General features: G+C 39.3%; 1 protein-coding gene and 2 non-coding genes across 5 annotated transcripts; 2 read left to right on the top strand and 1 right to left on the bottom strand.

Moving 5' to 3' along the window:
- Positions 1 to 22952: 22952 nt before the first annotated feature.
- Positions 22953 to 87909, bottom strand: LOC113881587 (placental prolactin-related protein 3). Of its 3 annotated transcripts, XM_027524633.1 has the most exons (7): positions 87752 to 87909; positions 85839 to 85937; positions 34719 to 34948; positions 28170 to 28351; positions 25857 to 25964; positions 23927 to 24106; positions 22953 to 23297 (listed from the first exon to the last, which is right to left on the bottom strand). In XM_027524633.1, the coding sequence occupies exons 1-7, from the start codon at positions 87892 to 87894 to the stop codon at positions 23106 to 23108; spliced, it is 1134 nt and encodes a 377-aa protein (XP_027380434.1). In that variant the 5' UTR covers positions 87895 to 87909; the 3' UTR covers positions 22953 to 23105. The 3 variants fall into 3 exon arrangements, 2 of the variants coding, with proteins under 2 accessions (XP_027380434.1, XP_027380435.1); XM_027524634.1 differs by lacking the exon at positions 85839 to 85937; XR_003508085.1 differs by lacking the exons at positions 85839 to 85937; positions 87752 to 87909 and having other exon boundaries at positions 28170 to 29202; positions 34719 to 34807.
- On the top strand, positions 30338 to 30444 carry LOC113882372. The gene has a single exon (XR_003508379.1). It is a non-coding gene; the product is annotated as a U6 spliceosomal RNA (small nuclear RNA).
- Positions 87910 to 113102: 25193 nt separating the features above from the next.
- LOC113882309 lies at positions 113103 to 113211 on the top strand. Its single transcript, XR_003508327.1, has one exon. It is a non-coding gene; the product is annotated as a U6 spliceosomal RNA (small nuclear RNA).
- The last annotated feature ends 30968 nt before the right edge of the window (positions 113212 to 144179 follow it).

The raw sequence follows: 144179 nt of genomic DNA on the forward strand, positions 1-144179 counted from the left end.
GGACTGCAGCACACCAGGCTTCGCTGACCTTCACTATCTCCTGGAGTTTGCTCAAACTCATGTCCATCAGATCAGTGATACCATCCAAGCGTCCCATCCTTTGTTGCCCCTTCTCCTCCTGCCCTCAATGTTTCCCAGCATTAGGGTCTTTTACAATGAGTCAGCTCTTCGAATCAGGTGGCCAAATTATTGGAGCTTCAGCGTTAGTACTTCCTTTGAATATTCAGGGTTGATTTCCTTTAGAATTGACTGGTTTCGTCTCCTTTACTCCAAGGGACTCTCAAGAGTACTTCCAGCACCGCTGTTTGAAAACATCAGTTCTTCATGCTCAGACTTCTTTATGGTACAACACTCATATCCGTACATGACTACTGGAAAAATCATACCTTTGAATATACAGTCATTCTTTTGGCAAAGTGATGTGTCTGCTCTTTAATATGCCATCTAATTTTTTCATAGCTTTTCTTCCAAGGAGCACACATCTTTTAATTTCATGGCTGCAGCATCAACTGCACTGATGATTGTACCAAGAAAATAAAACATGTGAGGCCTATCAAATACCTAACTCAAACTTTTCATCAAGATAAATGTGGTTAAAGAATTATATAACCTTAGGATAACCACATTTCAACATTTTTTAACCAATTACCATGTTTCTTTAATGATCCTGATTTATATCTCAAAGTTGTATTCTTTATCATAGAGCATGACTCAAATTTAAACTGAACCTACTACATTCGCTAAGAAATCCTGTGGCTAGTGACACAATAGGGGAACAAAAGTAAAACAAAAATTAGGTGGTTAAAGCTGACATTGGAGAAAATGAAGAGAACCACAAATAAATGTAAAAATGTGCACTGAATAAAGTTTGGGGTGGTAGGAAAGAATGGCCACTTGGATCTTTTAGAACAGTAGCCATACGGGGACACTTTGTATTAAGACTGCTGCTGCTGCTAAGTCGCTTCAGTTGTGTCCGACTCTGTGCGACCCCATAGATGGAAGCCCACCAGGCTTCCCCGTCCCTGGGATTCTCCAGGCAAGAACACTGGAGTGGGTTGCCATTTCCTTCTCCAATGCATGAAAGTGAAAAGTGAAAGGGAAGTCGCTCAGTCGTGTCCAACTCTTAGCGACCCCATGGACCACAGCCTACCAGGCTCCTCTATCCATGGGGTTTTCCAGGCAAGAACACTGGAATGGGTTGCCATTTCCTTCTCCAATGCATGAAAGTGAAAAGTGAAAAGGAAGTCGCTCAGTCGTGTCCAACTCCTAGCGACCCCATGGACTACAGCCTAAAAGGCTCCTCTATCCATGGGATTTTCCAGGCAAGAGTACTGGAGTGGGATGCCATTGCCTTCTGCATTGTATTAAGATAGGGTACTCATTTTTCCATAAGGCTTTTACCTCCTGGGGACAGTGGGTATTCAGTTCAGTTCAGTTCAGTCACTTAGTCATGTTTAACTCTTTACAACTCTTCCTGGGTACACCGGGTATTAAGAAATTAAAAATTAGAACTTACATTGCTACACGAAATTTAGTGAAGAAGATGATACATTGGGTGTGGTAGGGAAAAAGTCACTTTTCTCAGTAAAAGACATTTTAACCTTAGGGCATATTCTACAGTAATCAAGTTAATTAAAATGCAGGCAGCTGTCCCATCTTTAAAAAACAATTTCACAATTATCTGTCTCTAAACTTTACAGGCAGTATAAGAGAAGAACATCTGTATTTAATATTTCTTTAAAATCACTATTGTAGCTGCTGTTTCCAAGGCCACCACTTGAGGGGTGGGAGACACAGTGTTGTTATAAAAGTGACCAGATACAAATGGTAATCCCATGGCTTAGAGTTCCCAACTGGCTTCCTGGAAGGAGAGTGAACTCCTATCCTCCTTGGAGAAACTTTTCTCTCAGACAAAAGTAGGAAGTAAGGGGTGGGGAGGCCATCAATATTTTCCCACTAGGAACACCTTGGGCTGCTTAGAACAGGTCTGTGTTGCTCCTCCATCGCTTGGTCATTTGTATTGCTGTTGCTGGTATCCTATTTTGGATACTGTTGCCTACAGAGAGCTCGCTCTGTCTATAATGAAGGGCTGTGGGCTGAAACACTTCTGTCTTGCCACCAGAGCTTAGACTCCATCCTTTCCCCTGTCCTCAGTTGATGCAGGGAGTGGGCTCCTTCACATAGAATCTTGAGGACCACATCTCACCAACCATTCCTCAGAGAAGTTAAAATCCTTTCTCCCACTGTGTATCAAACTCCCTTCACTTAGACTTCAGATTACATTTCTCATCTGTCCACTCTATTTTCAGGAACCCCATTCCAATTGATTTATCAGTTATCAACACCATTGGTCACATGGGAAGTTCATGAAAGCTTCACCCAAAATTAAGAAAATCATTAGAATATTGGATCATTCAGACTGTGTTACCAAAGCAGGGCATTTTGGGGTACACAAAGTTTTCCATGTCATATGCTCTTGGGGAAAGTTTTAAGGAAAACAATTTTCAGACTCTCAACATCCATATGAATTATTTTCTAAATTTTTCTCTCTGAGAAAGCATTTGTATCTGAAGGCTAAGATACTGGTCTTCTTTCCCACCTCCCATTTCAGAATTGCCCAGGCCCTCTTTGATAAAGAAAGGCATGCCTTTCACTTTCATCATCACTATTGTATGATGTTCCAGGGTGTACAGATTTCTGGGATGCCAGTCAAAAAGACCATTTGAAATGCTTCTGTCGCCTAAGCCTTCTTTGATCATGGCATCTTGCACTTATGGTAAGTCTTCATGTCTTTCTGTCTTTTATTTATTTCTGTTAAATGGATAGCAAGAAGAGTTAGTGTTGTATCTTTCTTAATTTATATATGCTGTGGAACAGAATGACAGGACTGGACAATATTAATTCAACAATCTTCTTTGAATTGCATGTTCATTTCTTTGAAGTGAATGTTCACTTGCATGTGAAACTTTCCTCCAAATGGAAATGTTGTTGGAACTTTCCCCATTGTCCAGTGCTTAAGGATCTATGCTCCTAATGCAGGGGGCCTGGGGCTTAATCCCTGCTCACAGATCTAGATCCCACATGCCACAAGAGAGTTGGAAGATCCAGATGTGCAAAAATTAAGGAACACAACCAAGTAAATAAAAATGCTAAAAAAAGAAATGTTGGGATCTTTGCCACATAGTGGCTTTAAGTGTGAACCTTGGAGTCCTGTAGCCCTTGTACATACTCCCACTCCACCACTCACTAGCTCTGAATCTTTAGGCCAGCCTTAATTTACTTCTCTCCATAATGCCATTCAAACTAGTGTCCACCTCATGGAGTTGCATAAGAATTAATGAAGATATGCAAGAAAAACATTTCAGAGAAAGACCAGAAGAAGACAAATGCTTGACCAATGTTTGTCCCTTCACATTTTCTTAGTGTGAAGTTACAAAGAGGGAGACTTGTCAAGCAAATCCAGCCACAGGGCTGTGTAGTGAAGGGCTCAGCCTCATCCAAAGGGAAGTCTGGACTTTGCCCTTGTTTCCTGGGAGCTCCTCTCTAAACCCTTAGGTTGTTTCCTCTAGGGAAGGGTGACTAAAGGTGTCTAAGGTTGACACTGAGAAAAATGATATTGTTTCTGTGAAGGTCTTGAGCCTGATAGGGATGTAAACAGCTTGATTTAGGGTAAAAAGTTTGGGCCACAAGAATGATGTGATTCAGGATGGGGGTTTTGGTCATGTAGTATCAGCTGCACCTTTAAAGAAGTTTGAGACTGAGATCAGCTGTATGGACCATCAGTCATGCCTTGGTGATGGAGTCCCAGAAAAATCTCTGGACATGGAGCCTGGAGTGAGCTCCCATGTCTGCCAGTGCTCAATGCCAGCTCATCGGTGCTAGGAACACAAAGCTGCCCATGACACCCTGGGAAGAGAAAAGCAAAGTTCCATATTTCACACTTTCTTTGACTTTGCCCTATATGCCTTTTCCTGGGCAGTTGGACAGGGCTGAGCGAATAAGCACAGCAGTGTTCATTTCAGCACTGTTTACAATAGCCGGAACATGGAAGCAACCTAAATGTCCATCAACAGAGAAAGGGACAAAAAAAATGTAGATATACTAGGCCATAAGAAGGAACAAAATAATGCTATCAGAAGCAATATGGATGGATGTGGATATTGTCATACCAAGTGAAGTAAGTCAGACAAAGAAAGACAAATGCATATGATATCACTAATATCTGGAATATTAAAAAATGGTGTAAATGAACTTATTTACAAACAGGAAGAGAGTCACAATGTAGAAAATAATCTATGGTTCCAGGGGGAAGAATGGAGGGATGCATGGTGACATTGGGATTGACGTGTACACACTAATATATATAAGATAGATAATTAACAAGGACCTGCTCTATAGAACAGGAAACTCTACTCAACTCTCTGTAATGAGTTACTTGCATTCAGTTCAGTTCAGTCGCTCAGTTCTGTCCAACTCTTTGGGACCCCATGAAGGGCAGCATGCCAGGCCTCCCTGTTCATCACCAACTAACTGAGACTCTACCCAAACTCATCTCCATTGAGTCAGTGATGCAAACTAACCATCTCATCCTCTGTCATCCCCTTGTTCTCCTGCCTTCAATCTTTCCCAACATCAGGGTCTTTTCAAGTGAGTCAGCTCTTCCCGTCTGGTGGCCAAAATATTGGAGTTTCAGCTTCAACATCAGTCTTTCTAATGAACACCCAGGACTGATCTCCTTTAGGATGCACTGGTTGGATCTCCTGCAGTCCAAGGGAATCTCAAGAGTCTTCGTCAATGCCACAGTTTAAAAGCATCAATACTTTGGCACTCAGCTTTCTTTATAGTCCAACTCACACATCCACACATGACTACTGGAAAAAACATACCCTTGACTACATGGACCTTTGTGGACAAAGTAATGTCTCTGCTTTTTAATATGCTCTCTAGGTTGGTCATAACTTTCCTTCCAGGAGTAAGCATCTTTTAATTTCATGGCTGCAATCACCTTCTGCAGTGAATTTGGAGCCCAAAACAATAAAGTCAGCCACTGTCCAGTTTCCCCATCTACTTACCATGAAGTGATGGGACCGGATGCCATGATCTTAGTTTTCTGAATGTTGAGCTTTAAGCCAAGATTTTCGCTCTCCTCTTTCACTTTCATCAAGAGGCTCTTTAGTTCTTCTTCACTTTCTGCCATAAGGGTGGTGTCATCTGCATATCTGAGGTTAATGATATTTCTCTAAGCAATCTTGACTCCAGCTTGTGCTTCATCCAGCCCAGCGTTTCTCATGATGTACTCTGCATATAAGTTAAATAAGCAGGGTGACAGTATACAACCTTGACATACTCCTTTTCCTTTTTTGAATCTGTCTGTTGCTCCATGAGAAAAGAATCTAATTAAGAGTGGAGAAATATCAATAACCTCAGATATACAGAGGACACCACCCTTATGGAAGAAAGTGAAGAGGAACTCAAAAGCCTCTTGATGAAAGTGAAAGTGGAGAGTGAAAAAGTGGGCTTAAAGCTCAACATTCAGAAAACGAAGATCATGGCATCTGGTCCCATCCCTTCATGGGAAATAGATGGGGAAACAGTGGAAACAGTGTCAGACTTTATTTTTCTGGGCTCCCAAATCACTGCAGATGGTGACTGCAGCCATGAAATTAAAAGACGCTTACTCCTTGGAAGGAAAGTTACAACCAACCTAGATAGCATATTCAAAAGCAGAGACATTACTTTGCCAACAAAGGTCCGTCTAGTCAAGGCTATGGTTTTTCCTGTGGTCATGTATGGATGTGAGAGTTGGACTGTGAAGAAGGCTGAGCACTGAAGAATTGATGCTTTTGAACTGTGGTGTTGGAGAAGACTCTTGAGAATCCCTTGGACTGCAAGGAGATCCAACCAGTCCATTCTGAAGGAGATGAGCCCTGGGATTTCTTTGGAAGGAGTGATGCTAAAACTGAAACTCCAGTACTTTGGCCACCTCATGTGAAGCGTTGACTCATTGGAAAAGACTCTGATGCTGGGAGGGATTGGGGGCAAGAGGAGAAGGGGACGACAGAGGATGAGATGGCTGGATGGCATCACTGACTCGATGGACTGAGTGAGTCTGAGTGAACTCCAGGAGTTGGTGATGGACAGGGAGGCCTGGCGTGCTGTGATTCATGGGGTCACAAAGAGTCAGACTCGACTGAGCAACTGATCTGATACATATATTTATAACTTATACACTGTTCAACAAAAACTGACATTTATAGCATTGTAAATCAATTATACTGCACTAAAAATAAAAAATGAATTAAAAATAAATCAAAATTATGGAATAAACCATAACCACATGTATAACAGCTTTCAGTGAGCTCTTGGAGTACGAGCTGATTATGGAACCCAAGAATGGTCTTGGGAGATCCCCAAACTTGTAATTGCTATCTGAAGTGAATAAAGTCTTGAGGACTTTCCACTCTGAAATTTGTACCTGTCAAAGGCCCCTTTCTTCTTATGCATAGTCCTGATATTATCATGTTGGTCAAATTGTACTTTGTCTAAGAACTCAGTAATTAACTCATATTTCAAATAGGAACATCAATAGGAGGAGGGGATTGCTCAATGACTGATAACCAAGGAAGATGCTGGAAATACACATATATTGCTGTGAAATACATCAAGGAGTTTGCCATCTCAGACCCTCCACCTGGAGCTGCTGGTCCTGATTTAGCTTCCTTAGTCCTTGGCTTCCTATCAGCACCACAGAGTATTCAGTATGGATGAGTCACTGGGTTATCTTAGACAAGTCATTCTCCTCGTTGGATGCCTTGGTCTAAATCCTTGTGTTCTCCCAAAATTCATATGTTGAAAACCTAATGCCCAAATTGATGATTTTAGGAGGTGGAACCATTGGAAAATGATTAGGTCATGAGGACTGAGCCCACATGAAAGAGATTAGGACTCTTATGAAAGAGGAAGAAATACTTTCTCATCCCTTCTATTTAGGGATATGTCCTGGAAGAGGCCCTCTCTGACTCAACCATGCTGGCACCCTGATCTTGGACTTCTAGCCTTCAGAACTGTGATAAATAATGTGGTTTATAAAACACCCAGCCTCTGGCATTTTGTAACAGCAGCCTGCATGCACTAAAACACTGGACATGATTAAATGGGGGAAAAAATTGTCAATCTTGTTTTCCCTTCCAAGGTCATGGATGTGAAAGAGGTAGCATAGGTTTTCAATCCCTGTGGCACATGGTAACATCCTCCATAGAACTGTACATGTCTTTCTAATTGTAGTTCTTTGACACGCTCACATGGGAACATATTTTCTTAGAGGTAATTAACATTTAATCCTATAGATTGTGGATTTTATGTGATCAGTTGAGGGCCTTAAGAGCAAAGATAGAAGTTTCTCAAAATAAAAGCAATTCAGCCTGAAGACAGCACCATTACTGGTACCACAATCTCCAGCCTGTCAGCAAAAGATGAAGCAACTGGACCCTAAGGCCAGTCACTGGGCTCTCGTCAGAATCCTAACATAACTACTCTTTGACTTGGAAAATCTGTCTTCACTTCTCTAGGGCTTGGTTTTCTCAACTGGAAAAGGAAAATTAGAGTAGAAAATCCTTTACATTTCCAAAAATTATGCAAATCTCTGTATAAAACATGATTCCAAACTGAGGTTTTTTCTTTTTCCCGAAAAGAAAATTATCGATTGGTTGTGCAGCTTCCGTGTTTGGATCTCTTATACTTCTCATTATCTGCTCTATCCCACAGTGTGTTTCTCTAGTGTATCTTTCAGAAAATACCTTGATAGAAATAATTACTTGACTGTTATGGAATATTACTTTTATCTTTAATCTTACATGGAAAAGCAGGAGTTATAGTTGAGCACACTAGTGAGAGAAATTGTTTCTAAAAGTCAGGATGTCAACATGAGAAGTTTGCTATTTAGTTGCTCAGTCATGTCCAACACTTTATGACCCCATGAACTGATGACCCCTTGGACTGCAGCCTGCCAGGCTCCTCTTTCCATGGGATATCTCTAAGCAAGAATACTGGAGTGGTTTGACATGACCTCTTCCAGGGATCATCCTGACCAGGGATGGAACCCAGGTCTCTTGTATGCAGGGGGACTCTTTACTGTCTGAACTGCCAGCTCCTAATAAATGGGTCTTGACTATACAGAAGATGCATGATGCCTCCTTTTGTTTCCTGCAACAGTGGGTTTTTTTCCCAGCTAACATATCAGTCCCATTTCTATTTACCTGAATGCTATCTAGAATGCAAGTTCTCCCTAAAAGATAGACATTAACACAAAAGGAACTTTTATCTGGAATAGCAGTTAAGATTTTGTCCAGTTGTCAGTTTATCCAAAATACCAGAGGCTGGGTATTTGCTTTTAATTATAATATTTACCTCAGAAAGAACAAATGGCTAGCCAGTTTCTGCCATGTTTGATACTCAATAAATAGAAACTTCAGGGCAGTTGGCATACCCTTGTAGCCCCATTGGAACTGAATTAAAGGAGTTGGAATTGATGTTGTTCAGATAATTAACTATAATATAAGTCAGAATTTGGTCAGACTCAATATGCCAGCAAATTTGGAAAACTCAGAAGTGGACACGGGACTGGAAAAGGTCAGTTTTCATTCCAATCCCAAAGAAAGGCAATGCCAAAGAATGCTCAAACTACCACACAATTGCACTCATCTCACACACTACTAAAGTAATGCTCAAAATTCTCCAAGCCAAGCTTCAGCAATACGTGAACCGTGAACTTCCAGATGGTTTTAGAAAAGGCAGAGGAACCAGAGATCAAATTTCCAACATCTGCTGGATCATCGAAAAAGCAAGAGAGTTCCAGAAAAACATCTATTTCTGCTTTACTGACTATGCCAAAGACTTTGACTGTGTGGATCACAATAAACTGTGGAAAATTCTGAAAGAGATGGGTAATACCAGACCACCTGACCTGCCTCTTAAGAAACCTATATACAGGTCATGAATCAAGAGTTAGAACTGGACATGGAACAACAGACTGGTTCCAAATAGGAAAAGTAGTACGTAAAGGCTGTATATTGTCACCCTGCTTATCTAACTTATATGCAGAGTACATCATGAGAAACTCTGGGCTGGAAGAAGCACAAGCTGGAATCAAGATTGCCAGGAGAAATCTCAATAACCTCAGATTTGCAGATGACACCACCCTTATGGCAGAAAGTGAAGAGCAACTAAAAAGCCTCTTAATGAAAGTTAAAGAGGAGAGTGAAAAAGTTGGCTTAAAGCTCAATATTCAGAAAACGAAGATCATGGCATCTGGTCCCATCACTTCATGGGAAATAGATGGGGAAACAGTGGAAACAGTGTCAGACTTTATTTTTCTGGGCTCCCTAATCACTGCAGATGGTGACTGCAGCCATGAAATTAAAAGAAGCTTACTCTTGGAAGAAAAGTTATGACCAACCTAGATAGCATATTCAAAAGCAGAGACATTACTTTGCCAACAAAGGTTCGTCTAGTCAAGACTATGGTTTTTCTTTTGGTCATGTATGTATGTGAGAGTTGGACTGTGAAGAAAGTTGAGCACCGAAGAATTGATGCTTTTGAACTGTGGTGTTGGAGAAGATTCCCAAGCAGTCCATTCTAAAGGAGATCAGCCCTGGGTGTTCTTTGGAAGGAATGATGCTAAAGCTGAAACTCCAGTACTTTGGCCATGTCTTGAGAAGAGCTGACTCATTGGAAAAGACTCTGATGCTGGGAGGGATTGGGGGCAGGAGGAGAAAGGGATAACAGAGGATGAGATGGCTGGATGGCATCACCGACTCGGTGGACGTGAGTTTTAGTGAACTTCGGGAGTTGGTGATGGACAGGGAGGCCTGCTGCTGCTGCTGCTAAGTTGCTTCAGTCGTGTCCGAGTCTGTGCGAGCCCATAGGCGGCAGCCCACCAGGATCCGCCGTCCCTGGGATTCTCCAGGCAAGAACACTGGAGTGGGTTTCCATTTCCTTCTCCAATGCATGAAAGTGAAATGTGAAAGTGAAGTCGCTCAGTCGTGTCCGACTTTTAGCCACCCCATGGACTGCAGCCTACCAGGCTCTTCTAGCCATGGGATTTTCCAGGGAAGAGTACTCGAGTGGGGTGCCATTGCCTTCTCCGACAGGGAGGCCTGGCGTGCTACAATTCATGGGGTCACCAAGAGTCAGACACAACTGAGCGACTGAACTGAACTCAAGTGAACTTAGGGAGGAAGACGGTATGATCATCTAGGAAAAAGTAGATAACAATTCATCAGGAGGTGAATTTTTTTGTACCTTCTAAGAGAGAGTAGGTGTTTGTGTACAATGTAAGAACATTTGATTTGTAGACTCTCCTTAAAGTATTTTCATCTGTCATGATCAGAAAGTACAGCTAAGAAACTGAACTCCTCTAGTGAAGCTGAGAATCCTATGGTAAAAAGTAGACTCAAGCGGCAGGTTCAGAGCACTGTCTCTAGTTCTGTCCTATTCAGCCTTTTAGTCAGTGACTCGATTATCACAGTATCTTAGGACATGAACTGCAAGGGCTAGTGTATATGGAATAAAAGACCGAATATCCAGTGCTTTCCATCTAATAGGGTAGCAATTAAAAGCAAATGCATCCACAGTTCTGTGAAAGAAAGTCTCTCAGTTGTGTCTGACTTGTGACCCCATCGACTATATAGTCCATGGAATTCTCCAGGCCAGAAAACTGGAGTGGGTATCCTTTCCCTTCTCCAGGGAATCTTCCCAACCCAGGGATCAAACCCAGGCCTCCCACATTGCAGGCAAATATTTTTCACCTGAGCCACAAGGGAAGATCCCACAGTTCTAGTTCTGTAATTATGTCCAAATAATCAGGGTATGAGGGTTTGGGTGGGGAGAGAAGACCTCAATGGTTTTAGTTCACTGTATGCTGTGAGAGCAGCATCAATAATTCATTGGAATTTTACTCGGCACGAATGAAAGTGTTTCATTGAACAAACACACAACGAAGGCCTGCTGGATGCAAAGAATGGACAGCAGTGAAGAGCACACATGTGGACTTTGTGAATTAGGACTTAAATTTTAATAGAAAAACAGAAATGAGGTAAATTTCAAACTTAAATGTTGCACCACAATTAGGACACATGTCGAAAGGGAAAAGCACAGAATGCCTTATGTCCACATATCAAGGAGAACTGAGCTGTGTCAGAGTCATGAAAGGCTGCTTTGTGGAAGTGGTTTTACTGAGATCTGAAAGATGGTAGGGAAGTCATGAGGTAAAAGAGAGAGTGTCTTCCAGGAAGAAGAAATGGCATTGATGAAGAGCTTTAGGCATATGTGAGAATATAGAGTGAGAAGAACAGACATGCCAGGATTGAACGTTCAAGGAATTTAATTTACTTGGTAAAACTTATGCAAACTGGACAATGAATACAAGGTGGAATATCATCACGTCTGTGAAAGAGATAAGAATCAAGTTTTGCAGAGCATAGCAGATATTTCCATTTGTCGGGTAATTCCGTAAAGATTCATTTAAACGTAGGAAACCTAGTTTCTATTGCTACTTTTGCATCGAGTTTTATAAGTTTAGACAAGTGACTTAATCATTCTTGGATTTACCTATATATCCTTAATATGGGAGGATTGTCTAGAAAATTTCCAAGATTTCTTCCTTTTCTGAATATCCAGTGAATCCCACTGGTTATTATCTGGAATAAAAAAAATCTTTTTACATACCAGAGCAATGGCTGAAATATCTACAATATTATATAAAATGCATTGAAATTCTTGTTTTTTTCTTTTTTCAGTTTTTTAAAATATAATTTCCATATAAAATGGCAAGATATTTAAAGTATACATGACAATTTAAATAGGTATACATGATTAATGGATTTCCTCATTAATTTAATTAACATACCTATTAATATCACCTCACATATTTACCTTTCAAGATCTTTTTGTGAGAACTTTTAAGTTTAACTCTCTTACATGTGTGCTAACTGACTTCAGTCATGTCCAACTCTTTGTGACCCCAGGGACTATATAGCCTGCCAGGCTCCTCTGTCCATGGGGATTCTCCAGGAAAGAATACTAGAGTGGGTTGCCACGCCCTCCTCCAGGGGATCTTCCTGACCCAGGGATTCAACCCACGTCTCTTATGCCTCCTGCACTGGCAGGAGGGGTCTTTACCACGAACACCACCTGGGAAGCCCCACAAATGTCAATAACACTTTACAAACCATAGTCACCATGTTCCACATTAGATCCTCAGACCTTATGCGTCATCTTACAGCTTAAAGTTTGTGCCCTTTTACCAAATTCATTCTTTTTTTTTTTTCAAATTCATTCTTAAATCATTGATTTCTCAGCACTTATTTTTACATGACCTGTGACATGTTCTTGTATTTATGATTTTGGAGTCAAGAAAAAAGATGTCTCCCTCCTGTTGGAAGCAGTTTAGCATTAGATCTTTGAGGGACCATCTTTATCTAGCAGGTCCATTGCCACCCCTATCATTGTCAGAAATCAAGATGATTTACACAGGTAAGGAAAATAAAGAAAACTGGCTTCCCTGGTGGTTCAGATGGTAGAGAATCTGCTGTAATGTAGGAGACCTGGGTTGCACCCCTGGGTCAGGGAAGACCCATGCAGAAGGGAATGGTTACCCACTCCAGTATTCTTGTCTGAAGAATCCTTTGGACAGAGAATCCTCATAGGCTAAAGTCCATGGGGATCACAAAAAATCAGACATGCCTGAGAGACTAACACACAATGAACTTTAAGGGTTTGGAACCTGTATCAGAGCTAAGGATAGCTTAAAAGGAAAAGGAAAGCTGTTTGAGACAGGTAAGATCATGGATGCACGAACACTTATAGGGCAACAGGGCAAAGGAAGAGAATGGATATTGCAGTCTTTAAAGAGTCTTGTACATAGCTGCAGCTAAAAGCGAGGGCCTCTGACCAGAGCTCTGGGCTCAGTGGAGAAAGTTGGCCACTTCCCAGCAAGAAAGGAGCCAGAGGAAATAATCAATCCAATAATCTCTTTCTCCACTGACTCACCAATCTCATTTTTCTACCACTGGCCAAACTCAAGTAGAAGTCAGAGGCCAGAAGAGCTGGAGGTATAAAGTCTGGTCTTCTCAGCCTCCAAAGGTTCATAACATAATAGAAAATGATCAACAGGGTTCCCGAGGGGCATATAAAGAATATCAAATACACCCACCATGTCTATGTAGTAGATATGTTTTGTTTATCTTATGAATCTTGTTGCAGTTAATTTTGCTAGGCATTTAGGATGACTGGTATGATTAACTTTAATGGGAGAAGTCAGTTTCTTATTTGACCTACTTGAGTATTTGTCACTGTATTTCTGGTATGATATTATTACTGGGACCCTAACTGACTGTATCCTTGATTCACTTAAACCCTTTGAAGAGATAGGTAATGGGACCAGACTTAGGAAGGGACCAGAAACTATCAAGAGATGTTTTTATACATTGTTGAATTCATTTGTTTGATTCGTATGTGTGAGAGTGAAAACTTTTAATTCCAAATTTGTGAGAGACGTTAGTCTGAAATTTCCTTTTGTACTGCCTTTGTCTGATTTTGATATAGAGCAATACTATGCTATGCTAAGTCACTTCAGTAGTGTCCGACTCTGTGCAACCCCATAGACGGCAGCCTACCAGGCTCCCCCGTCCCTGGGATTCTCCAGGCAAGAACACTGGAGTGGGTTGCCATTTCCTTCTCCAGTGCATGAAAGTGAAAAGTGAAAGTGAAGTCACTCAGTCGTGTCCAACTCTTAGGGACCCCATGGACTGCAGCCCACCAGGCTCCTCCGTCCATGGGGTTTTCCAGGCAAGAGTGCTGGAGTGGGGTGCCATTGCCTTCTCCGAGAGCAATACTGGCCCCATCTAATTAGTTGGGAATGGTTTCCTACTCTTTCATTTTCTTGAAGAGATTATGTCAAATTGATATTAATTTTTTAAATATATGTTGGAATTCTCTGGTCAGTCTATCTTGGATTGATGATTTCTTTTTCAAAAGTTTTATGTCACAGTTTCAATCTCATTGTTCATATGATGTATCTATTTTTGCTCCTGTATTTTGTGATTATGTTGTTTGATATATACATATTTAGGATTATTATGTAATCCTGCTGGATTGACTCTTTTTTCCTTATGTAATGTTCTTGTATTCCTTTGTCCTTAGATATTTTCTTTGCTCTAAAGTCTACTTTATCAAATATTAACAAAAGTTTTTATCCTTTTAATTTCCAAATATCCATGCCATTATTAAATTTCTCGGGCTTTCCTGGTAGCTCAGACAATAAGGCATCCACTTGCCTTGTGAAGACCTGGATTCAATCCCTAGGTTGGGAAGATCTCTTGGAGGAGGATATGTGAATCCATATTCTTGCCTGGAGAATTCCATGGACAGAGGAACCTGGTGGGCTACAGTCCATAGGGTCCTAAAGAGTCAGGCACAGCCTGTCTACTAAAGCACCACCTGATGTTCCTTCACATGTATCCCTTGTGAGGAACAGCCCTACTCAGGCTGCCTTCTGATGCTAGGTTAGAGGTCAGGAATGCTGGGCCTGGCTTGTCTTCTCTTAGGTGCTGCTGTGTTGTTCTTCCATTCTTCAGGCCCTAATCTAGTTCACCTTCTTCTTGCCAAATACACAAGGTCTCCTTTAGTGGTCTCTTCTTACCAGAAAAAACAGAGGAGTGAGCACAAAAAGATCAAGGTCATCTTGTCTGAACCAGAAGCCCAAAGTGTGTTTTATAACCTAGAGAAGAGATTTCATGAGGGGAAGGTGAGCAGAAAATTGGAAAAGAGTCCACAGAAGGCTGGAGATGAAAGTTATGAGTCCCTTTCTTTAGAAGTCATCAGAAGCGGAAAAAGTATTTTTTCTAGATTATACGTATATTCAGCTCTGAGTGAGTACACTTTCTAGTTCAGCAAATGGTAAATCTTATGTATTTTTCCATTAATTTTCTTTACAATGCATTTATAGATATAACGATATCCATACTACATTTTATTTATTTTTCTAGGCCATTTCTGTTCCATTCGGTTCAGTCGCTCAGTCATATCCGACTCTTTGCAGCCCCATGAATTGCACCACACTAGGCCTCCCTGTCCATCATCAAATCTTGGAGTCCACCAAAACCCATGTCCATTGAGTCAGTGATGTCATTCAACTGTCTCATCCTCTATTGTCCCCTTCTCCTCCTGCCCTCAATTTCTCCCAGCATCACAGTCTTTTCAAATTAGTCAGGTCTTTGCATCATGTGGCCAAAGTATTGGAGTTCAGCTTCAACATCAGTCCTTCCAATGAACACTGAGGACTAATCTCCTTTAGGATGGACTGGTTGGATCTCCTTGAAGTCCAAGGGACTCTCAAGAGTCTGCTCCAACAGCAGAGTTCAAAAGCATCAATTATTCAGTGCTCAGCTTTCTTTATAGTCCAACTCTCACATCCATACATGACCACTGGAAAAACCATAGCTTTGACTAGACGGACCTTCTAGACAAAGTAATCTTTCTGCTTTTTAATAGGCAGTCTATGTTGGTCATAACTTTCCTTTCAAGCAGTTAGTGTCTTTTTTTTTTTTTTGGCTCAATCACCATCTGCAGTGATTTTGGAGCCCAGAAAAATAAAGTCAGCCACTGTTTCCACTGTTTCCCCATCTATTTACCATGAAGTGATGGGACCGGATGCCGTGATTTTAGTTTTCTGAATGTTGAGCTTTAAGCCAACTTTTTCACTAGGCAATTTTTTCAAGGCCATTACTCTCCTTTTATTATGATTTGAGATTTAAACCCTGAAAAAAAATCTATTGTAGAGTTTAGATTATTTACCAGTAGATGAATTGATGGAAACAAAAGAACTTAAGATGATTACTTAATTGAGCTCAAAATTTATATATGCATCTGAAGAGAGTTATTCACATATACTTTTATTCTTGGGCCCTTGTGGTTTTCTGAGAACTTTGATTGAAGCTATACATAAAAGAAATTACATTATTATTATAGTTAAACAACTGATATAATTATGTGTGAACATTCAGAATCCATTAGTCCAGTGGCCATAGAAATGAGTGTCTTCATCCCCTGGGGAAGAAAATGTTACCATTTCCATTTCTATTTATTTTTATCTCACTGTCATTTAGTTTAATTTTGTGTATATTTTTTAAATGTCATAATATATTAGAATAGCAATGCATATATATTATTTTTACATAATATAATTAGGTCACTGACAGTGTGTTGAAAAATGGAAAATAAGTTGGAGATTAGTTCTTCAGGAAACAGAAAATTATCAAAATTTGCTGCATAAAATGTTGCTTAATTTGGGGAAGTTTACCAAAAATATTTTTATGAAACCATTTCAACTGAAGAGAGGCAGAATGTTCAGAACATCCATGTTTGCATGAGTTTGCATAGAGCCTCAGAGACGGAAACAATTTTGCAGTTGGGTAGAAGACCAAGAGACCTGCCTGGACAGGGGAAAGTTTGAATCTTGAATGCAAGAGAGCATGTTTGCTCCCCTTAGTGTGGTCTAAGTTGTTTTTCTTTAAATCACCTTCCTTGCTTCACCTTTATTCCCTAAGCCCCGTCCTCTGCTTTACTATTTCTTTTCCCAGGGTACAGATCACCTGTTAACATATCATATAATGTACTTGGATTCATGTTTATTGCAGATTATCTGTCTTTCCCCAGCTGGAATATCAGTTCCATGAGGATAAGTGTCTGCTTGCTTTATTTATTGACGTAAACAAAGTGCCTATAAGAGTTTCTGAGTCAAGGAGGAATTAAGTCAATAATAAATTGGTTAAATGACAAATAGCAGAGTACTGGGCAGGCCTATAGGTTTAAAAATTTTGTGGTTTCGATTAGCTTTGTAAATAAGCTGATCTGCAGCTAATGTTACAAGGTTAAGTCGCGTTTCTGTTTCATCAGCATAAACATAACCTACCTTTGAAGATAAAGTTTTAGACTCAACATGATAGTTAAAATGCACATTTGAAAAAAATATATACTAGTTGATTTGTTTTCTTCATCCAAAATAGAATTATATTCCTTTTCAAAACTTTTCCTTACATAGCTGTGTGTACATATATGTTTATATATATAAATAAAATTTCATCTAGTCAAATCTATGGTTTTTCTAGTAGTCATGTGTGGATGTGAAAGCTGGACCATAAGGAAACTGAGCACCAAGGAATTGATGCTTTTGAACTGCAGTCTTGGAAAATACTATTGAGAGTTCCCTGGACTGTAAGGAGATCAAACTGGTCAATATTAAAGGAAATCAGTCCTGAATATTCATTGAAAGGACTGATACTGAAGCTGAAGCTCCAAAAATTTTTCTACCTGATGCAAAGAACTGACTCATTGGAAAAGACCCTGATGCTGGGAAAGACAGATGGCAGGAGGAGAAGGAGATGACAGAGGATGAGATGGTTGGATAGCATCATCGACTCGATGGACATGAGTTTGAGCAAGCTCCAGGAGATGGTGGAGGACAGGGGAGCATGATGTCCATGGGGTCTCAAAGAGTTGTATATGACTGAGAGACTGAACTTAACTGAAGATATGCGTATGTGTTATGTATATAACATAATGAATATATGATCATTATACATAGGTCACATTGACAAATATGCTATTTCAGTTTCAGATATCATTATAAATAGATAGTATTGACATATAATGTTATTTTGGTTTCAGGTGTACAATATAAGTATTTGATATATATTGCAAAATGATCACCGCAATAAGTCTGGTGAACATCCATCACTAGAAATAGTTACAATTTTCTTCTTGTGATGAGAACTTTTATAATCTCTTAGCAGTGTTCAAATAGGCAATAAGTATATTCCCTTTTTGACTTAGTGCAGTTAAATGAGATAAGTGGCTCTGAGTCTTAGAATCAAAGAATCATGTGGAAACAGTTGAGTTGAATCAAACTTCTCAGTGCCAACTCATATAGAACTTTCTTGAAAAATCCATCCTGATTAGGCCCACATGGCTCCCATCACACATGTTATGGTGTGCAGGCATAGATCGGTGTTTAAGGCTTATGGTATATTTTCCACTTGTCCATGCATTTCTTTCTCGACATCTTTCAGTGTTTCATCCGTCTCCTGTATTCACTATTCAAACAGGTTATAATTATGGCAAAACATGTCTAAGTAGCTAGACTTGCAATTGCTGCCCACTGGGCATTTTGGAAAGAGGCTGGGAAGGAGTCCTTCCAGTTTTAGAGTTTTACGTTCAGGGGATTAGAAAGCTTTTCAGTTTGAAGAGCCCATCAATACAAATATATCTAAGGAGTGAACACTGTTTAATTATTTATTTGATTAGTGATTAGCTGACCATCTGCTGAGAGTAAGGCAATGAAGGGTTAGTAAACAAGGGAGGATCCAGGCAAAAGGAATGAGAAACTCTTGGAGAAAGTGGACACATGATTAAGGAGACCATTACCTCTAGTTTGTTTCGGTTTTAGGTTTTGTTTAGGCTGGCTCTGTAAAGGTATGGGTTGTTTCCATTTGATTTCTATTCATCCTCTATGCTTTACAATTAATGTCTTATTTAAGTGTTGCAAGTGACTGGAGACTTACTGCTTCTTATCACTGGGTAGTTGTGCTTTGGTTCTGGTATTCCATAGGGTCTAGCAGAGGCTCCGTAGAATATTTAGTTCTATAATTTGCTGCAGAACCTCAATTTTTTGATTTCTGGTACTAAGTTGATGAAATACAGGAAAATAGAGCTCAGATGCTTTTGGATAAAACCTTAATTTATTTCCTCCCTTCACTCTGACTTTTCAGTCATTTATTTACCCAACTAGCCCCATGTTGCTGGATGCCTTTTTTGGCTCTTCTGTCTTCCTCATTCCTTGCATGTGGTCAAGGTCTATTTCATTTCCTGTATCTCTCACATCCTTTGTGTCTTTTCACATGGCAGAGCCCTCTTTGATTTTTAGTGTCATAATATTCCCAGCTCTTTCTGTTCTCTTTCTCTTTCTCTACCAGCCCCAGCAGCCACAACTCCTCTATCCACATTAAAGTTTCTCTTTTCTAATTCTGAACATTTTGCTCTCTTGGACTTAATGTTCTTGGTTTCCTGTTGCATTGTAGAATAAAGACAAACTCTCCAAATTGGCATATATGATTCTCCCTAATGCATAAAAATGCATACAAGTATTTCTCCATTCTAACCCTACAATAATATATACAGTATATCATGGGAGCTTAATCATGAGAGATACAACATGTATGTATAAAAAATGAACATTTCTTGTGTTTTTGTCAGAGTTGATTATTCACTGATACCTTTTAAGGCTATATGTATTAATATATCAGTTGCCTTGATCTAGGATGTCAGAGATCCTTACTTCATAAGGTGATCCTAAATGAATTGACAGATATGCTGTTTTCCTATTTTTCCACATCAATATCCCATCAACCTTTCAAAACTCCGTCATAAAGCAATCCCATTTATGTCACTCCTGTGACACATTCAGATGGTTCCTAGCTGTACTTCAATCCACTGTAGCCCCGTGGTGGCTTCACATCTTATTCTTCTTCATGCTACCATGCCATATAGCAGTTTGTGTGTTTATCACCCTCTCCTTCTCCACAAATTGAGGATCTGCTTCTGGAAAATAGAGACTTTTTTAAACCTCAGTTTAAGTCCTCCACATCCATGACATGTGACTTACTAATCTATAAGGTCAGTGAACTTAAAGGTTCTTCATTTGTTTGTTTCCATTCTGTAACCACTGCTACTATTTTTGATATACCAGGGTCATTTCTTCAAATGTAATCTTACATGGAAATCTGTAAAAGAGGGGAAAATCAACGCTTTCTGGAAGGCAAGGGAGTGATTGTTAAATCCTGTCCAAATATACCTGCTTTGGCTTTTCCTGACTGACTCTATAGAATATCTATGGTTCTGTTCAATATTGTCTGAAATCTACAATGTTCACTTTATATGTCACGGTCAAGCAAGTACAGTGCTCTCAATGGCACCACCTCTGTTCTTGATGTAAAGTCCAAAATTCATACTTGAAATAAATTTTATAAGAGACAAATACATAAAGATGTGTGTGGTCTATTGGGGAGTGTATGCTATGCTAAGTCACTTCAGTCGTGTCCAACTCTGTGCGACTCCATAGACGGCAGCCCACCAGGCTCCCCCATCCCTGGGATTCTCCAGGCAAGAACACTGGAGTGGGCTGCCATTTTCTTCTCCAATGCATGAAAGTGAAAAGTGAAAGTGAAGTCGCTCAGTCGTGTTCGACTCTTAGTGACCCCATGGATTGCAGCCTAACAGGCTCCTCCATCCATGGGATTTTCTAAGCAAGAGGACTGGAGTGGGATGCCATTGCCTTCTCCAATTGGGGAGTGTATATTTCCCCAATTGCATTGTCCCCCTTATTGCCAAATTTTCACTCTAATAAACACCATCCTCTCTGCTGGAAATATCTAGACATCGAAGGAAAGAAAGTTAAGCAAGTAACACAATACAATTAGATGTTTTTGGCAGTAAATGACTTAGAAAATGCTTACAGGGTTTTTTCATGGTCTTTTATCTTTTGGAAGAAGAAAGTGAAAATACAAGAAAACTGACACTTTACATGCATGAAGGAGCCAAAGGAGGGATTGATAGATTGCTTTGGGTCAGAGTATTCTGTCATGTTCTGAAAGGTTTGGGTCATCCCAGGTAGAGGCAGGGGCAGGGCTCAGACAAGAATAACCCTGTCTATGATGGAAGATGTTGGTTTTGAGGACAGTGTTCCTGGTTTTACTGGGCACTGTTCCTGTTTTGCTCGACACCTTTGCTGGAAAGGTATCTTTGCCTAAAAGAAGATAATTGGGCTGGATTCTGTCCTAAAGAGTTGCCCATCTTTGTTCATCTCTAGAACTATGGCCTATAGTAACAACAAAAGAACACTTCTAATATAAAGGACAATTTCAGAAAAAAGAGGAGAAAAGAGAAAACGGAAATAAAAGGGAATATGAGATATTTGCTCTTAGGATATTTTAAAAAGCATATATATTTGGGTGCTTGAAAATAAAGTATTCTAACATCTTTTCATCCTTCACTACCCAAGTCCTAGACACACTTTCCCTTTGCTGCTTTTCCTTCCTTCTGTCTTTCTCTTCCTTCTCTGTTATTCATCCCCCTTTCCCTTCTACCTTCTGATTTCCCATTTTTGGTTTTCCAAGAATTACTGCTAAACACCTAAAGATGCTGCAAAACCAGCCCAACAACATCACTGACTTCTTAGCAGAGCCAGTCAAGAGATTGGCCCTCATCCCAGGTTGTTTGGCGGCTGTTGAACAAGCTGAGCATCCCTAATCCAGTCACATTGCTCCAGTCTCAGTAGAAACTCAGTCTATTTGGAGGATTTTATAATTCAGGGACCTACTAGGGCATGTTTGTAATCCAAATAATTACTGAGAAGGATAGTACACTAAAAGGAAGAGAATGGTATCTCACTTCTCAGATAAATATGTTTTTGAATCCAGTGTTCTGATCTACTGAGTGTCTATGTGACCAGTTGGACAATTGTCCAGAATCCACAGTGGTGGACAGATGCACACCAGTATTTCTGCCATTCAATTGTTTGGAGTGTTTATCATACATGGGGTTCCTGTGGGTCAGCTAGTAGGCAGCTGACTGTGGGCTGCTTAATTTTCTCCAGATGGTGCTTGCAGAGTGAGGGAAACAGGGAAGCTTTGGTGACTACTGCAGGTGGGGAGCTGTTGTTCCAGAATATTTCTCCTGATTAAAAAGGAAACTATGACATTGAGGATCCCCAAATTGTGAATGTCCTGGAAAATCACAAGGATACCCCACAAGGGAAACGCTTGTCAGTCAGGGGGAATTTCAGATCAGTCCATTTGGACCAAGAGAAGGCTACAACAGCACCATGTAAGTCAGTGATGTCAGAATTTTCCCATCTCGTTACCATCTACCTTGTTCCAACATGGCCCAAGGAATTAAGATCCAGAGAGGGAGAGAGAAGGGACCTTGCAGAAATGGACACATCTGCACTTCCTGGTAGGTTCCCTGGGCCTCAGCAGGGGAGAGGGAGACATTGAATAGGCTGAATATGAGATGGAGCTGACACTTGACTGACCTGGACTTGTGAAACCCAGAGTGATAGAATGTATGGAATGGCTGCAAGGTGATGCAGGAAATGAGGATGCAGTGGAGTGTGGGTGACGACAGCCACTGGAGGAGGATGAGCCAGTTCACCTTTGTATCTGCTATGGTCTCAGCCTTGCATCCCCCAGAAATTTCATATGATGAAATCCTGATCCCCATTATTTTGGTAACCCTAGGTGGGGCCTTTGTGAGGTGATGGAGTTATAAGGATGGAGCCTCTTCAATGAGATGAGTGCTTTTACATATAAAAAATTCACAGAACTCCCGAGCCTTCCCTCCGTGTGAGGGCACAGTAAGAAGTGTGTGACCATAAAGGACCCTGCATGACCACGCTGTGGAAATCCATTTCCATTGTTTTTAAGCCTCTGCTTTTTGTTATAGCAACCCAGAAGGACTAAGACAGCATCCTAACAATCTTAACACAGTTCAGTAAACCTCATGCTATTTACACAAAAGTGCAAAGCACTTATCTTGTCTGGTGTAACACTGTGATAGTTGGCTGACAGTTTGTGGTTCCTTTCATAAAGAATCCTGAGAATTCAGTCTTCTTGGTAGCATGACCAGAACCACGAACAATTGTCTAATACCTTGATTCTAATAACTTGACCCAGAATAATTGGCTGTGATTCTTACACAATCTCTTAATGGTCTTCTTTGTAATGCCAGCTTCTGCTTTTTGTGACTAATTTTAATAGGAGCTTCATTCTCTCAATTGTCGGGGTCGATTTCCTTTTGATTTTCTATTAAATGAAGATAAGAAATGTTAAGGAATTTCCCTCTTAGATTTTGACACCTCTACAGAGTCTGTGTTTATTTTTTTAAGAGGAGACCCATTTCACAGAGCATGCATTAAAAAGCTATAAATTTCCAAGAAGCTTGCTGTGGGATATATCATCGTGACCACCTCAGAGCTGGATGGGATGGATGTGGATTTAGCACGTGTTGGTGATTCGGCACGCCAGGATCTCGGTGTACATGTCAAGTTTACGTGAATCCCTATACAGGCACATGAACAGCTTGTAAAATGCAGAATGACGCACATCTTCATCGTTGGACACCAGGGATGCGAGTCCTGACCAGTAAATGCGAGCCTTGAATATTGTCCGTATTACTGGATAAATAACCTGAATACCCAAAAAATAATGAGTTCTTATGTGTTTTATTAGTATTTGCATATCTTTTTCCTTATAATTATCAAATTAAGATTTGGAGAAGACATATGAATATAAAACACTCTAGATATGGATTTTGAAGCCAGCCTATGAGAAAACTCTTAGGAATCTAAAATGTAGAAACATAACTCAAGATTAGTTTTAACTTTCTCTTTTCTTCCTTCCGACTCTCATCTTTTGATTTGAGGAGAACAGAAAAAGAAGACAAGTGGAACTTCAATAGCATATGTCCTGGGTTACTTTGAAGAAAATGCTGATCTTGGAAATTCTGTTCTCTAGTTCTCTTACTCTTGAAAATATTTCAACCACCTGTGCCAAGGAAGAGGCAAGCTTTTGGTGGAATTGTGTGCAATGCAGGGTAGGCTGCACATGTCAAAAACTGCAGTGAAGTTCTGATTCCTTTACAGTAGAATCTATCACTATGAATGACTAGGCTCCTGCTTTATGTAGTAGCAGTCTAGAATATACAAGTCATGAACCTTTTTCTTACAAAAAGATATATTTCAAAACACCATGCGCATTACAGAGGTGACCTCTTTCATTCATGAACAAAGCAAGAAAGCCCTCTGCAGGATGCTCACCTGGCTGAATTGCCTCTCTATGAATGCTTGAAGTTCTTCTATTTTTCTCATGTTCTCTTTGGCACTTGATAGGATAGTATCTGAGACTTCTTTCATACTCTGCAGGTCCTTGACTAGAAGATACAGAGGTCTATGCCAGGAGTACAGTAACATGAGTATCCACTTACTAAGGTCTTCATTCTAAGCAACCAGAAGAAACAATCTGATTAAAATAAACATAATTCAGTGGTTTTGGTAACATGTGATCTTTGCTCAGAGCAGCTGACCTAAAAAACTCTTGGTTATTCCTATTTGCATGCAGAGATTTTTGAAGGTAGTAAAAGTTGCAAAAGTATAAAATGTAAGCTATTAGTTCACACTATGCTGAATTATTAAAAATCTAGGTTATATTAGGAACTAATTCTTCTAATGCATTCTAATTTATGAAGAATTTTCTTTTTTCTTCTGAAATTCTACCACCACTCAGTGAGTTCTTTTATGTTTGTATATTTGCGTGAGAGAATCTAAGCATTTACGCAAGTCAGTATATGCCTGCAGTGCCTGACCCAGGAAAGAGGGATTCCACCTGTGCCCACATCATTGTCACCCAGCGATCCATTCGTATTAATGAATCAGATGAGTCCTTTGTGTTGATTTTTGATTGATAATTTGTTTCATGATATTAAAACAAAGAGACAAGGAAGAAGACACGACATTCCTAAACAGGCTTCTCTCCTCAGCTGATCCCACACCACCCGCCTGCTGACATCAGAAGAGTCTGTTTTGTTGACATGTGTCCGGGGAGAAAACGGCACAGCATTGTCTTTAGTAACAGCATCAGTGGGATTCACAGTGGAGGGTCCCCCCTAGTTCACCACTACTAGCAGAATTGAGCCTGAAAATCCCGGAGGCTGAAGATCTCTAGTTAATATGCTTGATTTCTTTACAGCCATGAACTGTTTTACTGGTAAAGAACAGAGAACTGAGTAGGATTAAATATAGTAATGCACATAAAGTGCTGAGTAAAATGTATGGCCATGTAGTAACTCTCAATAATCTTTAAATTTAAGCGTATTGAACAATCCCTCCTCTTCCTCCTCTTTGACCTTTTTCCTTTACTTGATCACCCTCATTATTAATGAGTTTAACAGAGGAAAAGAATGCTGGTATCATTAAGAAAGTTGTAAAGAGAGAAGATAGTATTTTAAGGGGGAATGCATGTGAAAATATTTTAAATAATGTTAGGACAAAAGATAATGCAGGAAATCAGAAAGGAGAGATTATAATGGTGAAAATTTGGAGCTGCCATAAATGATTGAGGCTTGATATGTAAATTGTGTTGTCCTCAGAACAGAGGCAATTGTTGTGGCCATGAGAAGGAAAGCAATGTTTTATAGGCCATTGTGGGGGAGACTTACAAATTAAAAATAAAACGTGACAGAAGAGTCATTGAGAATGACGAATGAAGGAGGTGTCAGAGAAGTAGAAGCAGAATCAGGAGAGCCTTGAAAGGCAGATGTGGTGGCTTGGGTGGTGCAGTATAGGACTCCCAAGTAGGAGTCACTAGTAACAGGGAGTACTCAAAACTGGGTGTGTTTCTTACATATTCATGAATTTTGCAATCTTATATTTTACACATGGAAATTCCCATTCATTTCCTGTTTTTGTACAGTATAATAGTTGCAATCCTGTGTCTGATGCATTGGTTGAGCTAAAGTTGTCTACATGGACAATTTATGGATCTGTTATTTATGTTGCTACTACCGATTTTTAGTCATCCCTTGATTTCGCTCATGCTTCATCAACTGCATAATATAATTTCTCTTCAATTGCTTACAGTTCCTCCACCTTTTTCTGCATGTACAGTTACCATTCCCTCTAATATTATGAAGCCTGGTAAGCTATATACTTTCTCATTTGATCTGGTGAAAAACCCAGGTGAAAGACTCACGTTCATCCTTAGGGCTTTTTCTCTTTCTTGGGGAGTATGGAGGGAATTGGTATGGCAGCTTTTCGTGGCATTGATAGTGTATGGTTGGTTCTGGGCATATTTTTCATCCTGAAAGTGATCAGGCAATTAGTTAGGGCTGTTGGGCATTCGGTGGATGAAACCATTACCAGAACATTAACATGTTTAACAGCCTTGTAATTTTTTTTTTTTTTTATGAGGGGAATCACAAAATTTGAAAGTCATTCTTTTCATAATGTTTCTATACATTGTCTCTATAAAAATGATTTTACATCTAACTTTTCTAAGTTCAACCTTTTCCCTTCTATTGCCTTCTCCAATTTTATTATCTTTTTTTTTTTTTTTTTACTTTTTAGTATTTGAACCAAATATAGTACTTTTGTACCAATACTTGGTGCTTCCCAGATGACAGTAGTGGTAAAGAACATTCCTGCCAATGCAGAAGATATAAGAAGACTCAAGTTTGATCCCTAGGTGAGGAGCATCCCTTGCAAGAGGGCACAGCAGCCTACTCCAGTATTCTTGCCTGGCAAATCCCATGAACAGAGGAGCCTGTTGGGCTACAGTCAGTAGGGTTGCAAAGAGTTGGACACAACTGATGTGACTTAGAATGCACGCATGCACCTATATTTAACCATTTAATCTCTTGTTTACTGTGGGTTAGAGCCAATATATTTCCTTGCAAGGAGTTATAAATTATGACTCTGACTTATCTCTGATCCGCACACAAAAAGCTTAGTGTTCATCCCAGGTGCAGAATACAATGCTGTTTATGGTGACAAAATGGTACGGTGGAAAAACATGGCATAAAGTTATAGGAAATACTAAGCAATGGACTGAGAATAATAAGACTAGAGAAATCTAGCTAACACATTGATAGAGAAAAAGTAATCTTTAGCGAAAGTTATGAACATTTCAAGAGATTACTTGGAAGAGTTTTTAAAAAAATGGACAGTCAAAAATGGAGGATGAAAAAAACTAGTGAGTAAAAAGAACTACATGAATTTAATAGAAACCTTTAACACCGCCTTTTATTAGCTGTCTGCTCAACTGTGTGCTCCTTGATTGACCTAAAAGAATTAACATACAACTTTCAAATACTTTCCTCAGAAAGAGAATAATTGTTTCCAATTGTAAATTCCCTTTCTATTGCAGTTCTAAAGCTATTCACTGCAAATCTTAAAATAATAATTTGTAGCCTTAATAAAACTACCATTATTTGATTCTGTGACCGGGATTCAGCTTTGTTTAACATGTTCCATCTTTCCAGTTCACTGCAGAGCAGTTCTCATTTATTGGCTATTTACTCTGAGCCTGGAGAAGAAAGCCCAGAGAGACACTGAAGGACCAGAAAATCAACACGCTTCCTTTCCCCCAGTCCCACCTAAAAGTGCTTTGTGTCAGGTAGTATTGTGGGCTGAATGTATGTTCTTCAAGTTCATGTGTTAGACACCTAACTGCCAAAGTGCTGTGTTTTGAAAAGGGTTCCAACTTTTTGGGATCCCATGGACTGTAGCCCACCAGACTCCTCTGTCCATGGGATTTCTCAGGCAAGATTACTAGAGTGGCTTGCAGTTCCCTTCTCCAGGGAATCTTCCAGACCCAGGGATAGAACCCAGGTCTCTTACATTGAGGGCAGATTCTTTACCATCTGAGCCACCAGGGAAGCCCATTAATGTTAACTGAGCTCTTAGGGTGAAACACTGATCCAATAGGTTTAGTGTCTTCATGAAGCGAAACACCAGAGAATTACCTCTGTGTGTCTGTGTCTTTTCCTCTATCTCTCTTCCCCACCCCCGACCCTGTGTGAGGACGAACAGAGAATCCAGCATGGGAGGAAAGAGTTCTTACCAGAACCTCACCTTGCTGGCCCCCTGATCTGGGACTTCTAGCCCCCAGAATTGTGAGCAAATAAAATTCTGTTGTTTATTCCACTGAGTCTATTGTATTCTTTTATGGCATTCTTGGCTGACAAATACAAAAATCATTTATTTTAAAAATTTACAAAAGAAAATGAATGAAAGGAAATTGAAAAAGTTATTACATTTCTAAGGAATCGTAGGGATTTCACAAAACTAGTCCTTTTTTCGATTTCCACATCTTATGAGCTGATGGCTTCTTTGACCTAGACACTGTGTTATTTGAATTTTGGCTGATGCAGCCTTCTTGTTGAAAGGACACTATAGCCCAACACTTATGCAAAGGGTCCATCTGGGAGGCTGGAGGGCTACACACCGTGGGGTCGCAAGAGTCGGACATGACTTAGCAACTAAACCACCACCACACAGTACTTACAAACTCATGGAACATTATGGTGGTATGGTTAACGATATCATGTGACAGCCTGGAGGCATTGAGAAACAGGTGTGTAAGGGATTCCAGGGGGATGTCAAACACGTCAGGACAGCAGGACGGGCATGAGTTGCCTTGGCACAGGAGCAGATTTGACATGACCATCAGCAGGAGCAGGCAGGAACCTGTTTAAATAAAAACATGAACCGTTCTGAGATGATCTAGTCACCTGAGTTTATCAAATCCATCCGGTGAAGGGAAGGCTTCTCTTTCCCTGTTGCTCTGAGCAGGAGTTGGTGCTATAGTAGCCGAGATGGGGAAGAAGGATCACATTCTGTGTCAATTTAAATGGAAGATAATATTTGCACAGATAGAGAGTTGGAGAAGTAGGTTACTCCCTGTAATTTTGTATTTCTCCCAGAAGTACTTCTGTGCTCTGCAAACATTTGGAACTTAATTCTGAGCCAGAGTGTTTAGGCCATTTTTTTAAGACTGTTTAGTGTTGGGACTCCGCAGACTCTGGCAACAAGGCCCTCTAGGAGTTTGTAATTTTTCACTCTACATTGACTAATGCTTGCATTTTAGACACTGAAATGACAAGAAAAGTCCAGTTGATCTGTGTGGTTTACCATCACACTGGGGTAAGAGTAAACACATGACTGACTGATCGCTACTTTTGAGTACAAAGAGAATACCAAGAGAAAAAGGATACTGTACCTTGGATCTGCTCACTCACCTTAGTAACCCCATGCATGTCTTTGATACTTTCCCAAAAGCTTTAAAACATCTTAAAATTTGTGTTTCACAGGAACCCTGTGAGATAGACTTAATCTTCACTATGATCATCAAGTTCTGTTAATGAAGATGTGATGACTTGGAGAGGGCAAGTAATTTTCCCCAGGTCCCATTATTAGCAGATGCAGGTCACTGGGCACCAATACACTCATCTGTTCACTTCCTGATGTCACATCACACATGCCTGTGGCCCTCGGTCTGCATGTGTGTAACCGGGACCACATCAGGAGCTGTGATGACTCTGCTTAAAGAGAAAAATATTTTGTCTTTGACTGCAAAACAGCAGTGACCCTAGAACACTGGTTTTATCCACTTCTTCTGCTCTGTCTATAAAGCACTCACTGTTACAGTCTTTGACAATTATCAGTGTGGGGGCCTGGTTCTCCTGGCTAGCCTTTCTTCTAGGCACCTTGACAGCTCTTCTACTTTTATTCATCTTTAATCCTCTCGTTACATTTGTTTCTTCGAGAAAGTAGCAAATAAATCTCCAAATGGTAATACAAGAATATTACCTGGTCAGCATCCAGGACAACATCATCGACTCTGCGAACAAGGCCTGCCGTTTCCTGACTTTGACTCTTTAGGGACAAAATTTATCTGTCTGGTCGGGGGTACATCCTGACAACCCAAGGGGCTTAGTTTTTGAACCATCTCCAAGCATCTCCTCTTTGATAATAGAACTAGACTTCATGCTTCCATGATGTATGTAATATTTCAGAAATTATTCCTGGCCCTACCTTTGGCCAACAGAAGCATAAAATCATAGACTCTTGCAAGTGCGATTTTAATATTACTTTTCCTGTGTGTCCTTTGTATGCAAACAGAATTTAAGACTGAAATGAGCAAGAATTGAGATTGGACAAGAGAACTAATAAAATAGAGATTTTATCCTCCTGAATGAGATCTGAACATGATTCTTTTTCCAATTTACCAGAAGAGTGGTAATTTAATTAAGGATAACATATCAGCATTTATTAGGTTTTCTCTGCTCTTAGTTAGTTTAAAGGGGCATAGTATCTAAGACAAAATGGTTAGTTAAAATTAGGTAATGAAAATAAAAGAGGAGATTCTCAAAGGAAGACATATAAGTTGGAGAAATTTGGAACTATATCTCTCATCAACTAAAGATCTTATTGTGACAGGCTAGGAGAATAATAGCTTGTATAACATAGATGTATTTGTGTGCATATATTTATGAGCATGTATACATGTGTTATGCATAAAAATATGTTTAATTCATTCATGGAACTTTGAACCTTAAAAAATTCAATTTTATAAGAGCTGGTAAATATAACAGAATACCCACATTCCTAATGTAATTGATCATTTATTGGTAGATGACTATATATTTTATTCTATTAAAATGTTATTCATGTATTTGCTTTGGTAGCACATATATTAAAAATTTGGAATAATACTGAAAAGATTAGCATGGTCCCTACCCAAGGATGACACACAAATTTGTGAAGCCTTCCATATTTTTCTGTAACAACTTTGAGGGATGGGATGGGAATGACGGCAGGAAGGAGGTTAAAGAGCGAGGAGACATAGGTATACCTATGGCTGATTCATGTTGATGTTTGCCGGAAAGCAGTACAGTATTGTAAAGCAATTCCCCTTCAATTAAACATCAATAAACTTAATTATTAAAACTGTTATTGGCGATCATATAACAGGTTCATATATCCATTGTATGACTAAAGACTATCTGACTGGAAACTGATGGTGTCAATTATCATTGGTTAGTGGTTCATTAACTTTATAATTGAATGAGAAAAGTAAACTCACAAACACTACTGTCTGTGATTCAGTGTCATAGCAAGCTATAATCCTTGTCTGCGTTCGCTTTTAGGTGGTACAGCGCCCAAACTTTGAAACTGAGGCTGTTCCCAGAAGCACACAGTCGTGAGTCCTGCCCAGGGTTTTTGTTCCTGATGCTGGAGGCTTCCGTTCGCTGGTCACTAAGGCTGAAATTTTCTCTGCTGAGCATTCTCTGGGTCTACGACGTGCACAAGTCTTTATATTTTGGTTTTCTAATTTCATTCTCTTATTCTTTTGATCAGACTACCAAGTCCCTTTACGATTTAATTTCAGACCCTTTTGTGCTTTGATCTTTCTGATACTCATTAGTGTATTTGCTTCCATGTCTATCTCTCTGAGTAGTTTTCAGCATCTACATAAACCCTACCCTATTCTCTTACCGTCTGAATGTTGGCGTTTAGCATCAGCATATTTTTATGAACTTCATTTTCCTTCTGGTGCAGTTTCTGGTACACAGCTTAAGCTGGTTGGCTCCCATCTGGCTTGTTCCTGTTTTCTCCAAAAAATTAGAGAACTCTGCTTTCTTTCTAGGCAGTACTGCCCCTTCTTTTGCTACCATTGCTAATTTTCCATGATATCACTTCCTGCCATATAAGCTTTGTCTTTCTCAATCTACTGTAAATAGAGTACCATGTGCCTCTATGTTGGTGTTACTATTTTAAATAAATATCAACCTAGTATAGCATAGAATTAAAAGGAAGAAAATTACAGTAGTATTAGTAATAATACATTCCCCCAAATTATAATCCAGTAATGCTCCCAGTTTTAAATGACTTTCTATGCATGTATTGTTGAGGTCCCGTACTCATTTTTCCATACTAGGTGTTTCAATTTTGAAAAAGAATGTAGAAAACAATGGAGTGTAAAATTCTGAAAATCACCTTGGATTTTAGATGCCTCAAGATTAAGTATATAATTATTAGTTTTTATAATTAGTAGGGTATTCTTAGCACATATAACTCAGTGTCGGGTGATTGCTATTGAGTAAAGGATGTATACTGTGAACTGCAACCACCCAACAAGTGGTTGGAGATAAAGAATGCAATGCAAGGAAGAAACAGGCTTTTGTTCTGGAAGGAAAACCTTACAGGGTCTGTCATCTACAGTCTACTCTTCAGATTTTTCAAAACATTTACTCTTCCTTTGCTCATTTAATAATTTGGAGTGTTTTGATTTCTTTTCCTACTGAGTTGCATGAGTCTCTTATATACACTTGGATATGAAGCCCTTACCAAATATGTGATTTGCAATTTTTTTTTTCATTCCATAGGTTGTCATTTCATTTTACTGATGGCTTCTTTTACTATGCAGAAGGTTTTGAGTTTGATGTGGCCTCACTAGTTTATTTTTGCAGTTCTTGCCTTTGCTTTTGATGACTGTGTTGTTTGAGCTGCTTGTATTTTGGAAAGCAATCCTTTATCAATTGCTTTATTTGCTATTATCTTCTTCCATTCTTACCAAAACACACAGACTGGCTGAGTGGATACAAAAACAAGACCCATATATATGCTGTCTACAAGAAACCCACTTCAGTCCTAGACACACATACAAACTGAAAGTGAGAGGATGGAAAAATATATTCCATGCAAATGTAGAAAAAAAGAAAGCCAGATTGGGAATTCTCATATCAGAAAAAATAGACCTTAAAATCAAAACAATTATAAGAGATAAAGAAGGACACTACCAAATGATCAAGGGACCAGTCCAAGAAAAAGACATAACAATTTTAACTATTTATGTACCCTACATAAGAGCACCTCAATACATAAGGTAAACATTAACTGACATTAAAAGGGAATTTGACAGTAACACAATAGTAGTAGGCATGTTAACACCACACCTATACCAGTGGACAGGTCAACAAAATAGAAAAGTAGTAAGGAAACATAAGCCTAAAAGTCAATGTTAGAGCAAACAGACCTAATTGATATCTTCAGCACATTCCATCCAAATGCAGAACAATACAATTTCTTCTCAAGTGCACACGGAACATTTTCCAAATCTTGGGTCACAAATCAAACCTCAGTAAATTTAAGGAAATTGAAATTATTTCAAGCATTTTCTCTGACTGCAAAACTGTGAACTAGATATCGATAATAAAAAAAAATAAAATTAAAGAACACAAACACATGGTGATTAAACAAAAAATTTCTAAATAATGCACAAGTTACTGAAGAAATAAGGGAAATCAAAACATTTCTAGAAACAAAGAACAATGAAATATGATGATCTAAAACCTATAGGATGCAACAAAAGCAATTCTAAGACGGAAGTTTATAGTAATAGAAATCCTCCCTCACGAAACACATAAATAGATAACCTAACTTTGCATATCTTTAACTCTTTTAAAATTTCTCTTATCAATGTCTTAAAGAATATCTATAAAATTTTTCAACACCTTGCTTAAGGTTATTTCTAAGTGTTTTATCTTTTTTTGATGCAATAGTAAATGGGATTGTTTTATTTACTCCATTTTCTGATAGCTTGTTGTTGATATATAGGTAGGCAACTGAGTTTCATATATTGGAATATAGTAAACATAATGTATGCTACATCTTTAAAGAATAGACACTTTCCCATAAATAAGACATACAGATGATTTAGAGGTATATGACAAGCTGCTCAGCATCAGTAATAATCAAATGAAATGCGGCTCAAAAGCACAAGAGATATCACCTCATACCCCTTTGAAAGTCTAGTACCAAAAATGTAAGAAATGACAGATGTTATTGAGGATGTGGAGGAAAAGGAGTGCTTATGCACTGTTGGTAGGGATGGATACCGGTGCAACTCCCACGGAAACATACTGTGGAGTTTCCTCAAGAAATTTAAAAGAGAATAGTTATGTGATCCCTTATCCCACTTCTGGATATATAGTCAAAGGAAATGAAACATTGTCTCAAAGAGAGATCTGTATTCCCATGTTCCTTGCAGCATTATTCACAGTAGCCTTGGTATAGAAACAACAATCTTTCAACAGGTGAATGGATTAAAACTATCTGATGTGACATATATAGGTAAATATTATTTAGCCATTAGAAAAAGAAAGAAATCCTTCCATTTGTGACAACATGGATGAAACTGGAGAGCATTACGCTAAGTGAACTAAGTCAGAGAAAGACAAATACCATATGATCTCAATTATAAGCAGTTAAAAAAAAAAAAAGATGGAACTCAGAGTAGAAAAATGTTTGCCAAAGACTGGAGGGTAGGACAAATAGGGAGAGATTTTTAAAGGTTACATATTTTCATGTATAAAAAATTAATAAGGTCTGAGGATCTAAGTTTGAGCTTCATGATCTAATCATGAGATCTAACCATGAGATTGAACAAGCTCTGGGAGTTGGTAATGGACAGGGAAGCCTGTGCTGCCACAGTCCCTGGGGTCACAAAGAGTGGGACACCACTGAATGACTGACTGAACTGAAGAGAGTGGAACTTACCTGTGTTCTCCTCAAAAAGCAAAAGTTAAACATGTGTGATGGTAGCAATGTTACTTAATAGAAGGGAAACTCGTTTTTAATACATGCCCAAATAGGGGTGGACAGGATGACGGAGGGGTAGGTGGAAGTGGGGTACACCTCTCTCCACTGATGCATCAAGAACGTCCAAAGACGCCGCAGTTCTCACAGAAGACCAGGTGAATCCTGGCAGGACTCCCTGACTACTGAGAAGGAACATCCGGATCCACACAGAACTTGGTAGGACAAAGGAAAGAAGGGACAAGGAGGAAGGGGAAAGAAGGAGGAGAGCAAGTGGGACCAGCCTGCACCTGGGGATGAGGGAGCTGAAGCGCAGGGGAGAGATCCCCGCGTCCATGGCCATCCACTGGGATGGGGGAGGCATTTGAAGCAGTTGGAGAGTGAACTCACTAATCTGTGACAGTCTGAACGGAGTGAGAACCACATAGACAAGCCATGCTGCAGCCTTTCATACCTCGGACAGGGTTGTAAGTCCACTGGTGTCCACGGAAGCTGGGAGCTGGAGCCATGGGGATTGCGGAATGATCCCAGGGTGAGGACTCCTGTTGACCGTGGGGAGTCAGCCTGATGGGATGGGGTGGAGGAAATCTGCTGCATGGAATGCTTCTTAAGGAAAGCCATGAGGCCATAAAAGAGGATTCAACTGCCTGTGGAGTAGAGCTGTCTCTTTCTCCATGCTGGTACCTGTAGGTTGAGCAATAAAGAAAGACTTCAGTGAGGGTGGTCCTTGAGTGCCTGATGCACTAAGCAATGGAGAACTTTGAATGTCTATATACCCGACTCTACCCTATTCTTTGTCTAAATTTTGGGTTTTAGCATCGTAATATTTTTATGAACTTAAATTTCTTCTGGTAGAGTTTCTGGTTTCCAAATTAAGCTAATTCCTCACAGCTGGCTCATTCTTGCTGTTTCAAGAAACTTTGACAACCTTCCTTCCTCTCAAGGCAATACTGTCCTTTCCTTTACTACCATTGCTGGCTTCCAATACTTTGACTTCTTGACTAATATATTCTATGTCTTTCTCTATTCACTATAAATTTAGTAGTATGTGTCCCTATGTTGCTATTAATATTTATAATTAATTATTATCCTGATGCAGTAGAGAACCAAAAGGACTACAGTTACAACAGTAGTAATAAATTGCCCCAAAATTATAAACCATTAATGCTCCCATTTAAAATTGATTTTATTTTTTTCCCTTTTTTAAATTTATTTATTTTAATTGGAGGTTAATTACTTTACAATATTGTATTGGTTTTGCCATACGTAAACATGAATCCACCATGGATGTACACGTGTTCCCAATCCTGAACCCCCCCTCCCACCTCCCTCCCCATACCATCCCTCTGGGTCATCCCAGTGCACCAGCCCCAAGCATACTGTACCCTGCATCGAACCTGGACTGGCGATTCCTTTCTTATATGATATTATACATGTTACAATGACATTCTTCCAAATCATCCCACAGTCTCCCTCTCCCACAAAGTCCAAAACACTGTTCTATACATCTGTATCTCTTTTGCTGTCTTGCATACAGGGTTATCGTTACCATCTTTCTAAATTCCATATATATGTGTTAGTATACTGTATTGGTGTTTTTCTTTCTGGCCTACTTCACCCTGTATCTATATATTATTGAGGTCTCTTAGCTAATTTTCCTTACTAGGTGGCTCAATTTTGAAATGAAACATAGAAAACAATGGAGTGGTAAACTTGGGAAATTACCTTCCTTTTGATATGCTTCATTAGTAAGGATGCAAATAGTAGTTCCCCTCCCCCCATTGGGGCTGTTCTTAGTATATATTATAGCTCACTGTGGGATGATTGTTATTGACTGAAGAATGTACTCAGTGAACTGTAATTGTCAAACATTGAGTGGAAATGAAGAAAGTAATGCCAGGAAGGCACAGGCTTTTGTTGTTCTCGAAGGAAAAACTTGCTGTGTCTCTCATCTACAGTCTAATCTTCAGATTTAGTGAAACTGTTCCTTTTCTTATGCTCCATTAAAAATTTGGATTATTTGTGGTTTTTTGCCTTGAGATCTTTGGATATTAAGCCCTTATCAAATATATGATTTGCAAATATCTGCTGTCAATCTGTGAATTGCCATTTGATTTTGCTGATGTTCCTTTATTTGGAGTTTGATGTGGTCCCACTTGTAGGTTTTGCCATTGTTGCCTTTGCTTTCGGTGTGAAACCAAAAAACTCATTGCAAAGACCGATGGCAAGAAGATTACCTTGATGTTTTCTTCTAGGGGTTTAATCGCTTCAAGTCTTTTGTTCAACTTTTTAATCCCTTTTTAGTTGATTTTTGTGTATGGTAAAAGACAGGGGCACAGATTCATTTTTTCATAGGACTATCCAGTTTTCCCAGCGCCATTTTGAAAGGCTTGTCCTTTCCCCACTGGATATTCTTGGCTCCTTTTTCATAAGCTAACCGACAATATATGGGTGTGCGTTTCTTTCTAGCTTCTCTGTTCTTCTCTGTTGAAATTAGAAGACGATTGCTTCTTGGCTGGAAAGCTCTGACAAACCTAGACAGTGTGTTAAAAGCAAAAACATCACTTTACTGACAGAGGTCTGTATAGTCAAGGCTGTGTTCTTTCCAGTAGTCATGTACACATGTAAGAGCTGGACAGACAATAAAGAAGGCAGAGTGCTGAAGAAGTGATGTTTTTGAATTGTGGTGCTATGGAAGACTCTTGAGAGTCCCTGAGCACCAAGGAGATCAAACCAGTCAATCGTAAAGGAAATCAACCCCATTTACTCTTCAGAAGGACTGATGCTGAAGCTGAAGCTCCCATATTTTGGCCAACTAATGTGAATAGCTGACTCATTGGAAAAGACCCTGATGCTGGGAAAGATTGAAGACAGAAGAAAAAGAGGCTGGCAGAGGATGAGATGGTTGGATGCCACCACCAATTCAATGAGCATGAACTTGGGCAAATTCTAGGAGATGGTAAGGGACAGGGAAGTCTGGTGTGTTGCAGGCTGTGGAGTCACAAAGAGACAAACAGGACCCGGCAACTGAACAACAACAACAACAGTTTTACACAAGTTGTAGAATTTTTTTTTTCTGTTTTGTGAAAAATGCCTTGGAATTTTGAAAGAGACTGCAGTGAATATGTAGATAGCTGTGGGTAGTATGGATGTATTAAAAATGTTAATTCTTCCAGTCCATAAATATGAAATATGTTTCCTTTTGTGTCTTTTAAACATTTATTTCATGAGTGTCTTGAATGTTTTCATACATAGATCTTTCAACACCCTGCTTAAATATATTTCTAAGTATTTTATTTTTCGATGCAATTGTAAATGGATTATTTGTATTTCTGTAATTTGTTTTGATGTATGGATAGGTAACTGAGTTTTATATATTCAAATACAGTATACAAAATGCATGCTATTTTTTACAGAATAAGCAATTTTCCCCCCAAATAAGACATACAGAATGCCCGGGAAGTATATGACAAGATGCTCAACATCACTATCAGGGAAGTGAAATCAAAAGTACAACATACACCACCTCGTTCCTGTTTAAATGGCTTTTACCAAAAAGTAAGAAATAAGTGTGGTTGAGGATGTGTAGAAAATGGAGGTCTTAATGGATTATTGGTAGGAATATATATTGGTGCAACTCCCATGGAATACCTTCTGGAAGTTTCTCACAAAATTCCACAAACAACTGTCATGCACCCATTAATCCCACTTCTGGATATATATTCATTTCTACATATATATTCAAAGGAAATGAAATAATTATCTCAAAGAGAAATCTGCACTCCCATGTTCATTGCATCAATATTCACAGTAGCCTAGACAACCTATTATGGGAACAGTCTAAATATCTGTCAGCAGGTAAAGTGATTACAACAATGCGATGTGTTATGTATATATATATGTGTGTAAGTGTGTGTGTGTGTGTGTGTATTGTATTTACCCATTAAAAAAAAATCCTCCATTTGTGGCAGCATAGATGAAATTGGAGGGCCTAATGCTAAGTGAAACAAGTTACTGTGTGATCTCAATTGTAAGGAATCTAAAAAGAAAAAAAAGTGGAACTCAGAAACAGCGTAGGTAGTGATTGCCAGGGCTTGGAGAGTGGGGGAAATAGGGACGGGTTTGTAAAAGGTTATACATTTTAACATATGAAAATTATAAGGTCTGAGGATCTAATGAATAGCATGATGACTATAACTGATAAAATTGTGTTGTATAATTGGTGCTAAGAGAGTGGTCACGTATGGATGTGAGAGTTGGACTGTGAAGAAAGCTGAGTGCCAAAGAATTGATGCTTTTGAACTGTGGTGTTGGAGAAGACTCCTGAGAGTCCATTGGACTGCAAGGAGATCCAACCAGTCCATTCTGAAGGAGATCAGCCCTGGGTGTTCCTTGGAAGGAATGATGCTAAAGCTGAAACTCCAGTACTTTGGCCACCTCATGCGAAGAGTTGACTGATTGGAAAAGACTCTGATGCTGGGAAGGATTGGGGGCAGGAGCAAACAGGGATGACAGAGGATGAGATGGCTGGATGGCATCACCAACTCGATGGACGTGCGTTTGAGTGAACTCTGGGAGATAGTGATGGACAGGGAGGCCTGGCATGCTGCAATTCATAGGGTCATAAAGAGTCGGACACAACTGAGTGACTGAACTGAACTGAACTGAAGAGACTGGAACTTACCTGTGTTCTCTTCAAAAAATAAAAGGTAAACATGTCAGATGACAGTATGTGACTTATTAATACACAGGGAAAATCTTTTCTAATACATATGTAAATGAGGGTCAGCACTATTTCAGAAGGGCAGGTCGAAATGGCAATGTACTGGAGTGGGCTGCCATTTCCTCCTCCAGAGGAGCTTCCTGACAGAGGGATTGAACCATCTCCTATGTCACCTGCATTGCAGGCATATTCTTTAGCTGCTGAGCCATCAGGGAAGTCCTAACAAAATTGCCATATATCCTAAAAATTCTACTATAGGGCATATACCCTGAGAAAACAATGGTTCAAAAAGACATGTGTACCCAAAATTCATTGCAACAGTGTTTACAATAGCCAGGACATGGAAGCAATCTAGATATGCATTGAGAGAGGAATGGATAAAGAAGGTGTGGTACATCTTTAAAAGGAAATTTTAATTAACCTTAAAAAGAAGCGAATTCGGGTCACTTGAGCTGAGGTGGATGACCCTACAGCCTGTTATGTAGAGTGAAGTAAGTCAGAAAGAGAAAACCAAATATTGTATATTAATGTGTGTACATGGAATCTAGAAAAATGGCACCGGTTAACCTATTTTCAGGGTAGGAAGAGAGACACAGAGAACAGATTTGTGTATACAATGGGGGAAGGAGAGGGCAAGTTGAATTGAGAGAGTAGCGTTGACACGTAGTACATTACCATATGTAAAATGTTAATAGATGCCAGTGGGAAGTGGCTGTGTGACACAGGAAGCTTACCCAGTGCTCTGTGACAACCTGGAGAAGTGGGATGGGGTGCAGGTGGGGGGATTCAAGAGGGAGGGGATACATGTATACTTATGGCTGATTCACATCGTTGTACAGCAGAAACCAACACATTGCAAAGAAATTATACTCCAATTAAAAATAAATTTTAAAAAATACATACATATATCAAATTATCATGTTATATACTTTAAATATCTTACAGTTTTATTTGCCCATTCTGTCTCAAAAAATACTCTGCTTGCTAGTCACTATTCATGACATTTGATTTATACATGTTGGTGTCTACATAGGAAAAAGAAAAACTTTGCATTATCTACTGAGAAAGGCAAAATGGAGATTTTTTTGATACTTAAATATCACTTAAGCAAAAGGATTAATAATTAAGTAGTTCTCAGTGGATGAATAGCCCCTCAGCCTCTGGCCTCACTTTTATTAAGTGAGGACCCTGCTTCTCCTCTTTCTAGTGCTTTGATGGGTTCCTTATCTTTGAGGGCAAATTTAACAAGTCAGCTTCCATACAAATGTTATAACTGGGTGCTTAGTCCCCAGAGGTGACAAAGAACCTAATCACTTGAACCTACCTGTGTGAAATAAAGCCTCCCCCATATCATTTGTGTTTTGAAGGAGACCCACGAGGCTGAGGGAAGCACTGAGGGGGAGGTTCTGTTTTCCAAGCTGGATCCTCTTGTCAGGACTAGATCGGGGGTGTGTGAAATTTTTCAGGCTGCTTGAGCAGCAGTGGCTGTCTTATGCTTGCATACATATGCCCATCACACACACACACACACACACACACACACACACAAAACACCCCCCACAAAATAAATGACCAGCATGAAACCAAAGTCAGGTTTCCATTTTCCAGTGACTGAAGATAAAAAAATTAGACTTATCTTGTTACCCTAATTCTCTTCTTTTCAGGGTAAAATGTGAATGAAAAACATGAAAATCCCTCACAAACCTTCAAATCAAAGAGAATTTTAATTTTCCTCCTTCATTTTCTTTAAATAAAAATATTCAACAAATATAAATACAAAGACATCAATATATTCATACAGATATACATAAAGGTTAGCTGAACGATCTTTTAAAAAAGATGTCATTAACTTTACTGTGGAAGGTCTCTGAGTGTGTTATGATGACCAGCCACTAAAAGGTTTGACATTTTTCATGGGGCTGAAATATATTTTCTCTTCTGGACACTTCAGATCATAAAGCCTTTGTAGAGCTACATGCAAAAACTGAGAAACTTGCTCTTGTTTTGCTATCACCACCTCTGATTTTTGAACCTCTGGGGGTGTCTTATAAACAGAAGTCTCATCTGAAATGGCTGCTGTTAAAATAAATATGTGTTGTATACTGCATGTTTTATTTGAAAATATATTTTTATTATTTTTTACCATAATAGCTGGAATTTTCAACTACGTTTCCATTCTGTAGGTAGTTTTACATTTTAAAATGTGGGTGTTTGTATTAAAGTTATAGGGACTTTGCATAAGAGTTTTTAAAAATTAATGCTTTGATCAAATTTTGGAACTGGAAAATAGGATTGGGGTGACCTGATTTCTCTCTGCCCTTTTGCTTGGTTCCAAAGTGGGAACCACATCAGATGGTGACCATTCTGCTCCTTATACAATTCCTGGGAAGTCAGTCCACAGTCTCCTTTAATGACCCACCTCAGGACTCAACAACCCAGATTATTGAAAGTTCCTGTTATATGTACCTTGAAGCTTGAAGTCATTCCATGTTTTCTTTTCCATTTTCCATGGAATTTGAAACCTCTCTAGTCTAATAATTCCTAATATACTTTGATGTGATTATTAAATGATCTTGAGCATACTTTTCTAAGGGTAAGCCATCAGGATTTAGCATTTCTCATGTCTTCCTTTACACTCTATATTTTGTATATTTTGGCATATGAATAAATAATCAAGATTGAAATTGTTTCAAAGCTTCATAATTTACAAAGCAATTTTTATATCCATGCTGATCTTAGTCTCATTGTGATATACAAGGAGACAAGGGTTTCATGCACATAAGGAAGAAAGAAATCTGGGAAGCAAGGAAGGAAGGAAGTTAAGGTGATGTGTAATGAAGGGTTGAATAGAGCAGGAAATGGATGTAAGAACATGAAATAATGGGATGCTTACATATTTCAGTGGCCAAACTATGTAAGATAGATGGGTCAGCCAAGAACAGTTGCCCTTTTCTAATTCACTAATTTTTGTAGCAAAATCAAAGCCTCATATTTTTTGCAGACTCTTGCCTGATTGAATCCCATCCTGACAAAGTTGGCACACAGATGCTCCACACACAGGTGTGTACACAGACCTTGACAAGTGAAATGAGCCAATTTGCATTGTGCCTACCAATCGCTCTTTGGTCTGCCCCTATTTCCCTTCAATTTTCTATACTCTTCCTGCATGTTCTACCTGGTAGGATGTGGGAAATGGGTAGTTCAAACACACACATTAAAAGTTGTAGGGATAAAGTTGACTCCATTACAAATTACAGTTACACTGCTGGTTCAGCAGTAAAGAACCCACCTGCCAATGCAGGAGACCCGGGTTCGATTTCCTGAGTGGTGAAGATCCCCTGGACAAGGAAATGGCAACCCATTCCGTATTCATGCCAGGGAAATCCCATGGACAGAGGAGCCTGGTTGGTTACGGTTCAAGGGGTTGCAAAAGAATCAGACACAAATTAGTGACTAAATAGCAAAATCAGGGAAGTCTTTCCCCCATCATTCCCTCTTTCTGGCCACTGCTGAATATGATTTAAAAACTGGAGATTTGGAGTTGTAATTGAAAATCAGAAACATATATTACTTTTCCATTTGAAGGAGGAATCTGTAAACTCAGTCCATGAATGTTTAAAATCTTAGAACTTCATTAAGTTGTGATGACTACAGTGAGACAGTCAAGGTTGAGAAAGAGAAGCTCAGCCTTCTCTCCCCAGCAAGACAGCTGCCAGATGACGCTGCGCTCTGAGCTTGCTCTCTTGGCCTCTGTTCTGCTTGTCTCCTGCATGCAGAGCAAGAACACTTAAAAAGCTATTAGGGTTTGGGGGGCTCAGATACTCAAAGGCAAACATTTTCCTCAATCCCACAAAGAAAACAACTTTTTTTTTTGAAAAATTTAAGGAAAGATTTATAGACCTTCAAGTTTATAAAACCATCTGGTGCTTTGTAGTTTGCAGGCTGGTTGCTTGAGAGTTCAAAGTTTGGACCGACCACACCACTGTTATTACCACTCCCTCCTTCTTGAATAGTTCAATTTAGTTTCTATAATGATACCTAAGAGTCTAGTCTTTTAAACTCATTGGACAACTTGTGAAAATCAGTAGGATTTAGGAGAATGTACCTGTTGCTTTTTAAGGGCATTTTTACTATTTGACCCTTGTTGCATTAAGGAGTCCAGTTGGTGACTTCTGAGTTTCCACTTAGCTTAGCTTCCATGTGGAAGCATTGCATAATTTGGGTTTTGTTCTAGCTGTTTGACCCCTCTCAGTAAAGTGTTTAGGCTGAGGAGGACTGAAAAGAGCTTTCTGATGGGATATTTCCAACCTCTTCCAAGCTAGAGTAGTCTTCCCCTCAGCATAGCAAACCCTTATATAGAAATGGTTTCCAGCCTCTATAGAGTGTTCTGGTGGCGCAACTCAGATCAAAGGCTTGATATTTGAAAAACGCACATTCACATTGCAGAGCAAAAAAAAAAAAAAAATGTTATGCAAGTCAATAATATCACTTCAAAGTGACTCAAGTATGTTCTCAATTTCAAAAGAAAATGGAGAAAATGGGAACAGGTGTATAAATATTCTCTGCCTAATTCTATTTGTAACTGACCTGAAATCTCAACTATCCCTTACTGCTAGTGACAGGTCCCCAAGGACTCTGGGTGTAAGGCAATCTGCTTATAAATTGCCTGTACTTGTGATAATCTTTTACACTTAGATTACAAGGGTGACAAACTTTGATTCACCTCACACTTTTGGAATGCAAATTAGTTAGTCTTTATTAAAGGAATAGCATTTTAGGGAAGAATATAAAATGTGAAACAAAGATAATGTGGATTCACCTTTAGATACCTTTAGTCCCAGAAAATTAGTTGTATTCATAGGATTTTTTACTGTTGTTGTTATAGTATTTGTGGATAACCCATTTTATGGGTGTCTGTCATTCTCCTAGGTAGAGTATAATTGTATCTTCAGATTACACAACATTTTAGGGATAGGGTTCTTTATTTTTTTCTTTGCATGTTCAACATGCTTTATGATAACAATAGAAAAGTCTTCTCTGTGCATCTACGCATGCAAATGTTTTAACGTATTATATCGGTGCTTACTTGACATATGTATCTTGCATACATTATCTGACTTGCTAGAAAATAAATATTAACCATATTGTGATGAAAATTAACTCTCCTGACAACTCTTTCTTTCCCCGTATTCTTTCCTGAAATGATGATGGTGAACTATAATATTGTGGGAGTCTATGTTCAGAATGTAAAGCTCAAAACACGAGGCTCAGAGATTGAATGTTGAGGTCTGATCTGTTCCTTAACTTTGCCTTAACCCATTAGACATTATGTCAGCAGTTAGGCAAGGCAATATTTTTCCTCCCGCAACAGTAGCTCTTATTTTGCTTCTCAACCTCTGACAAATCTATTTGTATGCATCCTCTTTCCAACACAGTGCTAACATGTCAAAGTTCATATGTAGACTGAGTGTGAATCTTAAATGATATCACAGAGTCATTTTTTTTGGAAAATGCGGAGACTCCAGATTGAGCAGTACGATGCACTGATATTTGTCTAAACTGGTTCTGGATCTGACTCATCTGTGACTGAATCTTGGTTACCAGACCTGCATTTCATTTCTACTTAAATTCCGAAAGTACTTAGGAGATTTTAATCAGGTTCTTTTGAATTTATTTTTGGTTAATCCCCTTAGAAACAGTTTATAGACTAAGGGGAACCTCCCAACGCTTTGCAGAATGAAATTGCATCCCCTAAAATGCTTACTTCTTGTATTGCTCAGTGACTGATTGGTGCAAGAAAGCAGCTGACTTCGGCTGTTTTCTTTCCTACTGTTTTGTAGTCAGTAGAAAAGCAAAGGGCTCTGTAAGCATAGTTGAGTGAACACACAGCTAGAGGCTCAAGATTTTACAGTCACCTTTTGCTTACTGACTTCTCCCTTCCTGTCCTCATATCACTTCTGTCATCAGTTTTCACAGACAGTTCCTCCAGAGAGTGGGCATTTCCACCTGCCTCTGATGTGAAATGCACTGAAAATAGTTTTGAGCTTTGACAGACATATCAACTTCAGTTTTTCTAACTAGCAGCACCAAATAAACTCTGACATGGGGATTACTGACCTCATGTCTGCCAACTGGGGTTGATCCATGGTTGCTATCACCATTTAGAAAAGTACATGTGAAAATATCACATGATGTGAGTTTCAGTTGCAAATTTTGGAAATCTTCAATCCATCTATTGTCATAAATGAGAAATTTAGAAAATGTCTGAAACTGTATATATGCACTTTTATATACTGTTTTATATATAGATATAATTTATGTATATAAACTTAAATATGCTTATATATATATTTATATATATATATATATTGAAAAGGTTATTTGTATTATCAAGAAAGGGCAAAACAAATTCATTCTTTCATCTTATTGTGTTTTGTCTTTCTTCCTAGTCTTCTGAATCAAGTTCTAGTTTTCAGTCTAAATTGAGTGGAATCCACACCAAGTTTGTTTTCTTCCCCAGCTTATTAAATACTTCATCATGGGGTCAACTTCATGTATTTTCTGACCTCTAAATTTCACCAGAGCAAACCCACAGTTTACCTCAAAACCATCATGAGAGTCTGCCAGCCTTGGCATCTTGATTTTTAAACTAACCACGCATTTCTGGGTAAGTAGACATATCCATGATTTTCTGCAATATTATGGCAAAAGCCTTGGTCAGTGGTTTTCACGGGGAGTGAGGAAGCTACATTTTTAGTATTAGAGTTACACCTGGGGCCTGGGCAAAATGCAGTGTGCAGAAAAGAAGACATGACCATTCCAAGAACTTTGGCCTTTGACCCAGAAATATATCCTAATGGGTCTCTGGCTGAATTTCCACACTGATTCTTAGCACAATAAAACTGACAAGCATGAGTTCTTATGAAATGTGTACACTATAGTTTCTCAACCACATGTGAACACCATTGAAGCATTTATAAATAATCTTTGGATTCTCAAAGTTCACAAACATTTGTCTGACCTTGAAAAAAGCCAATGGAAAAGTATATGGAATTCCGAATCTGGAATAACTGAATAAATGAGATAATGTATCTGATAATTTTCTGTGACTTGTAACTATAAGACTAATGTTGATCATTGGTATGTACAGTTCGATTATTTTCTTTAGGTTCTATGGAATAAGATTTAGGTTTGTCAGATTATTTGGTTTCTGTATGTGTATAGTGAAACATAAATTGAATTAGGTTCAGATAACTGATTCCGGTCTTGCTTTGGTATACCAGTTGTCTGTTGGTTCTACACACCTTCTACTCCTATCTCTAAGGAATATTTTTTTTTTTTCTCTGCTTTCTGCCTGTTTCTCTAGAAATCATCTATTCCCCACCTGAGTCTATGTTTTGTGGGTGGGGCTGACCCTGTTTCCTTACTTCAGGAATTGCCAGCTGTCTTGATTAGAGCACTCAGGTTTCATCTAATTTGTTCATGGTGGGCTTTGAGTAATGCTAACTTAAAATACTTTCCTCTGGGACTTTGCTAGAACTTTTGGGATGAGTAAAGATACAGCTTCTAGTAGTTGCATTTTCTGTTCTGTGGGGACAGCCTGCTTGTCATCCTGGAGCTAAGGAGAGGGATGGAGAAAAGAGACACATTCCTGATAATAAAGGTTGGACTCTGCCTCCTCCCATTCTCCAAGTCAGTCCCTCTGAACTTCCCTGCTCTGTGGTCCATCTTTTTGTCTGTTTAATTTGCTTCAGAGAAGCTTCCGTTCCTGGCAATGGAATGTTCTGGTTTCTTCCCACCATCATTCACGGGCTGCCTAGTGGTTGTCTTACCTGGAACTTGGCAGCCATGTTTCCTCAGGTTCAGTGTTTTCATGTGTAAAATTAAATTGTAGCATTTAGAAATCAAACAAACAGTATACAGAAATGAAAATATTTCAGGAGTGTTATCAAGTTATGGGAGTTGGGTGCTATTAAATGCATTGTTTTCAGCCTAGATCCAAAGAAATGGGAGAAGGGGGCATCTGTAGAACTTAAGCAGAGTCCTGCAGAGGAGGACACCTTGAAGAAACTGTGATTGTATCTGGGAAAATTTAAGAGGAGGGAGCCAGGGGAATAAGTTCATGGATCTCATTCTGTTTCCTTCCATCCATCTCCTGCCAGGGCTTCCCATTTGTTGACCCCAACAGGAAGACAGAAAGTAAGGGGGCATGTTGATGTGGTCCCTAGGCCATCCCACAGAGGCCATAAACATGGTGGAGAAGGAAGAAAGTATATCCAGAAGGGCAAAGAGAAGATATCTGGCATGGCAGATAATCTTGGACTTGTTTTTCAGTTCTAAAATTAAATGAGAATGAATAAAAGGTTAGAAGGATGTGACTTTGGGATTCATTTGGATTAATGTACACGTATGAGTGAGAAAAGAGGAGGGAAATCTTACATTACTCCCCCCTCTTTTCTGCACATTTAATATTCCAGTTCATTAAAAGGATGACTAATTAGACCAATGATGTTTTACTGTTTCAAATGACCTGGCAAAAGAGTTATGTAATTTACTAGTTAAATTAGACAATAAATTGATTCAGATTAGTCTTCAAAGTTGGTTTTAAAAATTAGAACAGTATTTTGAATGTTGATTTTGAAAAGAAATTTAGAAAAGTATGTTTCTTTTGTATGCAGTAGATTTGAATAGCTTTAACTTACTCAACTAACGTGTTTGAAAATAAATCTGAAAAGTAGACTCACAGATGTGCAGAACGAAGTAGTGGTGAGTAGTGGGTAGGGGATACAAACTATTGGATATAAGAAAGGCTGAAGGATGTTTTGTAAAACATGGGTAATGTAGCCAATGTTTTGTAGTAAATGTAAGTAGAAAGCAACCTTTAAACATTGTATATATTGTTTTGAAAAAGCAGAAGACAGACAACCATTTATTTTTTAAAAACTAACCACTATACGGAGGCCTAGTGTTTCATCTGGTTTCTCCACTAAAGGGATAGGAATTTGTCTAAATGCTTGAGAAAGCCTGACCATGTTAGGCTTATTGCAAGACCACAAAGTACATGTAAAACCACATATACCATTCTTTGTGGGTGATTTAAAGAATGTTCAAGAGTAAGTTTTTCTCCATACAAATTTCCCCACTTATTTAATTCCTGAGTAACATAGAGCTCCGCTGTAATGGCACAACAGAATATTTAGAGTTGTTGTTCAGTCCTAAATCATGTCCAACTATTTGCGACTCTACAGACTGTAGCAGGCAGACTCCCCTGTCTTTCAGAATATTCAGAGAGAATAATTCTTTATAAAGATATGAAGGTCTTACAAATTTAGAAAAAAGCCCATTCAACTCCTGTTCTTTTGTTAGATCTGCATGCTCGTAGATATGAAGTCTAAATGTATGTGTATTAACCTATAATACAGAAACACCACTTTCCTCCTTGGTGATAGTGATGGTCTGTGTCTATAGCTAGGGAAGTAAAACAGGCTTCTTCTGTTGTGGGATGGTTCTCCTGTGCCCTGCCCACCAGAGAGGTCTCTGTGTGGCCATCTCCATCTATGCCTAACTTGTGTGTGGGTAAACCGCAGTTCTATGGCACCCCGCCAAGAACTTTGTCTTGGCCACTGGAGGTGCCAATGCAGAGTCTCAAGATTTTATTCCATCCCAAAAGGTTTCATCAGAAAGGTATAATCCATAGGAGTAAAAACAGACTCCCTGGAAAAGAACACAAACAATGATCAAGATCATAATCTTGATCGTCTTCATAAATTTAAGAGAAAAATCTCACCAAACGGATTGATATATATTTTCAAATAATATTTTTTATTGGCTGCCAGCATATAAAGGTGGAGCATTCATAATCTGGAGGTCACAGTGTAGACTCTTTCCACATACACAGTGTCCTGCCACATTCCTTTCCATTTGCATTGGTGAACTGCAGTCTTTGCACCCAATGGTAGAGTGCAAAGATAAGGGATTTGACCCAGAAATAAATTCAACTTCACATCACTTGTAAGAAGTGTGAATTGTTACTTCACTCTAAAGATAAACATTTTCAGTCTTTTGAGTCTCTGCTATGCACTAGGCAGTATAAGAGATGCTTAATTGTCACATTTATATTTTTATTCACACGATCATACATGGCAGGGATGACTCTCTAGTTATTTTACAACTAGAGAACTTCTTTCTCTCTTACTTTGCTTATCCCTCCTACATATTAGACTTTGTTGTAAGTTTTAAACATTCTTTTACTTAAATCTTTTAAAAATTTCTTTTCTTTCCAGACCTTCTACCACAAACTACTCCAACAATCTCCAGGGTAATCACAATCCCTGAATTAATATCCCTGAAATCCCCTTCTGCTCTCTCTAATACTGGCTCCGTTCTTCAGCAGGACTTTGTTTTAAACATAGATGTATAATTGTATCTCTGCTCCCTAAACCCTTGGATGGCTACCCTTTTCCCTAGAGAGAGCCTCCTTTTCTTCCCGCTGTTCCTGGGTCTCTCCTAGATCTGGCCCTTGCCTGGGCTTCAGCTCTACTCCTGCCCTGTCCTCTCCTCTCTCCAGTCCAGCTATACCAGACCTGACTAGTTCCCTGAACACACCATGGTCCTGCACTATCTTCCTTGCCTTGTTTTGCTCTGCCAAGTACGTTTTTTCCTACAGTTTGTTCAGCTTCCTCCCATGTATCTTTTAGACTTTTAGCTTCTGTGTCAGTTCCTTGGACAGTGACTCCTAACCCTTTAGACTAGGAGCCGAGTTCCCTTGCTCTCTGTTCCTACAGTGTGATCCTTCCTGTTTCCCCATCTCTTCATGCTTGGATTACTTGTTCAAATACCTGTCTTTTCCACTAGAATATAATCTTAATGAAATCAGTGACCTCACCTGTCCCATTTATCAAAGTATTTTCTTTCTGTAATGTAGAATCTAGTGCTGGGGAGGCATTCAGTGAACAGTTGTCAAATACATAAAGATTTTTAAGAAAACATAAAACTGGAGAGGTTGAATCTCCTGCCCTGAGTCATACAAGTTATACCTCTGGCCACACCTGGATTAGAACCCACATGTGTTTATCAAGAGCGTCCAGCTTTCCCTCCATTTGACTGTGACCTTGGGGAAGGGCTGGTGTGACTGGAAAAGTTCATTTATGCTTTTGCTGCTTTCTGCCCTTGGAACAGTATTTTGGATCCAGTTTTACATAATTGATGGTTCTAAGATCTTTGTGATAATAGAACATATACTTTAAAAGAGTATTTTAAAATTATAGATGCCTGCTTAGTGATATTTCTACATGTTTCAGAAAGTTATATGATCTAGAACGTTCTTGTGATATCTATCATTAACTACTTTTAATTTTCATCTTGAATTTTATGTTAAAATTTAAAGTAAGTATTTTTTTTTTAATCGTCTTCTAAGGTCTTCCCTTAGTTAGAACTGGACATGGAACAACAGGCTGGTTCCAAATAGGAAAAGGAGTACGTCAAGGCTATATATTGTCATCCTGCTTATTTAACATATATGCAGAGTACATCATGAGAAACGCTGGACTGGAAGAAGCACAAGCTGGAATCAAGATTGCCAGGAGAAATATCACTAACCTCAGATATGCAGACGACACCACCCTTATGGCAGAAAGTGAAGAGGAACTCAAAAGCCTCTTAATGAAAGTGAAAGAGGACAGTGAAAAAGTTGGCTTAAAGCTCAACATTCAGAAAAGGAAGATCATGTGTCTGGTCCCATCACTTCATGGGAAATAGATGGGGAAACAGTGGAAGCCATATCAGACTTTATTTTGGGGGGCTCCAAAATCACTGCAGATGGTGATTGCAGCCATGAAATTAAAAGATGCTTACTCCTCAGAAGTAAAGTTATGACCAACCTAGATAGCATATTCAAAAGCAGAGACATTACTTTGCCAAAAAAGGTCCATCTAGTCAAGGCTATGGTTTTTCCTGTGGTCATGTATGGATGTGAGAGTTGGACTGTGAAGAAGGCTGAGCGCCGAAGAATTGATGCTTTTGAACTGTGGTGTTGGAGAAGACTCTTGAGAGTCCCTTGGACTGTAAGGAGATCCAACCAGTCCATTCTGAAGGAGATCAGCCCTGGGATTTCTTTGGAAGGAATGATGCTAAAGCTGAAACTCCAGTACTTTGGCTACCTCATGTGAAGAGTTGACTCATTGGAAAAGACTCTGATGCTGGGAGGGATTGGGGACAGGATGAGAAGGGGACACCAGAGGATGAGACGGCTGGATGGCATCACTGACTCGATGGACGTGAGTGAACTCTGAGTGAACTCTGGGAGTTGGTGATGGACAGGGAGGCCTGGCATGGTGCGATTCATGGGGTCACAAAGAGTCAGACAGGAATGAGTGACTGAACTGAACTAAACTGAAGGTCTTCCCAGGTGGCTCAGATGTTAAAGAATCCACTTGCAATGAATGAGACCTGAGTTCAATCCCTGCATTGGGAAGATCTCCTGCAGGAGGGCATGGCAACCCACTTCCGTATTCTTGCCTGGAGAATTCCATGGATGGAGGAGCCTGATGGGCTATAAGCCATGGAGTTGCAAGGAGTCACACATGAGTGAGCGAATAAGATACACATACCACTATCAACTATTTTTCACTATAAGGGTTTGTAGGGTGTGGAGGTACCCCAAGTTTATACATCAGGATTATGCAGATACTTTTAATGTATTGGTTATGGACTAACCATAAAGAAATCTGCTGTTTGCGATAACATGAATGAATTTTGAGGGCATTATGCTATATGACATAAATCCGAGAAAGGCAAATGCTGCATGATCACACTTAAATGTAGAATCAAAGAACAACCACGAGGAACGAAGCATAAATACAGAGAACAGATTGGTAGTTTCCAGATGCGGGGTTTGGGTGGGCAGCCAACATGGGTGAAGTGGGTTAAAAGCTACAAATGTACAGTTACATATAAGTTATGGGGACATAATACAGAGTGTGGTGACTCTAGTTAATAATAGTGTATCGCATACTTGAAGGTTGCAAAGAGAGTAGATCTTAAAAGTTCTCACCACAAGAAAGAAATCATAATGCGATGATGGATGTTAACTAGATTTACTCTGGTGATTACTTTCCATCTGAGCCACCAGGGAATCTTCTATTTGCAGTATATACAAATACCAAATCATTGTGTTGTACATCGAAAACTTGTATGATGCTATATGTCAATTATATTAATATCTCAATCTAAAAAATACACCATGAAAAAAATGGAGAGAGAGACTTTGATCGTATGTATTTCTATGTTTCTTATGGTCTTATTTCACCTATATTAATTGACCTAAGAATCTATGCCCACATAACCCTGAATAACATGATGACTTGAGAAATTTTACTGACAAGAAGAGAGAAAAGGAAGAGAGTCTAAGTTTTAATATTCATGCAACAGGCATTTGACCTTAGAAAGCAGAAAATAAGACTCCCCAGGTTTTATTGATAAACCCTCTGCCCTTTGTCCCAGTGGTGAAAAATGAAAGTGAAAGCCGCTCAGTCATCTCTGACTCCTTTTGGCCCCATGGACTATGTTCTCCAGGCCAGAATACTAGAGTGGGTAGCTGTTCCCTTCTCCAGGAAATCTTCTGCAGCCAGGGATCTAACCCAGGTCCCCCCTATTGCTGGTGGATTCTTTACCAGCTGAGCCACAAGGGAATATGCCAAGAAATGAGGAAATGCTCAGTTTTCTGCTCTTCTTTAGTCAGGGTAAAGCAACCCAGGAATATGTTTGTGTATTCTGTGATGTGTTTCATTACTTATGTTATTTATTAATTTTTTTGCATTTTAATATATGTGGTATAACAGATGTGGTTACCTTATAGATGTGTACAATTCCTTGTAGTAATATGGTAATATATTGCATTTTTACCAAAGAAGATAATTTTGTTCTAATTCTGTCTTTTATACAAAGTAAAATTCTTATGTCTCACTGTAAGAAATAATTTCTGAAGGACATTGTAGACATATATATCTATATAGTTGGTCAAGAATGATGTTAAAAATACAGTGCGTAAATATCCATTATCTCATCTACCACATATTTGACATTCATTCTAAATTGGACAATATTATTATACATTATTAGTGAAATGAAATGAAACATGTGAAATGAATGAGTTATATTTAAAGATGCAACTACTGTACAATTGATGCATTTGTAACCCTATTTTATTATGTGTTTTCTGATATGAGCAAAATATAAATAGAGATGTCGTGTTCTGAGGTGATTTAAATTTAGGAAGGATAAAGGAAATGGAATTTTTGATGGAGAGGAATAATTAAATACATTGATTTTACTTTTGAATTTTCTTTGTGTATAGACTTCATAATAGGGCTTCAGCTACATAAAAGGGAACCATTAAATAAGCTAGAGTTAGAAATTCATTTTAAATGTTGTATGATTTAATTAAGTTTTATTGGTGTCTCATCTTTTTTTTTTTCCATGTTGGACAGCATTTTGGATATATTTGCATTGTATTTTTATAAACAGTGTATATATTCATTTCTTAAAATATTTTTTTCACATAAACTGAAATGGCCAAGGAAAGAAATAGTAAGCAATTATGAAGCATTAAAATCCACAAAATTTAGTCACTGCATTGCTTTTATGTTTTAAAAACCGATATATTATACAGTTTCTCTAGTAAAAATTGTATTTGCTTTACTCCAGTTTTATTTTTATATAATAGTAATGGTTTTTGCCAAAGTATAGCAACTGTTCCATGTCCCACCTCACAGGCCAGGTGCAAATGATGCTTGCTATTGCACTGGACATTGGGACTCAAGTCCAGCAGAGCAGGTAGCAAAATGGTGTCAAGCAAACAGACAGGGAACAATGAAAGAGTAAATTACACGAATTATACCACTATCAACAGTTTGTTCACCATGAGGGGTGAGTAGGGTGTGGAGCTAACCAACATTATCCTCAGGATTATGCAAGTACTCTTAATGTATTAGTTATGGACTTACCATGAAGAAGTCTTGCTCTCTGTGATAGCATGAATGAACCTTGAGGGCATTATGCTATGCAAAATAAGTCAGATAAAGACAAATGCTATATGAGCTCACTTAAATGAAGAATCAAAAACCAATAACCACAAAGAACAAAATATAAATAGACAACAGTTAGGTGGTTTCCAGAGTCAGGGTTTGGGTGGGGGAGCTAGAATGGGAGAAGTGGATACAGATTTCCCGTTACAAATAAGTCATGGGGATATAATACACAGCGTGGTGACTATAGTTAATAATAGTGTATTGTATACCTGAAAGTTGCTAAGAGAGTAGATCTTGAAGTACTCACCACAGGAAAATTAAAAAATTTGAAGCAGTGTGTGATGATGGATCACACTAGTAAATTAACACTAGAATAACTGTGGTGATAATTTTGCAATATATACAAATATCAAACCATTGTGTTGCGTATCTAAAATGTGTATGGTGTTATATGTCAATTAAAAGATAACCTACATCTTGGAAAAAAAAAGTAGAGGAGAACTTTGACCATATGTTTTTCTATGGTCCTTCATATTCCTATTTCACCTTTATTAACTGACAAAAGAATCTAGAAGGATATAGCCCTGAATAACTTGATGACTTGTGAAATTTACCTGACATAGGAGGAGAAAGAAAGAGAGTCTAGCTTGTAATACTTATTCAACAGGCATTTGATTCCCCAGACTTTCCTGATAAACCCTCTGCTTTTTGCCACACTTGGGACCAAAAGTAAAAAGTTACCTTGAATTTTAAATATAAAAACTCAATATTTTCAAGGATCTCTTTATGTTAAGAATTTGTATTTATAGATGAGTTTTTTAAATTATTCACATTTGCAAAATATTTAACTGATTTTGTGTTTACTACTTTACTCCTTTACATTAATAAAAATGTAATACTACCCTGAAACATAGCCTAAGGCATTTTGGCATGAGAAATGACCATAGAAATTCATAAATAACCAATCTATAAATAAATAATGTATTTTGAGCATTTGTTCAACTTATATTTATTAAATATTATAAAGGGTTAGTGTTTTAATTTAATCTTGCTGGTCCCAAATTTTTCATGAGAAAGAGATAAATGTGTGAATAAATAATTAGTCCAGTTGTATTCATCTTTTTGGTGAATGTAAGTAAAACTTAACATAGCAACCCAAAGGAGAGAAGAGCTGATTTGTCTGGAAAAGCTACAAGAATTTTCAAAAAGGAAGTGAAATAGGATCTGGAGGAGCTCCCCAGGAGTAGAAGGGGATGGGACTCCAGGTTGGAAAAGAGCTTATAAAAAGAAACACATTTAAAATCCAAAGACCACCTCAGGTTTGGGGAAAGATGGTGAATTCTATCGACTCTCCCCTATCTTTGGGAGGGCCAGGCAAAAACAGCAAAAGATCCCTAGCCTGTGACTCACATGTCTCACTTGCTCCCTGTAGCTGTGTCCTTCCTATGAGTGGACTTCCAGGCAGACACATGGACTCATGAGCCTAGGATTGAAACCTCCACTCCTGTCTGTCCTGGAGACAAGCCTCCTTGCATGACCTTGGGAGAAAGCACTGGGTTCTATAGGTAAGATCCCCTGCAGAAGGAAATGGCAACCTAATCCAATATTTTTTCCTGGAAAATCCCATGGACAGAGGAGCCTGGTGGGCTACAGCCCAGGAGGTCCCAAAAGTTTCAGACACACTTAGCAACTGAACAGCAACAATTAGAAACTGGTAGTAACAACAAATCAAAGAATTGTGATTACATTATGTCTTTTAATTGCGCTATGATTAGCCTTTATTACAACTCAGATTACTGAAGTTACTCTATATGTGTAATGTAAGACTGCTTATATTTCATAAATATTAAACTTCATATCCACACGTGAGGCCTTGTTCTTCTTGTTGTTCAGGCACTAAGTCATATCTGACATTTGTGACCCCATAGACTGCAGCACACCAGACTTCCCTGACCTTCACTATCTCCTGGAGTTTGCTCAAACTCATATCCATCAGATCAGTGATACCTTCCAACCATCTCATCCTCTGTCGCCCCCTTCTCCTCCTGCCCTCAATCTTACCCAGCATTAGGGTCTTTTACAAAGAGTCAGCTTTTCGAATCGGGTGGGCAAAATACTGGAGCTTCGGCATTAGACTTCCTTTGAATATTCAAGTTTGATTTCTTTTAGAATTGACTGACTTCATCTCCTTTAATCCAAGGGACTCTCAACAGTACTTCCAGCACCACTGTTTGAAAACATTAGTTTTTCAATGCTCAGACTTCTTTATGGTACAACACTCATATCCATACATGACTACTGGAAAAACCATACCTTTGAATATACAGTCATTCTTTGGCAAAGTGATGACTCTGCTTTTTAGTACGGTGTCTAGTTTTTTAATAGCTTTTCTTTCAAGGAGAAAGCAACTGTTAATTTCATGGCTGCAGTCATCATCTGCACTGATTCTGGAGCCCAAGAAAATAAAACATGTGAGGCCTATCAAATACCTAACTCAAACTTTTCCTCAAGATAAATGTGGTTAAAGTATTATATAGTCTTAGGATAACCACATTTTGACTTTTTTTTAACCAATTAAAATGTTTCTTTAATGATTCTGATTTATATCTCAAAGTTGTATTCTTTATCATAGAGAATGACTCAGATTTACACTGAATCTACTATGTTTTGTTTGCTAAGAAATCCTGTGGCTAATGACATAATAGGGGAACAAAAGTAAAACAAAAAATTAGATGGTTAATGCTGACATTGGAGAAAAAGAAAAGAACCATAAATAAATGTAAAAATGTGCACTGAATAAAGTTCTGGGTGGTAGGAAAGAGTGCTATTTGGGTCTTTAAGAACAGTAGCCACATGAGGACACTTTATATTGAAAGAGGATACTCAATTTTCCATAAAGCTCTACTTCCTGGGGACAGTGGGTATTCAGTTCAGTTCAGTTTAGTCACTTAGTCATCTCCAACTCTTTGCAACTCTTACTGGGGACACTGCTAAGTCACTTCAGTCGTGTCCGGCTCTGTGCAACCCCCATAGATGGAAGCCCACCAGGCTTCCCCATCCCTGGGATTCTCCAGGCAAGAACACTGAGTGGGTTGCCATTTCCTTCTCCAATGCATGAAAGTGAAAAGGGAAAGTGAAGTCGCTCAGTCATGTCCGACTCTTAGCAACCCCATGGACTGCAGCCCACCAGGCTCCTCTGTCCATGGGATTTTCCAGGCAAGAGTACTGGAGTGGGGTGGGTATTAAGAAATTAAAAATTAAAACTTACATTGCTATAAGAAATTTAGTGAAGAAGATGACACATTGGGTGTGGTAGGGAGAAGGTCACTTTTCTCAGCAAAAGACATTTTAACCTCAAAGCATATTCTAGAGTAATCAAGGTAATTAAAATGCAGGCAGCTGTCCCTTCTTTGAAAAACAATTTCACAATTACCTGTTTCTAAACTTTACAGGCAGTACAAGAGAAGAACATCTGTATTTAATATTTTTTTAAATCACGATTGTAACAGCTATTTCCAAGGCCACCCACTTGAGGGGTGGGAGACACAGTATTGTTATAAAAGTGACTCTAGATACAAATGGTAATTCCACGGCTTAGAGTCCCCAGTTGGCTTCCTGGAAGGAGTGTGAATTCCTATCCTTCTTGGAGGAACTTTTCTCTCAGACAAAAGTAGAACTAAGAAGTAAAGGGTAGGGAGGGCATCAATATTTTCCCTCTAGGCACATCTTGGGTTGCTTATAACAGGTCTGTGTTGCTCCTCCATCGCCTGGTCATTTGTATCGCTCTTACTGGTATCCTATTTTGGATACCGTTGCCTACAGAGAGCTCACTCTGTCTATAATGAAGGGCTGTGGGCTGAAACACTTCTGTCTTGCCACCAGAGCTTAGACTCCATCCTTTCCCCATCCTCAGTTGATGCAGGAAGTGGGCTCCTTCACATAGAACCTTGAGGACCACATCTCACCAACCATTCCTCAGAGAAGTTAAAATCCTTTCTCCCACTGTGTATCGAACTCCCTTCACTTAGACTTCAGATTACATTTCTCATCTGTCCACTCCATTTTCAGGAACCCCATTCCAATTGATTTATCAGTTATCAACACCATTGGTCACATGGGAAGTTCATGAAAGCTTCACCCAAAATTAAGAAAATCATTAGAATATTGGATCATTCAGACTGTGTTACCAAAGCAGGGTATTCTGGGGTACATGAAGTTTTCCATGTCATATGCTCGTGGGGAGAGATTTACGGTTAACAATTTTCACACTCTCAACACTCATATGAATTTTTTTTCTAAATTTATCTCTCTGAGAAAGCATTTGTATCTGAAGGCATAAATACCGGTCTTCTTTCCCACCCCCCGTTTCAGAATTGCCCTGGCCCTCTTTGATAGAGAAAGGCATGCCTTTCACTATCTGGAATCTTATTGGACTATTATGCCCCACGGGGTACTGATTTCTGGGATGCCAAACAAAAAGACCATTTGAAATGCTCCTGTCGCCTAAGGCTTCTTTGATCATGGCATCATGAGCTTATGGTAAGTCTTCATGTCTTTCTTTTATTTATTTCTGTTAAATGGATAGCAAGAAGAGTTAGTGTTGTATCCTTCTTAATTCATATATGCTGTGGAACAGAATGACAGGACTGGACAATATTGATTCAACAGTCCTCTTTGGATGTGCACTTGCATGTGAACATTTCCTCCAAATGGAAATGGTGTTGGAACTTTCCCCATTGTCCAGTGCTTAAGGATCCATGCTCCTAATGCAGGGGGCCTGGGGTTCAATCCCTGCTCGCAGATCTAGATCCCACATGCCACAAGAGAGTTGGAAGATCCAGATATGCTACAATTAAGACACAACACAACCAAGTAAATAAAAATGCTAAAAAAAGAAATGTTGGGATCTTCGCCACATAGTGGCTTTAAGTGTGAACCTTGGAGTCCTGTAGCCCTTGTACATACTCCCACTCCACCACTCACTAGCTCTGAATCTTAAGGCCAGCCTTAATTTACTTCTCTCCATAATGCCATTCAAACTAGTGTCCACCTCATGGAGTTGCATAAGAATTAATGAAGATATGCAAGAAAAACATTTCAGAGAAAGATCAGAAGAAGATAAATGCTTGACCAATGTTTGTCCCTTCACATTTTCTTAGTGTGAAGTTACAATGAGGGAGCCTTGTCAAGCAAATCCAGCCACAGGGCTATGTAGTGAAGGATGCAGCCTCATCCAAAGGGAAGTCTGGACTTTGCCCTTGTTTCCTGGGAGCTCCTCTCTAAAGCCTTAGGTTGTTTCCTCTGGGGAAGGGTGACTAAAGGTGTCAAAGGCTGACACTGAGAAAAGTGCTATTGTTTATGTGAGGGTCTTTGGCCAGACTGATAGGGATGTAAACAGCGTGGTTTAGAGCAAAAACTTTTGGCCACAAGAATGATGTGATTCAGGATAGGGGTTTTGATCATGCAGTAGAAGCTGCACCTCTAGAGAGGTTTGAGCCTGAGATCAGCTGTATGGACCATCAATCATGCTTACAAGATGGAGCCCCAGTAAAAGCTCTGGACATGGACCCTGGAGTGAGCTCCCATGTCTGCAAGTGCTCAATGCCAGCACATCAGTGCTGGGAACACAAAGCTACCCATGACACCCTGGGAAGAGAAAAGCAAAGTTCCATGTTTCACACTTTCTTTGAGTCTGCCGTATATGCCTTTTCCTGGGCAGTTTTTTATCTGTATCTTTTAAAAAGCTGCAATCCCCTAGATATATACCAGGAGAAAATCATACTTTGTAAAGATACGTGCACCTCAGTGTTACTTCTTCATCAGGGCTTCCCTTGTGGCTCAGATGGTAAAGCATCTGCCTGCAATGCAGGAAACCTGGATTTGATCCCTGGGTTGGGAAGATCCCCTGGAGGAGGGGATGGCAACCCACTCCAATCTTCTTGCCTATTATTTTCCACAGGGACAATCCCCATGGACAGAGGTGCCTGGCAGGTTACAAACCATGGGGTCGCAAAGAGTCAGACATGACTGATCGACTAAGCACAGAAGTGTTCATTGCAGCACTGTTTACAATAGCCAGAACATGGAAGCAACCTAAATGTCCATCAACAGAGAAAGGGACAAAGAAGATGTAATGCAGATATACAATGTAATGTTACTCAGCCATAAGAAGGAACAAAATAATGCTATCAGAAGCAATATGGATGGACCTGAATATTGTCATACCAAGTGAAGTAAGTCAGAGAAAGACAAATTCATATATCAGTGATATGTGAAATATTAAAAAATGGTATAAATGAACTTATTTACAAACAGGAAGAAAGTCACAATGTAGAATATAATCTTACGGTTCCACAGGGAAGAAGGGAGGGATGAATTATGACATTGGGATTGACATGTACACACTAATACATATATATAAGATAGATAACTAATAAGGACCTACTGTATAGAAAGGGAAACTCTACTCAACTCTCTGTAATGACCTACATGAGTTCAGTTCAGTTCAGTCGCACAGTCATGTCCGACTCTTTGTGACCCCATGAACCGAAGCATGCCAGGCCTCCCTGTTCATCACCAACTCCCGAGTCTACACAAACACATGTCCATTGAGTCAGTGATGCCACCTAACCATCCCATCCTTTGTTGTCCCTTTCTTCTCTTGCCCTCAATCTTTCCCAACATCAGGGTCTTTTCAAATGAGTCAGCACTTCACATCAGGTGTCCAAAATATTGGGGTTTCAGCTTCAACATCAGTCCTTCCAATGAACACCCAGAACTGATCTCCTTTAGGATGGACTGGTTGGATTGCCTTGCAGTCCAAGGGACTCTCAAAAGTCTTCTCTAACACCACAGTTCAAAAGCATCAATTCTTCGGCCCTCAGCTTTCTTTATAGTCCAAGTCTCACATCCATACATGACTACTGGAAAAATCATAGCCTTGACTAGATGGACATTTGCTGACAAAGTAATGTCACTGCTTTTTAATATACTGTCTAGGTTGGTCATAACTTTCCTTCCAAGGAGTAAGCGTCTTTTAATTTCATGGCTGCAATCACCATCTGCAGTGATTTTGGAGCTCAAAAAAAATAAAATCAGCCACTGTTTCCAGTTTCCCCATCTATTTGCCATGAAGTAATGGGACCGATGTCATGATCTTCGTTTTCTGAATGTTGAACTTTAAGCCAACTTTTTCACTCTTCTCTTTCACTTTCATCAAGAGGCTCTTTAGGTCTTCTTCACTTTCTGCCATAATAGTGGTTTCATCTGCATATCTGAGGTTATTGATATTTCTCCCAGCAATCTTGATTACAGCTTGTGCTTCATGCAGCCCATCATTTCTCATGATGTATTCTGCATATAAGTTAAATAAGCAGGGTGACCATATACAACATTGACATACTCCTTTTCCTATTTGGAACCCATCTGTTGCTCCATGAGGAAAGAATGTAAATAACAGTGGATATATGTATGTGTATAACTTATTCACTGTTCAAAAAAAACTGACATTTATAGCATTGTAATCAATTACACTACACTAAAATTAAAAATTAATTAAAAATAAATCAAAGATCTGGAATAAACCATAACCACATGTATAACAGCTTTCAGTGAGCTCTTGCAGTCCTAGCTGATTATGGAAACCAAGAAAGGTCTTGAGAGATCCCCAAACTTGTAATTGCTATCTGAAGTGAATAAAGTCTTGAGGACTTTCCACTATGAAATTTGCGTCTGTCTAAGGCCCTTTTCTTCATATGCATAGCCGTGATGTTTCCATGTTGGTCAACTGGTACTTTGTCTAAGAAATCAGTAATTAACTCATATTTCGAATAGGAACATGTATATTACAGGGGATTTCTCAATGACTGATAACCAAGGAAGACCCTGGAGACACTCATATATTATTGTGAAATCCATCAAGGAGTTTGCCATCTCAGACCCTCCACCAGGGGATGCTGGTCCTTATCCAGCTTCCTTAGTCCTTGGCTTCCTATCAGCACCACAGAGCATTCAGTATGGATGAGACATTGGGTTAGCTTAGAAAAGTCAGTCTCCCCTATGGGTGCGATGATCTAAATGCTTGTGTTCTCCCAATATTCATATGTTGAAAACCTAATTCCCAAAGTAACGATTTTAGGAGAGGGGACCATTGGAAAATGATTAGGTCATGAGGGCAGAGCCCACATGAATGGGATTAGGGCTCTTGTGAAAGAGGCCTGAAATACTTTCTCATCCCTTCTATTTAGGGATATGTCCTGGAAGAGGCCCTCACTCACTCAACCATGCTGGCACCCTGATCTTAGACTTCTAGCCTCCAGAACTGTGAGAAATAATGTGGTTTATAGACCACCCAGCCTCTGGCATTGTGTAACAGCAGCCTGCGTGCACTAAAACACTGGACATGATTAAATGGGAAAATACTGTCACCCTTGTTTTCCCTTCCTATGTCATGAATGTGGAACAGGTAGCATAGATATTCAATTCCTGAGGCCCATGGTAACATACTCCATAGAACTGTACATCTCTTTCTAATTGTAGTTCTTTGACATGCCCACCCGGGAAGATATTTTCTTAGAGCTAATTAACATTTAAACCAATAGACTGTGGATTTTATGCTATCAGTTGAGGGCCTTAAGAGCAAAGAGAGAGGTTTCCCAAAAATCAAAACAATTCAGCCTGAAGACAGCACCATTACTGGTACCCCAATTTCCAGCCTATCAGCCTAAAGAAGCAATTGGATCCTAAGGCTTGTCACTGGGCTCTCATCAGAATCCTAACATAACTGCTCTTTGACTTGGAAAACTTATCTTCACTTCTCTAGGCCTGGTTTTCTCAACTGGAAAAGGAAAATTAGAGTAGAAAATCCTTTACATTTCCAAAGATTATGCAAATCTCTGTATAAAACATGACTCCAAACTGAGGTTTTATTCTTTTTCCCCTAAAGAAAATTATCAATTGGTTGTGCAGCTTCCCTGTTTGGATCTCTTATACTTCTCATTATCTACTCTATCTCACAATGTATTTCTCTAGCTTAGCTTTAAGAAAAAATCCTTGATAGAAATAATTACTTGACTGTTATGGAATATTACTTTTATCTTTGATCTTCCACTGAAAAGCATGAGTTGCAGTTAAGCACACTAGTGAGAGAAACTGTTTCTAAATGTCAGATTGTCACCTAGAGAAGTTTGCTGTGCATAATTGCTCAGTCGTGTCCAACACTTTACAACCCCAAGGACTGACTACCCCTTAAACTGCAACCCGCCAGGCTCCTCTGTCCATGGGGATTCTCTAGGTGAGAATACTAGAATGGTTTGAAATGCCCTCTTCCAGGGATCTTCCCGACCAGGGATGGAACCCAGGTCTCCTGTATGCAGGCAGACTCTTTACTGTCTGAGCTGCCAACTCCTAGTAAAATGGGTCTTGAAGTATACAGAAGATACCTGATTTGTCTACTTTTGTATCCTGCAACAGTGTGTATTTTTTTTCTAATTAACTTATCAGTCCCGTTTGTATTTACCTAAACGTTATGTAGAATGAGCTCTCTCTAAAAGAAAAAAAGTTAAAACCAAAGGAACTTTTATCTGGAATAGCAGTTAAGTTTTGTCCAGTTGTCAGTTTATCCAAAATACCAAAGGCTGGGTATTTGCTTTTAATTACAATAGTTCGTCAAGGTTGTATATTGTCACCCTGTTTATTTAACTTATATGCAGAGTACATCATGAGAAACGCTGGACTGGAAGACAAAAGCTGGAATCAAGATTGCCGGGAGAAATATCAATAACCTCAGATATGCAGATGACACCACCCTTATGGCAGAAAGTGAAGAGGAACTAAAAAGCCTCTTGATGAAAGTGAAAGTGGAGAGTGAAAAGTGAGCTTAAAGCTCAATATTCAGAAAACGAAGATCATGGCATCCGGTCCCATCACTTCATGGGAAACAGATGGGGAAACAGTGGAAACAGTGTCAAACTTTATTTTGGGGGGGGGGCTCCCAAATCACTGCAGACGGTGACTGCAGCCATGAAATTAAAAGATGCTTACTCTTTGGAAGGAAAGTTATGACCAACCTAGATAGCATATTCAAAAGCAGAGACATTACTTAGCCAACAAAGGTACGTCTAGTCAAGGCTATGGTTTTTCCTGTGGTCATGTATGGATGTGAGAGTTGGACTGTGAAGAAGGCTGAGTGCTGAAGAATTGATGCTTTTGAACTGTGGTGTTGGAGAAGACTCTTGAGAGTCCCTTGGACTGTAAGGAGATCCAACCAGTCCATTCTGAAGGAGATGACCCCTGGGATTTCTTTGGAAGGAATGATGCTAAAGCTGAAACTCCAGTACTTTGGCCACCTCATGCGAAGAGTTGACTCATTGGAAAAGACTCTGATGCTGGAAGGGATTGGGGGCAAGAGAAGGGGACGACAGAGGATGAGATGGCTGGATGGCATCACTGACTTGATGGACGTGAGTCTGAGTGAACTCTGGGAGTTGATGATGGACAGGGAGGCCTGGCGCGCTGTGATTCATGGGGTCGCAAAGAGTCGGACACGACTGAGTGACTGATCTGATCTGATCTGACAATATTTACCTCAGAAAGAACAAATGGCTGGCCAGTTTCTGCCATGTTTGATACTCAATAAATAGCAACTTCAAGGCAGTTGGCGTACCCTTGTAGCCCCAATGGAACTGAATTAAAGGAGTGGGAGTTGGTGTTGTTCAGATAATTACTGTAAGTCAGAAAATGGTCAATGAGAATAAATGGTGAGAATGACATTAGGAAGCCATAAGGAGGAAGATGGCACTTTCATCTAGGAAAAGTAGGTAACAATTCATCAAGGAGGTGAATTTCTTTTGAACCTTCAAAGAGAGATTAGGTGTTTGTGTACAATGTAAGAATATTTCATTTGTAGGCTCTGCTTAAAGTATTTTCATCTGTCATGATTAGAGAGTACAGCTAAGAAACTGAACTCCTCTAGTGAAGCTGAGAATCCTATGGTAAAAAGTAGACTCAAGTGGCAGGTTCAGAGCACTGTCTCTCAGTTCAGTTCAGTTCAGTCACTCAGTCATGTCTTACCCTTTGAGACCCCATGAATCGCAGCATGCCAGGCCTCCCTGTCCATCACCAACTCCCAGAGTTCACCCAGACTCACGTCCATGGAGTCAGTGATGCCATCCAGCCATCTCATCCTCTGTCGTCCCCTTCTCCTCTTGCCCCCAATCCCTTCCAGCATCAAAGTCTTTTCCAATGAGTCAACTCTTCACATGTGGTGGCCAAAGTACTGGAGTTTCAGCTTTAGCATCACTCCTTCCAAAGAAATCCCAGGGCTGATCTCCTTCAGAATGGACTGGTTGGATCTCCTTGCAGTCCAAAGGACTCTCAAGAGTCTTCTCCAACACCACAGTTCAAAAGCATCAATTCTTCAGCGCTCAGCCTTCTTCACAGTCCAACTCTCACATCCATACATGACCACAGGAAAAACCATAGCCTTGACTAGATGTACCTTTGTTGGCAAAGTAATGTATTTGCTTTTGAATATGCTATCTAGGTTGGTCATAACTTTCTTTTCAAGGAGTAAGCGTCTTTTAATTTCATGGCTGCAGTCACCGTCTGCAGTGATTTGGGACCCCCCCCAAAAAATAAATTTTGACACTGTTTCCACTGTTTCCCCATCTGTTTCCCATGAAGTGATGGGACCGGATGCCATGATCTTCGTTTTCTCAATGTTGAGCTTTAAGCCAACTTTTTCACTCTACACTTTCACTTTCATCAAGAGGCTTTTTAGTTCCTCTTCACTTTCTGCCATAAGGGTGGTGTCATCGGCATATCTGAGGTTATTGATATTTCTCCCAGCATGTCCTATTCAGCCTTTTAGTCTGTGAGTGGATTATCACATTATCTTAGGACATGAACTGCATGGGCCAGTGTATGCAGAATAAAAGACTGAACATCCAGTGTTTTCCATCTAATAGGTTAACAATAAAAAGCAAATGCATCCACAGTTCTGTGAAAGTGAAAGTCACTCAGTCGTGTCTCACTCTTTGTAACCCCATGGACGATACGGTTCTTGGAATTCTCCAGACCAGAATACTGGAGTGGGCAGATTTTCCCTTCTCCAGGGACTCTCCCAACCCAGGGATCAAATCCAGGCCTCCCACATTTCAGGCAGATATTTCACCAGCTGAACCAAAAGGGAACCCCCACATTTCTAGTTCTGTAATTACGTCCAAATGATCAGGGTATGAGGTTTTGGGTGGGAAGAAAAGACCTCAGTGGTTTTAGTTCACTGTATGCCATGATAGCAAAATCAAAAATTCATTGAAATTTTATTCTGCACGAATAAAAATGTTTGATTGAACAAACACACAATGAAGGCCTGCTGGATGCAAAGAATGGACAGCAGTGAAGAGCACACATGTGGACTTTGTGAATTAGGACTTAAATTTTAATAGAAAAACAGAAAGAGGTGAATTTCAAAGTTAAATGTTGCACCACAATTGGGGAACGTGTCGAGAGGGAAAAGCATAGAATGCCATATGTGCACATAACAAGGAGACCTGAGCTCTGTGAATCAGGAACAGTTGCTTTGGGGAATTGGTTTTTACTGAGATATGAAAGATGTCGGGGAAGTCAGGAGGTAAAAGAGAGAGGGTCTTCCAGGGAGAAGGAATGGCATTTATAAAAAGTTAGCCATATGTGCAGAGAAGGCAATGGCAACCCAGTCCAGTACTCTTGCCTGGCAAATCCCATGGATGGAGGAGCCTGGTAGGCTGCAGTCCGTGGGGTCTCTAGGAGTCACACACGACTGAGTGACTTTCTTTCACTTTTCACTTTCATGCATCGGAGAAGGAAATGACAACCCACTCCAGTGTTCTTGCCTGGAGAATCCCAGGGATGGGGGAGCCTGGTGGGCTGCCGTCTATGGGGTCGTGCAGAGTTGGACATGACTGAAGTGACTTAGCAGCAGCAGCAGCAGCCATATGTGAGAATATAGAGTGAGAAGAACAGACATGCCAGGATTGAACCTTGAAGGAACTCAATTTACTTGATAAAACTTAGGCTAACTGGACAATGAATACAAGGTGGAATATGTTCAGTTCTGTGAAAGAGGTAAGAATCAAGTTTTGCAGAGCATAGGAGATATTTCCATTTGCCAGGTAATTTAAACTTAAACCTTAAACCTTAAACTTAAAACTTAAACCACTTAAACCTAGGAAACCTGGTTTCTATTGCTACTTTTGCATTGAGTTTTATAAGTTTAGATAAGTGACTTAATCATTCTTGGATTTACTTATATATTCTTAATAATTAGATTTACTTATATATTACTTATATAATTGCCTAGGTAATTTCCAAAGTTTCTTCCTTTTCTGAATACCCAGTAAATCCCACTGATGATTATCTGGAATTAAAAAAACCCTTTTACATACCAAGTGTAAATGGCTGAAATATCTACAATATTATATAAAAAGCATTGAAATTCTTTTATTTCTTTTTTCAGTTTTTTAAAATATAATTTCCAGATAAAATGGCAAGATATTTAAATTATACATTTAATATATGTATTAAATATATTTAAACAGACACATATTTAAAGCATATTTGAAGCAACCTAGATGCCCGTCAGCAGATAAATGGATAAGAAAGCTGTGGTACATATACACAATGGAGTGTTACTCAGCCATTAAAAAGAATACATTTGAATCAGTTCTAATGAGGTGGATGAAACTGGAGCCTATTATACAGAGTGAAGTAAGCCAGAAAGAAAAATACCAATACAGTATACTAACGTATATATACAGAATTTAGAAAGATGATAATGATAACCCTGTATGTGAGACAGCAAAAGAGACACAGATGTATAGAAGAGTCTTTTGGACTCTGTGGGAGAGGGAGAGGGTGGGATGATTTTGGAGAATGTCATTGAAACATGTATAATATCATATATGAAATGAATCACCAGTCCAGGTTTGATGCAGGATACAGGATGCTTGGGGCTGAGGCACTGGGATGACCCAGAGGGATGGGATGGGGAGGGAGTTGGGAGGAGGGTTCAGGATGGGGAACATGTGTACACCCATGGTGGATTCATGTTGATGTATGGCAAAACCAATACAATATTGTAAAGTAATTAGCCTCCAATTAAAATAAATAAATTTATATTTTAAATAAATAAATAGGTAAACATGATTAATGGATTCCCTCACTGATTTAATTAACATATCTATTAATATCACCTCACATATGTATCTTCCAAGATCTTTTTGGTGAGAACTTTTAAGTTTTCTCTCTTACATATCTGCTAAGTGACGTCAGTCATGTCCAACTCTTTGTGACCCCAGGGACTATATAGCCTGCCAGGCTCCTCTGTCCATGGGGATTCTCCAGGAAAGAATACTAGAGTGGGTTGCCACGCCCTCCTCCAGGGGATCTTCCTGACCCAGGGATTCAACCCACGTCTCTTATGCCTCCTGCACTGGCAGGAGGGGTCTTTACCACGAACACCACCTGGGAAGCCCCACAAATGTCAGTAACACTTTACAAACCATAGTCACCATGTTACACATTAGATCCTCAGACCTTATGCATCATCTTACAGCTTAAAGTTTGTGCACTTTAAAAATTCATTCCTAAATCATTGATTTCTCAGCACTTATTTTTACATGACCTGTGACATGTTCTTGTATTTATGGTTTTGGAGTCAGGAAAAAAGAAGTCCCCCTCCTGTTGTAAGGAGTTTAGCATTAGATCTTTGAGGGACCATCTTTATCTAGCAGCTCCATAGCCACCTATCATTGTCAGAAATCAAGATGATTTACACAGATAAGGATAATAAAGAAAAGTGGTTTCCCTTGTGGCTCAGATGGTAGAGAATTTGCCTGCAAAGTGGGAGACCTGGTTGCACCCTTGGGTTAGGGAAGACCCATGCAGAAGGAAATCGTTACCCACTCCAGTATTTTTGTCTGAAGAATTCTTTGAACAGAGAAGCCTTGTAGGCTACAGTCCATGGGATTCACAAAAAGTCAGACATGCCTGAGTGACTAACACACAATGAACTTAAGGATTTGGAAGCCGTGTCAGAGCTAAGGATAGCTTAAAAGGAAAAGCAAAACTCTTTGAGACAGGCTAGAGGAGGGGTACATGAGCACTTTTAGGCCCACAGGGCAAAGAAGAGAATGGATATTGCAGCCTAAAAGAGTCTTGTACATAGCTACAGCTAAAAGTGAGGGCCTCTGACCAGAGCTCTGGGCTTCAGTGGAGAAGCTTGGCTACTTCCCAGCAAGAAAGGAGCCAGAGGAAATAATCAATCCAATAATCTCTTTCTCCACTGACTCACCAAGCTCTTTTGGCCATACCTGGCCAAACTCAAGTAGAAGTCAGAGGCCAGAAGAGCTGGAGGTATAAAGTATGTTCTTCTCAGCCTCCAAAGGTTCAAAACATAATAGAAAATGATCAACAGGGTTCCTGAGGGGCATATAAAGAATATCAAACACACCCACCATTTCTATAAAGAATATCAAACACACCATTTCTATGTAGTAGATATGTTTTCTTTATCTTATGAATCTAGTTGCAGTTATTTTTGCTAGGCATTTAGGATGACTGGTAGGATTAACTTTAATGGGAGAAGTCAGTTTCTGATTTGACCTAGACTTGAGTATTTGTCACTGTATTTCTGGTATCAAAATATTATTACTGGGACCCTAACAGACTGTATCCTTGATTCACTTAAACCCTTTGAAGAGATAGGTAATGGGACTAGACTTAGGAAGGACCAGAAACTATCAAGAGATGTTCTTATACATTGTGGAATTCATTTGGTTGATTTGTATGTGTGAGAGTGAAAACTTTTAATTCCAAATTTGTGAGAGACGTTAGTCTGAAATTTCCTTTTGTACTGCCTTTGTCTGATATTTATATAGAGCAATACTGGGCCCATCTAATTAGTTGGGAATGGTTTCCTACTCTTTCATTTTCTTGAAGAGATTATGTCAAATTGATATTAATTTTTAAAATATTTATTAGAATTCTCTGGTCAAGCTATCTTGGATTGATGATTTCTTTTTCAAAAGTTTTATGTCACAGTTTCAATCTCATTAAAGTTTATAGGAGTATTTAGATGATGTATATATTTTTGCTTCAAGTATTTTGAGATTATGTTGTTTGATGTATACATATTTAAGATTATTATGTGTTCCTGCTGGATTGACTGTTTTTTCCTTATGTAATAATGTGCTTGTCTTCCTTTGTCTTTCAAAATTTTCTTTGCTCTAAAATCCACTTTATTATTAATATATGTTTTTATCGTTTTATTTTCCAAGTATCCATGCCATTATTGAGTTTCTTGGACTTTCCTGGTGGCTCAGCATGTAAGGAATCCAATTGCCTTGTGAAGACCTGGATTCAATCCTTGGGTTGGAAAGATTCCCTGGAGGAGGACATGGGAATCTGTATTCTTGCCTGGAGAATTCCATGGACAGAGGAACCTGGTGGGCTACAGTCCATGGAGTCACAAAGAGTCAGGCACAGCTTAGCAACTAAACCACCACCTGGTGTTCCTTCACATTTGTTCCTTGGGAGGAACAGCCCTACTCAGGCTGCCTTCTGATGCTATGTTGGAGGTCAGGAATGCTGGGCCTGGCTTGTCTACTCTTAGGTGCTACTGTGTTGCTCTTCCATTCTTCAGTCCTTGATCTAGTTCACCTTCTTTTTGCAAGCTATAAAATGTTTCCTTTAGTGGTCTCTTTTTTCCAGAACAAACAGAGGAGTGGGCACAAAGAGATTAATGCCATCTTGCCTGAACCAGAAGCCCAAGGTGTGTTTTATAACCTAGGGAAGAGATTTCATGGAGGGAAGTTGAGGAGGAAAGTGGAAAGGAGTCCACAGTAGGCTGGAGATGAAAGTCATGGAGTCTCCTTCTTTAGAAGTCATCAGAAGCTGAGAAAGTATTTTTTCTAAATGATGTGTATATTCAGCTCTGAGTGAGTACACTTTCTGTTTCAGCAAACTGTAAGTCTTCTGTATTATTTCTTTAATTTTCTTTACAAACGCATATATATAATGATATCCATATGACATTTTATTTATTCTTCTAGGCCATGGCTCCACTTTTATTCTAACTTGAGATTTAAACCCTTGAAAAAAAAGAAATCTATTGTAGATTTTGGATTATTTACCAGTAGATGAATTGATGGAATAACAAAAGAACTAAAGATGATTACTTAGTTGAGCTCACAAAATTTATATATGCATATGAAGAGAGTTTTTCACATATAATTTATTCTTGGCCCCTTGTGATATTCTGAGAACTTTGATTGAAGCTATATGTTAAAGAAATTACTTTATTATTATAGTTAAATAACTGGTATAATTATGTGTGTACATTCAGAATCCGTTAGTCCAGTGGCCAAAAAAATGAGTGTCTTCATCACCCGGGGAAGAAAATGTTAGCATTTCCTTTTCTATTTGTTATTATCTCACTGTCATTTAGTATATTTTGTGTATATTTTTTTAATGTCATAATATATTAAAATAGCAATGAATATATAATATTTTTACATAATATAATTAGGTCACTGACAGTGTGTTGAAAAAGGGAAAATAAGTTGGAGATTAGTTCTTCAGAAAACAGAAAATTATCAAAATTTGCTGCATAAATGTTACTTACTTTGGGGTAGTTTACCAACAATTTTTTATGAAACCTTTTCAACTGAAGAGAGGCAGATGTTCAGAACATCCATGTTTGCATGAGTTTGCATAGAGCCTCAGAGACAGAAACATTTTTGAAGTTGGATAGAAGACCAAGAGACCTGCCTAGACAGGGGAAAACTTGAATCTTGAATGCAGGACAGCATGTTTGCTCCCCTCAGTTTATTCTAAGTTGTTTTTCTCTAAATCACCTCTCTTTCTTCACCTTTATTCCCTAAACGCCATCCTCTGATTATTATTTCTTTTCCCAAAGTACAGATCACCTGTTAACATACCATAAAATGTACTTGGATTCATGTTTATTGCAGATAATCTGTCTTCCCCCAGCTGGAATATCAGTCACATGAGAATAAGTGTCTGCCTGCTTTGTTTATTGATGTAAACTAATGCTAAGATGGGCTCGATAAAGGACAGAAATGGTATGGACCTAACAGAAGCAGAAGATATTAAGAAGAGGTGGCAAGAATACACAGTAGAACTGTACAAAAAAGATCTTCACGACCAAGATAATCACGATGGTGTGATCACTGACCTAGAGCCAGACATCCTGGAATATGAAGTCAAGTGGGCCTTAGAAAGCATCACTATGAACAAAGCTAGTGGAGGTATGGAATTCCAGTTGAGCTATTTCAAATCCTGAAAGATGATGCTGTGAAAGTGCTGCACTCAATATGCCAGAAAATTTGGAAATCTCAGCAGTGGCCACAGGACTGGAAAAGGTAAGTTTTCATTCCAATCCCAAAGAAAGGCAATGCCAAAGAATGCTCAAACTACCGCACAATTGCACTCATCTCACATGCTAGTGAAGTAATGCTCAAAATTCTCCAAGCCAGGCTTCAGCAATACGTGAACTGTGAACTTCCAGATGTTCAAGCTGGTTTTAGAAAGGGCAGAGGAACCAGAGATCAAATTGCCAACATCTGCTGGATCATTGAAAAAGCAAGAGAGTTCCAGAAAAACATCTATTTCTGCTTTATTGACTATGCCAAAGCCTTTGACCGTGTGGATCACAATAAACTGTGGAAAATTCTGAAAGAGATGGGAATACAAGACCACCTGACCTGCCTCTTGAGAAACCTATATGCAGATCAGGAAGCAACAGTTAGAACTGGACATGGAACAACAGACTGGTTCCAAATAGGAAAAGGAGGACGTCAAGGCTGTATATTGGCACCCTGCTCATTTAACTTATATGCAGAGTACATCATGAGAAATGCTGGGCTGGAAGAAACACAAGCTGGAATCAAGATTTCAGGGATAAATATCAATAACCTCAGATATGCAGATGACACTATCCTCATGGCAAAAAGTGAAGAGGAACTAAAAAGCCTCTTGATGAAAGTGAAAATGGAGAGTAAAAATATTGGCTTCAAGCTCAACATTCAGAAAACGAAGATCATGACATCTGGTCCCATAACTTCATGGGAAGTAGATGGGGAAACAGTGGAAACAGTGTCACACTTTATTTTGGGGGGCTCCCAAATCACTGAAGATGGTGACTGCAGCCATGAAATTAAAAGACGTTTACTCATTGGAAGGAAAATTATGACCAACCTAGATAGCATATTCGAAAGCAGAGACAATACTTTGCCAACAAAGGTTCGTCTAGTCAAGGCTATGGTTTTTCCTGTGGTCATGTATGGATGTGAGAGTTGGACTGTGAAGAAGGCTTGAGCACTGAAGAATTGACGCTTTTGAACTGTGGTGTTGGAGAAGACTCTTGAGAGTCCCTTGGACTGCAAGGAAATCCAACCAGTCCATTCTGAAGGAGATCAGCCCTGGGATTTCTTTGGAAGGAATGATGCTAAAGCTGAAACTCCAGTACTTTGGCCACCTCATGCGAAGAGTTGACTCATTGGAAAAGACTCTGATGCTGGGAAGGATTGGGAGCAGGAGGAGAAGGGGATGACAGAGGATGAGATGGCTGGATGGCATCACTGACTTGATGGACGTGATTCTGGGTGAACTCTGGGAGTTGGTGATGGACAGGGAGGCCTGGGGTGCTGCGATTCATGGGGTCACAAAAAGTTGGACACAACTGAGCAACTGAACTGAACTGAAGCACCTATAAGAATTTCTGAGTCAGGGAAGAATTAAGTCAATGATCAATTGGTTAAATGACCAATAGCAGAGTACTGGGCAGGCCAATAAGTTTCAAAATGTTGTGGTTTCTATTAGCTGTTCTTCAGTTAATGTTACAAGGCTAAGACACGCTTCTCTTTCTTTTATCAGCATAAACACAAATAACATTTGAAGATATGGTTTAGACCAAACAGGATAGCTAAAATGCACATTTGGAAAACAAAGTTATATTCAATTTGTTTTCTTTTCCAAAATGTAATCATATTCCGTTTCAAAAACTTTTCCTTACATAGATGTGTGTACATATATGTTTATATATATAAATAAAATTCAATCTAGTCAAAGGTGTGGTTTTTCCAGTAGTTATGTATGGATGTGAGAACCGGACCATAAGGAAATTGAGCACTAAGAAATGATGCTTTTGAACTGCGGTATTGGAGAAGACTCTTGAGAGTCCCTTGGACTGCCAGGAGATCAAACTGGTCAATACTAAAGGAAATCAGCCCTGAATATTCATTGAAAGGACTGATACTGAAGCTAAAGCTCCAATAGTTTTCCACCTGATGCAAAGTACTAACTCATTGGAAAATACCCTGATGCTGGGAAAGATTGAAGGCAGGAGGAGGAGATAGCAGAGGATGAGATGGTTGGATGGCATCACCGAGTCGATGGACATGAGTTTGAGCAAGCTCTAGGAGATAGTGGATGACAGGGGAGCCTGATGTGCTGCATTCCATGGGGTCTCAAAAAGTTGGATATGACTGAGTGACTGAACTTAACTGAAGATATGCATATGTGTTATGTATATAACATAATGATTATATGATCATTATACATAGGTCATATTGACAAATATGCTATTTCAGTTTCAGGTATCATTATACAAAGATAATATTGAATATAATGTTATTTTGGTTTCAGGTGTAGAACGTAATTATTTGATATATATTGAAAAATGATAACAACAATAAGTCTGGTGAACATCTGTCACTAGAAATAGTTACAATTTTCTTCTTGTGATGAGAACTTTTATAATCTCTTAGCAGTGTTCAAATAGGCAATAAGTATATTCCCTTTTTCACTTAGTGCAGTTAAATGAGACAAGTGGCTTTGAGTCTTAGAATCAAAGAATCATGTTGAAACAGTTGAGTTGAATCAGGTTTCTCAGTGCCAACTCATATAGGCCTTTCTTGAAAAATCCATCCCTGATTAGGGATGCCTGCCTCCCATCACACATGGTATGGTGTACAGGCAGAGATTGGTGTTTACAGCTTATGGTATCTTTTCCACTTGTCCATGCATTTCTTTCTTGACATCTCTCAGTTCCTCATCCATCTCCTGTCTTCACTATCCAAACAGGTTATAATTACAGCAGAAGACATCTAAGTAGCTAGACTCACAATTGCTGCCCACTGGGAATTTTGGAAAGAGGCTGGGAAGGAGTCCTTCCAATATTAGAGTTTTACTTTCAGAGGATTAGGAAGCTTTTCAGTTTGAAGAGTCCATCAATACAAATATATATTAGGAGTGAACACTGTTTAATTATTTATTTTGAGATTATCTGACCATCTGCTGAGAGTAAGGCAAAGAAGGGTTAGTAAAGAAGGGAGGATTCAGACAAAAGGAATGAGAAACTCTTAGAGAAAGTGGACACATGATTAAGGAGACCATTACCTCTAGTTTGTTTGGGTTTTAGGTATTGTTTAGGCTGGCTCTGTAATGGTATGGGTTGTTTCCATTTTATTTCCATTCATCCTCTATGCTTTACAATTTATGTCTTATTTAACTGTTGAAAGTGACTAGTGACTTGCTGCTTGTTATCACTGGGTAGCCATGCTTTGGTTCTGGTATTCCATAGGTCTAGCAGAGGCTCTTTAAAGTACTTATTTCTATAATTTGCTGCAGAACCTTAACATTTTTTGGTAATTTCTGGTACTAAGTTGATGAAATACAGGAAAATAGAGCTCAGATGCTTTTGGATAAAACCTTAATTTATCTCCTCCCTTCTCTCTGACTTTTCATTTATTTACTCAACTAGTTCCATATTGTCGGATGTCTTTTTTGACTCTTATGTCTCCCTCATTCCTTGCATGTGGTCAGGGTCTATTTCATTTCCTGTATCTCTCACATCCTTTGTGCCTTTTCACTTGGCAAAGCCCTCTTTGATTTTTAGTGTCACAATATCCCCAGCTCTTTCTGGTCTCTTTTTCTTTCTCTACCAGCCCCAAGAGCCACAACTCCTCAATCCACATTAAAGTTTCTCTTTTCTAATTCTGGACATTCTGCTCTCTTGGACTAAATATTCTTGGTTTCCTGTTGTTTTGTAGAATAAAGACAAACTCTCCAAACTGGCATATATGATTCCCCCTAATGCATAAAAATGCATACAAGTATTTCTCCATTCTAACCCTACAATAATATATACAGAATATCATGGGAGCACAATCATGAGAGATACAACATGAATGGTAAGACATGAACATTTCTTGTGTTTTTGTCAGACTTGATTATTCACTGATACCTTATAATGCTATACATATTAATATCTCAACTGCCTTGATCTAGGATGTCAGAGATCCTTACTTCATAAGATAATCCTAACTGAATTGACAGATATACTGTTTTCCTAATTTTTGCACTCAATATCCCAGCAACCTTTCAAAACTCCATCAAAAAGTCAACTTTTTTGCATCACTCCTATGACTACTCAGATGGCTCCTAGCTTTACTTCAATCCACTGTAGCACCGTGTTGACCTCACATCTTATTCTTCTTCACTCTACCATGTAATATAACAATTTGTGTGTTTATATCACCCTCTCTTTCTCCACAACATGAAGGCCTATTTCTGGAAAATAAAGATTTTTTTAAACCTCAGTTTAAGTCCTCACTGTATCCATGACATGTAACTTACTAATCTATAAGGTCAGTGAACTTCAAAGGTTCTTCATTTGTTTCCATTCGGGAACCACTGCTACTATTCTTGATATAATAGGGCCATTTCTTCAAATGTAATCTTACGTGGAAATTTGTAAAAGAGGGGAAAATAGATGCTTTCTGGATGGCAAGGGAATGATTGTTAAATTCTGTCCAAATATCCCCACTTTGGCTATCCCTGATTGACTTTATAGAATATCTATGGCTCTGTTCAATATTGTCTGAAATCTACAGTATTCAGTTTATATGTCACAGTCAAGCAAGGAGAGCACTCTCAATGTCACCACCTCTGTTCTTGATGTAAAGTCTTAAATATATGGTTGAAATAAATTTTATGAGACAAATACATGAAGAAGTGTGTGGTCTATTGGTGAGTATATGTTTCTTCAAATTGCATTGTTCCTATTATTGCCAAATTTTACCTCAAATAAATGCCATCCTCTGCTGGAAATATCTAGACATTGAAGGAAAGAAAGTTAGGCAAGTAACAAAATAGAATTAGATGTTTTGGTCAGTAAATGACTTAGAAAGTGCTTACAAGGTTTTTTCATGCTCTTTTACCTTCTGGAAGAAGAAAGTGAAAATTCAAGAAAGCTGACACTTTACATGCATGAAGGAGCCAAAGGAGGGATTGATAGATTGCTTTGGGGCAGAGTATTCTGTCATGTTCTGAAAGGTTTGGGTCATCCCAGGTAGAGGCAGGGGCAGGACTCAGGCAAGAATAACCCTGGCTATGAGGGAAGAGATTGGTTTTGCTGGACAGTGTTCCTGTATGTGGGTGAAAGGTGTCCTTGCCTAAAAGAAGATAATTTGGCTGGATTCTGCCCTGAAGATTTGCCAAGGTTTGTTCATCTCTAGAACTATGGCCATTAGTAAAAACAAAGGGATACTCCTAATATAAAGAACAATTTCAGAAAAAAAGAGGAGAGAAGGGAAAATGGAAATAAAAGGGAATATGAGATATTTGGTCTTAGGATATTAAAAGAACATTGTATATTAGGGTCCTTAAAAATAAAGTGTTCTAACAGCATTTCATCCTTCACTACCCAAGTCCTAGACTCACTTTCCCTTTGCTGTTTTTCCTTCCTTCTGTCTTTCTCGTCCTTCTCTCTTATTCATCCCCCTTTCCCTTCTACCTTTTTATTTCCCATTTTCTTTACCAAGAATTACTGCTAAAGCCCTAAAGGTGCTGCAACACCAGCCCAGCAACATAGCTGACTTCTTAGCAGAGCCAGTCAAGAGATCGGCCCTCATCCCAGGTTGTTCGGAGGCTGTTGAACAAGCTGAGCATCCCTAATCCAGTCACACTGCTCCAGTCTCAGTAGAGACTCAGTCTATTTGAAGGATTTTATAATTCAGGTACCTACTAGGGCATGTTTATAAGGGCATATAATTAGTGACAAGGATAGTTACTCTAAAAGGAAGAGAGAATGGTATCTCACTTCTCAGATAAATGTATTTTAAATCTGGCTTTCTGGTCTACTCGGTGTCTAGGTGACCAGTAGGACAATTGTCCAGAGGCCTCAGGTGGGGGACAGATGAATACCAGTATTTCTGCCATTCAATTGTTCAGAGTGTTTATGATACATGGGATTCCTGTGGGTCAGTTAGTAGGCAGCCGACTGTGGGCTGCTTAATTTTCTCCAGATGGTGCTTGCAGAGTGAGGGAAACAGAGAGGCTGTGGTGACTACTGCAGGTGGGGAGCTGTGGGTTCCAGAACATTTCCCTTGATTGAAAAGAAAACTATGAATTTGGGGACCCCCAACTTGTGAATGTCCTGGAAAATCACAAGGATATCCCACAAGGGAAAGACTTGTCAGTCAGGGGGAATTTCTGATCAGTCCGCCTGGACCAAGAGAAGGCTACAACAGCACCATGTAAGTCAGTGATGTCAGAACTTTCCCATCTCGTTACCATCTCCCTGTTCCAACATGGCCCAAGAAATGAAGATCCAGAGAGGGAGAGAGAAGCAACCTTGCAAAAATGGAGACATCTATGTTTCCTGGTAGGTCCCCTGGGCCTCAGCAGGGGAGAGGGAGACATTGAATAGACTGAATATGAGATGGAGCTGACACTTGACTGACCTGGACTTGTGAAACCCAGAGTGATAGAATGTATGGAATGGCTGCAAGGTGATGCAGGAAATGAGGATGCAGTGGAGTGTGGGTGACGACAGCCACTGGAGGAGGAAGAGCCAGTTCACATTTGTATCTTCTACGGTCTCAACATTTGTGTCCCCCAGAAACTTCATATGATGTAATTCTGATTCCCATGATATGGCATCCATAGATGGTGCCTTTGTGAAGTGTTAGAGTTATAAGAATGGAGCCTCTTCAATGAGATGAGTGCTTTTATACATAAGAGACACTCAGAGCTCCCGAGCCCTCCCCCAATGTGAGGATACAGTACTAAGTGTGTGACCAGAATGGACCCTGCATGACCACACTGTGGAAATCCATTTGCATTGTTTTTAAGCCTGTAATATTTTGTTATAGAAACTGAGAAGAACTAAGAGAGCATCCTAACAATCTTTACACAGTTCAGTAAACCTCATGCTATTTATACAAAGGTGTGAAGCACTTATCTTGTCTGGTGTAACACTGTGATAGTTGGCTGACAGTTCATGGCTGGCTTTCATCAAGAGACCTGAGTATTCAGTCTTCTTAGTAGCATGACCAGAACCATGAACAATTATCTAAATCTTTGATTCTAATAACTTGACCCAGAATAATTGGCTGTGATTCTTACATAATCTTTTAATGGTCTTCTTTGTAATGCCAGGTTCTGCCATTTGTGACTAACCTTAATAGGAGCTTCATTCTGTCAATTGTAGGGGTGGATTTTCTTTTGATTTTCTATTAAATGAAGATAAGAAATGTTAACAAATTGCCCTGTTAGATTTTGACCTCTCTATAGAGTCTGTTTTTATTTTTTTAAGAGGAGACCCATTTCACCGAGCATGCAATAAAATGCTGTAAATTTCAAAGAAGCTTGCTATGGGATAGATCATTATGACCACCTCAGAGCTGGATGGGATGGACGTGGATTTAGCACATGTTGGTGATTCAGCACATCAGGATCTTGGTATAAATGTCAATTTTATGTGTATCTCCTCACAGGCACTGGAACAGGATATAAAATACAAAAGGACACCTTTCTTCATCTCTGAAATTCAGGATTGGAAGTTTTGCCCAGTAAGTGCAAGCTTCCAACATCTTTCCCTTGACTGGAAAAATAACCTGAATACTCAATAGATAATGACCTCTTAATTCATTTTATAAGTATTTGCTTATTTTTGTCCCTTCTAATTATCAAATTAAAATTTGGGGAAGACATACGAATAATTATAGATATGGATTTTGGAGCCAGCCTATGAGAAAACTCTTAGGAATCTAAAAAGTAGAAACATAACTCTAGTTTAAACTTTCTCTTTTCTTCCTTCCCACTCTCATCCATTGATTTGAGGAGAACAGAGAAAGAAGACAAGTGGACCTTCAATAGCAGATGTCCTGGGATACTTTGAAGAAAATGCTGATCTTGGAAATTCTGTTCTCTAGTTCTCTTACTCTTGAAAATATTTCAACCACCTGTGCCCAGGAAGAGGCAAGCTTTTGGTGGAATTGTGTGCAATGCAGGGAAGGCTGCCCATGTCAAAAATTGCAGTAAAATTCTTATTCCTTTACAGGAGAATCTATCACTATGAATGACTAGGCTCCTGCTTTATGTGGTAGCAGTCTAGAATATACAAGTCATGAACCTTTTTCTTACAAAATGAGATAATTCCAAACTCCTTACGCATTACAGAGGTCACCTCTTTCATTCATGAACAAAGCAAGAAAGCCCTCTGCAGGATGCTCACCTGGCTGAATTGCCTCTCTATGAGTGCTTGAAGTTTGTATGATTTTTTAATACTGTCTCTGGCGCTTCATAGGATAGCATTTGAGACTTCTTTCATACACTACAGGCCCTTGACTAGATGATTCAGAGAATATTCCAGGAGTTATTTCAGGAACTAATTCTTCTGATGCATTCCAATTTATAACATGAAGAATTTTCTTTTTTCTTCTTGAATTTTACCACCCACTCAGTGAGTTCTTTTATGTTGTGTATATTTGCGTGAGAGAATCTAAGTATTTACGGCAAGTCAGTATGTGCTGCAGTGCCTGACCCAGGAAAGAGGGATTCTATCTGGGCCCACATCATTGTCACCCAGTGATTCATTTGTATTAATGAATCAGATGAGTCGTTCGTATTGATTTTTGGTCAGTAATTTGTTTTATGATATTATAACAAAGAGACAATGAAAAGACGTGACTTTCCTAAACAGGCTTCTCTCCTCAGCTGATCCCACACCAGCCCCCTGCTGACATCAGAAGAGTCTCTTTTGTTGACATGTGTCCGGGCAGAAAATGGCACAGTGTTGTCTTTAGTAACAGCATCAGTGCAATTCACAGTGGAGGGTCCCCCCTAGTTCACTACTATTAGCAGAATTGAGCCTGAAAATCCCAGGGGCTGAAGATCTCTAGTTAATATGCTTGATTTCTTTACAGCCATGAACTGTTTTACTGGTAAAGAACAGAGAACTGAATAGGATTAAATATAGTAATGCACATAAAGTGCTGAGTAAAATGTATGGCCATGTAGTAACTCTCAATAATCTTTAAATTTAAGCTTATTGAAAAATCCCTCCTCCTCCTCCTTTTTGACCTTATCCTCATTACTAATGAGCTTAGCAGAGGAAAAGAATGCTGGTAACATTAAGAAAGTTGTAGAGAGAGAAGAGAGTATTTTAATGGGGGATGCATGTGAATATATTTTAAATAATGTTAGGATGAAGGATAATGCAGGAAATCAGAAAGGAGAGATTATAATGGTGAAAATTTGGAGTTGCCGTAAATGATTGAGGCTTGATATGTAAACTGTGTTGTTCTCAGAACAGAGGCAATCGTTGTGGCCATGAGAAGCAAAGCAATGTTTTATAGGCCATTGTGGGGGGGACTTACAAGTTAAGAATAAAAAGTAACAGAAGAGTCATTCGCAATGACGAGTGAAGGAGGTGTCAGAGAAGTAGAAGCAGAATCAGGAGAGCCTTGAAAGGCAGATGCAGGGGCTCAGGTGGTGCAGTATAGGACTCCCACGTACGAGTCACTCGTAACAGGGAGTACTCAAAACTGGGGTGTGTTTCTTACCTATTCATGAATTTTGCAATCTTATATTTTACACATGGAAGTTCCCATTCATTTCTTATTTTTGTACAGTATAATAGCTGCAATCCTGTGTCTAATGCATTGGTTGAACTAAAGTTGTCTGCATGGACCATTTACAGATCTGTTATTTATGTTGCTACTACAGATCTTTAGTCATCCCTTGATTTCGCTCATGCTTCATCAACTGCATAATATAATTTCTCTTCAACTACTTATGGTTCCTTCACCTTTTTCTGCATGTACAGTTACCACACCTCTAACAATCTGAGGCCTGGTAAACTACATACTGTCTCATTTGATCTGGTGAAAAAGTCTTTCCCAGGGGAAAGACTCACTTTCATCTGTGGGCTTTTTCTCTTTCTTCAGGAGTATGGAGGGAATTGGTGTGGCAGTTGTTGGTTGCATTGATATACTCCAGTTTGCCCTGGGCATATTTTTTCATCCTGAAAGTGATCAGGCAATTAGTTATGGTTGTTGGGTATTCAGTAGATGAACCCATTACCAGAACATTAACATGTTTGATAGACTGTAATTTTTTTTAACGGGGGGGAGGGGGGCATCACAAAATTTGAAAATCATTCTTTTCCTACGTCTCTATAAAAATGATTTTACATCTAACTTTGCTAAGTTCAATCTTTTCCCTTCTCTATTTAATCATTATCTCTTTTTTTAAATTTTTTTTGTATTTGAATCAAATATAGTACATTTTTACCAATACTTGGTGCTTCCGAGGTGACAGTAATGGTAAAGAACACCTGCCAATGCTGGAGATATAAGAAGAGTCAGGTTTGATCCCTAGGTGAGGAGCATCCCTTGCAAGAGGGTACAGCAGCATACTCCAGGATTCTTCTCCTGGTGAATCCAGGAGAGGAGCCTGTTGGGCTACAGTCAGTAGGGTTGCAAAGAGTTGGACACAACTGAAGTGACTTAGAATGCATGCATGCACCTATATTTAACCATTTAATATCTTGTTTACTGTGGGTTAGAGCCAATGCTGCTGCTGCTGCTAAGTCCCTTCAGTCGTGTCCGACTCTGTGCAACCCCATAGACAGCAGCCCACCAGGCTCCCCCGTCCCTGGGATTCTCTAGGCAAGAACACTGGAGTGGGTTGCCATTTCCTTCTCCAATGCATGAAAGGAAAAAGTGAAAGTGAAGTCGCTCAGTCGTGTCCGACTCTTCGAGACCCCATGGACTGCAGCCTACCAGGCTCCTCAGTCCATGGGATTATCCAGGCAAGAGTACTGGAGTGGGGTGCCATCGCCTTCTCCAGTAAGGAGTAATACGGTTATGTCTCTGACTTATCTCTGATCCGCACACCAAAAAGCTTAGTGTTCATCCCAGGTGCAGAATACAATCTTGTTTATGGTGACAAAATGGTACATCAGAAAACATGGCATAAAGCTATAGGAAGTTCTAGCAATGGACTGAGAATAATAAGAGTAGAAAAATCTAACTAACACATTGATAGAGAAAAACTAGTCTTTAGCAAAAGTTATGAACATTTCAAGAGATTACTTGGAAGAGTTATAAAAAAAATGGACAGTCAAAAATGGAGGATGAAGCAAAAACTAGTGAGTAAAAGAACAATGTGAATTTAATAGAAACCTTTAGCTCTGCTTTTTATTAGCTGTATACTCCACTGTGTGCTCCTTGATTGACCTAAAAGAATTAGCATACAACTTACAAATACTTTCCACAGAAAGAGAATAATTGTTTCCAATTAGCATACTGTATTGGTGTTTTTCTTTCTGGCTTACTTCACTCTGTATAATAGACTCCAGTTTCATCCACCTCATTAGAACTGATTCAAATGTATTCTTTTTAATGGCTGAGTAATACTCCATTGTGTATATGTACCACAGCTTTCTTATCCATTCGTCTGCTGATGGGCATCTAGGTTGCTTCCATGTCCTGGCTATTATAAACAGTGCTGCGATGAACACTGGGGTACACGTGTCTCTTTCAGTTCAGGTTTCCTCAGTGTGTATGCCCAGCAGTGGGATTGCTGGGTCATATGGCAGTTCTATTTCCAGTTTTTACTGAATCTCCACCCTGTTCTCCATAGTGGCTCTATTACTATTTTAATAAATATCAACCTAGTATACCAGAGAATTAAAGGGAATAAAATTACAATAGTATTAGTAATAATGCATTCCCCCAAATTATAATCCAGTAATGCTCCCAATTTAAAATGACTTTCTATCCATGTATAATTGAGGTCCCCTACTCATTTTTCCTTACTAGTTGTTTCAATTTTGAAATAGAATGTAGAAAACAATGCAGTGGAAAATTCTGAAAATCACCTTGGATTTTAGATGCCTCAAGATTAAGTATGTAATTATTAGTTTTTTACAGTTAGTAGGGCTATTCTTCGGAGAAGGCAATGGCAACCCACTCCAGTACTCTTGCCTGGGAAATCCCATAGATGGAGGAGCCTGGTGGCTACAGTCCATGGGGTGGTGAAGAGTCAGAGACGACTGAGCGACTTCACTTTCATTTTTCATTTTCATGCACTGGAGAAGGAAATGGCAACCCACTCCAGTGTTCTTGCCTGGAGAATCCCAGGGATGGGAGCCTAGTGAGCTGCTGTCTATGAGATTGTACAGAGTCGGACATGACTGACATGACTTAGCAGTAGCAGCAGGACTATTTTTAGCACATGTAGCTCAGTATAGGGTGATTGCTATTGAGTGAAGGATGTATACTGTGAACTGCAATCACCAAACAGGTGATTGGAAATTAAGAATGCAATGCCAGGAAGACACAGGTTTTTGTTCTGGAAGGAAAAACTTACAGTGTCTGTCATCTACAGTCTAATCTTAAGATTTTTCAAACACTTACTCTTCCTTTGCTCATTTAATAATTTGGGTTGCTTGATTTATTTTCCTACTGAGTTGCATGAGTCTCTTATATGAATTTGGATATGAAACCCTTACCAAATATGTGAATTGCAAGTATCTTTTTTTCACTCCATAGGTTGTCATTTCATTTTACTGATGGCTTCTTTTACTATGCAGAAGGTTTTGAGTTTGATGTGGTCTCACTAGTTTATTTTTGCAGTTCTTGCCTTTACTTTTGATGACTGAGTTGTCTGAGCTGCTTGTATTTTGGAAAGCAATCCTTTATCAGTTGTTTTATTTGCTATTATCTTCTGCCATTCTTACCAAAACACACAGACTGGCTGAATGGATACAAAAACAAGACCCATATATACGCTGTCTACAAGAGACCCACTTTAGTCCTAGACACATACGGACTGAAAGTGAGAGGATGGAAAAAGATATTCCATGCAAATGGAAATCAAAAGAAAGCCACATTAGCAATTCTCATATCAGAAAAAAATAAACCATAAAATCATAACTATTATAAGAGATAAAGAAGGACACTACAAAATAATCAAGGGATCAGTCCAAGAAAAAGACATAACAATTTTAACTATTTATGTACCCAACATAGGACCACCTCAATAGATAAGTTAAACACAAACTGACTCAAAGGGTAAATTGATGGTAACACAATAATAGCAGGGCATGTTAACACCACACCTGTACAAATGGACAGATCAACAAAACAGAAAATTCATAAGGAAACATAAGCCTGCTGCTGCTGCCAAGTCACTTCAGTTGTGTCCGACTCTGTGCAACCCCATAGACGGCAGCCCACCAGGCTCCCCCATCCCTGGGATTCTCCAGGCAAGAACACTGGAGTGGGTTGCCATTTCCCTCTCCAATGCGTGAAAGTGAAGTCGCTCAGTCGTGTCCAACTCCTTTCGACCCCATGGACTTCGACCCACCAGGCTCCTCCATCCATGGGATTTGCCAGGCAAGAGTACTGGAGTGGGGTGCCATTGCCTTCTCCAACATAAGCCTAAAAAAGAAATATTAGAGCAAACAGACCTACTGGATATCTTCAGTACATTCCATCCAAATGCAGAATATATTTTCTTCTCAAGTGCACATAGAACATTTTCCTCATCTTGGGTCACAATAAAACCTCTGTAAATTTAAGGAAATTTAAATTATATCAAGAACTTTCTCTGACCACAGCACTATGAGATTAGACATTGATTATAGAAAAAAAAAAAACTTTAATGAACACACAGGCATGGTGACTACACAACACATTTCTAAATAATGAAAAGGTTACTGAAGAAATAAGGGAAATCAAAACATTCCTAGAAACAAAGAACAGTGAAAACATGATGATCTAAAACCTAGAGGATGCAACAAAAGCAGTTATAAGAGGGAAGCTTAAAGTAATAGAAATCCTACCTCAAGAAACACATTGAATAGACAACCTAACTTTACATATCTTTAACTCTTTTAAAATTTCTCTTATCAATGTCTTAAAGGTTTTGCATAAAATCTTTCAACACCTTACTTGTTTATTTCTAACTGTTTTATCTTTTTCTGATGCAATAGTAAATGGGATTATTTTCTTTATTCCACTTTCTGATAGTTCGTTGTTGATATATAGGTTGGCAACTGAGTTTCGTATATTGGAATATAGTAAACATAATGTATGCTATCTTTAAAGAATAGACATTTTCCCACAAATAAGACATACAAATAATCAACAGGTATATGACAAGATGCTCAGCATCACTAATAATCAAAGGAAATGCAGAACAAAAGCACAAGGGATATCACCTCATACCTATTTGAATGGCTAGTACCAAAAATGTAAGAAATGACAGATGTTATTGAGGATGTGGAGAAAAAGGAGTGCTTATGCACTGTTGGTAGGGATGTATACCGGTGCAACTCCCATGGAAACATACTGTGGAGGTTATTCAAGAAATTTAGAAGAGAACTATTATGTGATCCATTATCCACTTCTAGATATACAGTCAAAGGAAAGGAAATCATTGTCTCAAAGAGAGATCTGTATTCCCATGTTCATTGCAGCATTATTCACAGTAGCCTTGGTATAGGAACAACCTGAGTATCTTTCAACAGGTGAATGGATTAAAACAATTTGATGTGACATATATTGGTAAATATTATTTATCCATTAGAAAAAGAAAGAAATCCTTCCATTTGTGGCAACATGGATGAAACTAGAGGGCATTAAGCTAAATAAACTAAGTCAGAGAAAAACAAATACCACGAGATCTCAATTTTAAGGAGTCTCAAAAAAAAAAAAATCTCTGAGAGTTTGGACATCATCTAGTGGCATACCGACTCAATGGATATGAGTTTGAGTAAGCTCTGGGAGTTGGGATGGACAGGGAAGCCCAGCGTGCTGCAGTCCATGGGGTCTCAAAGAGTCAGACGGTACAGAATGACTAACTCAACTGAAGAGAGTGGAACTTACCTGTGTTCTCCTCAAAAAGCAAAAGTTAAACATGTGTGATGATGGAAAGGTTACTTAATAGAAAGAGAAACTCATTTCTAATACATGCACAAATGGGGGTGGACAAGATGAGGAGGGGTAGGTGGAAGTGGGGTACACCTCTCTCCACCCATGCATCAAGAATGTCTAAAGATGCAGCAGTTCTCACAGAAAACCAGGTGAATCCTGGCAGGACTCCCTGACTACTGAGAAGGAACATCCGGATCCACACAGAACTTGGTAGGACAAAGGAAAGAAGGGACAAGAAGGAAGGGGAAAGAAGGAGGAGAGCAAGTGGGACCAGCCTGCACCTGGGGATGAGGGAGCTGAAGCACAGGGGAAAGATCCCTGCATCCATGGCCATCCACTGGGACAGGGGAGTCACTTGAAGCTGTTAGGGAGTGAACTAACTAATCTGTGACAGTCTGAACGGAGTGAGAACCACATAGACAAGCCATGCTGCAGCCTCTCATACCTCAGACAGGGTTGTAAGTCCACTGGTGTCCACAGAAGCTGGGAGCTGGAGCCATGGGGATTGCATAATGATCCCAGGGTGAGGACTCCCGAAGACCGAAGGGAGCCAGCTGGGTGGGATGGGATGGAGGAAATCTGATGCATGGAATGCTTCTTAAGAAAAGCCAAGAGGCCATAAAAGTAGGGTTCCAAAGCCTGTGGAGTAGAGCTATCTCTTTTTCTATGCTGGTACCTGTAGGTTGAGCAATAGAGAAAGACTTCAGTGAGGGTGGTCCTTGAGTGCCTGATGCACTAAGCAATGGAAAATTTTGAATCTGTATATACCCTGCTGCTGCTGCTGCTGCTAAGTCGCTTCAGTCGTGTCCGACTCTGTGCGACCCCATAGACGGTAGCCCACCAGGATCCCTGTACCTGGGATTTTCCAGGCATGAACACTGGAGTGGGTTGCCATTTCCTTCTCCAATGCATGAAAGTGAAAAGTGAAAGTGAAGTCACTGAGTCGTGTCTGACTCTTTGTGACCCCATGGACTGTAGCCTACCAGGCTCCTCTGTCTATGGGATTTTCCAGGCAAGAGTCCTGGAGTGGGGTGCCATTGCCTTCCCTACCCTATTCAACTACCGCACAATTGGACTCATCTCACATTCTAGTAAATTAATGCTCAAAATTCTGAAGCCAGACTTCAGCAATATGTGAACTGTGAAATTCCAGATGTTCAAGCTGGTTTTAGAAAAGGCAAAGGAACCAGAGATCAAATTGTCAACATCCGCTGGATCATGGAAAAAGCAAGAGAGTTCCAGAAAAACATCTATTTCTGCTTTATTGACTATGTCAAAGCCTTTGACCGTGTGGATCACAATAAACTGTGGAAAATTCTGAGAGAGATGAGAATACCAGGCCACCTGATCTGCCTCTTGAGAAACCTGTATGCAGGTCAGGAAGCAACAGTTAGAACTGGACATGGAACAACAGACTGGTTCCAAATAGGAAAAGAAGTACATCAAGGCTGTATATTATCACCCTGCTTATTTAACTTATATGCAGAGTACATCATGAGAAATGCTGGGATGGAAGAAACACAAGCTGGAATCAAGATTGCTGGGAGAAATATCAATAACCTCAGATATGCAGACGACACCACCCTTATGACAGAAAGTGAAGAAGAACTAAAAAACCTCTTGATGAAAGTGAAAGAGGAGAGTGAAAAGGTTAGCTTAAAGCTCAGCATTCAGAAAACGAAGATCATGGCATCTGGTCCCATCACCTCATGGGAAATACATGGGGAAACAGTGTAAACAGTGTCACACTTTACTTTGGGGGGCTCCCAAATCACTGCAGATGGTGCTTGCAGCCATGAAATTAAAAGAAGCTTACTCCTTGGAAGGAAATTTATGACCAACCTAGATAGCATATTCAAAAGCAGAGATATTAATTTGCCAACAAAGGTCTGTCTAGTCAAGGCTATAGTTTTTCCAGTGGTCATGTATGGATGTGATAGTTGGACTGTGAAGAAAGCTGAGCACCGAAGAATTGATGCTTTTGAACTGTGGTATTGGAGAGACTCTTGAGAGTCCCTTGGACTACAAGGAGATCCAAGCAGTCTATCCTAAAGGAGATCAGCCCTAGATGTTCACTGGAAGGACTGATGTTGAAGCTGAAACCCCAATACTTTGGCCACCTCATGGGAAAAGTTGACACATTGGAAAAGACCCTGATGCTGGAAGGGATTGGGGGCAGGAGGAGAAGGGGACGACAGAGGATGAGATGGCTGGATGGCAGCACCGACTCAATGGACATGAGTTTGGGTAAACCCTGGGAGTTGGCAATGGACAGGGAGGCCTGGAGTGCTGTGACTCATGGGGTTGCAAAGAGTCAGACAGGAATTAGTGACTGAACTGAACTGAAAAATAAAATATGAATTAAAAATAAATCAAAGACCTGGAATAAATCATAACCACATGTATAACAGCTTTCATTGATATCTTGGAGTTCTAGCTGATTATGGAACCTAAGAATGGTCTTGGGAGATCCCCAAACTTGTAATTGCTGTCTGAAGTGAATGAAGTCTTGAGAACTTTCCACAATTAAATTTGCATCCCTCTAAGGCCCTTTTTTTCCATATGCATAGCCGTGATGTTTCCATGTTTTTCAACTGGTACTTGTCTAAGAAATCAGTAATTAACTCATATTTCAAATAGGAACATGTATAGGAGGGAGGGGATTGCTCAATGACTGATAACCAAGGAAGACTCAAGATACTCATATACTGTTGTGAAATCCATCAAGGAGTTTGCCATCTCAGACCCTCCACCTGGGGCTGCTTCCTTCGTCCTTGGCTTCCTATCAGCACCACAGAGCATTCAGTATGGATGAAGCACTGAGCTACCTTAGACAAGTCAGTCTCCTCATTGGGTGCCATGGACTAAATGCTTGTTCTCCAAAAATTCACATGTTGAAAATCTAATCCCCAAAGTGATGATTTTAGGCGGGGGGCGGGGGAGGGCATTGGAAAATGATTAGGTCATGAGGACAGAGACCACATGAGTGAGATTAGGGCTCTTGTGAAAGAGGCCTGAAATACTTGCTCATCCCTTCCATTTAGGGATATGTCCTGGAAGAGGCCCTCACTCATTCAACTATGCTGGCACCCTGATCTTGGACTTCTAGCCTCCAGAACTGTGATAAATTACATGGTTTCTAAACCACCCAGCCTCTGGCATTTTGTAATAGCAGCCTGCATGCACTAAAACACTGGACATAATTAAATGGGGGAAAAAAAATTGTCAATCTTGTTTTCCCTTCCAAGGTCATGAATGTGGAACAGGTAGCATAGATATACAATTCCAAATAAAGTGGCACATGGTAAAATACTCCATAGAATTGTACATTTCTTTCCAATTGTAGTTCTTTGACATGCCCACCTGGGAAGATATTTTATTAGAGGTAATTAACATTTAAACCAATAGACTGTGGATTTTATGCAATCAGTTGAGGATCTTAAATGCAAAGATAGAAGTCTCCCAAAATCAAAGCAATTCAGCCTGAAGCTGGCACCATTAACTGGTACCCCAATCTCCAGCCTATCAGCCTAAAGATGAAGCAACTGGAGCCTAAGGCCTGTCATTGGGCTCTCATCAGATTCCTAACGTAACTGCTCTTTGACTTGAAAACTTATCTTTACTTCCTAGGCCTTGGTTTTCTCAACTGGAAAAGGAAAATTAGAGTAGAAAATCCTTTACATTTCCAAAGATTATGCAAATCTCTGTATAAAACATGATTCCAAACTGACGTTTTATTCTTTTTCCCGAAAAGAAGAGTATCGATTGGTTAGGCAGCTTTCCTGTTTGGATCTCTTTATCTGCTCTATCCCACAGTGTATTTCTCTAGCTTAGCTTTAAGAAAAAATCATTTTATTTCCAATATTCTGGGAGGTATGTCATAGAGGATCCTGCTGTGATTTATGTCGGAGAGTGTTTGGGCTATGTTCTCCTCTAGCAGTTTTATAGTTCCTGGTCTTACGTTTAGATCCTTAATCCATTTTGAGTTTATTTTGGTGTATGGTGTTAGAAAGTGTTCTAGTTTCATTCTTTTACAAATGGTTGACCAGTTTTCCCAGCACCACTTCTTAAAGAGATTGTCTTTTCTCTATTGTATATTCTTGCCTGCTTTGTCAAAAATAAGGTGTCCATAGGTGCATGGATTTATCTCTGGGCTTTCTATTTTGTTCCATTGATCTATATTTCTGTCTTTGTGCCAGTACCATACTGTCTTGATGACTGTGGCTTTGTAGTAGAGCCTGAAGTCAGGCAGGTTGATTCCTCCAGTTCCATTCTTCTTTCTCAAGATTGCTTTGGCTATTCGAGGTTTTTTGTATTTCCATACAAATTGTGAAATTATTTGTTCTAGCTCTGTGAAAAATACCATTGGTAGCTTGATAGGGATTGCATTGAATCTATAAATTGCTTTGGGTAGTATACTCATTTTCACTATATTGATTCTTCCGATCCATGAACATGGTATATTTCTCCATCTATTAGTGTCCTCTTTGATTTCTTTCACTAGTGTGTTATAGTTCTCTACATATTAAAAATTAAAAGTTTCTGCACAACAAAGGAAACTATAAGCAAGGTGAAAAGACAGCCTTCGGAATGGGAGAAAATAATAGCAAATGAAGCAACTGACAAACAACTAATTTCAAAAATATACAAACAACCCCTGCAGCTCAATTCCAGAAAAATAAACGACCCAATCAAAAAATGGGCCAAAGAACTAAATAGACATTTCTCCAAAGAAGACATACAGATGGCTAACAAACACATGAAAAGATGCTCAACATCACTCATTATCAGAGAAATGCAAATCAAAACCACAATGAGGTACCATTTCATGCCAGTCAGAATGGCTGCAATCCAAAAGTCTACAAGCAATAAATGCTGGAGAGGGTGTGTAGAGAAGGGAACCCTCTTACACTGTTGGTGGGAATGCAAACTAGTACAGCCACTATGGAGAACAGTGTGGAGATTCCTTTAAAAACTGGAAATAGAACTGCCTTATGATCCAGCAATCCCACTGTGGGCATACACACCAAGGAAAGCAGAATTCAAAGAGACACATGTACCCCAATGTTCATCGCAGCACTATTTATAGTAGCCAGGACATGGAAGCAACCTAGATGCCCATCAGCAGATGAATGGATAAGAAAGCTGTGGTACATATACACAATGGAGTATTACTCAGCCATCAAAAAGAATACATTTGAATCAGTTCTAAGGAGGTGGATGAAACTGGAGCCTATTATACAGAGTGAAGTAAGCCAGAAAGAAAAACACCAATACAGTATACTAACACATATATATGGAATTTAGAAAGATGATAATGATAACCCTGTATGTGAGACAGCAAAAGAGACACAGATGTATAGAAGAGTCTTTTGGACTCTGTGGGAGAGGGAGAGGGTGGGATGATTTGGGAGAATGTCATTGAAACATGTATAATATCATATAAGAAATGAATCGCCAGTCCAGGTTCAATGCAGGATACAGGATGCTTGGGGCTGGTGCACTGGGATGACCCAGAGGGATGGTATGGAGAGGGAGGTGGGAGGGGGGGTTCAGGATGGGGAGTATATGTACATCCGTAGTGGATTCATGTTGATGTATGGCAAAACCAATACAATATTGTAAAGTAATTAGACTCCAATTAAAATAAATAAATTTAAATTAAAAAAGAAAAAGAAAAAATCCTTGATAGAAATAATTACTTGACTGTTATGAAATATTACTTTTATCTTTGATCTTCCATTGAAAAGCAGGAGTTGTAGTTAAGCACACTAGTGAGAGAAACTGTTTCTAAATGTCAGTATGTCACCTTGAGAAGTTTGCTGTGCATAGTTGCTCAGTCGTGTCTAACACTTTACAACCCCATGGACTGATGACCCCTTGGACTTCAGGCTGCCAGGCTCCTCTGTCCACGGGGATTCTTTAGGCAATAATACTGGAGTGGTTTGACATGCCCTCTTCCAGGGATTTTCATGACCAGGGATGGAACACAGTTCTCCCATACTGCAGGCAGACACTTTACTGTCTGAGATGCCAGCTCCCAATAAAATGGGTCTTGAAGTATATAGAAGATGCATGATTTGTATACTTTTGTATCCTGCAACAGTGTTTTTTTTGTTTTTTGGGGTTTTTTTTTTTTTTGGTAATTATCAGTCCCGTTTCTATTTACCTGAACATTACCTAGAATGAGGCACTATCTAAAAGAAAAAATTTAACACAAAAGGAAATTTTATCTGTAATAGCAGTTAAGGTTTTATTCTGTTATCAGTTTATCCAAAATACCAGAGGCTGGGTATTTGCTTTTAATTATAATATTTACCTCAGAAAGAACAAATGGCTGGCCAGTTTCTGCCATGTTTGATACTCAATAAATAGTAATTTCAGGGCAGTTGGCATGCCCCTGTAACCCCAGTGGAACTGAATGAAAGGAGTGAAAATTGGTGTTGTTCAGATAATTGACTATAACATAAGTCAGAAAGTAGTGAGTGAGATAAAAATGGTGAGAATGACTTTAGGAAGCCATAAGGAGGAAGATGGCACTTTCATCTAGGAAAAGTAGGTAACAATTCATCAAGGAGGTGAATTTCTTTTGGCCTTGAAAGAGAGAGTAGGTGTTTGTGTACAATGTAAGAATATTTGATTTGTAGACTCTCCATAAAGTATTTTTATCTGTCATGATCAGAGAATACAGCTAAGAAACTGAACTCCTCCAGTGAAGTTGAGAATCCTATGGTAAAATGTAGACTCAAGTGGCAGGTTCCAAGCACTGTCTCTGCTGCTGCTGCTGCTGCTAAGTTGCTTCAGTCATGTCCAACTCTGTGCAACCCTATAGATGGCAGCCCACCAGGCTCCCCCATCCCTGGGATTCTCCAGGCAAGAACACTGGACTGGGTTGCCATTTCCATCTCCAATGCATGAAAGTGAAAAGTGAAAGTGAAGTTGCACAGTCGTGTCCGACTCTCTGTGACCCCATGGACTGCGGCCTACCAGGCTTCTCCATCCATGGGATTTTCCAGGCAAGAGTACTGGAGTGGGGTGCCTTCGCCTTCTCTGGCACTGTCTCTAGTTCTGTCCTATTCACTCTTTCAGTCAGTGATTCGATTATCACATTATCTTAGGACATGAACTGCGAGAGCTAGTGTATGTGGAATAAAAGACCGAACATACAGTGCTTTCCATCTACTAGGGTAACAATTAAAAGCAAATGCATCCACAGTTCTGTGAAAGTGAAAGTCACTCGGTCGTGTCCAACTCTTTGGGACCCCATGGACTAAACAGTCCATGGAATTCTTCAGGTCAGAATGCTGGAGTGGGTAGCCTTTCCCTTCTCCAGGGAATCTTCCCAACCCAGGGATCAAACCCAGGCCTCCCACATTGCAGGCAGGTTTTTTACCAGCTGAGCCACAAGGGAAGCTCCCACAGTTCTAGTTCTGTAATTATGTCCAAATAATCAGGTTATGAGGGTTTGGGTGGGGAGAAAAGACCTCAATGGTTTTAGTTCACTGTATGCCGTGAGAGCAGCATCAATATTCACTGATATTTTATTCTGCATGAATAAAAATGTTTCATTGAACAAACACATAATGAAGGCCTGCTGGATGCAAAGAATGTACAGCAGTGAAGAGCACACATGTGGACTTTGTGAATTAGGGCTTATATTTTAATAGAAAAACAGAAGTGAGGTAAATTTCAAAGTTAAATGTTGCACTACAATTGGGACATATGTCGAGAGGGAAAAGCACAGAATGCCATATGTCCAGATAACAAGGAGACCTGACCTCTGCCAGAGTCATGAAAGGCTGCTTTGTGGAAGTGGTTTTTACTGAGATCTGAAAGATGTCGGGGAAGTCATGAGGTAAAAGACAGAGGGTCTTCCAGGGAGAAGAAATGGCATTGATAAAGAGCTTTAGGCATATGTGAGAATATAAAGTGAGAAGAACAGACATGCCAGGATTGAACCTTCAAGGAATTTAATTTACTTGGTAAAACTTAGGCTAACTGGACAATGAATATAAGGCGGAATATCATCACTTCTGTGAAAGAGATAAGAATCAGGTTTTTCAGAGCATAGGAGATATTTCCATTTGCCGGGTAATTCGGTAAAGAGTCACTTAAACCTAGGAAACCTGGTTTCTATTGCTACTTTTGCATCAAGTTTTATAAGTTTAGATAAGTGACTTAATCATTTTAGGATTTACTTATATATCCTTAATATGGGAGAATTGTCTAGATAATTTCCAACATTTCTTCCTTTTCTGAATATCCAGTGAATCCCACTGGTGATTATCTGGAATTTAAAAAACCCTTTTACATACCAAGAGTAATGGCTGAAATATCTACAATATTATATAAAAAGCATTGAAATTCTTGGTTTTTCTCCTTTTTCAGTTTTTTAAAATATAATGTCCAGATTAAATGGCAAGATATTTAAAGTATACATGACAATTTAAATAGGCATACATGATTAATGGATTCCCTCATTGATTTAATTAACATATCTATTAATATCACCTCACATATTTACCTTCCAAGATCTTTTTGGTGAGAACTTTTAAGTTTTCCTCTCTTACATGTGTGCTAACTGACTTCAGTCATGTTCAACTCTTTGTGACCCCATGGACTATATAGCCTGCCAGGCTCCTCTGTCCATAGGAATCCTCCAGGAAAGAATACTAGAGTGGGTTGCCATGCCTTCCTCCAGGGGATCTTCCTGACCCAGGGATTCAACCCATGTCTCTTATGCATCCTGCACTGGCAGGAGGGGTCTTTACCACTAACACCACCTGGGAAGCTCCACAAATATCAATAACACATTATAAACCATAGTCACCATGTTACACATTAGATCCTCAGACACTGTTCATCATCTTACAGCTTAATGTTTGTGCACTTTTAAAAATTCATTCTTAAATAATTGATTTCTCAGCACTTATATTTACATGACCTGTGATATGTTCTTGTATTTATGGTTTTGGAGTCAGGAAAAAAGATGTCTGTCCCCCACCCCCGCCTCCGTTGTAAGGAGTTTAGCATTAGATCTTTGAGGACCATCTTTATCTAGCAGCTCCATAGCCACCCCTATCATAGTCAGAAATCAAGATGATTTACACAGATAAGGAAAATAAAGAAAACTGGCTTCCCTGGTGGCTCAGATGGTAGAGAATCTGCCTGCAATGTGGGAGACCTGGGTTGCACCCCAGGGGCAGGGAAGATCCATGCAGGAGAGAATGGTTACCCACTCCAGCATTCTTGTCTGAAGAATCCTTTGGACAGAGAAGCCTCATAGGCTAAAGTCCATGGGGATCACAAAAAGTCAGACATGCCTGAGCGACTAGCACACAATGAACATTAAGGATTTGGAAGCTGTATCAGAACTAAGGACACCTTAAAAGGAAAAGCTAAACTTTGAGAAAGGCAAGAACATAGATGCATCAACACTTTTAGGCCAACAGGGCAAAGGAAGAGAACGGATATTGCAGTCTCTAAAGAGTCTTGTACATAGCTGCAGCTAAAAGTGAGGGCCTCTGACCAGAACTCTGGGGTTCAGTGGAGAAACTTGGCCACTTCTCATCAAGAAAGGAGTCAGAGGAAAGAATCAATCCACTAATCTCTTTCTTCACTGACTCAAGGATTATTGTGTATTCCTGCTGGATTGACTCTTTTTTCCTTATGTAATGTCCTTGTATTCCTTTGTCCTTAGATATTTTCTTTGCTCTAAAGTCTAATTTATCTAATATTAACATATGTTGTTATCCTATTTTCCAAATATCCATGCCATTATTGAGTTTCTTGGACTTTCCTGGTAATTCAGACAGTAAGGAATCCACTTGCCTTGTAAAGACCTGGATTCAACCCCTGGGTTGGGAAGATACCCAGGAGGAAGACATGGGAATCCATGTTCTTGCCTGGAGAATTCCATGGACAGAGGAACCTGGTGGGCTACAGTCCATGGGGTCACACAGAGTCAGGCACAGCTTAGCAACTAAAGCACCACCTGGTGTTCCTTCACATGTATTCCTTGGGAGGAACAACCCTACTCAGGCTGCATTCTCATGCTAGGTTGGAGGTCAGGAATGCTGGGCCTGGCTTGTCTTCTCTTAGGTGCTGCTGTGTTGCTCTTCCATTCTTCAGGCACTTATCTAGTTCACCTTTTTCTTGCCAAATATACAAGGTCTCCTTTAGTGAGTCTCTTCTTATTTCCAGAACAAACAGAGGAGTGGGCAGAAAGAGATCAAGGCCATCTTGTCTGAACCAGAAGCCCAAGGTGCGTTTTATAACTTAGGGAAGAGATTTCATGGAGGGAAGTGGAGGAGGAAAGTGGAAAGGAGTCCACGGTAGGCTGGAGATGCAAGTCATGGAGTCCTTTCTTTAGAAGTCATGGGAAGCTGAGAAAGTTTTTCTAGGTGAGTGTATATGCAGCTTTAAGTGAATACACTTTCTGTTTCAGCAAACTGTAAGTCTTCTGTATTTTTTCATTAATTTCCTTTACAAATGCATATATATAATGATATCCATATGACATTTTATTTATTCTTCTAGGCCATTTCAGTTCAGTTCAGTCAAGGTGCTCAGGCGTGTCCGATTCTTTGCGACCCTATGAACTGCAGCACGCCAGGTCTCCCTGTCCATCACCAACTCCCACAATCCAAACCCATGTCCATCGAGTCGGTGATACCATCCAGCCATCTCATCCTCTGTCATCCCCTTCTCCTCCTGCCCTCAATCTTTCCTAGCATCAGGGTCCTTTCAAAAGAGTCAGCTCTTCACATCAGGTGGCCAAAGTATTAGAGTTTCAGCTTCAATATCAGTCCTTCCAATGAAGACCAAGGACTGATCTCCTTTAGGATGGACTGGGTGGATCTCCTTGCAGTCCAAGGGACTCTCAAGAGTCTTCTCCAACACCACAGTTCAAAAGCATCAATTCTTTGGTGCTGACTCAGCTTTCTTTATAGCCCAACTCTCACATCCATACATGACCACTGGACAGACGTTTTTGACAAAGTAATGTCTTTGCTTTTTAATATGCTGTCTAGATTGGTCATAACTTTCCTTCCAAGGAGTAAGCGTCTTTAAATTTCATGGCTACAATCACCATCTGCACTGATTTTAGATCCCAGAAAAAGTCAGCCACTGTTTCCACTGTTTCCTCATGTATTTGCCATGAAGTTATGGGAATGCATGCCATGATTTTAGTTTTCTGAATGTTGAGCTTTAAGCCAACTTTTTCACTAGTCCAGTGTCTTCAAAGTCATTGCTCTGCTTTTATTATGATTTGAGATTTAAACCCTGAAAAAAATAAATCTATTGTAGACTTTGGATTATTTACCAGTAGATGAATTGATGATATACAAAAGAACTAAAGATGTTTACTTTATTGAACTCACAAAATTTTATATATGCATATGAAGAGAGTTATTCACATATAATTTTATTCTTGGCCCCTTGTGGTATTCTGAGAACTTTGATTGAAGTTATATATAAAAGAAATTACATTATTATTATAGTTAAACTCCTGGTATAATTATATGTGTACATTCAGAATCCATAGGCCAGTGGCCATAAAGATGAGTGTCGTCATCACCTAGGGAAGAAAATAATAGCAATTCCATTTCTATTTATTTTTATCTCACTGTCATTTAATTTATACTTTGTGTATATTTTTAAATGTCATAATATATTAGAATAGCAATGCATATATAATATTTTTACATAATATAATTAGGTCACTGACAATGTGTTGAAAAATGAAAAATAATTTGGAGATTAGTTCTTCAGGAAACAGAAAATTATCAGAATTTGCTGCATAAATGTTACTTAATTTGGGGGAATTTACCAATAATTTTTTATGAAACCAGTTCAACTGAAGACAGGCAGAATGTTCAGAACATCCATGTTTGCATGAGTTTGCATAGAGCCTCAGAGACAGAAACATTTTTGAAGTTGGGTAGAAGACCAAGAGACCTGTCTGGACAGGGGAAAACTTGAATCTTGAATGCAAGACAGCATGTTTGCTCCCCTCAGTGTGGTCTAAGTTGTTTTTCTTTAAATCACCTCCCTTTCTTCACCTTCATTCCCTAAACCCCGTCCTCTGCTTTACTATTTCTTTTCCCATAGTACAGATCACCTGTTAACATATAATATAATATAATATACTTGGATTCGTGTTTATTGCAGATTATGTCTTCCACCAGCTGGAATATCAGTTCCATGAGAATAAGTGTCTGCCTGCTTAGTTTATTGATGTAGACTAAGCACCTATGAGAGTTTCTGAGTCAGGGAGGCATTAAGTCAATGATCAGTTGGTTACATGACCAATGGAAGAGTACTGGGCAGGCGTATAGGCTTCAAAATTTTTGGTTTTAATTAGCTATTGTAAATAAGCTGTTCTCCAGTTAATGTTACAAGGTTAAGACACGTTTCTGTATCTTTTATCAGCATAAACATAAACTACATTTGAAGATAAGGTTTTAGACCCAACACGATAGCTAAAATACACATTTGGAGAAAATATGTATACTATTTGATTTGTTTTCTTTATCCAAAATATAATTATATTCCTTTTCAAACACTTTTCCTTACATAGGTGTGTGTACATATTTGTTTATATATATAAATAAAATTCCATCTAGTCAAAGCTATGGTTTTTCCATTAGTCAGTATGGATGTGAGAGCTGGACCATAAGGAAACTGAGCACCAAGGAATTGAGGCTTTTGAACTGTGATGTTGGAGAAGATTCTTGAGAGTCCCTTGGACTGCCAGGAGATCAAACTGGTCAATACTAAAGGAAATCAGCCCTGAATATTCATTGAAAGGACTGATACTGAAGCTGAAACTCCAATACTTTTTCCACCTGATGCAAAGACCCTGATGTGGGAAAGATTGAAGGCAGGAGGAGAAGGAGATGGCAGAGGATGAAATGGTTGAATGGTATCACCGACTTGATGGACATGAGTTTGAGCAAGCTCCAGGAAATGGTGAAGGACAGGGGAGCCTGATGCTGAGTCCATAGGGTCTCAAAGAGTTGGATATGACTGAGTGACTGAACTTAACTGAAGGTATGCATATGTGTCATGTATATAACATAATGATTATATGATCATTATACATAGGTCACATTGACAAATAAAGCTATTTTAGTTTCAGGTATCATTACACATAGATAATATTGATATATAATGAAACTTTGGTTTCAAGTGTACAACGTAATTCTTTGATATATATTGCAAAATGATCACCACAATAAGTCTGGTGAACATCTGTTACTAGAAATAGTTCTAATTTTCTTCTTGCAATGAGAACTTAAAAGATCTCTTCAGTTCAGTTCAGTTCCATTGCTCAGTCATGTCTGACTCTGCGACACCATGAATCGCAGCACACCAGGCCTCCTTGTCCATCACCAACTCCCGGAATTTATCCAAACTCATGTCCATCAAGTTGTTGATGCCATCAAGCCATCTCATCCTCTGTCGTCCCTGTCTCCTCCAGCCCTCAATCCCTCCCAGCATCAGTGTCTTTTCCAATGAGTCAACTCTTCCCATGAGGTGGCCAAGGTATTGGAGTTTCAGCTTCAGCATCAGTCCTTCCAATGAACACCGAGGACTGATCTCCTTTAAGATGGACTGTTTGGATCTCCTTGCAGTCCAAGGGACTCTCAGGAGTCTTCTCCAACACCACAGTTCAAAAGCATCAATTCCTCGGCACTCAGCTTTCTTCACAGTCCAACTCTAACATCCATACATGATCACTGGAAAAACCATAGCCTTGACTAGATGGACTTTTGTTGGCAAAGTAATGTCTCTGCTTTTGAATATGCTATCTAGGTTGGTCATAAATTTCCTTCCAAGGAGTAAGCTTCTTTTAATTTCATGGCTGCAAGCACCATCTGCAGTGATTTGGGAGCCCCCCAAAAATAAAACCTGACACTGTTTCCACTGTTTCCCCATCTATTTCCCATGAGGTGATGGGACCAGATGCCATGATCTTCGTTTTCTGAATGTTGAGCTTTAAGCCGACGTTTTCACTCTCCTCTTTCACTTTCATCAAGAGGCTTTTTAGTTCCTCTTCACTTTCTGTCATAAGGGTGGTGTCATCTGCATATCTGAGGTTATTGATATTTCTCCCTGCAATCTCGATTCCAGCTTGTGCTTCCTACAGCCCAGCATTCTCATGATGTACTCTGCATATAAGTTAATAAGCAGGGTGACAATATACAGCCTTGAGGTCCTCCTTTTCCTATTTGAAACCAGTCTGTTGTTCCATGTCCAGTTCTAATTGTTGCTTCCTGACCTGCATATAAGTTTCTCAAGAGGTAGGTCAGGTGATCTGGTGTTCCCATCTCTTTTGGAATTTTCCACAGTTTATTGTGATCCACACAGTCAAAGCCTTTGGTATAGTCAATAAAGCAGAAATAGATATTTTTTCTAGAACTCTCTTGCTTTTTCAATGATCCAGCGGATGTTGGCAATTTGATCTCTGGTTCCTCTGCCTTTTCTAAAACCAGCATGAACATGTGGAAGTTCACGGTTCACGTATTGCTGAAGCCTGGCTTGGAGAATTTTGAGCATTACTTTACCAGCATGTGAGATGAGTGGAATTGTGCAACTCCTTAGAGTACTTATTTCTATCATTTGCTACAGAACCTTAACATTTTTGGATGATTTCTGGTACTAAGTTGATGAAATACATGAAAACAGAGCTCAGATGCTTTTGGTTAAAACCTTAATTTATCTCCTCCCTTCTCTCTGACTTTTCAGTTTATTTACTCAACTCATTCTATATTGTTGGATGTCTTTTTGACTCTTATGTTTGCCTCATTGCTTGATGTGGTCAAGGTTTATTTCATTTCCTTTATCTCTCACATCCTTAGAGTCTCTTCACTTGGCAGAGCCCTCTTTGATTTTAAGGGTCATAATATTCCCAGCTCTTTCTGGTCTCTTTTTCTTTCTCCACCAGCCCCAACAGCCACAACTCCTCAATCCACATTAAAGTTTCTCTTTTCTCATTCTGGACATTCTGCTCTCTTGGACTAAATGTTCTTTGTTTCCTGTTGCTTTGTAGAATAAAGACAAACTCTCCAAAGTGGCATGATTCTCCCTAATGCATAAAAATCCATGCAAGTATTTCTCCATTCTAACCCTACAATAATATACACAGTATATCATGGGAGAATAATCATGAGAGATACAACATGTATGGTAAGAAATGAACTTTTTTTGTGTTTTTTTCAGATGTGATTATTCACTGATACCTTATAATGCTATACATATTAATATCTCAGTTGCTTTGATATAGGATGTCAGACATCCTTACTTCATAAGAAGATCCTAAATGAATTGACAGATATACTGTCTTACTCTTTTTGCACATCAATATCCCAGCAACCTTTCAAAACTCCATCATAAAGCCAACTTATTTGTGTCACTCCTATGAATATTCAGATGGCTCCTAGCTTTATTTCAATCTGCTATAGCACCGTGTTGGCATAACACCTTATTCTTCTTCATGCTACCATGTAATATAGTAATTTCTGTGTTTATATCACCCTCTCCTTATCTGCAACTTGAGGGCTTACTTCTGGACAATAGAGATTTTTTTTAAACCTCAGTTTAAGTGCTCATTGTATCCATGACATGTGACTTACTAATCTATAACGTCAGTGAACTTCAAAGGTTCTTCATTTGTTTGTTTCCTTTCGGTAACCACTCCGGCTATTCTTTTTTTTTTTTTAGAAAAGAATACTATTTTTTTTATTTTTTAAACTTTACAGTATTGTATTGGTTTTGCCATGTATCAACATGAATCCAATACAATATACTAATGCATATATATGGAATTTAGAAAGATGATAACAATAACCCTGTATACGAGACAGCAAAAGAGACACTGATGTATAGAACACTCTGGCTATTCTTGATATGGCAGGGCCATTTCTTCAAATGTAATCTTACATGGAAATCTGTGAAAGAGGGGGATTCTTTTCCATCCAAAAAGAAATGGATGCTTTCTGGATGGCAAGGGAGTGATTGTTAAATCCTGTCCAAATATTCCCTCTTTGGCTATTCCTGACTGACTCTATAGTATATCTATGGCTCTGTTCATCATTCTCTGAAATCTACAGTATTCACTTTAATTGTCATAGTCAAACAAGGAGAGCACTCTCATTGTCACCACCTCTGTTCTTGATCTAAAGTCCTAAATTTATGCTTGAAATAAATTTTATAAGAGACAAATACATGAAGATTTGTGTGGTCTGTTGGTGAGTGTATGTTTTCTCCAATTGCATTGTCTCCGGGATGACCCAGAGGGATGGTACAGGGAGGGAGGTGGGAGCACGTGTACACCCATGATGGATTCATGTTGATGTATGGCAAAACCGATACAATATTGTAAAGTATTAGCCTCCAATTAAAATAAATAAATTTAAATTTAAAAAATACCATCCTCTCTGTGGAAATATCTAGACATTGAAGGAAAGAAAGTTAACTAACAAAATAGTTTGGCTGGATTCTGCCCTGAAGAGTTGCGAATCTTTGTTCATCTCTAGAACTATGGCCTTTAGTAACAACAAAAAATTCTCCTAATATAAAGGACAATTTCAGAAAATAGAGGAGAGAAGAGAAAATGGAAATAAAAGGGAATATGAAATATTTGCTCTTAGGATATTAAAAAAGCATATATATTTGGGTCCTTAAAAATAAAGTGTTCTAACAGCATTTCATCCTTCACTACCCAAGTCCTAGACTCACTTTCCCTTTGCTGTTTTTCCTTCCTCTTTCTCTTCCTTCTCTCTTATTCATCCCCCTTTCCCTTTTACCTTGTGATTTCCCATTTTCTGTTTACTACAATCACTGCTAGAGCCCTAAAAATGCTGCAAAACCAGCCCAGCAACATCACTGACTTCTTAGGAGAGCCAGTCAAGAGACTGGCCTTCATCGAGGTTGTTTGGAGGCTGTTAAACAAGCTGAGCATGCCTAATCCAGTCACATTGATCCAGTCTCAGTAGAGACTCAGTCTATTTGGAGGATTTTATAATTCAGGGACCTACTAGGGCATGATTGTAAGGCCATATAATTACTGAAAAGGATAGTTACTCTAAAAGGAAAAGAGAATGGCATCTCACTTCTCAGATAAATGTGTATTTAAATCTGGCTTTCTGATCTACTCAGTGTCTATGTGACTAGTTGGACAATTGTCCAGAGGCCCCAGGCAGTGGACAGATGCACACCAGTATTTCTGCCATTCAATTGTTCAGAGTGTTTATGATACATGGGTTTCCTTTGGGTCAGCTAGTAGGCAGCTCACTGTGGGCTGCTAAATTTTCTCCAGATAGTGCTTGCAGAGTGAGGGAAACAGAGAGGCTGTGATGACCACTGCAGGTGGGGAGCTGTGGGTTCCAGAACATTTCCCCTGATTAAAAAGGAAACTATAAATTTGGGGACCCCCAACTTGTGAATGTCCTTGAAAATCACCAGGATACCCCTCAAGGGAAACACTTGTCAGTCAGGGGGAATTTCAGATCAGTCCACCTGCACCAAGAGAAGGCTACAACAGCATCATGTAGTCAGTGATGTCAGAACTTTCCCATCTTGTTACCATCTACCTTGTTCCAACATGGCCCAAGGAATGAATATCCAGAGAGGGAGAGAGAAGGAACCTTGTAAAAATGGAGACATCTACGTTTCCCGGTAGGTCCCCTGGGCCTCAGCAGGGGAGAGGGAGACATTGAATAGGCTGAATATGTGATGGAGCTGACACCTGACTGACCTGGACTTGTGAAACCCAGAGTGATAGAATGTATGGAATGGCTGCAAGGTGATGCAGGAAATGAGGATGCAGTGGAGTGTGGGTGACGACAGCCACTGCAGGAGGATGAGCCAGTTCACCTTTGTATCTGCTATAGTCTCAGCCTTTGTGTCCCCCAGAAATTTCATATGATGAAATCCTGATTCTCATGGTTATGGTAACCCTAGGTGGGGCCTTTGTGAGGTGATGGAGTTGTAAGGATGGAGTCTCCTCAATGAGATGAGTGCTTTTATATATAAGAGATGCACAGAGATCCTGAGCTCACCCCTGTGTGAGGATACAGTAAGAAGTGTGTGACCAGAATGGACCCTGCATGACCACGCTGTGGAAATCCATTTGCGTTGTTTTTAAGCCTGTGATATTTTGTTATAGCAACCCAGAAGGACTAAGACAGCATCCTAACAATCTTTAGACAGTTCAGTAAGCCTCATGCTTTTTACACAAAAGTGCAAAGCACTTATCTTGTCTGGTGTAACACTGTGATAGTTGGCTGAAAGTCGTGGCTGGCTTTCATAAAGAATCCTGAGAATTCAGTCTTCTTGGTAGCGTGACCAGAACCATGAACAATTGTCTAGTACTTTGATTCTAATAACGTGACCCAATAATTGGCTGTGATTCTTATGGAATCTCTTTATGGTCTTCTTTGTAATGCCAGCTTCTGCTATTTGTGAATAATTTTAATAGGAGCTTCATTCTCTCAATTGTAGGGGTGGATTTTCTTTTGATTTTCTATTAAATGAAGATAAGAAATGTTAACAAGTTGCCCTCTTAGCTTTTGACATCTCTACAGAGTCTGTGTTTATTTTTTTAAGAGGAGACCCATTTCACAGAGCCTGCATTAAAAAGCTGTAAATTTCAAGAACCTTGCTATGGGATAGATCATTATGACCACCTCAAAGCTGGAAGGGATGGATGTGGATTTAGCACATTTTGAGGACTCGACATGCCAGAATCTTGGTGTAAATGTCAAGTTTACGTGAATCCCTGCTCAGGCATTTGAACAGGTTATCAAATGCAGAATGACACACATCATCTCTGGACATCAGGGATGGGAGTCTGACCAGTAAATGCAAGCCTTTACATCTTCCACCTTACTGGAAAAATAATCTGAATACCCAAAAGATAATGACTTCTTATGTGTTTTATTAGGATTTGCTTACCTTTTCTGCTTCTATTTATCAAATTAAGATTTGGGGAAGACATACCAATATGTATGGATTTTGAAGCCAGCCTATGAGAAAACTATTAGGAATCTAAAATGTAGAAACATAACTCAAGTTTAACTTTCTCTTTTCTTCCTTCCCACTCTCATCCTTTGATTTGAAGAGAACAGAGAAAGAAGACAAGTGGAACTTCAATAGCAGATATCCTGTGATACTTGAAGAAAATGCTGATCTTGGAATTTCTGTTTTCCAGTTCTCTTACTCTTGAAAATATTTCAGCTACCTGTGCCCAGGAGAGGCAAGCTTTTGGTGAAATTGTGTGCAATGCAGGGAAGGCTGCCCATGTCAAAAATTGCAGTGAAATTCTGATTCCTTTACAGTAGAATTTAGCACTATGAATGACTAGGTTCCTGCTTTATGTAGTAGCAGTCTAGAATATAGAAGTCATGAATCTTTTTCTTACCAAATGAGATAATTCCAAACTCCTTATGCATTACAGAGGTCACCTCTTTCATTCATGAACAAAGCAAGAAATACCTCTGCAGGATGCTGACCTGGCTGATATGCCTCTCTATGAATGCTTGCAGTTCTTGTACTTTTTTCACATTCTCTCTGGCACTTGATAGGATAGCATCTGAGACTTCTTTCATACTCTGCAGTATCATGACAGATGATACAGAGGTCTATGCCAGGAGTACAGTAACATGAGTATCCACTTACTAAGGTCTTCATTCTAAGCAACCATAAGAAATGGTCTCATTAAAATAATCATAATTCAGTGGTTTTGGTAACATGTGATCTTTGCTCAGAGCAGCTGACCTAAAAAACTCTTGGTTATTCCTATGTGCATGCAGAGATTTTTGAAGGTAGTAAAAGTTGCAAAAGTATAAAATGTAAGCTATTAGTTAACATTTCACAGAATTATCAAAAATATAGGTTATTTTAGGAACTAATTCTTCTGATGAGTTCTAATTTATAACATGAAGAATTTTCTTTTTCCTCTGAAATTCTACCACCACTCAGTGAGTACTTTTATCTTTGTATATTTGCCTGAGAGAATCTAAGTTTTTGTGACAAGTCAGTATGTGCTGCAGTGCTTGACCCAGGAAAGAGGGATTCCACCTGTGCCCACATCATTGTCACCCAGTGATTCATTCGTATTAATGAATCAGATGAGTCCTTCGTATTGATTGTAGATCAGTAATTGCTTTATGATATTACAACAAAGAGACAAGGAAGAAGACATGACACTCCTAAACAGGCTTCTCTCCTCAGCTGATCCCACACCAGCCCCCTGCTGATATCAGAACAGTTGTTTTGTTGACATGTGTCCGGGCAGAAAATGGCACAGTGTTGTCTTTAGTAACAGCATCAGTGCAATTCACAGTGGAGGGTCCCCCCTAGTTCACTACTATTAGCAGAATTGAGCCTGAAAATCCCAGGGGCTGAAGATCTCTAGTTAATATGCTTGATTTCTTTACAGCCATGAACTGTTTTACTGGTAAAGAACAGAGAACTGAATAGGATTAAATATAGTAATGCACATAAAGTGCTGAGTAAAATGTATGGCCATGTAGTAACCTTCAATAAATTTTAAATTTAAGCTTATTGAAAAATCCTTCCTCCTCTTCTTCCTTGACCTTTTTCCTTTACTTGATCATCCTCATTATTAATGAGCTTAACAGAGGAAAAGAATGCTGGTATCATTAAGAAAGTTGTAGAGAGAGAAGATAGTATTTTAAGGGGGGATGAATGTGAATATATTTTAAATAATGTTAGGATGAAGAATAATGCAAATAATCAGAAAGGAGATATCATAATGATGAAAACTTGTAGCTGCCATAAATGACTGACGCTTGATATGTAAACTGTGTTGTCCTCAGAACAGAGGCAATTGTTGCAGCCATGAGAAGTAAAGCAATGTTATATCGGCCATTGTGGGGGAGACTTACAAATTAAAAATAAAACGTGACAGAAGAGTCATTGAGAATGACGAATGAAGGAGGTGTCAGAGAAGTAGAAGCAGAATCAGGAGAGCCTTGAAAGGCAGACGCGGTGGCTCGGGTGGTGCAGTATAGGACTCCCAGGTATGAGTCACTAGTAACAGGGAGTACTCAAAACTGGGGTGTATTTCTTACATATTCATGCATTTTGCAATCTTACATTTTACTTATATTTTTCCCATTCATTTCCTGTTTTTGTACAGTATAATAGCTGCAATCCTGTGTCTAATGCATTGGTTGAACTAAAGTTGTCTGCATGGACGATTTATAGATATGTTATTTATTTTTCTACTACAGATCTTTAGTCATCCCTTGATTTCGCTCATGCTTCATCAACTGCATAATATAATTTCTCTTCAATTGCTTACCGTTCCTCCACCTTTGTCTGCATGTACAGTTACCATTCCCTCTAATAATCTGAAGCCTGGTAAGCTATGTATTGTCTCATTTGATCTGGTGAAAAACCCAGGTGAAAGACTCATGTTCATCTGTTTGGCTTTTTCTCTTTCTTCGGGAGTATAGAGGGAATTTGTATAACAGCTCTTGGTGGCATTGATATAGTACAGTTTGCCCTGGGCATATTTTTCATCCTGAAAGTGATCAGGCAGTTAGTTAGGGTTGTTGGACATTCAGTAGATGAACCCATTACCAGAACATTAACATGTGTGATAGACGTGTAATTTTTTTGATGGGAGGGGTGGGCATCACAAAATTTGAAAGTCATTCTTTTCCTACTTTTTCTATACATTGTCTCTACAAAAATGATTTTACATCTAACTTTTATGAGTTCAACCTTTTCCCTTCTCTATTTTATTATCTTTTTTTTTAATTTTTTAGTATTTGAACAAAATATAGCACTTTTGCACCAATACTTGGTGCTTCCCAGGTGACAGTAGTGGTAAAGAACATTCCTGCCAATGCAGGAGATGTAAGAAGACTCAGGTTTGATCCCTAGGTGAGGAGCATCCCTTGCAAAAGGGTATATTAGCATACTCCAGTATTCTTGCCTGGTGAATGCTATGGACAGAGGAGCCTGTTGGGCTACATTCAGTAGGGTTGCAAAGAGTTGAACACAACTGAAGTGACTTAGAATGCATGCATGAACCTGTATTTAACCATTTAATCTCCTGTTTACTGTGGGTTAGAGCCAATATATTGCCTTATAAGGAGTTATACGTTATGACTCTGACTTATCTCTGATCCGCACACCAAGAAGCTTAGAGTTCATCCCAGGTGCAGAATACAATGCTGTTTATGGTGACAAAATGGCACATCAGAAAAACATGGCATAAAGTTATAGGAAATACTGAGCAATAGACTAAGAAGAATAAGAGTAGAAAAATCTAGCTAACACATTGATAGAGAAAAACTAATCTTTAGCGAAAGTTATGAACATTTCAAGAGATTACTTGGAAGAGTTGGAAAAAAAAATAGACAGTCAAAAATGGAGGATGAAGCAAAAATAGTGAGTAAAAAGAACTACGTGAATTTAGTAGAAACCTTTAGCACCACTTTTTATTAGCTGTCTACTCTACTGTGTGCTCCTTGATTGACCTAAAAGAATTAACACACAACTTTCAAATACCTTCCTTAGAAGAATAGTGATTTCCAATTGTAAACTCCCCTTCTACTGTAGCTCTAAAGCTATTCACTGCAAATCTTAAAACAATAACTTGTAGCATGAAAAAACTACCAGTATTCATTTCTGTGACCAGGATTCAGCTTTGTTTAACACGTTCCATCCACCCAGTTCACTGCAGAGCAGTTCTCATTTATTGGCTATTTACTCTGAGCCTGGAGAAGAAAGCCCAGAGAGACACTGAAGGACCAGAAAATCAACACACTTCCTTTCCCCCAGTCCCACCTGAAAGTGCTTTGTGTCAGGTAGTATTGTGGACTGAATCTGTGTTCTTCAACTTCATGTGTTAGAGCCCTAACTGCCAAAGTGCTGTGTTTTGAAATGGACTGTAGCCCACCAGACTCCTCTGTCCATGGGATTTCTCAGGCAAGAATACTGGCGTGGCTTGCCATTGCCTTCTCCAGGTAATCTTCCAGACCCAGGGATAGAACCCAGGTCTCTACATTGCAGACAGATTCTTTACCATCTGAGCCACCAGCGAAGCCCATTAAGGTTAAATCAGCCCTTAAGGTGGAACACTGATCCAATAAGTTTAGTGTCTTCATGAAGTGAAACACCAGAGAATTTTCTCTGTGTCTCTGTGTCTTTTCCTCTATCTCTCTTCCCCAACCCCCACCCTGTGTGAGGATGCATGGAGAATCCAGCCTGGGAGGAAACAATTCTTACCAAAACCTCACCTTCCTGGTGCCCTGATCTGGAACTTCTAGCCCCCAGAACTGTAAGGAAATAAATTTCTGTTGTTGATTCCACTGAGTCTATTGTGTTCTTTTATGGCATTCTTGGCTGATAAATACAAAATAATTTACTTTGAAAATTTACAAAAGAAAATGAATGAATAGAAATTGAAAAAGTTATTGTACTTCTGAGATTTCACAAAACTGATCCTTTCTTCGATTTCCACATCTTATGAGCTGACAGCTTCTTTGACCTAGAGACTCTGCTATTTGAAATTTGGCTGATGCAGCCTTCTTGTTTAAAGTATAGTATAGCCCAGTCACTTATGTGAAGGTAACTTCTGGGAGCCTGGTGGGCTACAGTCCATGGAGTCGCAGGAGTCGGACATGACTTAGCAACTAAACCACCACCACCACAGTACTTACAAACTCATTGAACATTATGGTGGAATGGTTATGGAAGTCATGGGACAGCCTGGCAGCATCGATAAGCAGGTCTGTAAGGGAATCCAGGGGGAAGTCAAACACGTCAGGACAGCAGATTGGGCATAATTTGCCTTGGCATAGGAGCAGATTAGATATGACCAGCAAATGGAGCAGGCAGGACCTTGCTAAAATAAAAACATGAGCCATTCTGAGAGGATCTAGTCACCTGAGGTTATCAAATCCATCCTGTGGAGGGAAGCCTCTTCCCCTGTTGCTCTGGGCAGGAGTTGGTGCTGTAGTAGCTGGGTTGGGGAAGAAGGAGCACCTTCTGTGTAAATTTAGATGGGTGATGATATTTGCACAGATAGATAGTTGGAGAAATAGGTTACTCCCCATATTTTTGAATTGCTCTCAGAAACATTTGGCACTTAATTCTGAGCCAAAGTGTGTAGGCCATTTTTTAAAGACAGTTTAGTGTTTGGACTCTGCAGACTCTGGCAGCGAGGCCATCTAGGAGTTTGTAATTTTTTCACTCTACATTGATAATGCTTGAATTTTAGACACTGAAATGACAAGAAAAGTCCAGTTGATCTGTGTGGTTTACCATCACGCTGGGGTAAGAGTAAACACATGACTGACTGATCACTACTGTTGAGTACAGAGAGAATAATACGAGAATAAGGATACTGTACCTTGGATCTGCTTACTCACCTTTGTAACCCCATGCATGTCTTTGATACTTTCCCAAAAGCTTTAAAACATCTTAAAATTTGTGTTTCACAGGAACCCTGTGAGATAGCCTTAATCTTCACTATGATCATCAAGTTATGTTAATGAAGATGTGATGACTTGGAGAGGGCAAGTAATTTTCCCCAGGTCCCATTATTAGCAGATGCAGGTGACTGGGCACCAGTACACTCATCTGTTTACTTCCTGATGTCACATCACACATGCCTGTGGCTCTCAGTCTGCATGTGTGTAACCGGGACCACGTCAGGAGCTGTGATGACTCTGCTCAAAGAGAAAAATATTTTGTCTTTGACTGCAAAACAGCAGTGACCCTAGAACATTGGTTTTTATCCACTTGTTCTGCTCTGTCTATAAAACACTCACTGTTAAAGTCTTTGACAACTGGCTAGCCTTTCTTCTACACACCTTGACAGCTCTTCTACTTTTATGCATCTTTAATCTTCCAATTACGTTTGTTTCTTCAGGAAAATAGCAAATATCCCTACAAATGGTAACACAAGAATATTACCTGGTCAGCACCCAAGACAACGTCATTGGCTCTGCAAACAAGGCCTGCCCTTTCCTGACTTGGACTTTTTAGGGACGAAGTTTTTCTGTCTGATGTGGAGTACATCCTGACAACCCATAGAGCTTAGTTTTTGAACCATCTCCAAACATCTTCTCTTTGATAGGAGAACTAGACCTTTCATGCTTCCGTGATGTATTATAATATTTCAGAAATTATTCTTCACCTTACCTTTGGCCAACAGACGCATAAAACCATAGACTCTGGAATGCATGATTTTAATATTACTCTTCCTGTCCATCCTTTGTAAATAAGCAGAATTAAAGACTAAAGTGAGCAAGAATTGAGTTTGAACAAGAGAACTGATAAAATAGAGATTTTATCCTCCTGAATGACATCTGAGCATGATTCTTTTTCCAACTTCCCAGGAGAGTGGTAATTTAATTAAGGATAAGATATCAGCATTTACTAGGTTTTCTGTGTTCTTATTTAGTTTAAAGGGGCATGGTATCTAAGAATAAAATGGTTATTTAAAATTAGGTGATGAAAATAAAAGAAGTGGTTCTCAAAAAGAAGACATATAAGTTGGAGAAATTTGCGACTATCTCTCTCATCAACTAGAGAGCTTATTGTGACAGGCAAGGAGAATAATAGCTTGTATAACATATTTGTGTGCATATATTTCTGTGCATGTATACATGTGCTATGCATAAATATATGCTTAATTCCATCATAGAACTTGGACATTATAAAATTCGATTTTATAAGAGGTGGTAAATATGTTGGTAGATGACTAACTATATGCCTTTTTTTTCTATTAAAATGTTATCCCTGTGTTTGCTTTGGTAGCACATATATTAAAAAATTGCAAAAATACCTAGAAAATTAGCATGGCCCCTGCCCAAGGATGACACACAAATTTGTGAAGGCTTCCAAATTTTTCTGTAATAACTTCGAGGGGTGGGGTGGGAAGGCAGGTGGGAAGGAGGTTCAAGAGCAGGGGGACATAGGTATACCTATGGCTGATTCATGTTGATGTTTGGCCAAAAGCAGTACAGTATTGTAAAGCAATTACCCTTCAATTAAACATCAATAAATTTAATTATTGAAACTGTTATTGGGGATCATATAACAGGTTCAGATATCCAATGTATGACTAAAGAGGATCTGACTGGAAACTGATGGTGTCAATTATCATTGGTTAGTGATTCATTCGGAGAAGGCAATGGCACCCCATTCCAGTACTTTTGCCTGGAAAATCCCATGGATGGAGGAGCCTGGTAGGCTGCAGTCCATGGGGTCGCTAACAGTCAGAGGCGACTGAGCAACTTCACTTTCACTTTTCACTTTCATGCATTGGAGAAGGAAATGGCAACCCACTCCAGTGTTCTTGCCTGGAGAATCCCAGAGACGGGGAAGCCTGGTGGCTGCCATCTATGGGGTCGCACAGAATCGGACATGACTGAAGCAACTTAGCAGCAGCAGCAGCAGTGATTCATTAACTTTATAGTTGAATGAGAAAAATAAACTAACAAACACTATTGTCTGTGATTCAGTGTCATAGCAAGCTGTAATCCTTGTCTGCCTTCGCTTTTAGGTGGTGCAGTGCCCAAACTTTGAAACTGAGTCTGACTATTGTCTGTGATTCAGTGTCATAGCAAGCTGTAATCCTTGTCTGCCTTCGCTTTTAGGTGGTACGGTGCCCAAACTTTGAAACTGAGTCTGTTCCCAGAAGCGCACAGTCGTGAGTCCTGCCCAGGGTTTTTGTTCCTGATGCTGGAGGCTTCTGTTCGCTGGTTCAGTAAGGCTGAAATTTTCTCTCCTGAGCATTCTCTGGTTCTATCATGTGCACAAGTCTTTATATTTTGTTTTTCTAATTTGATTCTCTTATTTTTTTTGATCAGACTACTAAGTCTCTTTACAATTTATTTTTCAGACCCTTTTGTGCTTTGATCTTTCTGATGCTCATTAGTGTATTTGTTTCCATGTCTATTTTTCTGAGTAGTTTTCAGTATCTACATAAAACCTACCCTATTCTCTTAGTGCCTGGATTTTGGTGTTTAGCATCAGCATATTTTATGAACTTCATTTTCCTTCTGGTGCAGTTTCTGGTATACAGCTTAAGCTAGTTGGCTCACATCAGGCTTGTTCGTGTTGTCTCCAAAAAATTAGAGAACTCTGCTTTCTTTCTAGGCAATACTCCCCTTGTTTTGATACCATTGCTAATTTTCTGTGATTTCACTTCCTGCCTCATAAGCTTTGTCTTTCTCAATCTACTGTAACTTGAGTACTATGTGTCTGTATGTTGGTATTAATATTTTAAATAAATATCAACCTAGTTTGCCTGAGAAGTAAAAGGAATAAAATTATAATAGTGTTAGTAATAATACATCCCCTAAATTATAATCCAGTAATTCTCTTAAATGACTTTCTAATCATGTATTGTTGAGGTCTCCTACTCATTTTTCCTTACTAGTTGTTTCAATTTTGAAATAGAATGTAGAAAACAATGGAGTGGAAAATACTAAAAATTACTTTGGATTTTAGATGCTTCAATATTAAGTATGTAATTATTAGTTTTTTACAGTTAGTAGGGTATTCTTAGCACATATATGTCAGTGTAGGGTGATTGCTATTGAGTGAAGGATGTATACTGTGAAATGCAATCACAAAACAGGTGATTGGAGATAAAGAAAGTAATGCCAGGAAGACAAAGGCTTCTGTTTTGGAAGGAAAAACTTACAGTGTCTGTCATCTACAGTCTACTCTTCAGATTTTTCAGAACATTTACTCTTCCTTTGCCCATTTAATAATTTGGGTTGTTTGATTTCTTTTCATAATGAGTTGTGTGAGTCTCTTATATATTCTTGGATACGAAGCCCTTACCAAATATGTGATTTGCAAATATGTTTTTTCACTCCATAGGTTGTCATTTCATTTTACTGATGGCTTCTTTTACTCTGCAGAAGGTTTTGAGTTTGATGTGATCTCACTAGTTTATTTTTGCAGTTCTTGCCTTTGCTTTTGATGACTGAGGTGTTTGAGCTGCTTGTAGTTTGGAAAGCAATCCTTTATCAGTTGTTTTATTTGCTATTATCTTCTGCCATTCTTACCAAAAGACACAGACTGGCTGAATGGATACAAAAATAAGACCCATATATATGCTGTCTACAAGAGACCCTCTTCAGTCCTAGAGACACGTACAGACTGAAAGTAAGAGAATGGAAAAAGATATTCCATGCAAATGGAAATCAAGCCAGATTGGAAATTCTCATATCAGAAAAAATTGGCCTTAAAATCAAAACTATTATAAGAAGTAAAGAATGATCAAATGATCAAGGGATCAGTCCAAGAAAAGACATAACATTTTTAACTATTTATGTACCCAGTATAAGAGCACCTCAATACATAAGGCAAACACTAACTGACAAAAAAGGAGAAATTGACCAAACACAATAATAGTAGGCATGTTAACACCGCACCTATACCAGTGGACAGATCAACAGAACAGAAAGTTAATAAGGAAAAGGATATTTCCCAAAAGGAAATATTAGAGCAAACAAACCTAATTGATATCTCAGCACATTCCATTCACATGCAGAAGAATACACTTTCTTCTCAAGTGCACATGGAACATTTTCCTCGTCCTGGGTCACAAATCAAAACTTAAGGAAATTGAAATAATTTCCTTAAATAATTTCCTCAGTAAATTTAAGGAAATTGAAATAATATCAAGCATTTTCTCTGACCACAGCACTATGAACTAGATATCATTTGTATGGAAAAGAAATTTAAAGAAAACAAACACATGTAGATTAAACAACACATTTCTAAATAATAAACAGGTTACTGAAGAAATAAGGGAAATCAGAACATTCCTAGAAGCAAAGAACAATGAAAACATGATGATCTAAAATGTATAGGATGTAATAAAAGCAGTTCTAAGAAAGAAGTTTATAGTAATAGAAATCCTACCTCAAGAAACACTCTGAATAGACAACCTAACTTTACATATCTTTGACTCTTTTTAAATTTCTCTAATCAATGTCTTAAAGGTTTTGCATAAAATCTTTCAACACCTTGCTTAAGTTTATTTCTACATGTTTTATCTTTTTTTTGATGCAATAGTAAATGGGATTGTTTTCTTTATTCCACTTTCTAATAGTTAATTCCTTATGATTATACAGTGGAAGTGAGAAATAGATTTAAGGGACTAAATCTGACAGATAGAGTGCCTGATGAACTATGGATGGAGATTCATGACATTGTACAGGAGACAGGAATCAAGACCATCCCCATGGAAAAGAAATGCAAAAAAGCAAAATGATTGTCTGGGGAGGCCTTACAAATAGCTGTGAAGACAAAAGAAGCATAAAACAAAGGAGAAAAGGAAAGATATAAGCATCTGAATGCAGTGTTCCAAAGAATAGAAAGGAGAGATAAGAAAGCCTTCCTCAGCGATCAATGCAAAGAAATAGAGGAAAACAACAGAATGGTAAAGACTAGAAATCTCTTCAAGAAAATTAGAGATACCAAGGGAACATTTCATGGAAAGATGGGCTCAATAAAGGACAGAAATGGTATGGACGTAACAGAAGCAGAAGATATTAAGAATAGGTGGCAAGAATACACAGAAGAACTGTACAAAAAAGAACTTCACGACCCAGATAATCACGATGGTGTGATCACTCAGCTAGAGCCAGACATCCTGGAAGTCAAGTGGGCCTTAGAAAGCATCACTACAAACAAAGCTAGTGGAGGTGATGGAATTCAGGATGAGCTATTTCAAATCCTAGAAGATGATGCTGTGAAAGTGCTGCACTCAATATGCTAGCAAGTCTGGAAAACTCAGCAGTGGCCACAGGACTGGAAAAGGTCAGTTTTCATTCCAATCCCAAAGAAAGGCAATGCCAAAGAATGCTCAAACTACCACACAATTGCACTCATCTCACACGCTAATAAAGTAATGCTCAAAGTTCTCCAAGGCAGGCTTTAGCAATATGTGAACCGTGAACTTCCAGATGTTCAAACTGGTTTTAGAAAAGGCAGAGGAACCAGAGATCAAATTGCCAACATCCGCTGGATCATCAAAAAAGCAAGAGAGTTCCAGAAAAACATCTATTTCTGCTTTATTGACTATGCCAAAGCCTTTGACTGTGCATCACAATAAACTGTGGAAAAGTCTTCAAGAGATGGGAATACCAGACCACCTAACCTGCCTCTTGAGAAACCTATATGCAGGTCAGGAAGCAACAGTTAGAATTGGACATGGAACAACAGACTGGTTCCAAATAGGAAAAGGAGTATTTCAAGGCTCTATATTGTCACCCTGCTTATTTAATTTATATGCAGAGTACATCATGAGAAATGCTGGGCTGGAAGAAGCACAAGCTGGATTCAAGATTGCCGGGATAAATATCAATAACCTCAGATATGCATATGACAACACCCTTATGGCAGAAAGTGAAGAGGAACTAAAAAGCCTCTTGATGAAAGTGAAAGTGGAGAGTGAAAAATTTGGCTTAAAGCTCCACATTGAGAAAATGAAGATCATGGCATCTGGTCCCATCACTTCATGGAAAATAGATGGGGAAACAGTGGAAACAATGTCAGACTTTATTTTTCTGGGCTCCAAAATCACTGCAGATGGTGATTGCAGCCATGAAATTAAAAGACACTTACTCCTTGTAAAGAAAGTTATGACCAACCTAGATAGCATATTCAAAAGCAGAACCATTACTTTGCCAACAAAGGTCCGTCTAGTCAAGGGTATGGTTTTTCCTGTGGTCATGTATGGATGTGAGAGTTGGGCTGTGAAGAAAGCTGAGCACAGAAGAATTGATGCTTTTGAACTGTGGTGTTGGAGAAGACTCCTGAGAAAACCCTTGGACTGCAAGGAGATCCATCCAGATCATTCTAAAGGAGATCAGTCCTGGGTGTTCTTTGGAAGGACTGATGCTAAAGCTGAAACTCCAGTACTTTGGCCACCACATGCGAAGAGTTGACTCATTGGAAAAGACCCTGATGATGGGAGGGATTGGGGGCAGGAGGAGAAGGGGACGACAGAGGATGAGATGGCTGGATGGCATCACCGACTTGATGGACGTGAGTTTGAGTGAACTCCAGGAGTTGGTGATGGACAGGGAGGCCTGGCGTGCTGCAGTTCATGGGGTGGCAAAGAGTCAGACACGACTGAGTGACTGAACTGAACTGAACTGAACTGAATAGTTCATTGTTGATATATAGGTAGGCAACTGAGTTTCATATATTGGAATATAGTAAACATAATGTATGCCACATCTTTAAAGAATAGACATTTTCCCACAAATAAGACATACAGATAATCAACAGGTATATGAAAAGATGCTCAGCATCACTAATAATCAAAGGAAATTCAAATCAAAAGCACAAGGGATATCTCCTCATACCTGTTTGAAAGGTTAGTACCAAAAATGTAAGAAATGACAAATGTTATTGAGGATGTGGAAAAAAGGAGTGCTTATGCACTGTTAGGAGGGATGTATACCGGTGCAACTCCCATGGAAAAATACTGTAGAGGATCCTTAAGAAATTTAAAAGAGAACAGTTATGTGATCCATTATCCCACTTCTGGATATATAGTCAATGGAAATGAAATCATTGTCTCAAAGAGAGATCTGTATTCCCATGTTCATTGCAGCATTATTCACAGTAGCCCTGTTACAGAAACAACAATCTTTCAACAGGTGAATGGATTAAAACAATGTGATGTGACATATATAGGTAAATATTGTTTAGCCATTAGAAAAAGAAAGAAATTCTTCCGTTTGTGGCAACATGGATGAAACTGGAGGGCATTACACTAAGGAAACTACATTAGAGAAAGGCAAATACCATATGATCTAAATTATAACGAGTTTCAAAAAAAAAAAATGATGGAACTCAGACTAGAAAAATGATTGCCCAAGACTGGAGGGTAGGGCAAATAGGGAGAGATTTTTTAAAGGTTACATATTTTCATGTATAAAAAATTAATAAGGTCTGAGGATCTAAGTTTGAGCTTCATGATCTAATCATGAGATCTAATCATGAGATTGAACAAGGTCTGGGACTTGGTTATGGACAGAGAACCCCTGTTGCCACAATCCATGGGGTCACTAAGAGTCAGACACCACTGAATGACTGAACTGAAGAGAGTGGAACTTACATATGTTCTCCTCAAAAAGCCAAAGATAAACGTGTGTGCTGCTGCTAATGTTGCTGCTGCTCCAAGTCACTTCAGTCGTGTCCGACTCTGTGCGACCCCATATTTGGGAGCCCACCAGGCTCCACCATCCCTGGGATTCTCCAGGCAAGAACACTGGAGTGGGTTGCCTTTTCCTTCTCCAATGCATCAAAGTGAAAGTGAAGTCACTCAGTAGTGTCCTACTCTTAGCGACCCCATGGACTGCAGCCCACCAGGCTCCTCCTTCCATGGGATTTTCTAGGCAAGAGTACTGGACTGGGGTGCCATTGCCTTCTCCAACTTAACAGAAAGGGAAACTCATCTCTAATCCATGCACAAATGGGGGTGGACAAGATGACGGAGGGGTAGGTGGAAGTGGGTACACCATCTCCACCCATGCATCAAGAATGTCTAAAAACGCAGCAGTTCTCACAGAAGACCAGGTGAATCCTGGCAGGACTCCCTGACTACTGAGAAGGAATATCCGGATCCATACAGAACTTGGTAGGACAAAGGAAAGAAGGGACAAGGAGGAAGGGGAAAGAAGGAGGAGAGCAAGTGGGACCAGCCTGCACCTGGGGATGAGGGAGCTGAAGCGCAGGGGAGAGATCTCTGCTCCATGGCCATCCACTGGGATGGGGGAGGCATTTGAAGCAGTTGGGGAGTGAACTAACTAATCTATGACAGCCCGAACAGAGTGAGAACCACATAGACAAGCCATGCTGCAGCCTTTCATACCTTGGACAGGGTTGTAAGTCCCTGGTGTCCACAGAAACTGGGAGCTGGACTCATGGGGATTGCAGAATGATCCCAGGGTGAGGACGCCTGCTGACCATGGGGAGTCAGCTAAATGGGATGGGATGGCAGAAATCTGCTTCACGGAATGCTTCTTAAAGCCATGAGGCCATAAAAGTAGGGTTCAACTGCCTGTGGAGTAGAGCTATCTCTTTCTCCATGCTGGTACCTAAAGGTTGAGCAATAGAGAAAGACTTCAGTGAGGGTGGTCCTTGATTGCCTGATGCCCTAAGCAATGCAGAATTGTGAATGTGTATATACCCTACCCTACCCTATTCTCTGTCTAAATTTTGGGTTTTAGCATCGTAATGTTTTTATGAACTTAAATTTCTTCTGGTAGGGTTTCTGGTTTAAAAATTAAGCTAATTCCTCACAGCTGGCTTGTTCTTGCTGTTTCAAGACACTTTGAGAACCTTCCTTCCTTCTTCAAGGCAATACTGCCCTTTACTTTACTGCCAACGCTGACTTCTCATACTTTGACTTCTAGCCTAATATATTCTATGTCTTTCTCTATTCACTATAACTTAAGTAGTATGTGTCCCTATGTTGCTATTAATATTTATAATTAATTATTAACCTGATGCAGTAGAGAATCAAAAGGACTACAGTTACAACAGTAGTAATAAATTACCCCCAAATTATAATCCATTAATGCTCCCATTTAAAACTGATTTTCTATATATATATTATTGATGTCTCGTAACTCATTTTGCTTACTAGGTGGCTCAATTTTGAAATGAAATATAGAAAACTATGGAGTGGTAAACTCTGGAAATTACCTTCCTTTTGATATGCCTCATTAGTAAGGATGCAAATATTAGGGTATTCCCCCCCCACCCAGTGGGTCTGTTCTTAGTACATATTATATCTCACTGTGGGTTAATTGGTATTGACTGGAGAATGTACACTGTGAACTGTAATTGTCAAACAAGTGAGTGGAGATGAAGAAAGTAATGCCAGGAAGGCACAGGTTTTGCTGTTCTAGAAGGAAAACCTTGCTGTGTCTCTCATCTAGTCTAATCTTCAGATTTAGTGAAAGTGTTCCTTTTCTTATGCTTCATTAAAAATTTGGATTATTTGGGCATGTTTGGTCTTGAGTTGTACGTTTATATATTTTCAGATATTAAGCCCTTATCAAATATACCATCTGGAAATATCTTTTGTCAATCTGTAAGTTGCCATTTGATTTTGTTGACATTCCTTTGTTTGGAGTTTGATGTGGTCCCACTAGTTTGTTTTTGCAGTTGTTACCTTTGCTTCTGGTGTGAAACCCAAAAACTCATTGCAAAGACCGATGGCAAGAATATTACCTCAATGTCTTCTTCTAGACATTTCATTGCTTAAAGTCTTTTGTTCAACTTTTTAATCCCTTTTTAGTTGATTTTTGTGTATGGTAAAAGACAGGGGCACAGTTTCTTTTTTTTCACAGGACTATCCAGTTTTCCCAGTGCCATTTTGAAAAGCTTGTCCTTTCCCCACTGGATATTCTTGGCTCCTTTTTCATAAGCTAACCAACAATATATGGGTGTGCGTTTCTTTCTAGCTTCTCTGTTCTGCTCTGTTCATCAATGTATCTGTTTTCATGCCAGAAGCAAATCATTCTGTTTTGATTACTATAACTTTCTAATACAATTTGAAATCAGCAACCCTAGTCTCAAAATTTGTTCTTCTTTCCCAAGATCACTTTCACTCTTTGGTGTTTTGTGATTTAATACAGCAGAATAGACCAAGAAGAGATGGGAAAAGGACACAGAAAAACTATACAAAAAAATATCTTAATGACCCAGATAATCACAATGGTGTAGTTTCTCACTCAGAGCCAGACAAGCTGGAATGTGAAGTCAAGTGGGTCTTAAGAGGCACAGCTGCCCATAAAGCTAGTGGAGGTGATAGAATGCCAGCAAAGCTATTTAAAATCCTAAGAGATGATGCTATGAAAGTGCAGCATGCAATATGTCAGAAAACTTGGAAAAGCCAGCAGTGGCCAGAGGACAGGAAGAGGTCAATCCTCGTTCCAATTCCCAAGTATGGCAGTACTAAAGAGTGCTCAAGCCACTGAACAGTTGCACTCATCTCCCATGCTATTAAGGTTATGCTCAATTCCTCCAGGCTACGCTTCAGTATTATGTGAACCCAGAAGTTCCAGATGTTCACGCTGCATTTAGAAAAGGCAGAGGAACCAGAGATCAAATTGGCAACATTTGCTGGAACATAGAGAAATAAAGGAAATTCCAAAAAAAACTTCTGCTTCATTGACCTCACCAAACTGTGTGGATCACAACAAAGTGGAAAATTCTTTAGGAGATGGGCATACCAGAGCAACATTACCCGTCTTCTGAGAAACAGGTATGCAGTTCAAAAAGCAACAGTTAGAAGCAGACAAGGAACAATAAATTGGTTCAAAATTAGTGAAGGAGTCCTTCAAGGCTGAATATTGTCACCCTGATGATTTAACTTATATGCAGACTATGTCATGCAAAATGCTGGACTCGATGAGTCCTAAAGGCTGGAATCAACATTGCTGGGAGAAATATCAACAACCTCAGATATGTGAATGATACAACTCTAATGGCAGAAAGTGAAAAGGAACTAAAGGGCCTCTTGAAGAGGGTGAAAAAGGAGAGTGAAAAAGCTGGCTTAAAACTCAATATCAAAAAAGCTAACATCATGGCATCTGGTCCCATCACTTACATGGCAAATAGAAGGGGAAAAGATGGAAGCAATGACACATTTCCTCTTCCTGGGCTCTAAAGTCACTGTGGATGGTGACTGCAGCCACAAAATTAGAAGACGATTGCTTCTTGGCAGGAAAGCTGTGACAAACCTAGACAGTGTGTTAAAAGCAAAGACATCACTTTGCCGACAGAGGTCTGTATAGTCAAGGCTATGCTCTTTCCAGTAGTCATGTACACATGTAAGAGCTGGACAGACAATAAAGCAGGTAGAGTGCTGAAAAAGTGATGTTTTCAAACTGTGGTGCTGTAGAAGACTCTTGAGAGTCCCTGGGCACCAAGAAGATCAAACCAGTCAACCTTAAAGGAAATCAACCCCATATACTCTTCGAAAGGACTGATGTTGAAGCTGAAGCTCCAATATTTTGGCCAACTAATGTGAATAGCTGACTCACTGGAAAAGACCCTGAAGCTGGGATAGATTGAAGGCAGAATAAAAAAGGGTGACAAAGGAGGAGATGGTTGGATGGCATCACCAATTCAAAGGGTATGAACTTGGGCAAATTCTAGGAGATGGTAAGGGACAGGGAAGTCTGGCATGTTGCAGTCTGTGAAGTCACAAAGAGACAGACATGACCTCGCAACCAAACAACAACAACAGTTTTATACAAGTTGTAGAATTTTTTTTTTCTGTTTTGTGAAAAATGCCTTGGAATTTTGAAAGAGACTGCAGTGAATATGTAGATAGCTGTGGGTAGTATGGATGTATTAACGATGTTAATTCTTCCAGTCAATAAATATGAAATATGTTTCCTTTTGTGTCTTTTAAACTTTTCTTCATGAGTGCCTTGAAAGTTTTTATACACAGATCTTTCAACACCTTGCTTAAATATATTTCTAAGTATTTTATTTTTTGATACAATTCTAAATGGGATTATTTGTGTTTCTGTAATTTGTTTTGGTGTATGGATAGGTAACTGAGTTTTATATATTCAAATACAGTATACAAAATGCATGCTGTTTTTTACAAAATAGACAAATTTCCCCCAAAGTAAAACATACAGAATGCCCAAGAGGTATGTGACAAGATGCTCAACATCACTATCAGGGAAGTGCAAATCAAAGGTACAACATACACCACCTCATTCCTGTTTAAATGGCTTTTACCAAAAAGTACGAAATAAGTGTGGGTGAGGATGTGTAGAAAACGGAGGTCTTAATGGACAGGAAAAGGTCAGTTTTCATTCCAAACCAAAAGAAAGGCAATGCCAAAGAATGCTCAAACTAGTACACAATTGCACTCATTTCACACGCTAGTAAAGTAATGCTCAAAATTCTCCAAGCCAGGCTTCAGCAGTACCTGAATGATGAAATTCTAGATGTTCAAGCTGGCTTTAGAAAAGGCAGAGGAATCAGAGATCAAATTGCCAACATCCGCTGGATCATGGAAAAAGCAAGAGAGTTCCAGAAAAAACATCTATTTCTGCTTTATTGACTATGGCAAACCTTTTGACTGTGTAGATCACAATAAACTGTGGAAAATTCTGAAAGAGATGGGAATACCAGACCACCTGATCTGCCTCTTGAGAAACCTATATACAGATCAGGAAGCAACAGTTAGAACTGGACATGAAACAACAGACTGGTTCCAAATAGGAAAACGAGTATGTCAAGACTGTATATTGTCACCCTGCTTATTTAACTTATATGCAGAGTACATCATGAGAAATGCTGGACTGAAAGAAGCACAAGCTGGAATCAAGATTTCAGGGAGAAACATCAATAACCTCAGATATGCAGATGACACCACCCTTATGGCAGAAAGTGAAGAGGAACTAAAAAGCCTCTTGATGAAAGTGAAAGAGGAGAGTGAAAAAGTTGGCTTAAAGCTCAACATTCAGAAAATGAAGATCATGGCATCTGGTCCCATCACTTCATGGGAAATAGATAGGGAAACAGTGTCAGGTTTTATTTTGGGGGGGCTCCAAAATCACTGCAGATGTTGACTTGAACCATGAAATTAAAAGACGCTTACTCCTTGGAAGGAAAGTTATGTCCAACCAAGATAGCATATTCAAAAGCAGAGACATTACTTTGCCAACAAACGTCCATCTAGTCAAGGCTATGGTTTTTCCTGTGGTCATGTATGGATGTGAGAGTTGGACTGTGAAGAAGGCTGAACGCCGAAGAATTGATGCTTTTGAACTTTGGTGTTGGAGAAGACTCTTGAGAGTCCCTTGGACTGCAAGGAGATCCAACCAGTCCATTCTGAAGGAGATCAGCCCTGGGATTTCTTTGGAAGGAATGATGCTAAAGCTGAAACTCCAGTACTTTGGCCACCTCATGCGAAGGGTTGACTCATTGGAAAAGACTCTGATGCTGGGAAGGATTGGGGGCAGGAGGAGAAGGGGACGACAGAGGATGAGATGGCTGGATGGCATCGCTGACTCGATGGACGTGAGTCTGAGTGAACTCTGGGAGTTGGTGATAGACAGGGAGGCCTGGCGTGCTGCGATTCATGGGGTTGCAAAGAGTCGGACATGACTGAGTGACTGATCTGATCTGAATAGAGTGGAACTTAGCTGTGTTCTCTTCAAAAAATAAAAGGTGAACATGTCAGATGACAGCAATATTACTTAAGTTAATAGAAAGGGAAAATATTTTCTAATACATATGTAAATGAGGGTCAGTACTATGGCAGAGGGCTAAGTGGAAATGGCAAGCATACTGGAGTGGGTTGCCATTTCCTCCTCCAGAGGAACTTCCGGACCTAGAGTTTGAACCATCTCCTGTGTCTCCTGCATTGCAGGCAGATTCTTTAGCTGCTGAGCCATCAGGGAAGTCCTAACAAAATTACCATATGTCCTAGAAATTCTACTATTGGACATATACCCTGAGAAAACCATAATTAAAAAATACACGTGTACCCCAAAATTCATTGCAACAGTGTTTACAATAGCCAGGACATGGAAGCAATCTAGATGTGCACTGAGAGAGGAATGGATAAAGAATGTGTGGTACATCTATACAAGGGAATTTTAACTAACCTTAAAAAGAAGCGAATTTGGGTCACTTGAGCTGAGGTGGATGACCCTACAGCCTGTTATGTAGAGTGAAGTAAGTCAGAAAGAGAAAACCAAATATTGTATATTAATGTATATATGGAATCTGGAAAAATGGCACTGGTTAACCTATTTTCAGGGAAGGAAGAGAGACACAGACAGAGAACATGTTTGTGGACACAACAGGGGAAGGAGGGGGCAAGTTGAATTGAGAGAGTAGCGTTGACACGTAGCACATTACCATATGTAAAATGTTAATAGATGCCAGTGGGAAGTGGCTGTGACACAGGAAGCTTACCCAGTGCTCTGTGACAACCTGGAGAAGTGGGATGGGGTGCAGGTGGGGGATTCAAGAGCGGGGGGATACATGTATAATTATGGCTGATTCACATTGTTGTACAGCACAAACCAACACATTGTAAAGAAATTATATTCCAATTAAAAGTAAATTTAAAAAATAATATATACATATATCAAATTATCATGTTATATACTTTAAATATCTTACAGTTTTATTTGCCAATTCTGTCTCAAAAAATACTCTACTTGGCACTATTCATGACATTTGATTTATAGATGTCAGTGTCTACATAGGAAAAAGAAAAACTTTGCAGTATCTACTGAGAAAGGCAAAATGGAGACTGTTTTGATGCTTAAATATCACTTAAGCAAAAGGATTAATAATTAAGTAGTTCTCAGTGGATGAATAGCCCCTCAGCCTCTGGCCTCACTTTTATTAAGTGAGGACCCTGCTTCTCTTCTTTCTAGTGTTTTGGTGGGTTCCTTATCTCTGAGGGCAAATTTAACAAGGCAGCTTCCATACAAATGTTACAACTGGGTGCTTAGTTCCCAGAGGTGACAAAGTCCATTATCACTCGAACCTGCCTGTGTGAAATAAAGCCTCCCCCGTATCATTCATGTTTTGAAGGAGATCCAAGAGGCTGAGGGTAGCATTGAGGGGGAGGTTCTGTTTCCCAAGCTGGATCCTCTTGACAGGACTAGATCGAGGGTGTATTAAATTTTTCAGGCTGCTTGAGCAGCAGTGGCTGTCTTATGCTTGCATACATATGCCCATCACACACACACACACACTCCCCACATAATAAATGACTGGCATGAAAGGAAAGTCAGGTTTCCATTTTCCAGTGACTGAAGATAAAAAATTTAGACTTATCTTGTTGCCCTAATTCTCTTCTTTTCAGAGTAACATGTGAATAAAAAACGTGAAAATCCCACACAAACCTTCAAATCGAAGAGAATTTTAACATTCCTCCTTCATTTTCTTAAAAATATTCAACAAATATAAATACATAGACATCAATATATTCATACAGATACACATAAAGGGTAGCTGAAGGATCTTCTAACAAGGATGTCATTAACTTTGGTGTGGAAGTTCTCTGACAGTGTTATGATGACCAGTCACTGAAAGCTTTGAAATTTTTCATGGGGCTGAAATATATTTTTTCTTCTGGACACTTCAGATCATAAACACTTTGTGGGGCTACACGCAAAAACCGAGAAATTTGCTCTTGTTTTGCTATCACCACCTCTGATTTTTGAACCTCTGGGGGTGTCTTATAAACAGAAGTCTCATCTGAAATGGCTCCTGTTAAAATGTCCATGTATTGCATGTGAAAATATATTTTTATTATTTGTTACCATAATAGCTGGAATGTTCAACTACTTTTCTGTAGGAAATTTTACATCTTAAAATGTGAGTGTTTGTATTAAAATTATAGGGGCTTTGCATAACAGTTTTAAAAAATTAATGCGTTGATCAAATTTTGGAACTAGAAAATAGGATTGGGGTGACCTGATTTCTCTCAGTCCTTTTGCTTGGTTCCAGAGTGGGAACCACATCAGATGGTGACCATTCTGCTCCTTATACAATTCCTGGGAAGTCAGTCCACAGTCTCCTTTAATGATCCACCCCAGGACTCAACAACCCAGATTGTCGAAATTTCCTGTTATATATACCTTGAAGCTTGAAGTCATTCCATGTTTTGTTTTCCATTTTCCATGGAATATGAAACCTCTCTAGCCTAATAATTCCTAATAAACTTTGGTGTGATTATTAAATGATCTTGAACATAATTTTCTAAGGGTAAGCCATCCTCAGGATTTAGCATTTCTCATGTCTTACTTTGCACTCTATCTTTTGTATATTTTGGCATATGATTAAATAATCAAGATTGAAATTGTTTCAAAGCTTCATAATTTACAAAGCAATGTTTATATCCATGCTGGTCTTAGTCTCATTGTGATAAACAAGGAGACAAGGGTTTCATGCACTTAAGGAAGAAAGAAACCTTGGAAGGAAGGAAATTAAGGTGATGTGTAATGAAGGGTTGAATAGAGCAGGAAGTGGATGTAAGAACATGAAATAATGGGATGCTTACGTATTTCAGTGGCCAAACTATGTAAGATAGATAGGTCTGCCAAGAATAGTTGCCCTTTTCTGATTCACTAATTTTTGTAGCAAAATCAAAGCCTCATATTTTTTGAAGACTCTTACCTGATTGAATCCCACCTGACAAAGTTGGCACACAGATGCTCCTCACACAGGTGTGTACATAGACCTTGACAAGTGAAATGAGCCAATTTGCATTGTGCCTACCAATCACTCTTTGGTCACTTTTGGTCACTCTTTCCCTCCAATTTTCTGTACTCTTCCTGCCATGTTCTACCGGGTAGGATGTGGGAAATGGGTAGCTCAAACACACACATTAAAAGTTGTAGGGATAAAGTTGACTCCATTACAAATTAAATTTACACTGCTGGTTCAGGAGTAAAGAACCCACCTGCCAATGCAGGAGACCCGGGTTCAAGTTCCTGAGTGGTGAAGATCCCCTGGACAAGGAAATGGCAACCCACTCCAGTATTCATGCCAGGGAAATCCCGTGGACAGAGGAGCCTGGTTGGTTACGGTCCAAGGGGTTGCAAAAGAATCAGACACATTAAAAAAAAAAAAAAAAAGAATCAGACACAAATTAGTGACTAAATAACAAAATCAAGGAAGTCTTTCCCCCATCATTCCCTCTTTCTGGCCACTGCTGAATATGATTTAAAAACTGGAGATTGGAGTTGTAGTTGAAAATCAGAAACATATATTACTTTTCCTATTGGAGGAGGAATCTGTAAACTCAGTCCACGAATGTTTAAAATCTTAGAACTTCATTAAGTTGTGATGACTACAGTGAGACAGTCAAGGTTGAGAAACAGAAGCTCAGCCTTCTCTCTCCAGCAAGACAGCTGCCAGAAGACGCTGTGCTCTGAGCTTGCTCTCTTGGCCTCTGTTCTGCTTGTCTCCTGCATGTAGAGCAAGAAAACTTAAAAAGCTATTAGGGTTTGTGGGGCTCAGATAGACAATGTCAAAAATTTTCCCCAATCCCAGAAAGAAAACAACTCTTCTTTTTTTTTTTTTTTTGGAAATTTTAAGGAAAGATTTATGGACTTTCAGGTTTATAAAACCATCTGATGCTTCATAGTTTCCAGGCCAGTTGCTTTGAGAGTTCAAAGTTTGGACTGACCACACCACTATTGTTAGGAGTCCCTCCTTCTTGTGTAGTTCAATTTAGTTTCTACATTGATACTTAAGAAGCTAGTCTTTTAAACTATTGGACAACTTGTAAAAATCAGTAGGATTTAGGAGAATGTACCTGTTGCTTTTTAAAACCATTTTTACTGTTTGACCCTTGCTGCTTTCAGGAGTCCAGTTGGTGACCTCTGAGTTTCCACTTAGCTTAGCTTCCTTGTGGAAACACTGCATAATTTTTGTTTTGTTTTAGCAGTTGGTGACCTTAGACCCCTCTCAGTAAAGTGTTTAAGCTGAGGAGGACTGAAAAAAGCTTTCTGATGGGATATTTCCTAGCTTTCAGAAGGGATATTTCCTAGAGTAGTCTTCCTCTCAGCATAGCAAACCCTTATATAGAAATGGTTTCCACGAATCGCCAGTCCAGGTTCGATGCATGATACTGGATACTTGGGGCTGGTGCACTGAGACGACCCAGAAGGATGGTACTGGGAGGGAGGTGGGAAGGGGGTTCAGGATGGGGAACACGTGTATACCCGTGGCGGATTCATGTTGATGTATGGCAAAACCAATACAATATTGTAAAGTAATTAGCCTCCAATTAAAATAAATAAATTTATATTTAAAAAATTAAAAAAAAAAAAAGAAATGGTTACAGCCTCTATAGAGTGTTCTGGTGGAGTAACTCAGATCAAAGGCTTGATATTTGAAAAATGCACATTCACATTGCAAAGTGGAAAAAAAAAAAAAAAAGGTATGCAAGTCAATAATATCACTTCAAAGTGACTCAAGTGTATTCTCAATTTCAAAAGAAAATGGAGAAAATGAGAGCAGAGTGTGTAAGTTTTCTGTGCCTAATTCTATTTGTAAATGAGATGAAATTCAACTATGCCTTTACTACCAGTGATGGGTCCCCAAGGGCTCTGGGTGTAGGGCAATCCGCTTATTAATTGCCTGTACCTGTGATAATCTTGTACACTTAGATTAAGGGTGACAAACTTTTATCCACCTCACACTTTTGGAATGCAAATTAGTAACATTTTATTAAAGGAATAGCCTTTTAGGAAAGAATATAAAGTGAGAAACAGAGATAATGTGTATTCGCCCTTTAGATACCTTTAGTCCCAGAAAATTAGTTGTATTCATAGGAATTTTTACTGTTGTTGTTATAGTATTTGTGGATTACCCATTTTATGGGTGTCTGTCATTCTCTTAGGTAGAGTATAATTGTATCTTCAGATTACACAACATTTTAGGGATAAGGCTCTTCATTTTTTCTTTGCATGTTCAACATGCTTTATGATAACAATAGAAAAGTCTTCTATGTGCATCTACACATGCAAATGTTTTAATGTATTATATCGGTGCTTACTTGACATATGTATCTTACAAACATTATCTGACTTGCTAGAAACTAAGTGAATTGCCATTTCCTTCACCAAAATATCAATCATATTGTGATGAAAAGTAACTCTCCTGACAACCCTTTCTTTCCCCGTATTCTTTCCTGAAATGATGATGGTGAACTATAATATTCTGGAAGTCTATGTTCAGAATGTGAAGCTCAAAACATGAGACTCAGAGATTGAATGTTGAGGTCTGATCTGTTCCTTAACTTTGCCTTAACCCTTTAGACATTATGTCAGCAGTTAGGCAAGGCAATATTTTTCCTTCCACAACAGTAGCTCTTATTTTGCTTCTCAACCTCTGACAAATCTATTTGTTTGCATCCTCTTTCCAACACAGTGCTAACATGTCAAAGTTCATATGTAGACTGAGATGAAAACTGAACTGTGGATCTTAAATGATACTACACAGTCATTTGTTTGGAAAATGGGGAGACTCCACATTGAGCAGATATGATACACAGATATTTGTCTAAACTGGTTCTGGATCTGACTCATCTGTGTCCGAATCTTGATTACCAGACCTGCATTTCATTTCTGCTTAAACTCCAAAAGTGCTTAGGAGATTTTGATCAGATTCTTTTGAATTTACTTTTAGTTAATCCCCTTAGACACAGTTTATAGACTAAGGGGAACCTCCCAACACTTTGCAGAATGAAATTCCATCCCCTAAAATGCTTACTTCTTGTATTGCTCAGTGACTGATTGGTGCAAGAAAGCAGCTGACCTCGGCTGTTTTCTTTCCTACTGTTTCGTAGTCAGTAGAAAAGCAAAGGGCTCTGTAAGCATAGTTGAGTGAATACACAGCTAGAGGCTCAAGATTTTACAGTCACCTTTTGCTTACTGACTTCTCCCTTCCTGTCCTCATATCACTTCTGTCACCAGTTTTCTGAGACGGTTCCTCCAGAGAGTGGGTATTTCCCCCTGCCTCTGATGTGAAATGCACTTAAAATAGTTTTGAGCTTTGACAGACATATCAGCCTCAGTTTTTCTAACTAGTAGCACCAAATAAACTCTGACATGGGGATTACTGACCTCATGTCTGCCAACGGGTTGATCCATGGTTGCCATCGCCATTTAGAAAAGTACATTTGAAAATATCACATGATGTGAGTTACAGTTGCAAATTTTGGGAATCTTCAATCCATCTGTTGTCATAACTGAGAAATTTAGAAAATGTCTGAAACTGTGTATGTGCACTTTTATATACTATTTTATATATAGATATAATTTATGTATATAAGCTTAAATATGCATATATATGTATATATTGCAAAGGTTATTTGTATTAAATACTTTTTACCTTTATCAAGAAAGGGCAAAACAAATTCATTCTTTCATGTTATTGTGTTTGGTCTTTCCTCTTAACCTTCTGAATCAAGTTCTAGTTTTCACTCTTTAATTGAGTGGAATCTACACCAAATTTGCTTTCTCCCTAAGCTTATTAAATACTTCATCATGGGGTCAACTTCATGTATATTCTGACCTCTAAATTTCACCAGAGCAAACCCACAGTTTGCCTCAAAACCATCATGAAACTCTGCCAGCCTTGGCTTCTTGATAATTTGATTGACATTTTTATACTAACCACGCATTTCTGGGTAAGTAGGCACACATATCCATGCTTTTCTGCAATATTATGGCAAAAGCCTTGGTCAGTGGTTTTCACAGGGAGTGGGGAAGCTATATTTTTAGTATTAGAGTTACCTGCTGGGGCCTGGGCAAAATGCAGATTGCAGAAAAGAAGACATGACAATTCAAAGAACTTTGGCCTTTGACCCAGAAATATATCCTAATGGGCCTCTGGCTGAATTTCCACACTGATTCTTAGCACAATAAATCTGACAAGCATGAGTTCTTCTGAAATGTGTACACTGTAGTTTCTTAACCACATGTGAACACCATTGAAGCATTTATAAATAATGTTTGGATTCTCAAAGTTCATCAACATTTGTCTGACCTTGAAAAAGGCCACAGGCAAAGTATATGGAATTCCAAATCTGGAATAACTGAATTAAATGAGATAATGTATGTGACAAATCTCTGTGACTTGTAACTACAAGACTAATGTTGATCATTGGTATGTACAGTTTGATTATTTTTTTTAGGTTCCATGGAATAAGATTTAGGTTTGTCAGATAAGTTATGACCAATCTAGATAGCATGTTCAAAAGCCGAGACATTACTTTGCCAACAAAGGTCTCTCTAGTCAAGGCTATGGTTTTTCCTGTGGTCATGTATGGATGTGAGAGTTGTACTGTGAAGAAGGCTGAACGCCGAAGAATTAATACTTTTGAACCGTGGTGTTGGAGAAGACTCTTGAGGTCCCTTGGACTGCAAGAAGATCCAACCAGTCCATTCTGAAGGAGATCAGCCCTGGGATTTCTTTGGAAGGAATGATGCTCAAGCTGAAACTTCAGTACTTTGGCCTCATGCAAAGAGTTGACTCATTGGAAAAGACTCTGATGCTGAGAGGGATTGGGGGCAGGAGGAGAAGGGGACGACAGGATGAGATGGCTGGATGGCATCACCGACTCAATGGACGTGAGTCTGGGTGAACTCCGGGAGTTGGTGATGGACAGAGAGGCCTGGCGTGCTGCGATTCATGGGGTCACAAAGAGTCGGACACAATTGAGCGACTGATCTGATCTGATGTGTCATAGTGAAACATAAATTGAATTAGATAACTGATTCTGTTCTTGCTTTGATATACCAGTTGTCTGTGGTTCTACACGTCTTCTATTTCTATTTCTAGGGAATGTTTCTTTCCTCTTCTTTCTCTCTCTTGTCTTAGAAATAATCTATTCCCCACTTGAGTCTATGTTTTTGGGGTGGGGCTGACCCTATTTCCTCACTCCAAGGATGGCCAGCTGTCTTAATCCAACCACTCAGGATTCACTTAATTTGTGCATGGTGGGCTTGTGAGTAGTGCTAACTTAACTATACTTGCCTCTGGGACTTTGCTAGAACTTTTGGGATGGGTAAAGATACAGCTTCTAGTAGTTGCATTTTCTGTTCTGTGGGAACAGCCTGCCTGTCAACTGGAAGCTAAGGAGAGGGATGGAGAAAAGAGACACATTCCTGATAATAAAGGTTGGACTCTGCCTCCTCCGATTCTCCAAGTCAGTCCCACTGAACTTCCTTGCTCTGTGGTCCAAAGAACGTCTCCATCTTTTTGTCTGTTTAATTTGCTTCAGAGAAGCTTCTGTTGCTTGCAATGGAATGTTCTGGTTTCTTCCCACCATCATTCACGGGCTGCCTAGTGGTTGTCTTACCTGGAACTTGGCAGCCATGTTTCCTCAGGTTCAGTGTTTTCATGTGTAAAATTAAATTGTAGCATTTAGAAATCAAATAAACAGTATACAGAAATGAAAATATTTCAGGAGTGTTATCAAGTTATGGGAGTTGGGTGCTATTAAATGAGTTGTTATCAGCCTAGATTCAAAGAAATGGGAGAAGGGGGCATCTGTGGAACTTAAACAGAGTCTTGCAGAGGAGGACACCTTGAAGAAACTGTGATTGTATCTGGGAAAATTTAAGAGGAGGGAGCCAGGGGAATAAGTTCATGGATCTCATTCTGTTTTCTTTCATCCATCTCCTGCCAGGGCTTCCCATTTGTCGATCCCAACAGGAAGATAGAAAGTAAAGGGGCCTGCTGATGTGGTCTCTTGGCCATCCCACAGAGGCCATAAACATGGTGGAGAAGGAAGAAAGTATATACAGAAGGGCAAAGAGAAGATATCTGGCATGGCAGATAATCCTGGACTTGTCTTTAAGTTCTACAGTTAAATGAGAATGAATAAAAGTCTAGAACAACATGACATTGGGATTCGTTTGGATTAATGTACACATATGAGTGAGAAAAGAGGAGGGAAATCTTATATTACTCCCCCCTCTTTTCTGCACATTTAATATTCCAGTTCATTAAAAGCATGACTAATTAGGCCAATGATGTTTTACTGTTTCAAATGACATGGCAAAAGAGTTAGGTAATTTACTAGTTAAATTAGACAATAAATTGATTCGAATTATTTTTGAAAGTTGATTTTACTATACACAAAAATGAACTCAAAATGGATTAAAGATCTAAATGTAAGACCAGAAACTATAAAACTCCTAGAGGAGAACATAGTCAAAACACTCTCTGACATACATCACAGCAGGTTCCTCTATGACCCACCTCCTAGAATATTAGAAATAAAAGCAAAATAAACAAATGGGACCTAATTAAACTTAAAAGGTTCTGCACAACAAAGGAAACTATAAGCAAGGTGAAAAGACAGCCTTTGGAATGGGAGAAAATAATAGCAAATGAAGCAACTGACAAACAACTAATCTCAAAAATATACAAGCAACTCCTACAGCTCAATTCCAGACAAATAAATGACCCAATCAAAAAATGGGCCAAAGAACTACTAAATAGACATTTCTCCAAAGAAGACATACAGATGGCTAACAAAAACATGAAAAGATGCTCAACATCACTCATTATCAGAGAAATGCAAATCAAAACCACTATGTGGTACCATTTCACGCCAGTCAGAATGGCTGCGATCCAAAAGTCTACAAGCAATAAATGCTGGAGAGGATGTGGAGAAAAGGGAACCCTCTTACACTGTTGGTGGTAATGCAAACTAGTATAGCCACTATGGAGAACAGTGTGGATATTCCTTTAAAAACTGGAAATAGAACTGCCTTATGACCCAGCAATCCCACTGCTGGGCATACACACTGAGGAAACCAGAAGGGAAAGAGACACATGTACCCCAATGTTCATCGCAGCACTGTTTATAATAGCCAAGACATGGAAGCAACCTAGATGTCCATCAGCAGATGAATGGATAAGAAAGCTGTGGTACATATACACAATGGAGTATTACTCAGCCATTAAAAAGAATACATTTGAATCAGTTCTAATGAGGTGGATGAAACTGGAGCCTATTATACAGAGTGAAGTAAGCCAGAAAGAAAAACACCAATACAGTATATAACACATACATATGGAATTTAGAAAGATGGTAACAATAACCCTGTATACAAGACAGCAAAAGAGACACTGATGTATAGAACAGGCTTCTGTACTCTGTGGGAGAGGGAGAGTGTGGGATGATTTGGGAGAATGACATTGAAACATGTATAATATCATATATGAAACGAGTCGCCAGTCCAGGTTAGATGCACGATACTGGATGCTTGGGGCTGGTGCACTGGGACGACCCAGGGGATGGTACGGGGAGAGAGGAGGGAGGAGGGTTCAGGATGGGGAACACATGTATACCTGTGGCAGATTCATTTTTATATATTTGGCAAAACCAATACAATATTGTAAAGTTTAAAAATAAAATAAAAAAAATTAGAATACAACTTTGAGTGTTGATTTTGAAAATAGATTTAGAAAAGTCTTTTTCTTTTTTATGCAGCAGAGTTGAATAGCTTTAACCGCGGGGTGAAGTGTGCTGGCTGTGACAGACCTTGCAGAAGCGTGGCTAAGAGGAGCTACCCCATGTCTGAGGTCAGGGGCAGTGGCCGGAAGGAGCTAACCCATGTCCAAGGAGCGGTGGCTGCGCAGTTGCAGAAGGCCCAAGAGGAGCCATTCCATGTTCAAGGTCAGGAGGGCAGCGGTGAGGAGATACCCCTCGTCCAAGGTAAGGAGCAGCAGTTGCACTTTGCTGGAGCAGCCGTGAAGAGATACCCCGCATCCAAGGTAAGAGAAACCCAAGTAAGATGGTAAGTGTTGCAAGAGGGCATCAGAGGGCAGACGCACTAAAACCATAATCACAGAAAACTAGTCAATCTAATCACACGGACTACAGCCTGGTCTAACTCAATGAAACTAAGCAATGCCATGTGAGGCCACCCAAGACAGGTGGGTCATGGTGGAGAGGTCTGACAGAATGTGGTCCAATGGAAAAGGGAATGCCAAACCACTTCAGTATTCTTGCCTTGAGAACCCCATGAACAGTATGAAAAGGCAAAATGATAGGATACTGAAAGGGGAACTCCCCAGGTCAGTAGGTGCCCAATATGCTACTGGAGATCAGTGGAGAAATAACTCCAGAAAGAATGAAGGGATGGAGCCAAAGCAAAAACAATACCCTGTTGTGGATGTGACTGGTGATAGAAGCAAGATCCGATGCTGCAAAGAACAATAATGCATAGGAACTTGGAATGTTAGGTCCATGAATCAAGGCAAATTGGAAGTGGTCAAACAGGAGATGGCAAGAGTGAACGTCGACATTCTAGGAATCAGCAAACTAAAATGGACTGGAATGGGTGAATTTAACTCAGATGACCATTATATCTACTACTGCAGGCAGGAATCCCTTAGAAGAAATGGAATAGCCATCATGGTCAAAAAAAAGAGTCCAAAATGCAGTACTTGGATGCAATCTCAAAAATGACAGAATGATTTCTGTTCGTTTCCAAGGCAAACCATTCAATATCACAGTAATCCAAGTCTATGCCCCAACCAGTAACACTGAAGAACCTGAAGTTGAACATTTCTGTGAAGACCTACAAGACCTTTTAGAACTAACACCAAAAAAAGATATCCTTTTCATTATAGAGGACTGGAATGCAAAAGTAGGAAGTCAAGAAACACCTGGAGTAACAGACAAATTTGGCCTTGGAATACGGAATGAAGCAGGGCAAAGGCTAATAGAGTTTGGCCAAGAAAAAACACTGGTTATAGCAAACACCCTCTTCCAACAACACAAAAGAAGACTCTACACATGGACATCACCAGAAGGTCAACACCAAAATCAGATTGATGATATTCTTTGCAGCCAAAGATGGAGAAGCTCGATACAGTCAGCAAAAACAAGACCGGGAGCTGACTGTGGCTCAGATCATGAACTCCTTATTGCCAAATTCAGGCTTAAATTGAAGAAAGTAGGGAAAACCACTAGACCATTCAGGTATGACCTAAATCAAATCCCTTATGATTATACAATGCAAGTGAGAAATAGATTTAAGGGACTAGATCTGATAAAGTGCCTGATGAACTATGGACTGAGGTTCGTGACATTGTGCAGGAGACTGGGATCAAGACCATCCCCATGGAAAAGAAATGCAAAAAGGCAAAATGGCTGTCTGGGGAGGCCTTACAAATAGCTGTGAAAAGAAGAGAAGTGAAAAGCAAAGGAGAAAAGGAAAGATATAAGCATGTGAATGCAGAGTTCCAAAAAATAGCAAGGAGAGATAAGAAAGCCTTCCTCAGCGATCAATGCTAAGAAATAGAGGAAAATAACAGAATGGGAAAGACTAGGGATTTCTTCAAGAAAATTAGAGATACCAAGGGAACATTTCGTGCAAAGATGGGCTCGATAAAGGACAGAAATGGTATGGACCTAACAGAAGCAGAAGATATTAAGAAGAAGTGGCAAAAATACACAGAAGAACTGGACAAAAAAAGATTTTCACGACCCAGATAATCACAATGGTGTGATCACTGACCTAGAGCCAGACATCCTGGAATGTGAAGTCAAGTGGGCCTTAGAAAGCATCACTATGAACAGAGCTAGTGGAGATTATGGAATTCCAGTTGAGCTATTTCAAATCCTGAAAGGTGATGCTGTGAAACTGCTGCCCTCAATATGCCAGCAAATTTGGAAAACTCAGCAGTGGCCACAGGACTGGAAAAGGTCAGTTTTCATTCCAACCCCAAAGAAAGGCAATGACAAAGAATGCTCAAATTAGTACACAATTGCACTCACCTCACACGCTAGTAAAGTACTGCTCAAAATTCTCCAAGCCAGGCTTCAGCAATATGTGAACCGTGAACTTCCAGATGTTCAAGCTGGTTTTAGAAAAGGCAGAGGAATTGCCAACATCTGTGTGATCATCAAAAAAGCAAGAGAGTTCCAGAAAACCATCTACTTCTGCTTTATTGACTATGCCACAGCCTTTGACTGTGTGGATTACAATAAACTGTGGAAAATTCTGAAAGAGATGGGAATACCAGACCACCTGACCTGCTTCTTGAGAAACCTATATGCAGGTCAGGAAGCAACAGTTAGGACTGGACATGGAACAACAGACTGGTTCCAAATAGGAAAAGGGGTACCTCAAGGCTGTATATTGTCACCCTGCTTATTTAACTTATATGCAGAGTACATCATGAGAAACACTGGGCTGGAAGAAGCACAAGCTGGAATCAAGATTGCAGGGAGAAATAACAATAACCTCAGATATGCAGATGACACCACCCTTATGGCAGAAAGTGAAGAGGAACTAAAAAGCCTCTTGATGAAAGTGAAAGAGGAGAGTGAAAAAGTTGGCTTACAGCTCAACATTCAGAAAACGAAGATTAGGGCATGTGGTCCCATCACTTCATGGGAAATAGATGGGGAAACAGTGTCAGACTTCATTTTTTTAGGCTCCAAAATCACTGCAGATTGTGACTGCAACCATGAAATTAAAAGACGCTTACTCCTTGGAAGGAAAGTTATGACCAACCTAGATAGCATATTCAAAAGCAGAGACATTACTTTGCCAACAAAGGTCTGTCTAGTCAAGGCTATGGTTTTTCCAGTAGTCATATATGGATGTGAGAGTTGGACTGTGAAGAAAGCTGTGGGACGAAGAATTGATGCTTTTGAACTGTGGTATTGCAAAAGACTCTTGAGAGTCCCTTGGACTGCAAGGAGATCCAACCAGTCCATTCTAAAGGAGATCTTTCCTGGGTGTTCTTTGGAAGGACTGATGCTAACGCTGAAACTCCAGTACTTTGGCCACCTCATGCACAGAGTTGACTCATTGGAAAAGCCTCTGATGCTGGGAGGGATTGGAGCCAGGAGGAGAAGGGGACAACGGAGGATGAGATGGCTGGATGGCATCACCGACTCAATGGATGTGAGTCTGGGTGAACTCCGGGAGTTGGCGATGGACAGGGAGGCCTGGCGTGCTGGGATTCATGGGGTTGCAAAGAGTCGGACTCAACTGAGCTACTGAACTGAATTGGAGTTACTCAACTAACGTGTTCTTGAGAGAAAATCAGAAAAGTAGACCCACAGATGTGTAGAATGAACTTGAGGTTAGTAGTGGATGGGGGATTATTTAATGCTGGGGAGTGTCCAAACTGTTGGATATAAGATAGGCTGAAGGATGTTGTGTATAACATGGGTAATGTAGTCAACGTTTTGTAGTAAATATAAGTAGAAAGCAACCTTTAAACACTGTATATATTGTTTTAAAAAAGCAGAATACAGACAAAAATTTATTTTTAAAAACTAACCATAAACGGAGGTCTAGTGTTTCATCTGGTTTCTCCACTAAAGAGGTAGGAATTTGTCAAAATCCTTGAAGAAGCCTGACCATGTTAGGCTTATTGCAAGACCACAAAGTACATATAAAATCACATATACCATTCTTTGCGTGTGATTTAAAGAAAGTTCAAGAGTAAGTTTTTCTCCATACATATTTTCCCACTTATTTAATTCCTGAGTAACATACAGCTCCATTGTAATGGCACAACAGAATATTTAGAGTTGTTGTTGTTCAGTCCTAAATTGTGTCCAACTATTTGCGACTCTACAGACTGTAGCACGCAGACTTCCCAGTCTTTCAGAATATTCAGAGAGAGTAATTCTGTATTAATATGGAGGTCTTACAAATTTAGAAAAAAAGCCTGTTCAACTCCCGTTCTTTTGTTAGAATTGCATCCTTGTAGATAGGAAGTCTCGGAGAAGGCAATGGCACCCCACTCCAGCACTCTTGCCTGGAAAATCCCATGGGCGGAGGAGCCTGGTAGGCTGCCGTCCATGGGGTCTCGAAGAGTCGGACACGACTGAGTGACTTCACTTTCACTTTTCACTTTCATGCATTGGAGAAGGAAATGGCAATCCACTCCAGTATTCTTGCCTGGAGAATCCCAGGGACGGGGGAGCCTGGTGGGCTGCCATCTATGGGGTCGCACAGAGTCAGACAGGACTGAAGTGACTTAGCAGCAGCAGCAGCAGATATGAAGTCTAAATGTATGCATGTTAACCTATAATACAGAAACACCACCTTCCTCCTTGGTGATAGTGATGGTCTGTGTCTATAGCTAGGGAAGTAAAACATGCTTCTTCTGTTGTGGGATGGTTCTCCTGTGCCCTGCCCACCAGAGAGGTCTCTGTGTGGCCATCTCCATCTATGCCTACCTTGTGTGTGGGTAAACCGCAGTTCTATAGAACCCCACCAAGAACTTGCCTTGGCCGCTGGAGGTGCAAACTGCAGAGTCTCAAGATTTTATTTCATCCCAAAGGATTTCATCAGAAAAGTATAACCCATAGGAGTAAAAACAGACTCCCTGGAAAAGAATGCAAACCATGATCAAGATCATACTCTTGATCATCTTCATAAATTTAAGAGAAAAATCTCACCAAACAGATAGATATATATTTTCAAATAAAATTTTTTATTGGCTGCCAGCATTAAAGGTGGAGCATTCATAATCTGGAGATCACAGTGTAGACTCTTTCCACATACAGAGCCTCCTGCCAGATCCCTTTCCATTGGTGAACTGCAGTCTTTGCACCCAATGGTAGAGTGCAAAATAAGGGATTTGACCCAGAAAAAAATTCAACCAATCACTTGTAAGAAGTGTGAATTGTTATTTCACCCTAAAGATAACCATTTTCTTTTTTTGAGTTTCTTCTATGCACTAGGCAGTATGCTGCTGCTACTGCTAAGTCGCTTCAGTCGTGTCCGACTCTGTGCGACCCCATGGACTGCAGCCTACCAGGCTCCTCTGCCCATGGGATTTTCCACGAAAGAGTACTGCAGTGGGTGGCCATTGCCTTCTCCAACTAGGCAGTATAAGAGATGCTTAATGTAGTCTACATTGTCACATTTATATTTTTATTCACACGAGCACACATGGCAGGGATGATTCTTTAGTTATTTTATAGCTAGAGAACTTCTTTCTCTCATGATTTTCCTATCCCTCCTACCTATTAGACTTTGTTGTAAGTTTTAAACATTCTTTTACTTAAATCTTCTAAAGATTTCTCTTCTTTCCAGACCTTCTACCACAAACTGCTCCATTAATCCCCTGAGTGATCCCTAGTCCCCAAATTAATATCCCTGGAATCCTCTTCTGCTCCCTCTAATTCTGGCTCCGTTCTTCAGCGGGACTTTGTTTTAAAAATGCAAGTATAATCATTCCTCTGCTCCCTAAATCCTTGGATGGCTACCCTTTTCCCTAGAGAGAGCCTCTTTCTTCCTGCTGTTCCTGGGTCTCTCCTAGATCTGGCCCTTGCCTGGGCTTCCACTCCACTCCTGCCCCATCCTCTCCTCTCTCCAGTCCAGCTACACCAGACCTGACCAGTTCCCTGAACATAGCATGGTCCTGCACTATCTTCCTTGCCTTGTTTTGCTCTGTCGAGAACTTTTTTTCCTGTAGTTTGTTCAGCTTCCTCCCATGTATCATTTAGACTTTTAGCTTCTGCGTCAGTTCCTTGGACAGTGACTCCTAACCCTTTAGACTAGGAGCTGAGTTCCCTTGCTCTCTGCTCCCACAGTGTGAATCCTTCCTGTTTTCCCCTCTCTTCATGTTTGCATTACTTGTTCAAATACCTGTCTTTTCCACTAGAATATAATCTTAATGAAATCAGTCACCTCATTTGCCGCATTTATCAAAGTATTTTCTTTTTGTAGTGTAGAATCTGGTGCTGGGGAGGCATTCAGTAAACCGTTGTCACATACATAAAGGTTTTAAGAAAACAGAAAACTGGAGAGGTTGAGTCTCCTGCCCTGAGTCATACAAGTTATACCTCTGGCCACACCTGGATTAGAACCCACGTGTGTTTATCAAGAGAGTCCAGCTTTCCCTCCATTTGACTGCTACCTTGAGGAAGGGCTGGTGAGACTAGAAAGGTTCATTTATACTTTCTCCTCTTCTGCCCTTGGAACAGTATTTTGATCAGTTTTATATAATGGATGGTTGTCATTATGCAAACAGTTTTTAAAATGTTATAAAATGTTATAAAAAAAACTGTTTTATATAATGGACAGTTCTAAGATCTTTGTGAATATAGATCATAAACTTTAAAAAAGTATTTTGAAAATTATAGATGCCTGCTTAGGGATATTTCTACATGTTTCAGAAAGTTATATAATCTAGAATGTTCTTGTGAAATCTATCATTAACTACTTCTAATTTTCACCTTGAATTTTATGTTAAAATTCAAAGTAAGTATTTTTTGTTTTGTTTTGTTTATCGTCTTCTAAGTGCTTTTTGATGGCTCAGATGTTAAAGAATCCACTTGCAATGAAAGAGACCTGAATTTGATCCCTGGATTGGGAAGATCTCCTGCAGGAGGGCATGGCAACCCACTTCCGTATCCTTGCCCAGAGAATTCCATGGATGGAGGAGCCTGATGGGCTACAGGCCATGGAGTCACAAGGAGTCACACATGACTGAGCAAATAAGACACACATACAACTATCAACTATTTATTCACTATAAGGGTGTAGAGGGTGTGGAGGTACCCCAAGTTTATACATCAGGATTGTGCAGATACTTTTAATGTATTGGTTATGGACTAACCATAAAGAAATCTTGCTGTTTGCAATAACATGAATGAATCTTGAGCACATTATGCTATATGAAATAAGTCTGAGAAAGACAAATGCTGTATGATCACATTAAATGTGGAATCAAACAACAACCACGAGGAACGAAGCATAAATACAGAGAACAGATTGGTGGTTTCCAGATGCGGGGTTTGGGTGGGCAGCCAACATGGGTGAAGTGGGTTAAAAGCTACAAATGTACAGTTACATATAAGTCATGGGGACATAACACAGGCCCTGGTGACTCTAGTTAATAATAGTGTATCGCACACTTGAAAGTTGCAAAGAGAGTAGATCTTAAAAGTTCTCACCACAAGAAAGAAATCATAACAATGTGTGATGATGGATGTTAACTAGATTTACTGTGGTGATTATTTTCCATCTGAGCCACCAGGAAGCCCCTATTTACAGTATATACAAATATCAAATCATTGTGTTGTACATCTAAAACTTGTGTGATGCTATATGTCATTATATTAATATCTCAATCTAAAAAATACACCATGAAAATAAAAGGAGAGAGAGACTTTGATCATATGCATTTCTATGTTCCTTATGGTCTTATTTCACCTATATTAATTGACCTAAGAATCTATGCCCACATATCCCTGAATAACATGATGACTTGAGAAATTTTACTGACAAAAAGAGAGGAAAGGAAGAGACTCTAAGTTTAAT

Source organism: Bos indicus x Bos taurus, chromosome 23 (genome assembly GCF_003369695.1).
Source record: "Bos indicus x Bos taurus breed Angus x Brahman F1 hybrid chromosome 23, Bos_hybrid_MaternalHap_v2.0, whole genome shotgun sequence".
In the NCBI taxonomy this organism is placed as follows: domain Eukaryota; kingdom Metazoa; phylum Chordata; class Mammalia; order Artiodactyla; family Bovidae; genus Bos; species Bos indicus x Bos taurus.

Excerpts from the sequence above, each read along its gene's own strand:
- LOC113881587 (XM_027524633.1), bottom strand. The coding sequence starts at position 87,894 with ATGCATCAGATTTCCTCCATCCCATCCCACCCAGCTGGCTCCCTTCGG. Across the intron at positions 28,352-34,718 it reads GACTTACAACCCTGTCCGAG|GTTCCTGCCTGCTCCTGCTG; the intron begins GTATGAAAGGCT and ends TTATTTAAACAG. Across the intron at positions 24,107-25,856 it reads AAAAAGCCCTAAGGATGAAC|AATGAAGACCTTAGTAAGTG; the intron begins GTGAGTCTTTCA and ends CTGGTTGCTTAG.